The following is a 144,179-nucleotide window of genomic DNA, read 5'->3' as shown; positions in this document are numbered from 1 at the left end:
TTTGTATGATGTAGGAGGTTTAACTTTGATCCTCCAGCCACTGCCAGATGCCGATACATGCTGCTGGGAAACTTGCTCTCAGGAGGTCTAATGGTGAGCTCATGTGGGAGCTTTGAGCTATCTAATTTACGATGTTGACTTCAGGAGTTCAAAAGGGTGATGAGCCCAGAGGCGGCAGGTGAGTTGCTCAGAGAGGAATGTGAGGAGGGCAGGTGAGAAAGGGCAAGGCAGCCAGCCTAGAAACTTCTGTTATGGGGCTGTGTTTGCAGTGCAGCTTTGCTCTGCCTGAACTAACTGTGGCCTCAAAGACAGCCATGTTTGCTGCTAAGTTGGGAGTGGGAGAGGGGCCCTCATGTCTTGTCTTCAATTTTAGTTACCACAGGTGGCTGGTGCACCAGTCGTGAAAGACACCTGGCTTTCCCTACTGCAGTAGCTGGAAACATCCATGACAGTGTCCCAGACTTTACTGATAAAAGTCACCTGTGATGCTCATCAAACATCTAGATTTCTGGATCTCTTCTCTGGAATTTCTGCTTCAGTAGATTTAGCTTGGCCCCAGGGAATCAGTGCTGTCACCATTCCAGGGAAGTTTGGGAAACTGCCGTACATTAGTGTTTGTGGAGTTTGTCCCACATTATATCAATAGTTCTTGCCACATGTCAGGCCGCTGTGGTCCAAGGTTGGAAAATGATGCATACATGCATACCATGTGCAAGGCTCAGGGTATCTCTAAAACAAAGGACCCACTGATGCACAGATGACTATGTGAGTGGGCTCCCAAGACTGGACCAACCTTGAAATCTTATTTGCTACAGGGAGATGGCCAAGGACAGGCAGGAGTTGATGGCCCCTCTTGAACAAATGGACCAGCACAGCTCCTAGCTTTCTCCCACCAGACTCCAGGGTAGGTGGCCCCATGCCCTGCAATCTGCCTATCTCCAGCACCTAAATCATGTCTCGCATTTGGCACACAATCTCCCAGAAGGAATCATTTATTGAGTAGTTACTATGTACAGGTAAGTAATGTATACACATTAACTGAGTTTTGCTCCATATTAGAGAGTATGAGTTCTAATATAATAATAATAGCACTCTGAAATACTTACCTAGGTCTTACCAAGCACTGAGCTGAGATTTGAAGAAATATACCTCACTTAATCTTCCCAGTAATGCCATGAGGCAGATCCAATTATTACCCCTGGTTTACACTTGGGAAACAGGAGGCACAGAGAGACTTCGTAGTTTGGCAAGTTTGCAGAGTTGGGGAGTGGTAGTGCCCAGCTGGGGACCCAGCCCCGCCCACAGTCCCTGTTCTGAGCTAATGTTCACCTGCCTTTCATGGTGTTGTGAGTCAGAGCACCTTCTCTGGATCTAGACATGTTGACCTGAAATTTGACTCTGTATTTTCTAGCTATATGAGTTGTGTCCACTTACATAACCCATACAAACCTCAGTTTCCTCAACTGGACAAAGAAGATAATAGTGATTTTAAACTCAAAAATTACCGTGACAACTAGGTTAATACATCTTTTTACAATCATGCCTAGCACACATTAAACCCTCCATGAATATAGCTATTATTATTAATGTTAGCACCATTTTGTAAAAGAAAATAGAGGACCAGAAAGGTTAGGTCACTTGTCCAAAGTGACACAGTTCATTGGTGGTAGATGCAAGGTAGGAATCCAGGTTGGTCTGTCTTTTCTCCTATGGATGAGAGGCAGCCTAGAAAATCTTGCCTTTATATTTTCTCGAGCTCCAGACTGTGAAAATTCAGTAAACTGTTATCACAGTTCATATTTTCTAAGCAACTACCACTTCTGGGTAGAGCTAGCTCCCAGTGACACTGGACACTCTAGAAAGCATGCTCCCAAATCTGCACATCATCAACAGAATTAAATCTAAATGTCAGATTACATCCTGTTGGATATTTGGCCTTCCCTAAACAGACATAAAACTAAAATCTTTGTGCGGTGCTTTGCCATTTTCCAAAGCATTTCCCAGACTCTTTCTTCTACCCTACTTTCAAAGTCTTGCGCTAGCCCCTCTCTCGGCATAGGCTATGGGCATGTGGTCTTCAGCCCACCTTTGCAGGACAGGGAGCCTCGGGCATTCTCCCGAGGGCTGAAACTCAAGTGTGGGACGCCAGGGATCAGTGGGGCATGTGCAGTTCATGAAGTGGGTGGCCGGTATGAGTGAGAGTGTGCCCCCCAAACTCTGAATGACACAACCAGGAACCGGAGGGAGGTAAGCTGAGCCCAGATGAAAGAAAGCCCTTTTTCAAATTTGGGGGATTAAATTCATCTAACTGGTACCTCCCACCCCTAAAAGTGATACAGATTAAATTCTCAACTGCTTCATTAAACTCTAAATTGCTTCAAGAATATATTTTATAAATAACAAATTCATGGTGCATTACATAGAAAATGAGATGTTAAAAAATCAAAGCAGCATCTTTGTATATCTTTGACATTTTTGGTTGATGTTTGTCTTAATCCATTTTCTGCTACTATGACAGAATATTTGAAACTGGGTAAATTATAAAGAAAAGAAATTTATTTGGCTCACGGTTCTGGAGGCCAGGAAGTCCAAGACTGAGGGCTGGTGGGGACTATTGCCAAGTCATGCCATGGCAGAAGGGCAAAGAGAAGGTGAGAGAGAGCAAGAGAGGAAGGGGGCTAACCTCATCCTTTTATCAGGATCCCAGTCCGGCCATAACAAACCCACTCCTGTGATAATGACACTAATCCCTCCAGAGGGCAGAGCCCTCATGACCTAATCACCTCCTAAGGGTCCCACCTCTCAACGCTGTTGCATCAGGGATTAAGTTTCCAACACAGGGACGTTGGGGGACACATTCGAACTACAGCAATGTCAGAAAGACCAGCCATATTTTCCAACAAATTTATCTGACATTATTTTTGGTAAAAGTTTTCTGGCTTAGGGAATTGTTTTTCCATTGAATAAAATTTCAGTGATACTCTGTTTACATAAAATTATTGATAAATACCATCTGCTTATAAATTAAAATAAAAAATACTATTGTTAGTAAATCAGAGTATTTGATCTTGATAAGACCTATAATGTATGCATAGTCTGGGGGCAGGGAATAGATCTATATAACTTCTGAACTCAGAAATCAAAGCCATAATAAACAAGACAGCCTCAGCGAGCTCTAAAGCATGGTTTTTATTAGTATTTCCTATGTCTGTGGTTTAGGAGGAAAATATCACTATGCATCCAAATTGTGTTGCATTGACTTAAAATATTGCCTGCGTGTAGAAAAATCCGAATTAAAACAAAACAAAAAGTGAATTAACAATGTTCTCAGTCAGAGATGAATTCTGCCTTATTTTTATTACTTAACATGTATTCTAACAAGATATTTAAAATTACTAGCACTATTAAGATGTCCTTTTACATGCCTGTGACATTATATGGGAGAGTTCAGCTACATGAACATGAAGCCCTAATATTTTATGATTCAAGAATTCTAAATATTATCTTTTTTTTCCTAAAAAACAACCAAAAAAGGACATATTTGGAAAAAATTAAATAAAAATATAAGGGCATCCGTTGGATACTATATTTTAAAGCAAGCCATGGGAGATCTTTTCTGGGATTTCAATGATCAGTTCCTGATGTCTCTGTTTTTTTTTTTTTTTTTTTAACTCATCTTCTTGTATGGGAAATAAACTTAATAAAAAAATAGATGTCTTTCTTAAGCTTGTGTACTTCAGGTGTTTTGGATCAAACATCACATTATCAAATATTATTTCTTTACATCTGTGCTAGTTCTATTTCATTATCTCAGAAGAAAAAAATGTTTTCTCTTTACATTTCAATGCTTGTTCTGTTAAAGCTTAGTGTTGGTTGGAGGCAGGATAAAGATTTTTAAACGCTCTGCCCAGAATCTTCCTGTGGTCCAGGCCCGTGTCTGTCAGCCTGTTGGGAGCTGGGGACGTCAGAGCCGTGAATGAACACGGAAGGCTCCTGCCTCTCACAGGCTGCCCTGGGGGAGTTTAGTTCTACTCTTCATTTTCTGCCCCACCCAGAGCTCTCTGCGCAGTGTACCCTATTCCTACCAAACCAACTTAGAGCATCAGACGCACCCCTTCAGTGTGATTCGTTTGGACAATTCTTAGAAACCCAAACCCAGTGTTCTGAGAAAGGTGAGCCCCTGCATCAGTGGAAGATGGAGATCAGGAACAAGTTGGGGTCCCCTGCCTAATCCCCCAAACTGTGGCAGTCTTTAGCTGCATCACTGCTGACGCGGGTCTCAGAACTATGCAAACATCTGCCCTGCCTGGACTCTCAGTGAGAAAGAAGTCTTCTGCCTTCAACAAGTGTTTCCACAAACCTACCGTCCACCTTCCTGCTGTGGGTTTGTAGACTGATCAAGCCTGTCATTTGAAAACAGAAGAAGACCCTTCCCTACTACTTAGGCAATGGAGAAAACTCCAGAAACCAAGCACATGCAGAAGAAAGAAATGGCAGCAACAGAATGAAAGATTCTGTGGCAACATGTCAGACCCTTTCTGGGCGTGTACAGTTTCAACTGGGTGATCATTTACACTGAGACTCAATCTTCCATCCTCAGTTAAGTATGTAAAGAAGGACAAAGATGACTTCCTGGGAGTCCTTCCAGCTTCTAGATCTTTGATGAGTGTTGAGCTTAAATTATTTTGTTCTTGAAATGGGATAGCTTACCTTAAGTATGAAATTTAGGATACGACAGAGGGGTTAATGTCCTGGGGCTTATTACCTTCTCCCACCTGTTAGGAGATATCCAGCATCCCCCCTGAAAGGCAGGGACAACACCTCATTCCTCCCAAGAGCCACACTGCCAGGCATAAAGCCGGGGTCCAACATATTCCGAACTGATTGGAAACCATGTTTTGATCACTTAATAATTAAGTTCCTTATGAACCTCAGATACCCAAAAAGGGCTAAGGATTACGTCTCTAAAACAGAAGAATATCTTAAAATGATGTAGATCTATGTGTCCTGACGCAAATCTCTAAGAGATCTTGAGGAAAAGAAAATTGGGAACAATACTCACAATGCGATTCCAATTACGCTGTTTAAAAGAGAAAGCGACCCCAGACCCTTTGTGTCGTTAGGCATATATTTCTGAAAGCAAAGGCATCGGAGAAGCAGCAGCAACAACAGGGACGCTGTACAACACACGGACGGTGGTGGTGGCCTCTGGGGAGAGGACTAGAATGGGGGGAGGAGGGCCTTAAACTTTATTTGACCTTTGTATTTTTAACAACCAAAATTTATTAATTCAGTACTTGTGTTCTTAAAAATAAGCAAATTAAAAACCATTCTAAGAAACTTCAAGTCACCAAGAGAATTCAGAGAAAATAAACAGATAGGCTGAAGTTGCATGCTTTATGAAAGCAAGGTGGAAATGCCTCTTACAACAAAATGAGAGCAGCGTGGACAAGATAGTGTTGGGGGCACTTTTCAAATGCACCGTGTTGTTTAAACTCTGGAAGGTGGGACAAATGAGCAGAAGTCACCTTAATGTGCAGCAAATGCAGAAGCAGAGCTATTTGGAAGAACTATCTATTTTAAAAACAAATCTTAAAGGAACATATTTAAACATGGAAGCCAATAAATAGGTGTATATTCACACTGAAAAATAACATTCATCATTTTTATAAATTTCTCTTTTAGGATGAATAGACGGGTGGAAGATATATTTAAGTTATAAAAAGAAAATTCAAGTTAAATTTTTTAAAAATTTGATACTAATTGTTTTTGATACTAATGGGGATTTGAAAACTATCTAAAGATTTTGATCAAAGTCTCCCCATATGAATGTTTAATAAAATATCTGCAAGGAGAAATTTCATCTTGGTTGGAAATGGAATTTTTCTACACACCCTACCAATATCCCTTTTCTTTGTGATATTGTTTAATTAATACATTTTATTGTAAAACATTTCATGGTCACTGCAGATATCAGAAAGTACAGAAAGCAGAAAGGAAAAAAAGGAAACTACTTATAATTTAACCAGTAATATCTACTTTGGATTGTAGCTTTGCTGACCCTTTTATGCATATCCGTATCCATATTACATAAAGATACTGTTTTGTGAAAACATTTTTAACTTAATGTGCTGGAACATTTGCATACTAATAAATCACTAAATAGTTTTGAGCTTGGGGAACAGAAGGCCTCCTGTCCGTCAGAGGCTTCTGGTTGAGAATTCACTCAGTAAAAACGGTTGTTTTGAGCAATCACATAATAACATTTGAATGCCCTTTATAAAGCAATCTCAAATAACTCACTTCATCTGATCCTCCTAAAATCTGATGAGGGAGGAGGTGCAGGCACTATGGTAGGAGATGGAGCCAGCACTGTTCACATTCTTGGTGAGGCAGTAAAGTTACAGTGTCCATGGACTCCCCAAGTTCATGCTCAGCTGGTGAGGAAAGAAGGCAGCAACTGACCCCAGGTCTCCTGATTATAAATCCCATATCCCACCTGTTGGACTCCCAGTCCCCCATGGCTTCCTCCCTTGTACCATTCAGGATTCTGTCTTCCGGATTCTACTGCCTCCCACCTGTTTTCTTGCTGTCTCTGCGAGGGCTGCCACACCAAGTTGGTTTGCAGTTGTAGCCCAGCACCAAGCATGGCACCCAGTATATAGTAAATGCTCAACAAAGGATTGCCGAATGAACACCGCACCATGGCACCACCGGCTCTCAACACACTTTAGAGAGATGTCAAAGGACATGAACATGGGCTCTGACAAGGGTGCTTATCTGCTTAGGTTAATCTGAGTAAACAGACTCAGGCTTTTCCTCCACACTGAATTAATGCACAGATTGAATTAAATTAAATTCCTTATTTTGATCTCTGAGGCAAATCAATAAAACAAGAGAAGATTACGTAAATAGCAGATAAAACAACAATTTTTTGAGCTAAAAGACAATCCTCAAAGTAGCAGCAGTTGATTGAAAGAAAAAAAAAAAACTCTGTTTAGGGAAGAGGAAAAAAATCAATCTATAGTTTCATATAATCTGAATAACCAGATGATAGGATTTTTGTCACTTCCTAACCAGCTATTTCTATGTGTATGATAGGAAATATTGGGGTATATCTTTGCAGTTTATTATTAATTACTGTCCCAGTTATTTATAAGAATGGACCAACAGGGAGGCCCCCTAGTGGCCAGTTACCGATGACTTCTCTCTGGTTGGCACATTTAAAAGTCTTAACTAAAAACAGTCCTGCACATGGCTGCATTTCTGTTTAAGCACTATTAGTCAAAAGAACTTTAAAACATCAGCTTTTCTCACAAATGGCTAAAAGTTATACATTTGAAATATTTATTCTCCCTTAAGAATTTTTTGTCTTTTTTATGTTTACAAACTTACATAGTCCCTATATAAAGCTAACCGAGGACAAAACTGTATTTTTTTTTCTCTTTTTCTTTTTTTTTTGAGACAAAGTTTCACACTGTTGCCCAAGAGAGAGACAGTGGCATCATCACAGCTCAGTGCAGGCCAAGCGATCGCCCTGCTTACTCCCAAGCAGCTGGGACTACAGGCACACACCATCACACCCAGCTAATTTTTCTTTTTTCATAGAGACGAGGTCTCGCTATTGCCCAGGCTGGTCTAGAACTCCTGACCTCAAGCAATCCTCCCACCTGGGCCTTCCAAAGTGCTAGGATTACAAGCATGAGCCACTGTGCCCGGACTGTATTTTTGTTTCTATCTTCTTGATTTTACTTAAAAACTATTTTAAAGTTTTTCTTTTTCCTAATCATTTTTTCCCCAGCAATATTCACCCAAAGAACCTGTCATTATATTTTACTATATATTTTGCATTAAAATGTCTTTAATATCAATTTTTCTCCAACTTGAGTTTGCCTTACTAGTAGTGTAGTTTTAAGTCGATGTATTTGGAAATAATTTATTTTGAATATAAGTTTATTTAAAAGAATAAAACAGACTTCATTTTCAAAAATATTAAAATATTTGAGTAGTGTTGGGGTGAATATGATGTTACCAGGAATTATAATACTGAAATAAATTATTTTTCAATTCTTAAAAACAAAGCAACAGTAACTCAGTGTATATTTTTTGAAAATATAGGATTTTTCCATTTTGAAAAATGTCAAATTGTATACATTCTAAATATCTTTGATTAATAGTTATTCTCCTAAAACCCATTCTCTTAAAAATGAAATGTAATATCTGAAGCCTTTCCTGTAATGATAGAATATTGAGTTTTCTGTATTAAGTGGAAACATTTTAGTGATCCTTTTAAAGGAAGCAGTAAAAACAAAACACTCAGCGCTCAGTGGATTCTACCTTTGTAAAAGTAACTCTTCTTGAAGGATTCACATTTCATCTACAGACTAATACAGCTCTGTGGCATTTCAGTAAATGTAAACGCAAATGAAAGACGGTGATGAAAAATAAGTGACTGATGGATTTTATTCTGTGATTCTAGTCCTCTTCCACCAGTTTACACAGTTTATTTTCACTAAGCCTTGTTATCTCATGTCATTGTATTCCTTTCAATAGATGAGTGACTTTGATCATTTTTCACAAATGAAAACACACATAAGCCATCTATACTCATGTTTTCCTGAACTCTTTTGTACAGAAAAGAGAACACATCTTTCTCTTTCCAAAACGCAGCTTGTGTTTTATTGCTAAATTTTTATACATCATGATTTCTAGAAGCTTCTTCTTATGTTATCATTAGTGGAAGATCATTCTGGCCATGTAAGTTATTGTTAGCAAGATTACTCACATGCACAAAAAGTAGGAAAAAAACTTCCCATTCAGGTATTTCAGTTATTTTCCAAGTTATGGTTGATGTTATATACTTTAAATTGGGACAATTTAGAGATCATTTATGGCTCAGTTAAGGCAAGAACCAAAAACATCTCTTTAAGCATTCCTTTAACTCAATTAGATGGTGTTTCCCACCACCCCCTTTTCCCCTTGAGCTTTTGTAGGAGATAGCATATTACTATGAAATATTACTGCTTTATTTTGACAACTTTATTTTGGGCTTTAGCTGCAGAGGAAGTGGAAAATTTTAAACATTTTAACCAAACGGATTAAAGAGATCACCTCTGTGCTTCCTTTGTGTGGGATAAAAGGTCAGCTCTCACATACTTCCAGTGTCTACCTTCCCCAGTCAGCCAGTAGTCTCCGCGCCACGCTGCACGTATAGACAGCAGGCCTTGACGTCGTTTCTGTTAGAATGTGTAATCATCCAGAGCTAGAAGTGGAAAATGGAAGCCTCTGATCATAAAAGGCAATTCCAGTGTCAGAGTGGTGGGTGGAATAAATATAGAAAGGATTTATTACGAAGTTCTGCAGTGATGTTGGCACCAGCAGCAAACTGCTGGGCAACACTCAATCGCCAAAATCCAGGAACTAGCACAAACATTGAACCACTGTGTACTCAGTGACAATAACGAGAGTGGCTTTGTGATTGGCTGGCATGGCCACAAAAGACACATACTGGCATGTTTGGGGCCATAAATGATAGATCTGCTGTTGGAGCTTATAATTATTTAATCAAACCCAGACGGCAGGACCTGGAGGGACATCGTGTGTCCTCCCAAGAGTGGAAAAAGGACAGAACTCAAACACTGACAGACTCCAGGGGGACTCGGAGGGGTACGGGGGTGTGGAGGTGTGTGCTCTCCCTGGCCAGCCAGAGCCCAGCCCAGGCCCAGTGAAGGGTCCCTTCCCCTGGGCCATTTCATCCCTCCGGTCAGGGCCAGTAGGAAGTGAGTTACCCGCTGTCCTCTTGATGTGCTGAGGGAAGTGGAATCAATTATTTTTTCTTTCATGGAAGGAAACTTAGGTCCTGCTCCGAACAGGAAACCACTCATTTGACCCAACTTTTTCTCCAAAACACACACACACACACACACACACAAACACACACACACACACACACACACATACAATTTACAAAGGACTTCTGCCAGCAGCTTGCTTTATGTGTATGTAGTTTTACATCCTGGAAGAATAAAAAGCTCAACCCCATTCAACTCCCACGTCCCACATTTGGAAAACAAGGTGGTGGACATGCCATGGTCATGAAACATCCCATGGTGCCGCCTGTTTGGAGAGCAGGGTCTGGGACGCAACTGGATGATGGACTTTGCTCTTCAAATCAGCTTTTAATTCCGTCCCAGCCTGATGGAAAACAAAAGTTGGGAGTAGGGGGTGAGACTGAGGCTTTCACAAGCAATGATTGTGTGTTTTGATGGAAATAGAACAAATTATTAAATTAAATTAGCATTGCATTTCATTCCTAACCCCTACGAGACTCGGAAATTTAAATAAGGTGCTCTCTTGAATTTAGTTGTTACATGTAAACTTTAACTTTCTATTTTAAAGCTCCAAGAAATGATGCATGGACTGATGATGCCATGAGGGCATAGATTTTTTTAAAAAGGATATTAAGTTAAAGCAAACCAGCATTAGGGAAAATGAATTCAATGTGATCTTGATATAACTAATCAAAGTGTTAATTCCTAAAGCTTTTCCCAATAGAAACCTTCCATTCTGGATATCAGATTCTTTATTCTGCCTGCATTCCCTTATTCTTTTATTCAATCTTTCTGTACAGAAATGCTTTAGGGGGCAGATGCTGCCAGCCAAGCAAGCAGCAATCCCACCGCCCGCCCCACTTCTTCTCCCTTCTGCCTGTGTACAATGTTAAACCTGAAATACCATGTAAGTTTTAAATTGTCCAAATAGATATTTATTCTCTAAATATAATTTTTTTTAAGTAGCTATAAAAATTGTGTAAGTGGCACACAGGTGAGTTTTCCTTGTAAATAAAATGGAGAAAGAAGTGAGAGCCCTGCCCCCTGCTGCTCCCACTCCGTGGTCCTGCTGCCTGACCGCAGGGGTAACCTTCGTAACAGATTGGTGTGTAAACGTCTTTCCCCCATATGCTTGCTCTTGGTAAGGAAAACATTTCAGAAACAAAGTATGGAAAATGTCTGACCTTCTGCCGCAATTATTAGGTTTTGATGCTTAAGAGGGAAAAAAACCCAAACATATAGAAGTGGGAAATCCCCCGAACAACTTTGTAAGATACGCGTTGTAGGTTTCTTCATTCTGAGAAGTCCTCCAAAGGTTTTATGGACATACTTTCAAACATATGTAAAGACAGCTCCACTTTTTAAAAATAAACTAAAAATGAGGTCAATTTAAAAAAAATATATGAAATCTTTTATCAGTTTCCAAAGAGAGAAAAAATGAGTCAGAAGGAAAAAAATTAAACAATATTTCAACCATTCATGTCTTATGTTCAACCAGTTTTGTGTTCTCTTTTTGCATTGTACTGGCATTGTTCTTAAACAGCTTTGTGAGTTTGAGAGTTTTAAATCCAGTGTCTTGGGCCGGGTGTGGTGGCTCACACCTATAATCCTAGCACTCTGGGAGGCTGAGGCAGGAGGATCACTTGAACTCAGGACTTTGAGACCTGCCTGAGTAAGAGTGAGACCGTGTCTCTACTAAAAATAGAAGAAAAAAAAATAGCCGGGCAACTAAAAATAGAAAAAATTAGCCAGGTGTGGTGGTGCATGCCTGTAGTCCCACCTACTGGGGAGGCTGAGGCAGGAGGATTGCTTGAGCCCAGGAGTTTGAGGTTGCTGTGAGCTAGGCTGATGCCACGGCACTCTAGCCCGGGCAGCAGAGCAAGACTCTGTCTCAAATAAATAAATAAATAAATAAATAAATCCAGTCTCTTGCTGTGATATAAAATGCACATTTAAAAAATTGTTGTTTGTTTTTAGTTGGCATTTTAACAGGATAATTATCTTCCTTTTTTTCCTTCTTTGTATACCTTCTGTAATTCTAAAATAGTTTATATAGAATCTATAATTAAACAAAGATGTGGACTTATTTTACAGGTTGCAGTCAACACGCTAATTTTGTTTTATAAATGAATTACAAGGAATTCAAGTTAACGGAAGAGATGGGGATGATGGTGATGAACAGTCTGCTTAGGTATAACATGATCAAGCAAATATGGTCACAGAACTATCCAGAGCATCTTGAATCTTCCCTTTCATGCCCTATGAAGATCCATGGGAATTTTCATGCTCGTGTTGCAAGCAGCTTCCCTGACTAATAACTTACTGTTTACAGTCGCTGGCCTGCATCGGATTGCTGTAAGGGCATTAATTATCAAGGATGCCATTTTCTATTGCCTGTCTGAGTAAGCTCAGAAAGAGGATGACATTTTAAGTGCACCTTTAGGCTATGCTCTGTCTTCACATGATGCTAAATTCAGAGAACAAAAGACAAACCAAACTGAAAAACCACCAAGCCATTTCCTTGGCACCACATAGTCAACAAACCCAGCCAAAGGATTGAACGCTCATGTTTTATTTGTTTTTGTTTTTGTTTTTTTTAATAGAGATCCTTGTGCAGAGGTCTGCAGCAAGGAGACACGAGGTAGTTCCACTTGAGAAGGTGCTGGGGGTGAAATGAAATGTCCATTCCCTGACGTTGAGGAACACACAACCTGGCAGAGAAGGCTATACAAACTGCATAAGATGGAAGGGTAATTCTGACCAAGGGCAATAGAATAAGGTTCATCCAGTAAAGTTCCAAAGAAACTTCATGTAAAGAAGTATTTGTATGTGGGTTTTTTTTTTCTTTGTTGTGCTCTCTGCCTTTCTTTTACAAGGAAATGGAAGTGAGTGATAGCTGGGTGATTTTCAGCTAAGCCCATTTTTTTTTCTTTTAAAGAAAAGTTTTTCTCTAAATAGCTCATTCAGATCATTCACCCAATATGTATTTATTGAGGAATTATAATGTTCCAGCAATATATTGGTGATAGTTATAATAATCAATAGGACGGACACTATTTTAAGGAGAGCACGGCATCGCAGGGGAGTTTGGAAATCAGGGACAGTATAGAGATGGAGAGGGCTTCCCCACTGGGTTTAGAGGAAGGAGGTGGCAGGAGGTGATGCTGACGTGGTAGCAGGTGCAGGAACTCTTAGCAATGAGCAGAAGTCAGCAAGAGAGGGGATGAGGGGAGGAGCCAAGCTGGGGCATTTGCAGAGGAAGTATTCACATCTATGGAAAGTAATGTTCAAGCTGAGTTATCATTTTGTCCACTTGCACAGTAAACAATTTACTTCTTTGTCCTTTCCTGGAACTCCTGGGTGTGAGTGTCATTGGCAGCCTGCACTCCCATATTGGATGCAAGTATGTAAGTCCTCTGTGGACCAGGATTTCCATGGGGTAAGTCATTGCTATAACTTCAGCATATACAACTACATCGGGCTCTGAGTGGGTGTCAATAAATATGAATGTGAAAGTTTATCCACAGAGTACAGTCAAAATGTGATTCCCTTTGGATTGAATTCATTGTTGTTAAGTTTGCTGAAGTAAAGGGAAATAATTCTCTAGAATCTTGTATTCCTGATACCACAGGAGGTGATTAAAACCCCTATTTGGTGGGAATGTCTCCTTTTGGCCTTTATCATGTCATGCTGCCTGGAGAGAGTTTGGCTTCCTGGAGAATTTTGGAGGCTGCAGGCCGGTGAGTGTGCCCAGCCTTCTGGGTGGCCCCGACTGGGAAAGGTGAACACAGCTGTGCAGGTAGCAGCGGCTCCTTAATATCATTATGTTTTCCCACAAATAGAGGTAGACTTTTTTGAAAATATTCAAAAAGTTTTTGTAAAATTCTCCGAAATGTGGCTCCTTTCTTTATTAGAAACCTGGTAGTTCTATGTCAAAGGAGAAGAGTTCTCTGCTGCCTACTCTCTAGCATTTGAAGAACTAAAGTGACATTTATTGGTCAATCATCAATATCAAAAAGTTGAAATGAGCCTGATCATATCCTTTTAGCTTCAACCAATGCATATAATTGGTTGAACTAGACTTTGAGTTATCTCTAAGTTAAAGGAAAACCAGACGGATCATTCCTATTAAAGAACACCTCCGATTTCTGCCCAAACTTTGACCTACCTAGTTACTGGATGCCTCTACAAGAACACAAAAATACTTCAGCTTTTATAGCATCAGCCTTCCTCAAGGACTTCCGGGAAGACTTCTGTGCAATACCAGCCATAGAGAAGAGGGGAAGGAAGTTGGAAAAGGGGGGCTAAGAATGACATGGGGGATGGTAAATAGATGTCAACCCTGATGGATTAGTGGTTGCTGCCTGGCGCCCTGGGTTGGAAGGATTGGAAAGTGGCATCTGAGGTCACTGGAAAGAGCGATTGGTTACCATTGTCTTCCTTGGCTACAGAGGGAGATGTAGGTTTAGATGCAATTACTTTCCCTCATTGGTAGTTGACAACATCCCTCTATCTCAAACTTTCTATGAGTCTGTGTAGACAAAACTTTTATTTGGAAATAATAGATAATTTTTCAAAGGTATAAAACACTATAGGCGGCTCCCGGCTTCGCTTCGCGGCCACTTCGGCGGCCGCCCGCCGCGCGCCCTCGCCCGCCTTTGAAGTTTGCTGTGCCGGCGGCAAAGTTGGGACGCTTCCGCCGACGGAATTTTTCGCTTCTCCCCGCTCCGCCCCCTCCCTCTGGTCGCCCGGTTCCCGGACGCCGGCGCCGGGCTGCTCGCGCCGCACCTCGGGGCGGCCGCTCTCCGCCTCCCCCGGGAGGCCGGACGGATCTCTGAGGAACGGCGGTGTGAACCCACGGAGAATCACCGTGGGACACGGGGAACAGGAAAAAACAGAGGCGAGTGAGAAATCAGACCGAGATAATTTGGAGAGTGCGGGACGGAAAACAGACAGCGGAGTGCGGGACGGCCGTGCCTGCCTCACCGGCGAGTGGGGCGGGTACAGCCCCACAGCAGAGCGGCTTGATCTCCCCACTGACCCCCACATCCACTCGGTCAGGGATCTGGCTGAAATTGGTGCAGAATCACCGCGGGAGACGTGGAGCTCCGAGGACAGGTGACATAGGCGGGAGAGAGCTTGGACTCGGGCGGGTCTCCGTGGTGCCCTATCTCTTAAAGGGACAGACGCGGACCTGCACCGAGGCGAGGGGCCGCGAGCGTGAAATATTAAAGCGGGACTTTTTTGCTTTTCTCTCCCCGTACGGCAGCTCTCCGGCTGGGGAGCCGCTGCGGGCCCTGGCGCCTGCCGAGCTCTGAACGCTCTCGTGTGGTTGCCATCTCGGTTCCCACAGCTAAGCGGAAAGGACCTTGAACTCTGGCAGGCCTCCGCGGTGACGGTGCCCTATCTCTTAAAGGGACAGAAGCAGACCTGCACCGAGGCGAGGGGCCCCGAGCCTGAAATATTAAAGTGGGATTTTTTTTTTCTTTTTTTTTCTTTTTATCTCTCTCTTTCTTTCTTTCTTTCTTTCTCTTTTCTTTCTTGTTTTCTCTTTCTTCTTCTTGTTATTCATATTGTTTCTCTCCTTTTTTTTTTTTTTTTTTTTCTTTTCTTTTTTCCTTTCTTTTTCTTTTCTCCTTTCCGGTGTCCCTCCAGCCCAGGAGCTACTGTAAACTCCTGAGTGCTCCAGACCCCCAGCTGTGATTCCTATCGGACCCTGAAAATTACCCCCCAGTGCCAGTGATCTGCGGGTGGGCAGGAACAATTGTGAGGGCCAAGGTCTAATTGCCGCAGAGCCATAGGGTGCCAGGCGACTCCTCAGGAGGCTCCATCCCCTGATCCATAGACCCTCTCCAGGTCCCCTTCCCAGGTGTGAACACTGAGTGCTTCCCTAAACGCAAGAGTGTGGAGCCCGGACCTTGGGAACACTGGGACAGTGTAGACCTTTGCCCGTGGGAGCTGCAGCAGCTGGGGCACTGAGGGAGTGAGGGCACTGCCTCCTCGGCCTAGCCAGTGTCTTTCCTGCTGAAGGAGACAGAAACCACACATCCAGAGGAAGAACCAAAAAGCCAGGGGGGGGAAAAAAAAAAAAAAGAGAGGGAGAAGAGGCTTTCTGCTTGCAAATCGTGTGAATCCTGCCTACTAACTGAAAGTCCGCAACACAATGATTTAACTTGCCAAACTGGTCTTAGGTCAAGCCAACCCTCTGGGGGTGGACCCATCAGAAGCAGCCCCCCAACTGAGATAGAAAAAAGAAACTCTAAACAGCACACAACAGTCTCCCCCTATAGATAAAGGAAGCAACATTCCTAGACTGTTCCATAGCCTAAGAACAGAGTACAAGACGTGCTGTTAACTAGACTAAAGCTGTGAGAAAAGATCTAACGATAGAGCCAGATGGGAAGGGCTCAGCGGAAAAATATGGGGAGCACAAAAAACCAAACGGAAACCTCGCCCCCAAAGAGAAATACCAACTCTCCTCCAATTGGCACAAGCCAGTTTCAGAATACCAACATGTTACCAGAAGAATTTCAGTCTTGGGTTATAAATAAGCTGAATGATATACAAGAAAAAATTGATATCCACCGCAAAGAAACCGCAAAAAAATTCCAGGATTTGGAAGAAAAATTCACTAAAGAAATAGACGTATTGAAAAAAAACCAAACTGAACTCCTAGAAATGAGGGATTTATTCAGGGAGCTACAAAACACAGTGGAAAGTCTCAAGAACAGGGTAGATCAAATAGAAGACAGAATCTCAGAAATCGAAGATAACTCTTTCCAATTAAATAAGACAGTCACAGAGATAGAGCAAAGAAATAAGAAAAAAGACCAGAGTCTTCAAGAAATGTGGGATTATGTGAAGAAACCTAACGTGAGAGTTATAGGCATCCCTGAAGGTGAAGAAGATAATAAGCAAGGGCTGGATAAACTATTTGAAGACATAATAGAAGAAAATTTCCCAGGCCTTGCTAAAACTTTAGATATACAGGTTCAAGAAGCTCAAAGAACCCCTGGTAGATTCATAGCAAATAGGAAAACACCACGCCACGTAGTCATCAGACTGACCAAAATATCCACTAAAGAGACCCTTCTTCGAGCTGTAAGGAGAAAGAAACAAGTAACATACAAAGGGAGGCCCATTAGAATTACGCCAGATTTCTCAACTGAAACTTTACAAGCAAGAAGAAGTTGGGGCCCCATTCTCACTCTTCTGAAACAGAATAATGCCCAGCCTAGAATCTTGTACCCAGCTAAGCTAAGCTTTCTATATGAAGGAGAAATTAAGACATTCTCGGATAAACAAGGACTGAGGGAATTCACCAAGACAAGGCCACCCCTCCAAGAAGTACTCAAAAGAGAGTTACACATGGATCATCACAACAAAGACCCACGAATGTAAAACCACCCAAGAGCTAAAGATCAAATTCTAGCCACCACAATGGCTCAAGAGAGAAAACATAGCAATGAAGTTCTACCCAATAAGATAAACAGAAATCTATCCCAATTATCAGTTCTCTCACTAAATGTCAATGGCCTGAATTCCCCACTCAAGAGACATAGACTGGGCCAATGGATAAAAAAACACAAACCAAGTGTCTGCTGCCTTCAGGAAACTCACTTAACCGGCAAAGATGCATTTAGACTGAAAATAAAAGGATGGAACCTGATATTTCAAGCAAATGGTAGCCAAAAGAAAGCTGGTGTGGCAGTTTTAATTTCCAATAACTTAGTCTTCAAACCAACAAAAGTAATAAAAGACAAAGACGGTTACTACATACTGGTGAAAGGCACAATTCAACAAGAAGACATAACCATACTTAATATATATGCACCCAATCTAGGTGCACCCAGATTCATAAAGCAAATCCTACTCGATCTAAACCAAATCATAGGCAACAACACTTTAATAGTTGGAGATTTTAATACCCCACTGACAGCACAGGACAGATCCTCCAAGCAGAAAATAAGCAAAGACATAGTAGACTTAAACAGAATGCTAGAACAAATGGGCCTGACTGACATCTACAGGACATTCTACCCGAAAACCACTGAATATACATTCTTCTCATCAGCTCACGGGACATTCTCTAAGATTGACCATATCCTAGGACATAAAGCAAGTCTTAAAAAAATTAAAAAAATAGAAATCATACCCTGCATCTTCTCAGATCACAATGGAATAAAAATAATAATGAACCTTAACAGGAACTCTCATTCCTACTCAAAGTCATGGAAGCTAAACAACCTTCTCCTGAATAACAATTTTGTAAAGGAAGAAATTAAGTCAGAAATCAAAACATTCTTTGAATTAAATGACAAAGGTGACACAACTTATCAAAATCTATGGGATGCAGCTAAAGCAGTCCTGAGAGGAAAATTCATTTCCATAAATGCCTATTTCAAAAAGACAGACAATTTACAACTAGACAACTTAATGAATAGACTCAAAGAGCTGGAGAAAGAAGAACAGACTGACCCCAAACCCAGCAGAAGGCGAGAAATTATTAAGATCAAATCAGAATTAAATGAAAAAGACAACAAAAATACTATAAGGGAAATTAATAAAACAAAAAGTTGGTTCTTTGAAAAGATAAATAAAATAGACACACCACTGGCTAGACTAACCAAGAGCAGAAAAGAAAAATCTTTAATAACTTCCATCAGGAACATGAAAGGAGAAATCACAACCGAAGCCACAGAGATACGTGACATTATCTATGAATATTACAAAAATCTTTATGCACACAAATTGGAGAATGAGGAGGAAATGGACAAATTTTTAGAATCACACAGCCTTCCCAAGCTCAATCAGGAAGAAATAGAATTCCTGAATAGACCAATATCAACAACTGAAATTGAAACAGCAATAAAAAACCTTCCCCAAAAGAAAAGCCCTGGTCCAGATGGGTTCACACCTGAATTTTACCATACATACAAAGATGAACTGGTGCCCATCCTACATAAACTATTCTTCAATATTGAGAAGGATGGAATTCTCCCCAACACATTCTACCAAGCCAATATAACATTAATACCAAAACCAGGAAAGGATGCAACAAAAAAAGAAAACTACAGACCAATTTCTCTCATGAACGTAGACGCAAAAATTCTCAATAAAATCCTAGCAAATCGTATCCAAGTGCTGATTAAAAAAATAATTCATCATGACCAAGTAGGCTTCATCCCAGAGATGCAGGGGTGGTTTAACATACGAAAATCTATAAATGTAATTAACCACGTAAATAGAAGCAAAAATAAAGACCATATGATCCTCTCAATAGATGCAGAAAAAGCATTTGACAAAATTCAACACCCTTTTATGATAAAAACACTTAACAACATAGGCATAAATGGGACCTACCTAAAAATAATACAAGCCATATATGACAAACCCACAGCCAACATCATACTGAATGGGGAAAAACTGAAAGCATTCCCACTCAGAACTGGAACCAGACAAGGCTGCCCACTGTCCCCATTACTTTTCAACATAGTATTGGAAGTCCTTGCGAGAGCTATCAGACAAGAGAGCAGAATCAAAGGTGTCCAAATAGGGACAGAAGAGATCAAACTCTCACTCTTTGCTGATGACATGATGTTGTATCTGGAAAACCCCAAGGACTCAACCAAGAGACTCCTGGAATTAATTAACGAATTCAGTAATGTCTCAGGTTACAAAGTCAATACACACAAATCAGAGGCATTCATATATGCCAATACCATTCAATTGGAGAACCAAATTAAGGACTCAATACCTTTCAAAATAGCAACAAAGAAAATAAAATATCTAGGAATATATTTAACTAAAGAGGTAAAGGACCTCTATAAAGAGAACTATGAAACGCTAAGGAAGGAAATTGCAGAACACGTAAATAAGTGGAAATCCATACCATGCTCATGGATTGGAAGAATTAACATCGTTAAAATGTCTATCCTACCCAAAGTAATCTATAGATTCAATGCAATTCCTATTAAAATACCAACATCATTTTTCACAGATTTAGAAAAAATAATTATACACTTTGTATGGAATCAGAGAAGACCCCGTATAGCAAAAGCAATCTTAAGCAATAAAAACAAAATGGGAGGTATTGACTTGCCAGACTTCAAACTATACTACAAAGCTGTGGTTCTTAAAACTGCTTGGTATTGGCACAAGGGCAGGGACACAGACCAGTGGAACAGAACAGAAAACCCAAATATAAAATCATCCTCATATAACTATCTAATCTTTGACAAAATAGACAAAAACATACTCTGGGGACAAGAGTCCCTATTCAATAAATGGTGCTGGGAAAACTGGATAGCCACATGTAGAAGACTGAAACAGGACCCACAGATTTCACCTCTCACAAAAATCAAATCACGGTGGATAACAGATTTAAACCTTAAATGGGAAACAATTAGAATTCTAGAAGAAAATGTAGGAAAGACTCTTACAGACATTGGTCTAGGCAAAGAATTTATGAAGAAAACCCCTAAGGCAATCGCAGCAACAACAAAAATAAACGACTGGGACCTGATTAAATTAAAAAGCTTCTGCACAGCCAAAGAAATAGTCATGAAAATAAACAGACAGCCTACAGAATGGGAAAAAATTTTCGCATACTACACATCAGATAAAAGACTGATAACAAGAATCTATTTAGAACTCAGGAAAATCAGCAGGAAAAAATCAAACAATCCTATCAAAAAATGGGCAAAGGACATGAATAGAAATTTTTCAAAAGAAGACATAAGAATGGCCAAAAAACATATAAAAAAATGCTCAACATCCCTAATCATCAGGGAAATGCAAATCAAAACCACAATGAGATACCACTTAACTCCGGTGAGAATGGCCTTTATCAAAAAATCCCAAAACAACACATGTTGGCGTGGATGCAGAGAGACAGGAACACTCATACACTGCTGGTGGGAATGCAAACTAGTGCAACCCCTATGGAAAGCAATATGGAGATACCTTAAACAGATTCAAGTAGACCTACCATTTGATCCAGCAATCCCATTATTGGGCATATACCCAGAAGAACAAAAGTCATTCTTTAACAAAGACACCTGTACCCGAATGTTTATAGCAGCACAATTTACAATCGCAAGGATGTGGAAACAACCCAAGTGCCCATCAATCCACGAATGGATTAGTAAACTGTGGTATATGTATACCATGGAGTACTACTCAGCTATAAGAAATAACAATGATACGACATCTCTTTGGTTCTCCTGGAGAGAGCTGGAACCCATTATACTAAGTGAAGTATCCAAAGAATGGAAAAACAAGCATCACATGTACTCACCAGAAAACTGGTTTCCCTGATCATCACCTAAATGTACATCAGGGAAGGATACCAATTGGATATCAGACTGGGATGGGGGGTGGGGGGAGGGGATGGGTGTATGCCTACATGATGAGTGCGTTGCACACCCTCTGGGGAATGGTCATGCTTGAAGGTGCAGACCCGGGGAGGTGGGGGGGGGGAGGGGATGGAGGTATGACTACATGATGAGTGCCAGGTGCACTGTCTGGAGAATGAGAACGGACGCGCTTGGGACTCTGACTCGGGGGGATGGGTGGGACATGGAAAATGTATATAACCTAAACTTATGTACCCCCATGATGAGCTGAAATAAAAAAATATATATATTAAAAAAAAAAAAAAAAAAAAAAAAATAAAACACTATAGATTAAAGATAATTAACGACACAGATAGGGCCCTTTCTTTAAGAATGCAGAGTCTACTGGAGAGGCCAAAGAGGCACTTAACTAAACAGAATAGAGGACCAAATGTAAGTTCCCCAAAGTGACTAATTCTAAATAGGTGATGCTGTGTTTGGGATGTGGTTTGTTCCTGTCAAAACTCACGTTGACATTTAATTGCTAATGTAGCACTGCTGAGAAGTGGTGCTTTTAAGAGGTGATTCGGTCATTAAGATGGATTTCTTGAGAGACTGGGTTAGTTCTCCTGGGAGTGGATTAGTTCTTGTGAGAGCAGCTTGTTATAGAGTGAGCCCAGCCTCTCATGTGTCTGCTTCTTGCTTCCACTTTCTGCCCTGAGCTGAAGCAGCTCCAGGCCCTCACCAGATGGTCTGCCCAATCTTGGGCTTTCCAGCCTGTAGAAGTATGAGCTAAATAAACATTTTTTTAAAAATAAACCACCCAGTCTCAGGTATTCTATTATAGCAACACAAGATGGCTAAGACAGGTGGCATGGGGAAAATGTCCTGCAAAGGAGGGCATCATAACTTGGCTTTAACTGTTGAACAGTGGTCCCAAAGGCACAAGGAATAGCATTCCCTGCAGTAGGAAACAGGATGAGCAAAGACCCAGAGATGGGGGGAAGGTCAGGGTACATTTGGAGATCCTTGGATTTGCAGAAACAGAAGAAGAAAACATGTGAGTCTTGGAGGGAGGGAGGAAGTGGAAGAGGGAGCTGGAAACCTAGCCTGGACCTTAAGAACCATGAAGATTTGGATTTTGCTCTCTAGACAAAGGAGAGTCATGGAAATCTCTGGGGAGAGGAATGTCTTATTTAGAACTGTATTATTAATTGTGCAGCAAGGTAGAAGATGGATTAGAGGAGAACAACTGGGGGCAAGGAAATTCAATTGAAAGTCTACTGCAAGAGTTACTGAGGGCTTGACCAAGGTCAGGGTTGGGGCCCTGGAAGGAGGAGGTGTGCAAGTGTCCCTGTGGGAGGGGAAGCTGACAGGAGGCAGGGGTAGCAGTGGCAGCCATCTCTCATGTTCAAGGCCTGTAGGGTTTCTTTCTCTGTTCCAGACCCTCGCTGTGCTTTGGTAGGGGGCAGGAGGGCAGGGGCCTCGCTCTGGGGGAATGGGTCAGCAAGCTTCTGTTCTGGAAAAACTGTGTCGACCTCCAGCATTTTCCTAGGGCCTTGACACCAATGTGACCCTGAGCGACATTTTCCTTTTTAGTCATGGTTGTACTTTTCCACTTAAACAAGATGCAAGCTCAGTTCCATGGGGATTCCAGAAAGTCCGGAAGGGTGAAGTCATCTCCCATCTTGGGATATAGCAGGCACGTTTTTGCTCTGTTTCCAATCCAAGAATCTGGGAGTTAGGAAGGGTGTTAAACATCCCATCTGGCTCCCCTTGGGCAGGGGAGAAAGGTATGCAAACAGAACATCAACAATACCAAGGGGCCCCTGATGGTGATGGAGACACTGAGGTTTGGTGGGGAAGATAAAACCTCATCCCCTGTCCATACTATGGTTGCCCTGAAGGTGCATATTTATTAGGGTATATTTGGGGCAGGAATTAAATTGGCACTGCATTATCTCAGGCCAATAAAATACTAAATTGCTATAGAAATGATACCTTGTCATGAAAGGCATTCCCTGAGTTAATACTTGCATATTAAATTAGGCTAATGCTATATTAGGCTAATATGATACTGTGCTAATCTGGAAAGTGAATGAACTTAGATATGCATATTAGTATTGAGTTGGATTAACACAACCCATAGCCAAATGCTCCACCAACCATGAGCCTGACATTCCCAACATGGTTGTATTTTACTGCAAATGTCTTCTCCTAAGTCACTGTCCTCCTCATGAATTTTTATTGACATCGTCAACTTGGTGGCAGGTCTTCATGCTGTTGAGTTAAGGACATTTTACCTAAATTCATATTAAAAATTAAATGCATTTTGCAGCATGCTCAGATTTCTCCAGTGTTCCGGAAGAAAATGTCTTCATTCCTTCAAGACAGCTGGAGCAGGCCACCAGTCCGTGTGGCCAATCCTTTTCTTGCCTTGTCCAGATGTTCTGCCTTAAAGAATGCTCCTGTGTCTGCAGCACACCAGCCTGATTCAGGAGCTCAGTATGTAGAAGGAGTCAAAAGGGCTCGTTTTACAGATCCACCATTCACCACGCCTTTCCCAGTGAGCAGCCGAAGGACTGTGAAGAAGATAGAGTGACTGCGCCTTTCTCCCTTTCTCACTCCCAGATGTGAACATTCACCCAGGCTTTCCTTTTAAGCCCTCTGCAATCCATCCTGGGGTGGGGGGTGTTTGTAGTACAAGGACATTATTCTGAAATCCGTCAGTCTTTGTGTTAAGTGGATTCTTACATGTTCGCGCCTTGCTTATTTTTAAGTAAATTTATGTGTGGTCATAAGAGCGTTCCGAGACAGGGAGATTACTCATGTAGCCATTGTACTCACACAGAATGAACGGAAAGAGGGGCATTCGCTCAGCTATTCCTGGGATGAGGGAGTTCGTTGGGGGCACAAGCCAGATGTCCAGGTGGGTAAAGGGTCTGGAGCTGGTTAGAATGGTCCTAGTAGCTGCGATCATGCACTGGAGTCACCTAGAACAGTCCTACCCAAAGGATGGTCTGTGGACCAGCTGCATCAGTATCAACCAGGACTGGTTTAGAAATACACTTCCTCTGGCCCCATCCAAGACCCAGTGAATCAGTCTCTGGGCATTGGACCCAGAAATCTGTATTTTAACAAGTTCTCCAGGTAGTTTTTGTGGATGCTGAAGTGTGAGAAGGATCAGTCTAGGATGTGGAGTGTGCTATACCTTCAAACTAGAGTTAAGACCAAGCTTGCCTTGGGAGAGTCATTCCTGTGACCACCACTTTTACATTCAACCCTTCGTGTTCTGGAAACTGAACCAGGAATGGAGCCCATGTTCACGTCCTTTCTCAGCTGCCAATCTCTCACAAGACTGCTTGGATACTTTGTAATTATTAGTTTAAAATATGGGGCTGGAAATGTGATATGGAATTAAAAATAAGTACACTCCATATGCAAAGACTAAGGACACACACAAGTGTGCTAGAAACGATCAATATTCAACTAACAATCTTTTTTACACTTTTATAAGCTGTTTGAAAAACATTTCCAAAGCCCATTACAAGAGATTATCTCATTTTCTTTGCTCAAATATTCTGTGGAGTAAAGGGTAGAGCTGACATTATTACTCCCATTTGATGGATAAGGAATTTGAGGCCCAATAGAACACGTTCTGAGAATAACACTTTAAATCTGGATGTCTACCTATGCTTGTGTTTCAAAACAGTTCTGATGGAACACATTACAAAGATCCACAGCCAGGAGGAAGGTCTATCTGTTGAACCAGAATAGTCTGTCCTCTGGCATTCCATCTATGGGAATTTTCAACCCCACATGAAGTGCGAGGCCCAATTCCCAGGCAGGCAACAGGGACAGAAGGGGTACATTCCTCAATTGCTGGAGTTCCACTAGGCACCAAGACCATCATTCAGTGGGCAGATGACCCAATACCCAGCGGAAACCCAACAGTGTTTTGATTTCAATGACTCTTAAGCTGAAGATGTCCTAGTTAAACCAAAGCTGGGCAACCACTCAGCACTCAGTTAATACTTAGACTATTTAGTCATTTGAAACAATGCAATTAAGGGTGATTCATGGCTCAGTAACCTAAACAAAATCAAATTAACAAATGGGCGGCACTCCCTTTGGTCTGGGAGACTAATTCATAACCTCCCACCTCGAGGTTTGTGCAGATTTCCTTCCCATTGTAATAAAGACCCAGTTGTGGCCTATGGGTACACAACTGAGGACTAAAAGGAGAGAGGTCTCTGCAGGGGCTTGCCATGGAGGGTCTCTGGGCACTGACATTATAAGGCAGTGGGTTTGAGTGCAGATGTTTGGATCAAGCAGACAACACTATGAGTCCCAGCTCCACCTTTTACTAGCTAAGTGACTTTGGGCAAGTTATTTAATCAGTTTTCCTATCTAAGGTATGGAAATAAGAATAGTACCGTGCACGTGTGTGTGTGTGTATGTATACGTATGTAAGTATAATGTATATACACACATATATATGATAACACACATATATACTTATATGTTATCTGGTAAGGATAGTTATTATTATTATTATTTTTTTTTTGAGACAGAGTCTCACTTTGTTGCCCGGGCTAGAGTGAGTGCCGTGGCATCAGCCTAGCTCACAGCAACCTCAAACTCCTGGGCTTAAGCGATCCTACTGCCTCAGCCTCCCAAGTAGCTGGGACTACAGGCATGTGCCACCATGCCCGGCTAATTTTCTCTATATAGATTTTTAGCTGTCCAAATCATTTCTTCTATTTTTGGTAGAGACGGGGTCTCACTCTTGCTCAGGCTGGTCTCGAACTCCTGACCTCGAGCGATCCACCCGCCTTGGCCTCCCAGAGTGCTAGGATTACAGGCGTGAGCCACTGCGCCCAGCCTATTTTTGAATCAATTCTATAATACTATTAAGGTAGCATAACTCATTAACAGACAGCTTTCTATATTCTATGCAACAACTCCAGTTTTCCTCTTGATATGAACCTATGATGATGGATATCTTTGAAACTCTGAAGATTTTAATAGGATCCTAGAAATCTGGAGTGTGAAAGAAGTCTGCCCAGTTTTTCAGAACTTTATCTATGGAGATGTGATGATTTTCCCAAACTTGTGCCATTTGAGACAAAGGTGTTCATGGAATCTGTCCCCATCCAGCAGTCAACTTCTTTTCAAGACAGGGAGAAGCCAGCCTTCCTTATTTGAAAAGTGAGATGCATTCTCTACAACAGTACTACTCAGTAGAAATAGGATGTGAGTCACTTAAGCAATTTTAAATTTTCTAGTAGCCACATTTTAAAAAGTAAAAAGAAACAGATGAAATTAAGTTTAATAATATATCCATTTAACATATTTCACCTAAAATACTATTATTTTAACAATGTAATCAATATAAACATTTATTAATGACATGTCATATATTATTTCTTTTGTACTACTTTGAAATCCAGGGTGTCTCTCTCTTAAAGTACATCTCAATTCAGATGCCAAATTTTCATCAGACATATTTGATCTATATTTAGAGTTCATAAAATTTACATGCAAAAAGGCAGATTCCCATACCCAAGTTATCCCAAACATACATAAAGTTTTCCAATATCTGAATTTAGTAGCAGTTTTTAAGCTAAAATTAATTCAAATTAAATAAGATTCCAAATGTAATTAATCAGTTACGCTAGCCAGACAGCCCTATTTCAAGGGCTCCATAGTCACATGTGGCTAGTAGTCACTGTGTTGGACTGCACAGCTCTAAGCTCTTCTGGCCCTAAAATTCTAAGTCTTGATGAACCTTACTACTATCTCCTACATAGAGATGATATAAAAATGATGATAGAGGAGGTACAGAGATGACAGATTCTCTGTTAAGGGCACTGGTGTAGGTTCAAATGCTCTTGCTTGGGTGAAATTGAGCAATTGTTTAACCCACCTGAACTCCAGTTTACTCACACATGAAATGGGGATTATAACGATTACTTCATAAAGTGACCAAAATGGCGCAACATGACAGTGGATGTAAAGTACTGACTCCAGGACAGGAATAGCAAGTGTGGAATAAAATGGAGTCCAAAAATTTCTGAACAGGAAGCTCCAAATTTCTGTTTGTCTCCATTTGATGAGCATAAATGTTTCACAAAGAGCTCATCTTTGGTAGTGGAGACACTACAGTTGCCAATAATCTTCTTGTCATGCCTCTGGGACCCTTGGGAAAATTCCACTGACATCTCTGCATCCCTGCTACTAGGTGACTTCACGAGGTGGTCTGCTGTTTTTGGACACTACACTTTTGCATATGCTGTTCCCTTTTCTGGGAATGCCCTTTGTGATTCCCTTGCCAGGCAAATTTCTATTCATTTTTCAGAAACTTGCTCAAAGTTTTCCTTGGGACTCCTTCAAACTGAATTATTCAAATCTTCCAAGCATTCTCTATTGTTTTTATATGAAAGTAATGACAACTAAGAGGTTAGGTGGGGCCAGCACTGTCATCTTAGGTAAGTTCACAAGTGGGCTGTGTCCAAATCAGCCAATTTACTTCAAAGAAAAATGTAGTTCCCAAGGGCAGGGAGGGAGAACAGTAGCAATAGTAAATAATAATGATGATGATATCTCTTAATGTCTGGCATTTTACATGGATTATTTGATTTAGTCCTAAGAAAAACTATTAGAGAGATTATATGATTCCCCTTCAGAAATGAGGAAACCTGGCTGAGTCAGTCCCATTTCAGAGCCCTGCTTTCAGCCACTGTGCAGCACAGACTTGCCCTTTTGGAGAACCTGACAGACATTGCTACTGCCTCTCCCAAATCCACTCTCCTTTTTCCCTCGCTAAGAGAACTCCAGATTTGTTTGAGGTATCAGTGTGCCCAGTTAAAAACACTCACTTCCCCAGACTCCTTTGCAGCTAAAAGTAGTCACGTGACCATCATCTGGCCAATGAAATGTAAGTGCAAAGTCCACTGGGAAAGGCCCCTGGGACAGACAGCTCTTGAAGGGCCTTTGCTCCTTACTTTTCTTTCTTGTTCTAGCCTGAAGTTTGCACTTGATGCCTGGAGTCAGAGCAGCCATCTTGTGATTGTGAAGTCAAGAGAGATACTCTAAGGATCAAAGAACAGGAAGCTAGGAGGAGCTGAGGTTTTTGAAAGACTCTTTGCTAGGATACCAATATTAAATCTCTAGTTGATTCAGCCACTACAGTCATATTTTAGCTACAACAGACAAATGTAATTCTATTTAATAGAAAGAATTTAGAGCCAGACAGGAAACACAGCGAGCTGCACTTGATCCCTTCCTCTTCTTGTTTGAATCTCTTCTAATGGGACATTTGCTGCAGGAACTTATCTTTATCATTTCAACTGATTGGACAAGTTTCTTGTTCTCTTTCCACAAACTGATTTTGTCACCACTGAGACATTTCCCAAGAAAGGATATTTTCTTGGCTGAGGGAGGTCATTCTCCCTGGACAACCTGGAGAGTTTCCCACAAACAGCATGGAGATTCTTCTGAAAACTAAAATTTACATGATCACAGTGGCAAGGATTTCTGCCTCCCCTTCAGGCCAAAAGTCAAGTGGCATGGAAGCCAGGAGGGCAGAGCCTCCCAAGCAATCACACAGCCAAATAAAAGTGAAGTCTGAGACAGGGGTTGGCAAACTACAACCTGCAGGCCAAAGTCTGCCTGCAGCCATCCTTTCTAAATGAAGATTTTTCGAAACACAGACATGACCGTTTGTTTGTATGCTATCTATGGGTATCTTTGCACTACAGTGGCAGAGCAGAGGAGTTCCAGCAGATGATTATATGGCCCATAATGTCTAAAATCTTTCCTCTCTAGATCTCCACAGAAAAATATTGCTGTTCCCCAGCCCCAGAGCAACCAACTGTGAAAGAAAGAGACTGAATAATAAGAAAACACAACAACTCCAGCCCCCTTTATCCTGGGCTGGCCGAGTTCCAACCACAATGCCAATGAGACCATTGCCCCATTCTGAGTGACCCATTTTGTGTGTGAGGCTCCTGAGGAGATTAAATGACTTTCCTGAGGTGCCATCTAGAGATCAGGGAAGCCAGGGCTATACTCAATTCCATCTGCCTCTAAAGATCATGATTTTAATCATTTAATCCTTAACCATTACACTCTATCCTCTTAAGCTTAATTTAATCTCTATGGTAAATTCTGAAGGTGAATTCAGAGAGCATTTTAAATTAAAAAATGACTGTGTGGAAGAAGAAGAAATTTTACGTGGCTCAGACAGCTCCAGAACATAGGAGGATATGTGCCCCAAGGCGGGGGGGAGAGGGGGGGGGGGCAAAAGAGAAGAAGATACAGGATCCAAAACAGAAGCAATAAAAGTACCAGTGAGAATGGAGGGACATCATTTTTCTGCTTGAACTGGGCTACCTTCGCTGTCAGTCCATGCACATGGCCCGCCCAATAGCTCCCTTTTCATCAGGTGACACAGCACCTGAGATACCGCCCTTGGCCTTTCAACTGAAGGAGGAACTCTTGCCAAAGGATGGTGCCAATCTAGTGGGAGATCACTGAGGGTCTGAGTCACAGAGCTTAGTCTTCTCATTCTAGTTCTTTGCAAGGGATCGGTGACTCTGATAGGAGTGAGCCTGACTCCATGCTTGAAAAAAGAAAAGCAGACAACAGATGTTAAGACAGAGGATCTGTGCTGAGGCCAGGGGATTTGTAGCATACTTTTAGCCTGGGTAAGTCATGCCATAGGGGAGCACATGTGGAAAGAACTGGATGTGTTTGACAGCTTAATGCAAGTTTAGTGTGAGCCCAAGGTAGGAGGTGGCCACTGGGAAAGCTAATTTGGTCTCTGATTACATGAATTGAGGTATGATATCCAGGGCATGGGTGGTGATATCTTCATTTAACCTACCCTGGGCAGAACACACACATTGTGTGTGTCATTTATGGGCATCAGCATTTGAGAAGATGAAGGTGGAGTATGTGGGGGGTCTGGAGATCAACAATTGTCCAACCATCCTAAAACTTTGAGAGTGTACCATATGCAAGGCATAATAGTCTTTACTGGATCTGCAATCAATTTTAATTTTGAGCAGGGAATGCAGACATTAAACCAATGATCACACAAGCATAGAATTAGGAAGCATGGGCTGTGTAATGAAGGGAGAGGGCAGAGTGCTGAGGAAGAGTATACCAGCACCTTGGGTGAGACTGGGTGTCCAGAAGGCCTCTGAGAAGGTGGCAGTTAACTGAGACCTAAGAGGTCAATGGGAGATAGCCTCTCAGTAAGCGCAGGAAGAGCATTTCAGGCAGAGGAAACAGAAAGGACAAAGGCCTGGAGGTGGGAGAGAGCTGGTTGAGGAACTGAGAGGTGAGTGTAGTTGGAGCTTCAAAAAGGACAGGGACTGTTAAATTTTCAGAGAGGGAGGAGGAAGATGCCATAAGGCCTTAGGTCATTTTAGGGAGCTGGATTTCAATCCAAATTGAAGGAAGAGCCAGGGAAGGGTTTTAAGCAGGAACAAGATAGAACCATTTTGTATTTCTGCCATTGGCTGCTGTGAGGATTAGAGGAGGTGCAAGATGAAAAGAGGAAAGGCCAGCTATGAAGCTACTGCAATAGTCCAGATGAAAGGGAATGCCAGTAGAGCACTGAGCAAGGCTGGAGGGCCTGAGACATTGACACTGGAAAAACAAGCCTTCATAAGGAATTGAGTTCTTGCCTTACATCTCCGAAAAGCTTGGATGGGAAAGAGGGACCAGACTTACCCTCAGTCTTGCCAAAGAAGGAGTAAGTAGTAATAGCAGAAAGCTATTGAGGAGGAGGTTTTCACTTAATACAGAGAACTTTCAAGCAATCAGGGATATGTACTCATGGCTTGGGCTGCTTGGAGTGTGCCAAGACCAGAGATCTTTACCCACACCCTGGATCCTGCCTTCCAAAGCATATCGTAGAGCAGGGCTACCAAACCCTTGTTCTGTGGCCTTTTAGAGCCAAGAAATGCCCTAGGAGAAAGCAGTTCTGTAGTTAATGAAATGTGAGACATGCTGTATACACCAGACCCTTGGAGAGTCACCTCATCCCTAATCATAGTCATTAACAGCACTGAGAAGTTCAGCTGCTAAGGAACTGATATGGCAAAGTTTAAACCAGCATTTCCCAAACTTATTTGACCGTGGAACTCTATATTTATATAAACTGCCTAGTCATATTCTGTGATATCAGTGTCCCATGGAACACACGTTAGGGAACACTATTATAGAGCATGTATAGGTAAGTTCCAGGGTAGAGTCTAAAGTTTCTCCCAAGTCTACAGTCTGATGTTTTGTGTTAGGTCCTACTGATTCTTGCAGTTTCCTTTTACAAAGCAGATATTTAATGAGACAAGAGCTCTAATGTCGAGAACCATAATGCATGTAGAGAGTGTCATCAGATGGCTGTGGATTTAAACCTGACTCTCACACTGACTAGCTGAGTGATTTTGAGTAATCTCTTTTATCTCTGTGAATATCTGTTTCGTCATTTGTAAAGTGGGAAAAATATTAATGCAAACAGCAAAAGGTTGCAGGAAGGCTTAAATGAAATACTGTACATAAAGGGTAGTAAGCACTCAATAAATGGAAGTCTCAAGTCAGTAAGGAACAGCCTGTGGGTTACCGTGACACAGTGAGTGAATGAGGCCAGTGGTGTTTAGACCTCAGCATGTGTCAGCGTCAGCGTCAACGTCAGCATCACTTACAGGACATGCTGCAGCCCAGGCTGCTGGGCCACCCCAAGACCTTCTCACTCAACAGGTTCTAGGTGGGGCCTGAGAATTTGCAATTCTGAGGATGTGGATGCTGCTGGTCCAGGGACTGCACCTAAGAAGCACCGAACTAGGCTAGTGTTCAAAGTATCTGCAAATTTCTCTCCACTCTGGCCTAAAGGATCCCGCTGAGTTTACAGGCTAATGAGACAAGCCCAGAACGACTTTATTCTTATGCAATGTCCCTGTTGGAGCCAAAGGTTGACTCTGAAAGACAGCCCTCCCCCAAAGTGCATTAGTGTATACAGAGAGGGGGCACAGGAAGTGGGAACACATTCAGGGAGGGGACAGGATCACATTATCCCACACATTTTCAGGGTCCTTTGATACAGACACTCTGATTCAAAGACCTGTCTCATTCTTCCTCCAGGCCTGGCTTGGCTCCTGCAGCAGCAATTAAGCTTTGGTTCCATTTTGAACCATTTTTCACGCAGTTAGGAGCCTCTCTAGAGGATTTTTCTCCTCACTGGAAGCTCCTAAAAAGACAAATCCATTTCTTTGGCATATCTCCGTTATTCTCAGGGGTTTCTACATTGATTTTTTTTTTAAAATACCCACACTTGAGTGTTGGATTCAAAGTGGTTTTGCAAGTTCTGACACTTTCCCTGATACCATGTTGGAAACAGAGGCTGAGGAGAAGATAAACTGCGGGGAAACACTATTTATGAACTATGATATTTTATAAACACCTGGCATTTATATAAACAAGGGAACTGGGGTTTTTAATAAGGTAACCTCCCCAAGTTTGGCATTCAAATAGAAAACATGCTTATTGTGCTTTCCCTGCACGTAGGGAATCTTGTTGAAAGTACCTGGCACTCAGACAATAGTTTTGTAAACAGTGACTTTAGTCTGTGGTGAATTCTAAATTAGACACAACATATGTGATATTGCAATATTTAATAATTTCCTTCTGTTTTCTTTCCTTTAAGGAGTGATATACGGGAATGTCATCTTCATATTACATCACCCTGAAGGACTTTGCGGTGACAATTGTAATGCTGAGCTCAGAAGGGTGGAGGAGCCACATGCAGTGCCCAGAGCAGCCTGCAGATAGCGGGTCCTCCCCGTGGGCACACCTTCCAGCCACCCAACCCCAGTCCCTCACCCCCAGCCGGTTTCCCTGTCCTACCAGAGGAGCCTTGGAGCTTCTAACAAAATGCTAATATTTTCCTTTTAAATAATGACATCAGTTTTCTGGGATGCCTAATATAAGTGGCTTCTACTCTTAAGTCTCCAATTATAGGAGCTGGCAGAATAGCTTGCTGAAGGCCAAAGAGATCACAAAAAGGGGTTACACACCAACTATACGCAACTTGGACAAGTTGTCGACACTCTCCGTCCTACTTTGCTCATCTGAAAAATGGGTGGAGATTAGGTGGGGTTGCTCAGAGAGAACACCTTCCTGCTGGGCCTCTTGAGAGGACGAAATGAGAGTCTGTCTGTGACATGTCCAGAATACAGTGGAAGCCCAAAAAATGGTGATTTCTTTTCTTGGCATTTCATTTGTTTTTTCATTATTTCCTCACCATCTTCTCATGTGCTCCTAAATCATGGCTGCAGTTTTCATAAATGGCTTTGCTACTATTTTTTAGGAAAAGCTTCTCTTCCAAGCTCTGACGTTCCCAGGAGACATAGAGTTCTGTAGCCAAGCTCACTCACTGAGACTCATCCGTGTGAGTCATGGATTTTCTCTCTAGGACCCGAGCATGGTGTGCTCATTTCAACATCTTCTTAATTCCACGTCACTAACAACAGTAGAATCAATAAAACCCGCATGTGATGGGAAGACCACAAATGTATTTACCTGTTTGAATCAGGCAAGTACCTATCCTGTTGGCGCTCTCATTAAGCTTCTGGGAAAACACTTTCCACACCTGGAAATATGAACTGGAAATCTCATCAGGAAAGAGTTTCCCGATAAATCCCAGGCTCCACTACATTGTGATTCTCGTGAAATTTTGACCCTGCTTTGTTTTGGTCTGGACTAGAGTCAAAAGCATCTCTTAAATGAAAAGTCATTTTCAGAAGGCTAAAAATGTAGGGCCATTCATTTCAATTGTCGATGGATCCTTTTCATTCTGCTAGCCTCTTTATCCATAGCGCTTTTTTTTTTTTTAAATCAGTGCTCAATTGACTTGAGGCCAAGTTGGTTGACTATGGGAAAAGAAAGTGTTATGTGAAATAAGAGGTTACAGTCATTGAGAGCTAAGAGTGTAGGAGCTGAAAAGGGAAAAATGGCCTGGAAATTATGCTCGTCCATTTTTTTATTTTCAAAAAGCAGGACTGAATGCGTTTTCCAGGCCTCTTGAGTTTAATTAAAGTCAAAGAAACATCTCAAAGGCGAGTGAAAAAAACAGAGGAGGCAAGACATTGGGGTGGTCGGGATAAGAGACTGTGGCGAATGTTATGGAAAGACAAAGACAAAACCAAAGAAAGGAATGGAAAGCAAAGCAGGTGGAGCAGGAGGAAAGGAGTGGGGAGGAGGGGAGTGGGGGAGAGGGAAGGGGCGAGACGGGGAGAGAGGGGGTTATTAAAATGTTTTCATATATAATATTAATATAATTTTCTTCACACCAATGTAGTCATAAAATATAATTTCTAATACTTTAATAGACAAAGGGACCCCCTAATATCCTAATGCTACTTTATTAAGTTGATTACTTCCCGACCTCAATCCAACCCCCCCATCCTCTTCCTCAGGACCATGGGGCCCTGCAAGGGACCAAAACTGGTACCAAACAGACTGCCCTGTGGCAGTTCAGAGCCACTTGGCCCTCCAACTGAAAAACCTGAATGCATTTTAGAGGCTTTACCTCAGTACACAATGTCTCTGAGAAATTCTATAATATACTTTTAAAAAAATTCCTTTTACTTACGGATGCTTATAACCCCTCTTGCAAAAGTACTCAATTTCTCTCTCTGGGGCAATGTAGCCTCCAACCTTTTATCCCTGATAAATTAACCGTTATAATCAAACTATCTAGCCTAAGCATTTTTGGTTGCTGTTTTATTTTTTAAAAAGGATGGGGGAACCAATCAACAAACCAGATGTGGCCGTCTCCAGTTTCAGTTCTTAATGTACAATAAGTTGCAGGTTTCTTATAGTTCCTCGGGGGTAAATCACAAACAAGAATTAGCACATCACCAGCCCAACTTCCTCTTCTCAGCCTGTCTGTTTAAAGTTAAAGTGAACGACGGACTCAAATATCAAAGGCATATTGCCCCTAAATGAACCAATCAGCTCCAAAGACAGCTGGAACAAGAGCAGGGGATAATGTTTTTCAATCATTGGATAACCCTTTGAAAGTTTAATTATAAATGGTCACCATTTATTTCAAGCTAAATGAATTTTGCCACTTCTATGTAGGCAAAACACACTGCCTATCACCCAGTCTAATCTCTATCTCGTACAGCTTGGATTAGGGAGTGTAAAAAATAATATAGATTCTTATTTTCTAACTTCTTTTCTGTTATTAGATAATTCTTTTAAGAGAATGGCAAATCCTTGCTTTGCAATTTTTGGAAGAAATCAATCTTCTGAGCAACTGGTTTAGAAAGAAATCTGTCTGGATTGCCCTGACAAGACAGATTAGAACTGGTGCCCTTGGAATTGGCAATCTTGTTATCCATCAGGGAGGGCTGCTTTCCAGGTCAAAGGAAGGAAGGAGTGGGCAGTTTGAGATTGGTCTCCGGTGTCAGGTTTGGGGAGAAACAAGTTGGTTATCTATTCCCATCAGGGAGATGATGACCCGGCTCTCAGGGGTTTGTGCTCTGGAGGTAATTGCAATGAATCATTTGTGAGGCAAGCCCCAGAAGCTTCCACTTGGGTGCGATGCAATCTTCCCCACTCATTTGATCTCCCACCCCCAGTGGACACATCAGGGCTCCTCAGATGGGAAGATAGAGTAGACGGGTGTGGATTTGTCTGCCCAGAACATCCCTGCCCTTAGGAAACTTGTCCTCCCCGGCTCTATCCAGGTACTCCTGCTCTTCTCCCTGCAGGATGAGGTATGATGACTGGCCCAGTCATGGTCAAAAGCCATTGCTCAGGTAAATGACTAAGTGGAATTCAAGGTGTGGCATGCCCATCCACCTGCGGGATCCCTGTGTTCTTAGGAATCAAGCCCAGGACTGGAAAATGTGGTGCAGAGCTAATGAAGAAATGCAGTCTAGCCGTTGAGGACAGGCATATTTCCGCTTAACCAGTGGAGTAACCTCATGCAAACTACTAAACACACTGAGCCTTGCTAACCCAATATGTAAAATGGGGACAATATCTGCCCTGCGAGGCTTTCATAAGGACTATAGTTACTACTTGTAAAGTTCTGAAAATATTGTAGTTACTCAAAAATAATAAACGTAGATGTAGTCGTACACCAAATTAGTAAGGATCATCAGCCAGTGATGGCCAAATGGGGTCATATTTGTGTCTAACTCCCAAATGACCATGTTCCTAAGTCTGAGTGGTGTGGCTTCTTGTCAGCCCCACCCCTCCAAAGTACCCTGAAGCTTTTTCTAGGTTTGCCTGGTCGCTGCTTCCCATGTGTTCACAATGAGGTCTGACTGCCACCATCTCCAGGTGGGATCCTCCTCGGGTAGCACCCACCGTGTTTCCTCTCTTTCATCATCACTGCTGAGTGTGCCACTTCTGAGGTCCCTGGAGTCCAGGATGAGGATGCCGTCCCTGACCCTCCCTCTGCCATTGCAGCCTAGGGTGACCCAGTGGCGCTGGGTGCTGGAGGCAGTGAGGAGCTACCTGCGCCTCGGACATGCTCCTTATTTTCTAACACAACTCAGTAAACTCCAAAGAATCAGCAGCATTTAAGAATAATCCCATCTCCATTCTTCTGCACCCTCCAGAAAACAGTCTGCCCAGCATGAATGAACAACACCAGCTCTAGAGACAGACAACTTCTTGAACTGATGACCGTTCTCTCTGTATACACCAATACCTCCAGACAGCTCAACATTTCAGAAACCTGTGACTCAGTCTCAGGCAGGTCACACACGGTATTTGAGCTCGCTCTTCATTTATCAAAACAAACCCCGGAGTGCAGACCCCACCCACAGGCAGTGACCACACGCTTGGAGGACAGGGAGAGGGAGAACGTATGGGTTTGCAGAGGTCAAGGGGCCTCTAAGAAAAGATGTGGATATGATTTGTGGGAAAGTATATAAATCAGCTTCTCCCCTCCTCCCCTTCTCACATATGTCATGTGATATATAGGTTTCCCTAACGATAAAGACAAATTATGATGATAACAAGGTCAAGGCATGGCATTTATTATATCTCAGTTTGGCCTTAGGAGGAAATATAGATATTGGGTCAATAAATAATTTGTGTATATGTTGAAATCATCATCAATAGACATTACACCTTAGTATTTTTATATACTATATATAAATACATAAAAATTCCTTTTAAAATTAAATATCGAACTTTAGACAACTTTAAATAATTAAGCTTCTGCTAATGGAGTGGGGTCAAAGGTAGGTGCTTTGGAGAAACTAATTTTTACAAATAAAATACTGATGATAAATTGTAACATGTTAATACATTGAGACACTTTGGAATTTACCTTCTCAGACTTTCAGAGCTAATTGTACTTATAGTTGCCCGAAATATTGCACTGTGGTTGAAAAAATCCTCCCGCCAGATCTAACAGCCAATCGTTATCATGGCAGAGGTGTGACGTGACCAGGTAGGTAAACGCAGGAAACTAGGGAGTGCTGGTGACCTGTAAGTGGCCAGTTGCTGAGCAGCAAGGTTTCAGTAAAGACCCTGCATGAAGTGGGTCTCATGCCTAGAAGACAGCCAGATGAGTCTGAAAAAAATCAGGAGGTAGGACAAGGCCCATGGTGCTCTGACAAGGCTGCAGGGGCAGCCGGCCAGGCCCCCACGGACAGCATGCTCTATGCGGCCTGCTCCCGAGGAACATAAGCCTCAACAACTTTAAGACAATTGAAATCATACATAGTTTATTCTCTGGCCACAATGGAATAAAACTAAAAATCAATAACAGATAACAGGAAAATCTCCAAACACTTTGAAACTCACCAATATACTTTACATAATCCATGTGCCAAAGAAACACTCAAAGGTTTTCCACTCCAATGGTGGGTCCCAGGCATCAGTATTTCACCAAACAACAGTTTCTAATGGACTGTTACTGATTTTGCACCTTCTCTTAATTTTACTAGTCTTTCATATCCTTGGTTTGTTCAACTGATATTTCCTCTCTGTTGTATTTCCTCTCTATTGAGGATGCATGACACTGGATTGTGTCTGTTTCCTTAATTCCCTTAAGTGGGTAAGACTGAGTCATGATGGAGAGGCGGTCTCATCTAGAATGCCCCCCAGTGCTGAGTGGGCAAGAGGCTCTGAGAACTGAGTCAGAAAGTCTGACCTAGCTGGGCAGGGAAGGCCTGAAAATGCCTGGGTGACTTTTTTCTGAAAGTGGGGAAACACAGCGGGGGATAGCAAGTCCTGGTGAGGACACGGTGCAGGGGACACTCACACACTGCAGGGGCAAGTAGGAAATGGTGCAGCCGCTACAGAAAAGACCTGCAGCCCATAAAAATACTAAATATTCACCCTCTCTATGGCCAGCAATTCCACCCCGGGCATTTACACAGAGAAACAGAACACATATCCACAAGAAGCTTGTGTAGACGTTCATAGCAACTTTCAGAATTCTTAATAGCCAAGACCATATCAAACATATTGAAAATAATGTGAATGACCAATGATGTCTTCTCTGACCAATTCATTTCAGCAAAATTACTTAGTAAAACTAATTTAGTAAACAAAAAAAAAAAGTAATTTAAATCCGATTTTGATGTGAAATCACTGTTGGGTTTGTTGTTGTTTTAAACTTGTAATTTTGAAATAATGGTAGATTTACATATAGTTGTAAGAAGTAATACAAACAGAAGTAATACAAAGTAACACAAAGAGATTCTGTAGTACTCTTTGCCCAGTTGCCCCCAAAGGCAACATGTTGTAAAAATGTAGTACAATGTCACAACCAGGATACCCACATGGACACAGTCAAGATGCAGGATGTTTGCATCGCTGCCAGGATCCCTCATGTTGCCCTTTCCTAGCTTCACCCACTTCTTTGCTGTCCACTACCCATCCTCAACCCTTTGCAACCACTAATCCATTCACCATCTCTATGATTTTGTCATTTTAAGAATGCTACATATATGGAAGCATACAGTATGTAACCTTTTGAAATTGGTTTTTCTTTTTTTTTTTTTCACTCAGCATAATTCTCTGGAGATTTATCCAAGTTGTCTATCAATAGTTCATTTCTTTTTATTGCTGAGTAGTATTCCATGACATGGGCATGCCACAGTTTGTTTAACCCATTGAAGGACATTGGGGTTATTTCCCGTTTGGGGCTATTATTATGAATAAGGCTGCTATGAACATTTGTGCACAGGTTTTTGTGTCAACATAATTCTGATTCTTCTGGGGTAAAAGCCCAGGAGTGCAATTGCTGGGTCAATGGAAGTTGCATGTTTAGTTTCTAAAAAAAGTTTCTTCATGTGCTTTTTCAGTCTTGCTCCATTCTCCTTTCCCTCTGGGACTCTGATGACACAAATGTTAGATCTTTTGTTATAGTCCTGCAAGTTCCTGAGGACCTGTGTGTTTGTTTTAAGCCAATTTTCTTTCTATTTTCCAGAATGGGAAATTTCTATTGCTCTATCCTCAAGTTTGCTGATTCTTTCGTCTGTGTCCTCTATTTTGCTATTGAGCCCATCCACTGAATTATTGTTGTTGTTTTAAAATTTTAGTAATTGTGTTTTTTTAGCTCCAGAAGTTCCATTTGGTTTTTGTTTTATTTATTTATCTACCTGAGACTATTTCTTCACTGAGATTTTTTTTATTTGTTTTAAAAAATTTGTTCAAAGAATATTTTTAATTGCTTTTTGAAGCATTTTTATTATAGCTGCTTTATAATCTTTGTCAGATAATTCTAACATTTCTGTTCTATTCATATTGGCATCTGTTAATTAGCTTTTCCCATTCCAGTTAATACTTTCTTAGTTCTTGGTATGCTGAATACGTTTTTATTGAAACTACATCATTTGGGGTATTACGTGATTCTGGATTTTATTTAAACCTTCTGTTTTAACTGGTTTTCTGTGTCACAACTCCAGCAGGGCTATGAAGGCACTGCCTCGGTGCTAGGTGGGGGTAGAAGTCCAGGTTTCCTACTTTGTTGACAACTGAGGAAGGTAAAGGCTCCTCATTAACACTGGGGATGTTTGGAGGTCCTGGCCTCTCCTGACACCATCCTGGTGGGAAGGGTACGAGTGCCTCATTGCTCCTCCACATGCAGCCTCCACTGACATTATGGAAGGGCAGCCTCATTGCTGATGATTGTCCTGACTCTACTCTAGGCCTCCTTGGACACCACTCTGGTGGAAATGGATAGAGGTGCTGCATTACAAGGTTTCCCAGGACACAGTGGTGAGGAGGGAGGAAGGCTTCATTGGCAGGAGTTCTAGCTCCCTACTCAGTCTTCTCTGACATCACTCCAGCCGGGGTATTGAGGTGCCTTGTTACATCCTAGTAAACATCTAGGGATCCCACTTAGTCTTCACTAGCATGGGAGATGTTGGGGTCTCTGTTTTTTCTGTTGTGGTTGTCTAGAGTCAAACTCTAAAAGTATTCTGTCTTGCTAGGCTGGCTGTCCCATTTGTGTGGTATCTTGGCTAGAAAAAGTAGGCTTTTGCTTAGGACTTTTTTTTTTTTTTCTTTTTTTGTCCTACACCTGTTGATATTTTCATCTTGCTGACTTCTTCAGCTTCAACTCTGGGATATGTGAGGCAAAAAGAAAACCCAGGGAACTCACTACCCTGTCATTCCTTTGGTCCCAAGGTCCCTAGCTGGTTCATCTTCTTATCTTCACCTTATGTTTATTTTTTATATAATGTTCAGTGTTTTTATTTGTATTTAATGGGAGGAATAGTGAAAAGTATGTCTATTTTCTTTTCCTGGAAGTCTCCTGTTTTTGTTTTAAAATAAGTATTTGCTTTACTGATGGATGGGTCACTTGGAGGTAGTCAAACAAAGTTGGAAAAACAAAACCAAGTTGAATGAAAACTTAGCTATAAGTAAATATAAATGTTAGGTACCTAATTTATCTAATTTTAACATACAACAAAATATTTATGTTTTATTTTAGAACATTTTTCCTGAGTTCTGATGGCTAATTCCAAAAGGGCACTTTTCAGTGCTGAGATGTCAATTTCATCCTGGGATTTAAATAGCTCAGATACATCCTAATTCTGGTGCTATTATTTCATTTGAATATTCCTTCCTCCAACCGGTATGCAGTGAGGATCTATTTTGTGTTCAGCTCTAATGGTAGGTTCTTGAGATTCAACTTTGAGATGATCAGAAAGTCACCGCTCTCCTGGACCTAAAACTCCAGCAGTATGCACTTCTAAGCTCTGCCAGCAACTCACTGTCACATCTTAGATAAATCTTTTTGTGCTTTCAGTTTAGGATCTCTAAAGTGCAGATAGGTGGGTTAAACTAAAATCTTTTTTGGGTTATTAAATTTATTGAAAATATGATTAAGCGATTTTTCTCTGGCTATGGTAGGCAAGGGTAGGGTGATCCCTAGGCCCCCAACAGAATGCTCAATTGGGTGTCAGTGGCTGCACTGGGCCCTGCTCCTGGCAGGGTAGAGTTGCTTTCAGTGGTAGCAGCCATAAACAGGCAGCTGGGGAGTGTGCACTTCAGCCTTAGCTGGTGGTTATAAGCAGAGTGGCCTTTCTCAGGGTGCTTTTAAATGTGCAGTGGCCCTGCTATTAGGGGCAGTGGGGTCACTGCCAATGGCTCGTGCTTTGGCCTTGGTGGCAGTAGCCAGCAGCAGCACCTAGCTGCATGCAGGGAATGTCAGTAGGGCTCCAGGGATGTGGAAATGAGGGACTATTGGGCCCAAGGGCAGGATGCAGTCTGGTGGGGACTGGGCTCTCAAAATGGTGGTGTGCTGTAGCTGCTTAGGACTCTGGGGTCATGTGGAACCTGGTGTGATCTCCCTCTCTGGAGCAGGGCCATAGCACAGTCTCCAGGAAGCTCCCTATGTCAGTCTCAGGGCCCATGTGGGTCGAGGGGCTAGGACTGCCAGAGTCCATGGTCGGAATGTGAACCTGTAGGGGTCCCTCACTGTCTCTCTCCCTGCATTAGAGAGCCTCTCCCTGCTCCCAGCTGATCCCTGAGGAGCAGGCTGCCTCACTTCCCTCTCCTGCCTTAACTTAGACGTTTCCTGCCACTTCTCTGTTGGATTCCAGCACACTCTTAGGTGATTTATTCAAAGTGTGATGATATATTTGCAATTTTGATTCTCTTTGTGGAGGAGGTGAATACAAGATGCCTTGTGTAGCCATCCTGAAGCCCCTCCCCAACTTTTTTTTTTAAATAGACTAAAAGACTACAGGGTCACAATAGAAATAGAGAGAGCAGGTGATAAAGTTCAACATCTATTTCTGTGAAAAAAAAACTCTTGGAAAATTAGTAATATACGGGAATTTCCTTAATATCACAAAGTTTACCTACAAAATTCATTGAAAACATGATTTTCATGAAGAAATTTTAGAAGCATTTCCTTTTAGGTCAGGATCAATACAAGAATTACCACTATAATAACTACTATTCAAAATACATAGAAAATCAATAAAATAATAAAAATGAATAACAAAAATATTGAATTGAAAGGAAAAGATGAAATATTTACTACATAGAAATCCATGAGAAACAGGAGAAAACCATTAGAATTAGTAAGAGAGTTCAGCAAGCTTGCCGTAAACAAGAATATGTTATAAAACCCAATAATATGCACCTACTAAAGCAAATTCCTATTAAAAGTATAAGAAAATTTACAAAAGCAACTAAACTATGAATTATCTGTTAGCTAATTTAACAAAAATGACACAGCATCTTGATGAAAAAAATTTAAATTTCATTTTAGGACATATTACAAGACCTACATAAATAATCATGCCCAGAATTGGGGTAATATAATATTAGAATGATAAATAACACTATATCCCAAATTAAGTTGAAAATTAATGTAATTCCAGTTAAAATTCAACGTTTTGGGGGGAAATGGATTCTAAAATATATATGGATGAATAAAGGTGCATGGATAACAAAGAATATTTAGAAAGAAAAGAAAGGGCAAGGAGATGCTTCTTGGCAGGTATTAAGATATATTACAAAGCAGTAGTAATTAGAATAGCAATAAAATAGGAGCATGACAGATCAAGGTAATCGATTAGAGCACCCAGATAGACTCCTGGGTGCCTCTGAGAACTTGGCATGTTATAGACATGGCATCACAAATCAGTGGGAGAAAGGATTGATTATTTGGTAAAATGCCTCACTCTATAGAGAGTTAAAATTAAATTGCCACCTCACTCCAAATAAAAATAAACTCTATATAGAATAAGAATTAAATGGGAAAGTTAAAAGTATAAAATTAATGAAGGAAATCTAAACAATATGTTTATGACTCTGGAATAGGAAAAGATTTCTTAATCAAGACTCTAAAATATACACTGTAAAGAGAGAAACTGATGGCTCAGCTCAGGCATCAAAATGCACTATAGAAAAATTAACAGGCAGGGGACAGGCTTGCCTTTGACCCTGCAATGTTATGAAACAATACAAGTGTTAACTGAGCAGTTACTATGTATCAGGCACTATTCCAAGTACTTGATATACATTGAATCCTTCGTTCTTCATAACCGCCCCATGAGGGGAGTAGTACTGTTACCCCCGTATTATAGATGACCATAATGAGGTTAATTAACTTGCCCAAAGTCACACGGCTGGTAAAGGACAGAGCTGAGATTGGAATGCCGATAACCTGGCTGAATCTAGTCTGTCCTCTTAATTGTACTCCCATAGCCTTTCAGGATTTTTCTTGCTGGTACTGAAAGGAGGGAGAACGTCATGGAAGAAAGGGTCAAGGATGTCAAAATACTGCAAAGATGGCGAGGAGAGGATACTGAAGTAAGCAGCCTAGTGACTTCTGAAAACATCATTTCATGGAAGGGGTGAAGATGAAGGCCACGCTGGAGTCACAGAGAAGTGGCCAGACAGGGAGAACGCTCAACCTTTTCAACTATAGCTCTAGGAAATTTGCAAAGGACTCATTTTTCTTCTTAATATTAGGCACTTTAGTGATTTGGGGTTTGCATTTTAAGAAGACATTTTAAAAATTTCTTTGGATAGTGCTGCTGATTATGAACAACATGACAGCTATAAAATTTGTGATCCTTACTCTCCATAACAGACTCTCTACAAATTCAGGGTGTCTGGCAAGTTATGGCCAAAGCCATTCTCAACAAATTGGTTTTCAAACCGGCATCTCCAAGTAATATTTTCCACAACACGCAACCCCATTCTTGTTTGCAGTAAAGCGTTGGAATGAAACCATACACTGTTTGTTCTCCAGCTCACATTATGACCTGCTATAAAAAGAATTAATATTCATAAATCTTTTTTACTGCACTAATCTCAGTGTTTTAAAGTGGTGATTACCACCTGACATGGGGGCAGGCCAAAGACTAAAAGAATCTTCAGAGAGCACAAGATCCTATTCCCTTGTGAGCGTTCAAAGAGGAAAGCAAAGGAAAGGTTCACATGCTGGATTGGGGCATAAATGTGAACATTCTGAGAAGGTTTTCCATAAGGACTCCAGATACTTTGGGGTAAAAGTGTCCTGAATTTTTTTTTTTTTTTTTCCTGTAGAGTGTCTGGGAACACGAGCAGTAGTGTTAAGCATGGGTTATGTAACATGGAACATACCACATGACTAACCTTTTTGAAATTTTCCAGATGGGACCTACAGTTTGAAAAGCTTAGAAATGTCTCCCGTGATGTCCATGTTTTCTGTAATTGAAGTTTCCTCGGGCTCTGACAGCTGAGCAGGGGGTTGGGTCCAACTATCTATCTCCAAAGCTACTAAAAAAGCCCACAGGCTTCATGATTCTGCCTGAGGAAAGGTAGACCTTGAAACTGTACCCAGCAGGAAACTGAGCACACTGGAAATCAAACATGGTAGTGGCACGTAGCACCAAACAGAGACACTCGAGAGAGAAGTAGTACAGGCTTTTGATATGATTCTCATTAGAAGAATAAGAAAATGAGATGGCTTACATTGTTGAGAATCTTTGTGCTCAGTTTGGAGCCCAAGTCATCAAGAATGGGGAAGGAACCGGGAGGAGCGCTCACTCATTCAATCAATATTTCCTGATCCTCTTTTGTGTCCGAAAGCACTAGGCTGGGCACTGGGGATATAATGGCGAGAGCAAAGCAGAGCTTAAAATCAAGTGGGCAAGATGACCAAATAATGAAATGAAGGAAAGGGCAATTACAAGCTGAGATAAATGATTTTTTTAAAAAGTAACAGAGCTTTTAGAGAGTTAAGAAAGAAGTTAATCAGGTCTTAGGCACCAGGAAAATCCTAATGAATCTGAAGGAGTTCACTATGTAAAGGTGTTGGGGTTCAGGGAGATGAGTGGGAGGGAGAGGGCAAGAATGTGCAAAGGCCCTGTGGTGGGGGAGCACAAAGAACTTAGGGGTGAGGGAAGAGTTCACACTGGGATCAAAGAGGAGGAGGATTTGATGAGCGATGGGAGGAGGAGAAACAAGGTGGCCCCTGTATTTTCCCACCTCCCTTCACTTCCCGCAGCCTGGGTTCTTCCACATCGCTTTTCTGACACTGCTCCCACCAAGTTCATCAATGGCCTCCACGGTGGCCTCCTCAGTGGGGGAGGTGCGGTCTGCCCACCCCCTTCTCCCACTTCCTAGGCTGAGCCTTCCCGGCTTCCTTTCAAGGTGTCTCTCAGCCCACCCCTTAAACACTGGCCTTCTCCTGAGTCCTGTTTAAGAGCTTCTCTCTTTTTTTTCTACACACGCCACCGAGCAACCTCCTTCTCCCCTCAGTTGTTCTCATCTTTGCACTGATGTCTTGGTTTGGATCCCACCCAAAACAGACCTGGATCGGGAAGTGAAGACAACAAAGATGTAGGGACGTGGGACGGCAGAGAAGCCAGTGCCGTCTGAGCCAGCTGCCCCAGGAGCGAGTGCAGTTAGCAGGTGCAGACCGTACCCTTCACAGTGATCCTGCCAAAGGGCTGAGGGACATGGGGTATTTCCACCCTGGTTAGGAGTTGCTCCTGGAATGTATAAACTCCCAGCATGAGGGAAGCAGCAGGCAAAGCAGTACAGGTGCTGGCAACTGGGAGTTGGGTCCCTGTGTCTAGAGTGGTGAGGGTGGGCAGTGGGGCAGGGCTGAACAATCACAGATTTCTCTCCAGGCCTTTTGACAAAATGGTTTAGACATGACCTTGCTAGGAGACTGATGAAAAGATGTGGAGGAAGCAGCATGAGAGCAGCTGCAAACTGCAGACCCACTGATTCGAGCAAAAACCAGCTATCCGCACGCATGTGCATCAGATGGCTAACTCAGGAGAAAAGCAAGGTCGTGTCCCCACTGCCACCTGCTTCCTGATCCTCTGTTGCAGTGAAGGGTCCCACCCCTCACCTTACCTCTCCCTCTGACTCGCCCCTCATATCTATTCGGTCACTTGATTCACTCAGCTCTAATTTCTGAACCCTTTTGAACTCCATCCACTCCTCTTCGTCCCTATCCACTACCCTGGTGGGGGCACACTCATCCGTCAAGGGGACATCAGCAGCTGCTTTCTCCCGAGCCCCAGCCCCTACTGCTTTGTTTCCAAAAGTCAGCCCCCTCAGTCCATTCTCCACTCAGTAGCCGAAACCACCTTTTCAAGTCCAAACAAGATCAGATTATTTACCTTGCTCAAAGCCTTTCAAAGTCAGCAGCCCTGCCTCTCTGGAGCTCACGCTCCCTCCCCAGCTCCCACCTTGCTGGCTTAATGGCTCTGCATGACCTGGCCTGGCTCACCTTCCTGGGACACAGGCCACTCCCTTCTTCTTTGAGAGCACACGCTCCAGCCAAAGCAAACCTGAGAACAGGCTGTTTTCCTTGTCCTCTGGGCCTGGCTCATGCAGTTTCCTTTGCCTGGAGTGGTCTCCCCTCCCTGGCCTCGCTGTATCGGGCGATCCTACTTGCTCAAGGCTCAGTCGGGACATCCCTTCCTGCAGGAGGGTTCGCTGATCTCCAAGTCTGGGCAAGGTGTCTCTGTCACATGTCTGCTGAGGAGACACAGCCCTGCCACCAGGGCCCCCTGTGCCAGCCTGGCTCTGATGAACAAGAGCGGTTGTCACATTCCCCTCTGGAAGCTCATGTCTTTTTAAGGCCACCGGTGTCCTCACCCTAGAGACAGGTCTATGTCAGGCAACTAGGACTGGAGGAGCCATGGCAGGGCCCAAACGAGGGTAGGGTCAGCTCTCAGGCTTTCCCAAAGACCCTCTCTCAAAGCAGGGAGGAGCCTGGGGCTGCTGAAGGGAGGAGGGGCCATCTCACTTGTGCCCCTGTGACCCTGGCCATAGTTCTACTTCAGGTAATGGAGCTTCCGTGAGCTGGAGCTTGTATCTGGAATGCATCGCGCTTGGCAGAGACGTGCCTGCTCTGACGGGCTGGGCCAAGCAGAGAGGCAGGGTACCCCCGAGGGAGGCAGTACCTGAGCTGTCTTTGCCAGAGAGACCCAAAAAGGGCTGTTGCCCCTAGCGGTGCCAGAGGAGAGGCTGGGGTGGGAGAAGTCGGGGAGTCGAGCGAGGCTTAGCCCCCCTGCCCTGGGCACATTCTGCAAAAGGGATGCCTTTTCAGCACAGTGGTTTGGACACTGCATCGCCAGGAGCATTAAGACTGACGAAAGGACACGGGAGGGAGCGGCGTGCGAGCGCCTGCGCTCTCCTCTGCAGATGGAGCCCAGGGCGTCTGGTGTGTGCTCATCCCCCAAGTCCCACCTGGGGGCCAGACCGCACTGCAGGCTGCTCCTGTGTGACGGCAGATCTCAGCTCAGCTTCCTTTTGGGAAAACTCCAACCTACAGCTTCACCAAGCTGCCGTTCCTGAGCTGCAGACTCGGAGAGCCATCTGCCTCATGACAGTTTTATTTGCCTGTCTCTCGCAGATTTCAAGAAGAGAGACCTCAAAAGCATGTCTTTCACCACTAACCCTGCTTCTCCTCTGCTCCACGACACCAGCGAATGTCACCACCATCCACCCTTCTGCTCAAGTGGGAGGCATGGCCAGGGACCCTCAATCCATCCTATCCTCTGCACCTCCCCATATCCAACCCATCGGCAGACAACTTCCAGACCACCCACTCGACACTCTGCCGCTCCTCTCTTCCTGTGTTGAGGCCACCACCACCTCTCACCTGGAAGACTCCGATCACCTCCACCTCCAGCTGGTCTCCTTGCTGTTCCTCTGGCTCCTCCACCTCCAGCCCAGTCTCTACCAGAGACAGAGAGAATCTCGGGTTGTGTGAACCTTGAGAGAGAGAGACAGAGACAGAGACAGAGAGAGACGAGAGAGAGAGAGAGAGAGAGAGAGAGAGAGAGAGAGAGAGGGAGAGAGAGAGGGAGAGAGAGAGAGAGGGAGAGAGAGAGGGAGAGAGAGAGGGAGAGGGAGAGAGAGAGAGGGGGGGGGGGAGGGAGAGAGAGGGAGAGAGAGAGAGAGAGAGGGAGAGAGACCACACACGTTACTGCTGCCGTCCTCAGGGCATCTCAGGCTACCCGCCTGCAAACCCTGGGGCCCTGGGAAATCCTTGAGTCCTGTTGACGAATGTCTGGAGGCTGGTGTTCAGAGGAGAGGCCATCCCTTCTTGAACTTTAGTGAAGATGAGGCCCAGGAAGGAAAGGCCCAGGGGAGCTGGCAAGCTGGTGCTTTGGGTGCTCTATTGCCTTGCTTTTCTATTATTCCAGACAACTTTTTAAAAAAGTACAATGGCCATAACAACAACACTAACATACTGTGGCTGCTATGGTTGGTGCCCCACCCGTACTTTCTTAGGGCCTCTTATCTCCCTTCCTTTTCCTGCACACAGCTCCTAGCGAGCGTTCACTCCCAACAGCCTGAACCTGAGTCTCTTTGTTGGTGGCTGCCCTCAGCCTGCTGGAGCCCACTTTGCCTGAGTGCGCTAAGACCCAAGGTGTCTGGGGGTTTCTATCTCCCACGGACAGCCCTTAAGTAGCCACCCCACTCTGAGTTGTGTCCTCTGCATTGTTTCCAGAGCTCTCAGGGGGACTGAGCCAACATCACCATCACCCTGGGTATAACTTTCTTGATATCCCTACTTCGTTTCCTTCCCTTCCCTCCCCTACTTCCCTCTGCTTCTCCTGGGCTCCCCTCCCAGCAAGTCTCTTTTACCTGAACCCTGGTCTCCGGTTCTGCTCCTGGAGAAGCCAGCTCTGGGTGCCAGGTGCAGACTAAGCACCTCCTATGCCTGGTTTCCTTCAACCTTCAAAACCACCACGTGAGGCCTGTACCATAAACTAGCCCCATTTTACTGATGCTGCAACGCAGGTTCAGAGACATTTGGTAACGTTTCTGTCACACAGCCAGTGCCTGGGAGAGCCTGGGTTCCAACCCAAGCCTGAGCAAACTCTTGTGCATTTTACTACATCATGTTTTTGCCCAGAGAGCCCCACTCAACACACACACACAAAAGAGCCAGAGACGGCGTGGTTCCTTCTGGAGAGTGGTCCCAGGAAACAGGTGGGAGGAGTGGGGAGAGTGTGACAGAGTGTGTTAAAGCTGGTCTTCACAGTGGGCTTCACCCCACCTCTCTGGGCCTTCTAAGGAGCCGAGGAGAGTGGAGAGGTCACCTCGGAGTTGTCCTCCTGAGGCACAACGGAGGGGAGTGTTTATCCCCCTGCTCTGTCTCCCTCTGGTCCCCGGTCACCCATAGGTGTTAACTCTCTCCCACTCCCAGGCCCGTGAAGGGTGCTTGCCGGAGCTCCCCTGCCCCACAGCTTGTCGGAGAAGCCCCGGGCAGCATGTGAGAGTGTCCTCGGCTACACGTGTTGGGTGGCTGCCACAGCAATGACTGAGCAACGGTGGGCAAGGCGATTTGGGATGGACACAAAGGGCTTCCAGAACACATCTCCTTTCACTGTCTCATGAAGTCAACGCCTCTGAGTAAGAACCCACATTTTTTGAGCACCCCGTGTGCCAGGCCCTGGACCAGAAGCTTCCACATACCAGCTGGTCAGTATCTTGCACCCCCCAACTGGGCAAGGACTGGTATTATCCCACTGTGCATTTGTGGAAACTGAGGTTCAGAATGGTGATGTGACTCACTCGAGGTGTGTGGCATTGCTGGGACGTGGACTCGGCTCACCCATCCCAGCTCCTTCTCTTACCCTCTACTCCGCTGCTATGCGCACAGGCCGGGCCGCCTCCCCTGGCTGGGCTGGCCCCTGCCCGGGCCCGGTTCTCACGCCAGGGGAATCTCACCAGAAATCCAGCCAGGGACCGGATGGCGTCTTAGAATTTCTCTGGATCCCTCAAGCTGCCTAGCACTAAATAAATACTGGCTGACTGATTGACTTGTCCGGCCTTGCTTCCAAGTTTCCCTGGGCCCCTTCTCCAGGCAGCCTGGCCCCCACCCTGGCCCTTTGGACTCCCCCACTTCTACCAGCTCCCAAAGCCCGGGTTTGGCAGTCGAGAGAGTGCTGCGTTTTGAGAGATATGAGCTGGTGACAGAAGGGGCTCGGCAGCGAGAGTGGGTGGGCAGTCGAGCCGTGAGAGGGGTCTTGACACTCCTTGTCCCAGAGGCCTCAAAGCAACCTGACATCAAGAAAAATGTGCACCGATAGCTCTGAGGGACTGTTCCTGGGAGACCACATAATACAGTGATTAAGGCCACAGGCTCCAGACCAGGTATCCTGGGTTCAAATCCTGGCTCTAACTCTCACTTTTGTTCCTGGTGCCTCAGCACCTTCTGCTAATGTGTGATCCCAGGAACCACCTTGCAGCAGTGCTCCTTGGGCTGAGGTGAGTGACTACAGCACCTGGCAGGTGGTGAGTGCTCCATAGATCTGAATTGTCCTGGTTGCCGTCACTGTGTCACCAGCATTTATAACCCTGTAAGGTCAGTTTGTCACTCCCATTCTACAGACGAACAAATAAAGTTCAGAGGAGGCAAATGTCACGCACAAGTACTAGAGTTTAAGTCAAGTGCAGGTAGGACTGACTCTGAAGTCTGTGTACCCCTGCTACATCCCTCTTTACACATTTTGATCATTTTTCTGTTAGTTATTATTTTAGTATTAAAGAGAACTGTTTATCATTGTTGTCCATCATACTCTGAAAACATCCATCAGGAGAAAGTTTCTTGAGGGGGAAAAAGAATTAAGCAGTAGGCAATAAAGGAGAAGCTCATCTCTGATTGACTGCCAGGACACTTACGTCTGGCGGCTCAAGGTGACTTTAGTGGAAATCAGATAAAATAAAATATCAGGTTGTTTACAGTCTATTTAGATGTTCCAGTGTGGTCACTTCATGAACCTTTTGGATTTGGTACTGGTTGTAAAAATCTCCTTCCCTTCCCATGGGAAGAAGGGATTTATTCCCATTTCACAGATCAGGAAACCGAGGCACAGAGAAGAATAGCAATTTTCTCATGACTGCCCAGCCAATGAGTAGTGTAGACACCCCAAGAAATCTGACTTTACTTTCTGTGCCTTCAGTGACTACACTCTATTGTATTCCTTATACTAAGCTGGAAAATGGACCTTCCAGTGGTCTCTACCAGTTCAATGGGGATTACAAAGGACTCTACAGTGGGGTTTATAAAACTTGAGTAAGGAAGGAAGGAAATGACATCAGATTGGACACTCTTCCTAGCACATGCTTGGGTATTTCACATATGCAAACCCATGTGACCTCATAAAAATTCAGCGAAGTGGGAATTGTTGTCCATGTCGATGGAAGTGGAAATTTAACCTTAGGGAGATCAAATGGTTTGGCCAAAACCATTTGGTTATGACTGTGATATAATGAGGACCTCCAATGCTTGACCTCCAATCTCCAGGCTACTTCCATTCTATCAGAACTACACTGAAGCTCTGAGGAATGTATGTTTATTCCACCTGTTTTAAAATTTAGGTTTTATTATTATTGGCATGGTTAGGCCAACAGATCAGGAGTCAACTGCCACTGAAAAGATCATTTGTTACTGAGAGTTCTAAAAAGGGAGGGGCATGCCATGCCTCACAAGGCCACACAGGGAAGCACCAGGGGTCAGGTGACAGAAGGAGCAAAGGAAAACTGTAAGCAAGGATCTTTATCATGGTTTTTGCAGAAAGGAATGGGTGAGGCAGGCTAGTTTGAATAATTTCAGTGGGCTCTTGGGCAGAGGAGCTATCCCTTCGTTGTCTGGTACCTGGCCCTGGAAGGTTTGGGGTATGAGGATAATGGCTCAGGTTTGAGGTCCGTGTGAGAGCCTGATAAAAGAAGTTGGTTGGGGTACGGCTTCTTTTAGGTTAGTTTGCATATGGAGGTAGTCTCCCCAAGGCTATATTTGCTATCTGTAGAAATCAGCTAACCTTGGGAGGGGCAGTCCTTTCCAGTGTTGGCAAGGCCCCAAGATGTCAAAGTATCAAAATAAAATACATACTTAATACACCACCCCTGAAGAAAGTAGAATTAGGAGTGTCCTTAGGAGAAGAAACAAGCAGACAGTACACAATTAGGATGCATGGTTGGATGGATGGATCAATGGACCGACCGACAGGTATGCAAGGTTTATTCTCCTTGACGTTCACTGCACAAGTCTAACAGGTATGGTTGTTTCAGTGGAAACTTCTGTATTTCAAGATGAGGGATAAAAACACAGTCACAAAGCAGCATTCATGGCACCCTGGATAGATATTTCTTCCATTGCTTCTAAAGGAAGATCCTGCTAAATGATGTGCAGGGAGAGTTGTAGGCGTGCAGCTGCCCACCTGGGATTGCCCATTAGTCCTTATTCCTCATAACTCTGCGGCCCAGACATCAGAGCATGGCTGGTTACAAACCTGAAGTCAGCTCCCTTCCAAAATCAATAAAAAGCTTATGACCAGGCTATCTGCATTGACTCAGAGAGAAGAATAAGGATGCAAACCAAAGTTAGAAAATAAAAATCTCTGAATGGATGCTTTCATTGGTTTGTTGGCAAGAAACACATGCAAGGAAACCAGGTTGGTTCTCAATTCCCTTTTTAATAAATTAAAAATAGCTTCTTCTGATACTTCAGACACGTGGGTCCCAAATGGCCCAGATAATCCATCAGCTCAGATGGAGAAAGCACATTTCTCCATCAGTCACTTGGACTCATCTTGTTATGACCTCCAGACTCATAACTACGCTGGAAAGAGTGTTGCGTTAAAACCCAGTCCTGCTAAATTCAGAATGTGACTCTCCTTGAACCTTTGTGATTGCTGTTTTTCCTTGTGGGGTATTTCTATAGAAACTCATCCCCAGGACTAGCTATTAATTGGAGAAGGTTTATTTATCCTATAGGTTTGGTAATCAATCATCAGATTTCAGCACTTGTTTTGTGGGATTCCATTTCATCACTTGCTACAGTATATATTATTATTCATTATATAAGTTTGTTAACGGCGTATTTATTTGAGTGAGTCTCCCTCTAAATAAAGGGGCCTTATAAAGTTTTTTTTTTTAAATAAAAGGTTTATTTTTACATCAGCTATTTGCTTTCCTATGCTAAACCTCCGTTGAGGCTCTGAGCAGCATGCAAACCGAATTCCTGCATTTCAGGCCAGGATGGCGCTATTGGAAGAGTGATAAAGGCAGCTGCACGGGGCCCTTTAGCAGATTTGGCTTTTTTAGCCCTGTCAGTCACTTTCTCTTTGAGAAGGGAACGGGAGAGCTGGTAAAGATTAGAAATGGTAATGTAAAAGTTTCTACCTACTGCATAAAATTCTTTCAAATTAATGCAAGCATTAAATTGTCAATGATTTTTCACATAAAGCAGATATTAAACTCTGCATGCCCGCTGGTGTTGGTATAAAGTTTTGTCAACATTTTTTGGCACACAAGGTCTGAGCCTGGGGTCAAAAAATGTTTTTAACCAAATTTTGTTGTTTCAGTTGCTTTTTTTTTTTTTTTTTTAACACTCATGTGTTATAACTCAAACGTGGATTCTTTTCCCAAAAATGAAATTTGGCAGGCCATTAGTCCGTAATGTGGTCTAATGCCTTTGGGTATTTTTTAAACATGTAAATGGCCAAGATATTTAGGTTTTTGAGGTTGAAAAACTGTGCATGCACTTCTAGCAACTTCTTTTTCGGCTGTATTTAGTATGCATATTTATTGCACATGTGTATTATGTGGCATGCCAATTAGACTCGAGATTAGTTGGGAAAATATACAAATGTCTGTTCAGAGGGAAGAGTGCCTCGTGGAGCATGAGCTGATATGTCTCCTCGCTTTTACTGGGCAAGAAGGGCTTGGACTGAGGGATAAGTGAGTGGGAAGGCTCCAGTCCATTTCCAGAAAACACTGAACTTGACAGCCATCCCTGAGCTTACTGACCAGCTCCATAGCAGGACAATAGCCAGAGAAAGAGGGTGAGCCTCCGGGCTTCTCGTTTCTAGATCCTGTCTCCTGTCTCATCAACCAACCCTGGGCTCTTCCCCACACTGAAGGACCCAGACACAGAATCCGCAGCAAATACTTGGGGCATAAAGAAAACCCATTATAGCCTAATCCACTGTCCAGATCATTGAAAACTAACAGTTATTACCTCATTTGAAAGTAATTTTTAACAATTAGCTTAGGAAAGTATTTTATAATTTTTTGCCAGCCTTACACAAACTAAAAATTTCTCATGTAATCAATTAAACCTGGCAGCATAGCATCAGGCACTCATTAGGCTGGGCTGCTCGAAATTCATGTACAATTTCTTCCTTATGGTGATCTGCAGGAGCTTTTAAACTTGCGCTGGGATGCTGGCAACATCTCCCAAACATCTCAGACACATTGTCTCTCTGAACCTGAACTTTTTTAATGGTGGTTAAACATGTTGTCTGCTTTAGTTTCCTGTCTATCTTCATCATGAGCCAGCACCTGTTTCCAATAAATTATATGCAGAACTGTATCAGCAACACCTTGGCAACAGCTGCCACCCTTAAAAGCAGAGTGCCCTTGAGGACAATACACCTGTGAACACACAGAGTGTTTATTTAGCTGAAATCCAAAACTCTAAGTTACATAAAGCAATTATCTAAAGCCTAATGTATGCCCATTATTAACACAAAATAACCCTGTTCTTAAAAACCAATAAAAATCTATTTAAAGGATTTTTCCAAATCCCACTGAAATTTGTACTCAACGAGAAACCTAGTCTTAACCTGGGACTTAAAATTCTAATAGTGGGCAAGGCAGAGGTTTGTGTGTTATAATATTCTTAGCTCATGCTTAGAATTTGGTGCCTAAGTGTGCATGGGTGGTATAGCCAAAGCTTTAGACTATTGAGCAAGGACATGTCTATTTAAAATAATCTTTGTTACAAGCTACTTTAAAAAAATTTTTTTGACTATGGTCTAGAGATTTAATAAATGAATGGATTGTTTCAGTTTGTATATAAATGTGGGAATCGTTCATCTCAGATACCTCTCTTTATTTGTACAACCCACCTTAAACTTATGGTTCATTACCCAATAGCATTACCTTTAGGTAATGGGTTAGCAATATACTAAATGAAAATGGGACCAGCCTCAGGTAAAGACCTTCAAACTTCCATCTTGCCATGTGAAGTCTATTAACGGTGAAAATTCCAGCCAAATATGTTGTCTACCGCACACAATTCAGTTTCTAGAGTGTTTGACCTGTGGACCTTTCAGGAAATAGGACTGCACATTATATTTGTTGAGCCATACGTAAGAACAGAGTGCAGCTATTGTCTCTCTCATCTTGAAGGCTCATGAACTCAGAATGATTTTTTGCTTAGAGTTTATAATACGTTAATCCCTGTCTGATACTTCCTGTTGATGTTTAACTGATGGACCTATAGTCGCTTAGGTGCAAATGTGTTTTAGCACTTCTGTTTGGCTGAATGCAAATGCTGTGCAAGTAACTGCTAATGAGTATTACAGCTTCCAGCATGGTCCATGTCACTGTCGGTTGGTTCACACTCAGTACACATGAACGAGCAGACACCAGGGGCCTGAGAATCGGACTCCGTGGAAGAAAGAGCAGGCCTGTGTCTCATGACAAAGACCATAACACGTTAGGCTTCTCTGAAACTGGCCATGGGGGTGACGACGGGTTAGACTGCTGTAGGTGCAGAGGAGACCTCAGAGTGTGGCACACCATGGCCGTAACTGGTTTATTCTTCCCATTGCAAGTTGCCGGTGTCTTCATTTATTTAGCAGCTGTTTTCTTAGCACCTATTCTGGACTAAAAGCTAGGGAAGCTGAGATGAATCACAACGATGACTGTTACTTCTTGCTGGGTTCCAAAGACCTCCTGTGTGTGTCTGAAGCATCTATGAGGCAAGCCCAGGGTCCTAACTGTGACCTGTCACCACTGGTACAGTTGGTCGGGAGCAAGCCACTCACCCTCTTTCTGGCATTTCTTTCTTTTAAAACATGGAGAACAATTCCTGTGGCATCTACACCAGAGAAATGACATGGGACTCAAATAAACAACTAACGCAAATATTATCCTGCACATTTTAAGCTCTGAGTCCTTTGGGAGGCCCTTTTATTATTGAGCTGTGCTAGTGCTGTAGTCATTTCTTTAGGTGACTTAGATTGTAAGTTTGAAGAACCAACATGAAACTCATAAAATGCAGCCACAGCAGTGGTTTCATTATCAAAACTCCAGCAAGCATTCCAGCCAGACTCATTCCCCCCTGGATTCACTTAATGTGTAAGGAGATCTTTTAGGCAGACTTCGCATTATATATATAAAGAAGAAGAAAATTAGGAAAAATGTGTTTTCCTTCTCTAACCAGTATAGCATTATGCTAATTTGAGGCTCTCTCTATACAGATATAAGACTTCCTTCTTTGATTTGTTTTCTTGATTAAGGGCAGTCCCATACAATTCCATGTAAATGGGAGAGGCATCTAGTTTGGATTCCAGGCCAGAAGAAATCCAGGAATGGATTTAAAAAGTAAAGCTGGTTCCCATCTCCCAGGAGAATTTATCTTTATTAAAGGTCAGCAAATGTAGAGCATGCTTTGCTAATCTACCACGTGTATGGGAAATAAGTTGTGAGTACAAGTTTGCACAGAAGATAAATATTTGCTGTGTTTTTGGATACACTGGTTTTTGAATATCAAAAGAGTAATTCAAAAAGCATTTTAAAATCTTATTGGTTTCTCTGCCCGCTTGTCAGATTTCCCATTGGTGATGAAATCCTGCCAAGTATAGATTTAGTGCCGGTCATGAAACAAGACCTGGCTTGTGGTTACTTGATAATAACTGTGATAATAAATTCATCCATTAATTTCTTTCCTGTTTCCCTACATGGGTAACATTAAACCAAGATGTTATGCTATTGGATGAAGAGAATCATTTTGATTCCTACACACACACGTGTGTGTGAGTGTGTGTTTACTCACATCCTCTTTGGAAACTCTGTTACGCTGCTAACTCCCAAAGACTACCTCTCTTCCTCCTACGCCACGTGGAGGATAATGCAAAGGTTGGAAGTGAGGTACTCTGTGATCTGGAATGGTTAAAGGCTGTCAGAGGCAGCGACAGGCTCTGTGATCATGGCCAAGTACATTAAAACTGGTTTCATAATAAAGATCATAAATAGAGTGGCCTGTATACGAATGACGGGGCAAAATTCGCCCTTACCATTAAACTGTCCCACACGTTAATGGAGCTGGGACCATCAAGCAAACTATTGTTTTGTTTGTGTGGTTTTTGTTTTATATATTTTTAGGTTAGACCCATGTTCAAGGGGGAAAACATTAGCTATTTATGAAATAAATACTTTCTGTTACTTTTGGCCTGAGAGAATTTCTGCAGCTTCTGGAGGCATATCCAGATGGGCACCTTTTTCCTTGTGCCTGGGTGATGCGCTCAGCTGTGACATCTTATCAGATTGAAGATCACGCTCAGATTTCCCATGTCCCGTGCACGGTGGTGGGACAAGCCTGGCCTTTCTGCTTGCACGCCCTGAAACAGACCGATGGATCGGCATGATTTGTTTCTTCCTCCTTTTCTCCCTCTTTGCCTGGAGAGTAAGGTAAAGGATCCGGAGGAACTGGAGTGGGTTTTAACTGTGATAATTTAATCACCCTTTTGTGTGAGTGTGATTTATCAAAACACTCTCAGCTAGAGGTTCTGAATGCCCTTTCGTCCTCCACAAAGCAAAGAGGACAAGCGACAGAATGATCTTGGTGTGTGAAACTTTGCTTGCTTGTGTGGGATTTGGGTTAAGCCCACTTTGAGCTGCCAGTTCATTGTTTAGAAACGCGCACCTGCAAAGAACCAGTTGTGGTCAAGAAATTTATGAGCAAAAGAATGTGGGTCAGTGCCTGGAAAACCTATATAAAGAACTGTCATGGTTTTTTGTTAAGAATAAGATTCCCCTTGAGTTACCAAAACCCAATCTAACATCCAGCTTTAGTGGGGAGAAGGTTTGAAGGAGAAATAACTCAGGGTGAGGAAAAGGAGCAGGAACATGCCCAGGAATACAGAGAAAGGCAGCCTGAAGCCTATACTCGGAGCTTACTATCCACATACATCGTGCGGGGGCATGAGAAGATTCTGAATGTTCTCCCCAGGCATGACGATGCATCTCTCAGGTACAAGAAGATAATGAATGGGAAATGGTTTTTAAAACTGAGAAATACTTCTTGACTTTAAATCTGAGCATCCTGAGTAGAACTCAGCCCTTATATTTTTTCAAAGTTTGGTGGTTAGAAATGTGGAAAATGGCTTCTTTAAAACTTCAGGCTGGATCTTGTAAGTCCAGAGACAGTGACTACATTCCTCTATGCTTGCAGGAAGGAGGGAGCATGGACAACTGTTTAAAGGGCATTTTGGTTCTGCAAAAAGAAACTGAGGCCCGTTTCTGATGCGGGGTGTTTGGAGACCACATGGAGCCACAGGGCTCTGCATAATAATGTCAAACTTTCTTTGGAGATAGATTATGTTTCCTTCTAGGAGAAGATTTTGTGGTTGGTTTGTTTGATACGGGTTTTAGTGGAGTGGGAGTCCACACAAAGGTACCTCCCAATGGTTGAAATGACCGGGCCCCTTGCACAGGGTGGCTTGCAGGACGTCAGTGAGAGTGGGAACGGAGGAGGGCTGGGGAGAGGTTCTGCTGCGTGCATGTTGATCCCATTCTGTTTTCCAAAGGCTTTAGTAATCTTGTTAAATCTCATGGTCTAGTTTGGGCTCTGGGGAAATAAGAGATGGGCCTGGCTTCACATTTGGGGGAAGGTGTAGGTGGGACAGGAGAGGCAACCTGTGCAAAGCTGGTGGCCCCATGAAAGAGGAAAGCTGGGTTCTGAGGGAGATGTACCTCTCCAGAGGAACCCGGAAAAGGTGAGAATCCCCGAGGTTAAGTACAGTCTTCGTATTGTCAGCATCTAAGGGAAAGGTGACCCCTGACGCTCGGTGTTTATGAGGCAGGAGGGAGTCAGGTAGTTGCTGTGGGCACAGACCGGGGGCAGATGTCCTGGGCCCCATCCTGACATCACTGCCCCCTACCTGTGTGGCTGTGGGCAAGTCACTTAACCTCTCTACGCTTCAGTTTCTGCATCTGTTAAAATGGAGATGATGAAACTACCTACCTCCAGTAGTTTAAATGAGGAGTAAATGAGATAATGTATGTTAAGCAGACAAAACATTTGACATAGTGTCTGGAATATCAAAAATGCTTAATAAATAACTTTTATTATTTTGTAAACCAGAATTTAAATTTCCACTGCAATGGAAAGAGGCATGACTGTGGGATTTGAGAAGGGAGTCATGAAGGGTATATACCATGGACAAGGGTCTCCCATTCTACACATAATGCCTGGCACATAGTAGATGCTCAATAAATGTGTCCCAAGTGATAAATCATGCAGAACGAACAGGTCTTTCAGTATACTGAGTTGGGACTCAGCTTCACTTACCAAATGATTTTTCAACTGCTTTCTGATATACCCAGTAGAAATTATAAAGTTATACCACTGGGCTTGTTATGCCAAGAAACACAAGTAGACATCCTGGAATACAGGATATACTCACATTAGTTAATTCTAGATCCTCACTATGCACCCCTCTTCACTGTGTATGACCTTGCCTAGAATGCCTACAGAAATTTCTCTGGTTTGGCCTGTTATATCAGAGGGGCAGAGGGGACCCCTCAGCATGGGGGGATCTATAATAGTCACTAATGGAAGTATGGCATGGGACTAGGGCAGCTGGCTTCTTTGATGGATGCTGTGTGAACATTCCGCAGTGATAAGGCCAAGGGATAGATACAGAGTTGTGAACAATAAACAGAGGCAAGATGCCACCCCTTCTCTCCACTTCATCCCCTGCCAATGGCACGGAACCGGGAGCCAGAGGTACGGCACAGGCTGCTCTTTAGAAGACCGTGCAGTTAAATCTTCATGCCATTCAATGTCATAAAGAGGGGAGGGAAGGAAGAAAGGGAAGAGGAAAGGAAGGAAGGAGCACTGACCTTTACAAAGCCAGGCTAGCACTAAAACATTTTTGTGGCACCTGTTGTATGCCCTACACATTCAACCTGTTAGGGAAGTATTATTGCCCCACTCCACGTGGGTGCGGAAATAGAGACTGTACACACAGCTCAAGGTCAGACCAGAGTAATCAGGTTCAACTGGTGTCTACCTGGTCCCAGAGCCAGGGCTCTGTCATTGCTCTGTGTATTCCTCAGAGAGGGTTCAGCCACGCAGATATCCTTCTTGCTCGCCTCCTTCCCCGCCCTTCTGTGACCCTAACACTTATCACAACTCACCTGTTTATCAGGCACTTAGACATCTGACCTCATTGTTCTGGTTGTTTGTTATGAACCTAGTTCTTAACACTTTGTATGCTGTAAGCTCTTTGAGGATCATTCCTTCCTGCAAGATGTGTCCCCCTGAGAGTATGTTATAGTACCTTCAAAATAGCATGTGCTCAATAGGTAATTGTTATCTGAGCTGGAATACAATCCAATAAGCAATGTCATTTTGCTAATTGACATTTTATGACATGAACTTTCATGAAAATGGATTGGATAATGAGACAGAGAAAGGAATGACAGAATCATGGCCCCCGATTCTGGATCTAAAATATACAGAGTTCCATCAAAATAAAAGGGGAACAATCCTAAGACTCTCCTGGAGGGTAGTGGGGTGCCAGAACATGCACAGTGGACGCCAACTATAAAGTGACTTGTTCAGGCCGTATTCCTTGAGAGAGGGTTGACAGTGCGTCTTAGCTGAGCTGTGGGGAATTTCTGGATTTCCACATGTAGACTTGGGTCTGGTAGGGATCATTGCAGTTACAGTTATGGTGTGGACTTAAGTTGCATCTCTGAATCACATTGTTAATTCCATTATCTCCCCATGCAGAGCATTGATAATTAAGGGGAAGGAGTTCATATTTTTTAGTATCTTTTGTTTGCTAGGCAATATACTAGAAGTATCTCATTTAATGCTTGAGTAGCACTGGGAAGTGGATGTTATTTCCATTTTACACATGAAAGTTTGGGGAGGTTCTTGCTGCAAGAGAGTGGTGCAGCTAGGATTATAAGCTGGCTCTGCCTGCTCTTTCCTCTATAGAAGAAAGAGTCAGAAACTGGCTTGAAAGGGCATTAAAAATGAAGGTGTGAACATTATGAAAAGCAAATGTGACACTGGGATATGAATATATTGTGATTAAGCACTGAAAAAATTATCCAATTATGTTGGGACATTTTTTCCACATTAGCAGGATGCATTTCATACATGACATTTGAAAATGCATATATCCTATGATGTAGCACTTCTACTTTGCATCTCAGTATTTAGTGTATAGTATTTGTAATCCAGAAAAATTAACAAATGAGCATAAGGAAGTATGCCCACGATGTTTGGTGTAGAATTTCTGTAACAGTAAAAACAAGGCTAAACTAAATCAATCTCCCAAACAAAAAACTCTAAAGACTTGTTGATGAGAGAAATGAGAGGACAAAATTTTCCAAGCAATAATAAGAAAAATTTCTTAGATCTGTAGGTGATGAATTTTCAGGTTGAAAGAGACATCAAATATCCAGCAAAATGAATACAAAATTATCCACAACTAGGCACATTATCATAAAATCTCAGAAGAGCACAATGAAGAAAACATCCTAAAAGCCTACGAGGAGAAAAATGAGTCTCATATAAAAAAAATTAGGGTTCAGAATGGTGTTAATCTTCTAAAAGCAACACTGGAGGATAAGACAACAATTTACCATTGCTGATGTGCATAACCATATTGAGAGCAGGTAAATAGTTCTCTTGGAAAGTTTAGAGATGAATTATTGCTAGGTAGATAGTAATCTAAAGGCAGGAAAAAGTGAGGCAATTATCAATTCCAGGAAAACCAAAGAGTTGTATAGTAAAAGTCATATAATCATGCTATATCATATATGTCATAAATTAACAGCACTTACAATTATAAAATAAAAATTTATTTAACAGCACATTATATTACTATGTTGAGAATTTGGAGAGAAGAGAAATTACATGTATAGCATAGGCTGAAGGTGGAAGGAGAACTCAATCTTTTTCTATTCTAGAAAGTCAATGAATAATACCTAAAACTGGAAAAAGTCAAGGAATAGCAATATAATTATATTATTTTGAACATCAGAAGAAGTCATTTTTCTGGGAAGTGGAATTCAGGGATGAGGAGGGGAGCTGCAGAGGACTGCTGCTTTTATCTTAAACTCCTGTGGTGCTATTTGACTTTTTAAACTACATGCATATATTACTTTGATTAAAAAATTAAACTAAAATACAAACCTATTCTGTGCTTTTTGGAAACATTTGAAAAATGAAATGTAAAGATGAAAACAAAAGCTACTCATGATCTGCCACCCAGAAATAACCACTATTAGTACTCAAACATAGGATCTTTCAGACTTATTTTCTTTCTATTTAAACACACTTTGATGAGATCACGAAGCATTTAAGTTTTATAGATTCCTTTTAATATTTGACATTATATTATGAACACATTCCCATACATTAGAACAAATTTTGTAGATACCAGTTTTGATGGCTTTACAATATTCTAGTTTTATGGTTGTTTAATTAATGATTCGTTTCTTTTTTGGACATTTGCATTGCTTTATCTTTCCTCATTATAAACAATGCTGTGATAAATATCTTCATATATAAATTATTGCTATTTACATGATTATTTCCTTAGGATAGACACCCAGAAGTTCACAATAATTCTTAAAATAGTATTTTATTAGTGGACAAAATAGGCTATTTTAGTATAAAAAACCTAAGACTAATCTAAAGGACCAATTAATTAAATTAATTAAGTTGGGCTTCAATAATGGAAAATGTAGGGAAATATATCCAGGGACTGATCTACCTTACTTTTAATGCAGGTTTTAGAAAAATTTCTTAAGTACATTTATAGTAATCTGTAATTGTACAAAATTTTTAAAGTTAAAAAAATCATACAACTATTGACCACAGAAGGACTGGGATTGGAGATGGTCAGAGAACTTTAACTTTTTCTAGAATATTTGAATCTTTTACAAAGAGAATGAATTGAGATGCTATATTCTTGTGTAATTTGAAATATTTCTTCCTTTACATAGAAGTCTTAAAAAAAAAAACGGATAAATTTTATTCCTTGTGATCTCCAAGCATGGAAGTAACTACTTATACCCTTAAGGTGATTTATGTAGTTGACAAAAGACTTTTAGCTACCTTGTTAATTTATTTATCACAAAAGCCCTAGTGGCAGGCATTATTATCTTTTAATCTGTAAACCAGATATACACCTTAGGCAGTACAGGTTAAGTCCTCAAAATTCCTTCTGGCTCAGAGTCTGCTGTTCTAGAAGAGGGTCAAACATTTGTTCCCTTAGCACATCTCCTGCTCTGTTACCATATGTCTTATTCTCTCTTTTTTTCTGTCTCTCTGTCTCTCTTTTCATTTTGTTCAGAAAAAGCTCACCTCCTCCACAAGGCTTTCTCTGAAGACACAACCAAAGTGGGTTTCCACTCATTCTCACACTCACTGATGCCTTTCTGAAGTGCTCATTATGTTTCAAGCCCTGTGCTAAAAGATGAAATTATCACCTGTTCAAGACAGACAAAATCCCCGCTTTCATGTAGCTTGCATTCTAGTTAGAGAAGCAGAAAATAAAAGTTAGGAATTTAAACAAAATTAGAAACCAGTGCAATGAAGAATATAAACTAGAGAGATGTGGTGGAAAGTGACTGTTGGGAAGGGAAATGACTTCAGATAGAATGGTCAGGGAAGACTTTTGGAGGATGGGCCATCTGGGCAGAGACTGAAGCACGAGGCAGCGTCAGCCAGCCATGAGAACGGAAGTGGGGGTGGGTGGTGAAGACAGAAACAGGGAGCACAACCGCTATAATACGGAAAAAACTTATGGGCTCATGTGATCAGGAAAAAAAAAGTAGTGACAATGACATTAAACAATTCAGATAGAAATTAATCATATATTTCCCTGTTAAATATTTGGGTTTGCTATTTCACATGTAATAATTTTAATAGCAGAGAGAAGCAAGAACATTTATTAAGCAGCTACTCAGGGCTCTCTTGCACAACCCCAGGAGATAAAAGCTCCACTGTGCTGTATGGGAATGAGGTTCCCTGCACCTTTGTCACATGGCAGTATTGCCGAACACTCTGCTGAGCACTGCACACATAATTATTATAGCAATCAGGGTGTAGATATTATTAGTGTCCCCATTTTAAGGAGAAACTGAGACTGGGTGAGCTTAGGTCACTTGCCCAAGGTTATATAACAGATTATGCACCAGACGAGCAGTAGAAAAGCTTTTTAACCCAGGTGGTCTGACTCCAGGGCCCACTACACTTTATGGTCCCATATGCTGTTGATGTTGCATCTCATTAAACTCACATAAGCTCTGCAATGGCAGTCAGCACACATTCTACCTTTTGGTGCAGCTCCAACACACTCGATGGAGTACTACACTCCTAACATGTGCTCAGTATTGCTTAGTGACTGACTCTAGGGAAAAAATTAAGTATCACGCCACTCATGAAGGTACAAAACCCAGGGAAAGCAGAAGTCCTATGACAATGTGTGAACTGATGATCTCACTGGCGCACAATTTTGGGAACGCAACTGGAAACCCAGATCACTTACCAAGTCCCTTCTTTAGGAAACAACTCTAGGGCTGAAACTCAATCATCTTAAAATGACCTTGAGCATGGGGAATGGAACTAATATCTTGACTGCATAGCCAAAGACATAGACTTCAAAGTCTGTATTTTGTTAAATTAAGACAATGATACACGAAGAATTTGAGAAGAAGGGTATTGTGCTGCATGTTAGCAGGGAGAGTGAGTCAATAGGACCTGACATTTTATCAAAATCTTTGGGCCACACCTAGATTCAAGCACATGGTGAACTTCTTCTCCATCTTTCAAGACCAATGGTAGTAAGAAACTAAGAAAGAAGGAACATGTACATTTTTGTGGCTAATAGATTCTTATGGTGGCATCCCCCACAAATTCTGCTTCTGGTGTTCGTGCCCTGTGTGATCCTCTGTCCTGGCTGGTGGGCAGGACTCATGACTTGCTTCTGATCTATAGAATATGGTAAAGATGGCAGGAGGTATGTTGGTTTGTGCACATGACTATGTGATTATGTTATGTTGGACTGTAGCACCTCTCTTAATCTCTGCTTTTCCTTTTTTCTCTCTCTCTCTCCCTTCCACTCTCCCCGCCTTGCTAGCCTTGAGGTGTCAAGAGGCCATGTCAGGAATGTCATGCAGCAAGGAACTGTGGAGCAGCCTATAGAAGCTGAGGACACCCTTGGCTGACAGCCAGCAAGAAGCCCTCAGTCCTACAAGTGCAAGGACAGGAATTCTGCCAACAACCTGAGTGAGCTCAGAAAGGGATCCTTATCTAGTCAAGCCTCAGATGAGACCACAGCCCCAGCCAAAACCTTGACTGAAGTCTAGTGAGACTCTAAGCAGAGGACCCAGGTGAGCCATGACTGAACTCCTGACCCACAGTACAGTGAGATAATAAATGTGTTGTTTTAAGCCACTAAGTTTGCAGTAATGTCACTACTTAACAATAAAAAAATGAATACATTGCTCCACTGGGGGAATTCAAATGTGAGATGCATCTTTGAGAATGGACTTTGTATGAGAAAATATAAAATTGGAACGCTGCCCGCATTTTGCTCTTGCTGAAGCCCAAGGTCAAGGGAGGCCACGCCCAGCCCTGGTAGGACAGCCCTGACCTTTCTGAACCAGGATCCTTTTGCTTTCACTCTGTGCAAGTGCTGAAATGTCAGCTGTTTCTGCATGTGTGACGGGATCTTACACAGAGGGCTCATGTCTTAGAACATGCACGTGGTGTTTTTACAGCAAAAATAATGTTGGTTTGCAGGACCTACGTACGTAGGATTTTACTAGAGCAGAGAGGCCTTGGAAAAACCTCCCAAACCAGCAAGCTTGTGTTTTCTTTTCAAAGAAACACCAACCAAGCTTAATTTAAATCAATAGAGAAGGCAAAGTTGAGAAAAGGGGGGAAAATTACACAAGGACAGGAAAACAAAAAAGAAAGTGGCAAAAAACATTTAGGAACCTGGGAGAGAGAAAATGCGACTTGAATGTAGGTGGAACTATTCGTTTCTCACCCAGAAGGTGGCTGATTTACCCCCGTTAGACGAAGGCCCTCGTTGAGTGCTGTTTCACTGACGGGCAGCACGTACTTTGTACACGCCAGTCATTTGCTTACTAAAGGTTCCTGTTTTCATTTTAGCACCTGTGGCAAGAGTTGGGATGTTCTGGATTGGGAGGCAAAATAACAACAACAACAACAAAATATCAGCAAAATAGTTTAAAGGAAAAGCTATAACAGAAGATAAAAACAATTTACAATGATCCAAAGGGAGACATTAAGGCAAAGAGGAAATGTTAATGCAGGCTAAAGGCCCTTGTTTCTGGGAAGAAAATGAAAAAAATTCTCCCGATGGGTGATTCGAAAGCAATCATAGTAAAAGTTGAACAAACATCTATTGCATTAAATGAAAATATTGACAATTCATTAACATACAGGCTTCTTCACTGTGCTGAACTTTCTTCCATTCGACCAATATCAGCATACACTAACTTTTATATTTCTTTACAACCCAAGGAGGTAAATAATGTTGTTAACTCCCATTTCACAGACAAGGAGACCAAAAGAGGTTAAATAACTTGCCCGTCACATGGCTAGAAAGCAGAAGAGCTGAGTTTTGAGGTCAGGACTCTCTGATCCCAGTTTTCTCGTGCTTAATGTAAGAAATGTCAAGTGTTACGGGTAACAGAAAGGAAATGCAGGGCACAGTCTATGATAAGAAATGCCCATGTGCAGATGGGAGGAAACATAACGAGTTATTCTTGGGGTTGGGAAGTGTGGTGGTTGCAGAAAAATGTCCCTGAGAAATGAGTAGAACAAAGGCACCTGAGATGTGCATATGAAAAGTGCTCTCAGAATAAAACAGTCAGAATAATGCAAAACGAATCCCCTCCTCTTTGATTTAAAAGCCACTTTCCTAACCATCATGTTAATGTTCCATGGAGGGAATCAAAGAGACTGCCTGCAGCAGAATCACCTGGGAACCTGTTAGAAGCGAGATCCCTGAGCTCCACTTCTGCTCATCTTTAACAAGCTGCCATGGACCCAAATGCTAAAGCTGGAGAAAGATTCCACACGGGTATGTAAGTAAGGGAATGCTATTCACCTGGAGTACTGGCCACAGTAGCCAGGTATATATGAGTAATACTGACAGGAAGCTTAGCTCACTGGGGAACCCAAGTTACATATCTACCTGCCACAAATCCATGGCACAGGTAAGGGAAAAAAGAGGAAGAGGAGGAGGAGGAGATGAGGAATAAAGTATCCTCTATCTCTTCGCTCCTCCCCTAAGTGAATGAATGAGTGAGACATGATGTAAGTGACAACTGTGCCCTGGGCTGGGCTCCCGGGATGAAGCTGTAGCAAGTGGAGGTGAGCACGTTTCTGCTGACAAGCTTCAACAGCTGGAACACACAAATATTAATAGTTGATGGGTCACGTCCCATCACCAGTGGCCAAGCTCAAGGGAAGCCTGGATGGACTGTCAATTTGAGGAACACCCGTAAGATGCTTAAAATTTGAGAATTTCTATAATAAAAAAATCTACATTTTCAGGATCTATATTCAGATTGTTCTGCATAGAGCATGACTTTTGGTACAGGGTATCAGAGGTGGGCTGTTCATGAGGTTGCGGCCTGCCCTCTCTCTCTGCCTCTCCTAGGTAGAAAAAGGTCGTGGAACGTTGCATTTCACCCTCTTCTATACTTCCTGGTGAATGGGCAAAAGGTAGACTGCAGATGACCCTGAGATGACTCCTTATGCAGTCTACTGGACCTTTTCCTTTCTACCATCTCTACCTCTCTTACTAAACACCACTACCTGAACGCCTGTAGCCCTTGTGCTTTTAAAGGCATCCTTACAGTGTGTTTACTGATATTACTGTCACCAACAGACACGAAAGTGAGATGACATTGCTAAAAATAAAATGGCTGCAATGGCTCCACACTTGCTCTACTTGTCTCAGAACCACCCTGGACCCTGACCAGAGCCAGGACACCACTCACAGCCACTCCCTCGCTGCCAGGAGATCTGTTTTCAAAGCACCTGGCAAGCCACATCCCAGTCGTCCTCAAAACCTACCTGTCAGGGGAGTAAACATCAAGTGTCACAACTTCCTGAGAAATTCAGTGCTGGAAAGGCCTTTCACAATGAGCAAATTAAATTCCATTCTAACATCAGCACCATAAGGAAAGTGGTGTGAAGAGGTGCAGAAGAGCGAGTCCCGGTTTGATTTTGGGTAAGGCTGACAGTGAGTCACACTGTTAATGTTAATGCAAGGCAGATGCTCAAGGCCTTTTCCAGGCAGTAGATGCGTGGGAGGAGGAGGCTGGACTGGGAACACCAAAGTCCAAGAGAGGTGGTACTTTGGAGCTGACAATTAGATAAGTTTTCATGAAAAAATCCCACCCATGAAAACCCATCGTAGAATCATCTTTGCACCTGCCTTTGCCACCTGTGTCCTGGAGACTTTGCCCTGGGCCGCCTATCCCAGGGCTGATATGTGTGCATCGTGATTGCCTTACCATGCTTCTACCTCTGCATTCCTCTCTAGTGCTGTCAGATCAAACGAACATGCCCTAGGTGACCGCTCAATGCTTCAGGCTTGAGGCTTCTCCAAGCCAACATGTTAGAAGAGCTTTAGCAATCTAACAGTGTGATGGTTTCCATTAAGCACTGAATCTTGCCCTGTAGGGATGAAGCTAAAAAATTCATAAATTATTTAATGTAAGGGCTTTGCTGATGACTGATAAAATCAAATTAGCTGCTTTGGGCTAAGGATGAATTTGAAACAGAATTTCCTCCTTTGAAGAGACAGTGACAAATCTATTTGATAGGTCTACATTTCAAGTTTTTTTTTGGGGGGGTAGAAAATTTAACAGGATCCTTTGTTAGGCAGGGTGAATGAGACTGGCTTAAGTTATAAACTAGTTTTTTTTTTTTTCCACAAAAATGTTTATTTTTGTCACATTATTAAAGCCATACCTACCCATAAAAATTTTATTTTAAAAAGCTGGGAAAAAAAACAAAATAACTCACCCATAATTCTAACAGTCCAATAAAACCTGACAGTTGGAGCATTTCCTTCCAGCCTTTTCTCTGTATGGTTGTATGAGCATGCATATTTTTACAAAATTGAAGTCATAGTATATATATATATATATATATACATATATATATACACACACACTCACACACACATATATATTTACTTTCTTTACATAGTCATTAAAACCTAAGTCTTAGTGGCTGTATAATATTTCGTATTCTGTCTCATGTTTGATTATTACTTTAGGATAATTACTCCACCAAAGAGTATAAATAGTTTTAAGTCTCTTAATATAAATTGCCAGATTATTTTCTAGAAACTCTGATTCAATTTATAATTCCATCAGTAACATATGTGTTTTAAATTAATTTTTGGTTGGGCATTAAATATTTGTAACAGAATCCACTTTATACATGTCGATACTTTTCAAAATATTTGCTAATTTGTAAAGTGAAAATACTTTCTTACTGCTCTTTAAGTTGACTAATGAAATTTCTCTGTTTTTAGGCTTTCAGATTACATTTGATCTTTGAAATCAAAGTAATGCATGAAGAGTTTTGGTCTGTTCTGCTTCTCCTTGGTTATATGATTTCCTAATGACTGGTATAACCAAGAGTGAGTATTCTGAAGTAAAAATATATCACTTGTTGTAATCTGAATAATTCCCTGTTCACATGCTATTCAGCACTAGTGTGGTTTCTCATTAAACAAGCTTGGGACAGGCAGCAAGATTAGTAATAGTTTTAAAATGTATGTCTAACTTTACTTGTCTCTCTTAGAGAGCATTTTTGTAAAGATCCGGTTTGTAATCCATGTTATTACTTTTTAAAATTCCCTTGCCTCTTCTATTCTTAATAGAATTAGCTGCTTAAAAGCTTCTCTCTCCCCACTGTTCATCATGCCCTGCATCCAACATCCCATCCCACTTAGCCCTTGCCTTGGGTATCACAGCCCCTTTCCTCCAGACCTTCTTGTCTTAATTTCTTCTACCCTCACTTCAAATTTGGTATCACAAAAGTCTAGAATCAGGTTGCCAAACAATGAACTCTGGTTGGTAAAATGATAAGACAGACACCCACGTGTACACTGATATATTTTTTCTTCACACTGGCTTTTTGAACCCTACCAGCTGTCGATATGTAAATGAGGCTCTGCAGCAGGTCATCGTTTGCACAATATAGTCCCGACTCAAACCGAGTTAGCACTTGCTGATGTCCAAAGGAAAGAGAATTTAAAAAGTTGTTAAGTGCCCACCTTATCCAAGATATTATACCATATGCTCAAGAAGCAGGAAAAAGTTGCAAAGATGAAGGAATCTGGTTCCTGCTCTCTATGTCTTCAGTTGGAAAGGTGAAAACCATAAACATGGGAAGAAAAACACTACCTATTAAAAATATATATATAATAATGATGAAATTAAATAGAAATACTTTAGCAAAGTTATAGCTACTAGACTTACACAACAAGACTGCAATAAATATTCCTCCATCCTCTTTCTTAAAACACATTCGTCCCAGGTTGAAAGATAGGGCAGCAGGGTCTCCAGCTTCTAACATTTCAATGTGGTGTAATCCAGAAAAGGTGGCCTCAAATTTCGGATTCTCCAAATATGGTTTTGTTGTAGTTAATAGAGTGGCTACATAATCTAAAATGCAAGAAGTGCCCCTTTCATCCTTTGTTTGTTGGCTGTTGACTGTGCGCCAGCCCCTGGGGATATCTTTGTGCACACCATAGAGATGGCCCTTGCTTTCCAGCAGTTTCCAGGTGGGATGTTTTGTGAACTGGCCTCAATACTGGCTCTCCTTGTCTTTGCATTCCCTTTGCCTGGTCTTTCTTCCTTGCTTCTAAGTCTTTATTTTCTTTCTGTATTGTATGTTTCTTTGCAAGATGCCATAAATTCCTAACACAAAACTAGATATAAACAACAAAAGAATGTTTCTAGTTAGTCATGGGCCAGCATGTCTTGCCTCGTACTTGATTAGATACTTGAGGACGAGGGCTCTTTCTCGTTCATTAGAACATGGTATTTATCTTTGTATCTGTCTTAATGCTCAGCACTGGATGTGGTATAGTGCTCAGTAAATATTTGTAGATATTTGTCCCACTCAAATAGTTTCTATGGGCCCTGCTCTTGATGAAAACAACAATTCTGCAACCACTGAGGCAAAGTAAAGTTTTGCACAGGAAATATTAGGTTTAAAAAAATCTGCTGGATAATGAATAGATAAGAGTCAGCCAAACCAGATAACTTGACTTTCAAAGAAAAAAAAAGCAGTTGGTTGATAGTTCATTATAATCACCGAAAACCAAGATGAAAATTGTCTCACTCCAAGAAGACATTTCACAGACTCTAGATGAAGCTCAGAATCAGGATGAAAAATAGGGCTGCTGTAGAAGTAAACTGAATGATTCTATCCTGCCTTGTTTCCATTGAACACCCAAAGGGAAGGAAATTAGAAATAAAAAGGTTTGGTTTTTCCTTGGAAACGATCCTTCCCTGGTCTGGCGTAGCAGGGAGCACCGCTGTCTAATGAAACGATGCCAAGTGCAAAATGCAGGCTGCCGCTGACCCAAGACTCGATCAACACAGCATCCATTTAGTGAGAGTCAGTGAGCATTTCTCCTGTCTGCTCTGCCCGAGATACTTACCCCAGGCAAGATGGAAATGTGAAGGAGACAGAGAAGAATGCGGAGGAGACAAACACGAACAAACACACAAAAGAAGAATTCTGGCCCCAGGAGCTGGGGAGGAGCTCATGGAGAAGGCCTTGGAGGACGGGTGAGTCAGATAGCTAGGCAGAAATGGAAGGGTGGGCATTACTCCAGGAGGAGGAAACCATGAGTACAAAGGCATGGTGATGGAAAATGTGTTTTGCATTTGGGAAGGCGATTGTATGGCTGGACCATTGGGGTGATGTCAAAATACCAAGGTATCAAAATATTTGGGGACATATGGGTGACTAAATTGCATGCTCTGGTTCCTCATAGACGTTTAGAGTCCTGTCCAGCCAGATTCAGGCCAGAGAACTTTATCTCATGCATTTCTTGTGTGTCCTGAGGAGAACCACATAAAAGTCTGCCCCTCAACTCTCTGCCTAGCTAAGCCAGGACAGTTTCTACACACCTCCTGGGAATGGGAGCACTAATATTGTTATCTGGTTCATGTGGACCAGGGGTTCTTAAGATCCATTCATTGAAACCTTAAGCTTCTTTGAAAACCCCTAAGGGCAACCCTGAAATGCAGAGGAAAATAATCAAAGCGGGGAGGCAATGGGAGCAAACATCCCCCCCATTTCAAAGACAGCAGACCTGCATTGGTCTATTTTATAATAGTAGTCCTTTGCATAAGATTTTCTTTGAAAAGGAGGATTCCACACCACAAAAACAGAGGACAGCAATAAAACATTTTTATACCTGAATATTTTGAAAACTATAGTGAACCTGTGGCACTGAGGGGAGGGAAGAGGGAAGAGAAGAGGCATGAGCATGAGAAGTGGGTGCGAGAAGGAGGGGTGTGGGAAGCCAGGGATTGATGTCAATCGCCAGAATGATTGTTTTTGTAAAACATTAGGAATTGATTTAAATCTGCTTGGGGGGGGCAGTTCCAAATCTATAGCTAAATATGACTTGGAATTTTAAGACTTCTGTCTTTTTGAAAGAAATAAAAGAACCTACTGAATGGGAATAGAGGAGGTAGGAGATACATTTCTCTTGGCTTGAGCAAGCTATGAATAGGCAAATTTCAATAATAATAGCTATAGTTTATTGAGATAGTTATTATTTTAATCTATATTTCTTTCTTTTTATCTTTTTCTTTTTTTTTTTCTCTTTTTTTGAGAGCATCTCACTCTGTCACTCTGGCTAGAGCGCAGGCAGTGCCATCACCATAGCTCACTGCAACCTCAAACTCCTGGGCTCAAGTGATCCTCCTGCCTCAGCCTCCCGAGTAGCTGGGACTACAGGCACGCACCACTAAGCCCAGCTAATTATTCTATTTTTTGTAGGGACTGGTGTCTCGCTATATTGCCCAGGCTGGTCTTGAACTCCTGTCCTCAAGTGATCTTCTCACCTAACCTCCCAGAGTGCTGGGATTACAGGCATGAGCCACCATGCCCAGCCTCTATATTTCTTTTAAATAAGACAACAAGTCTCAGAAAGCTAAGTAACATGCCCCAAATCTCATAGTTAATAATAATTTAATAATAGTGGTAATTAATAAAATTAGGGACAGCTAATAGAGACTATGAGACATGTTTCCAACTCATCCTACTCCAATCTCAAGGGCAAACATTGGCTATGGGACCCAAGATCACTTGGTTCCATTGGAAAATTCCACAGGAAGAACTTCATCCATCCACCATGGCTACTGCAATCTTTGGATCTTTTGTTTTATGACTCTTTGTTATCTCCTTGTCTCCTTTCCTGTCGTGAACTATAATATGACTTTTTAAACCAGTGAGATGGATGAGATATGCCAAGCTTTTGCATGCAAAGAAATGTGGTTTATGGGGTTGTAATTATATCTTAATTATTATCAACATTTTCTCTTTCTTTATGATAGTCACCCTCAAAGCTTCAAATAAATATATTAAATATTTTATCTTAGAAAAGGCTTCTATTAGTAATCAGATATTCCATTCCATAGTTCAGAGTCAATATGTATTTAGTTCTTTCTTACCCCAATCAATTAGCCTCAGTTAACTCATTATTAAAACGGACATAGTCAGGCCCGCCTTGAAGAGTGCTGTGACAATTAAAGAGAACGTCTATAAGACGTCTCCTTCAGGCCTGTACGATGTCTCCATGACAGGCACTTCGTGTTCCAGTTACTGATTATAATATTAATGTGCATGCCTTCCTCCTCTACCTGACTACAGAGTAGTTGTCTCACTCCAGTTGATAAATCATTTCACTGGACTGAAGTTGTTGTTTTACAGGTGCTGCCTCTAGGTTTGACTATCTAGGATATAAGGCCACAGCAGTTTCATAAACGAGCCCTGCTGGGGTGAACAGCTCTGATAATAGCAAGAAGCAATGGTGGCAGGAAGAAAGATGACATGGTAAAGCAGAAAGGAAGGGGGATGGAAGAGGGAAGGAGGAGCAAATGCTCAAGAACCTAAAGAGAAGAACTAAGCAAAAGAGGGCTTTTGACAGTTCATTGTCAGCAGCGAAATCACCTCTCATCGCAACAGTTCTTGCACAGTGTCACCGTGGGAGGCCTCCCGGCCCTCCTCACTCTCCAGGCTGCACCCTTTGCAGGCGCCTCTTCGCCATCTCCTCCTGCTGCCCCAGGCTGAGCAGAGCTCAGCCATGCTTCCTAATTTCCCTTGGCTGTATCTTGCATTCCTGCCACGTGGCAGAAGCCCCATCAGTGCCTGCTGGAAGGTTCTGCACCTCATGCAGATCCAGGGTGGAAACTTCCTGGGATGGCCTTGTATCATCCGAGTTCTATGCAACTGACACACAGCGAACTTTCTCTTGATGGCATCCTTGCCATTGCTCAGAACAGCTACAAGTGAAGTTACAAGCCCTCTGTTTGCTAGTTGCATTGTGAAGAGGTTTAGTTTAAGCACATTGGAAGTGCACCTCTCAGGGATTTTCATCTAGAGAGGAGTAAGTCACTTGAATAAAGGTCACCTTCCAGCTCCAAAGGCTCCTGTTTAACTGTTTTGCTAGTCGAGGAACTCTCTGCAAGTTGGCAGTGGCCTTGAGCTGCAATGCAATGGAATCCCTGTGTGGTAAGTGCATGTCAAACGGCAGCACGGAAGGCAGGGAGAGGGGCTGGCTGCGCACTGTTTGTTCCTCAAGCTGACACTCTCTTCATACAAGCCCTACAGCCCTGTCTCTGCCTGCCTCACTGCTACCCCCCAGTGTAGGGACCAATCAGGTCACCACCTTCATTACTGCATCAGTCTCAAGTGCTCTACTGTATGTGTGACAATGTCCTAGGCTTGGCAACATCTTAACAGCAGCAACAAGAGGGCAGCAGCCATAAGGAACTTGGCCTGAGCCTACTTTGTACACGGGGGAGGAGCTCATGATCTGGGGCCTGCAAATCTGCAACCACAGCACACGGATGTATTTAGAAGGCCCTGGGGTCATCCAACTACATACAGAATTGAGTCCAAAGGGGCTTTGAGCTGATAATTGTCAAATTCACCTTCAGAGGAAAACCTTTAGGAATAACTTCCCTGGAGCTGCCTTTTAAATGAGGAGATCTGTCTAGAGCAGGGTTTCTCCATCTTAGAACCATTGGTATTTAGAGCCAGGTAATGCTTTGTTGGTGGGGTGGGGGGCAGGGATGTCCTGTGCATTCTAGGATATTCAGCAGTGTCCCTGGCCTCCACGCGCTGGTGCCAGTAGCACCCCCAGCTCCCGGTGGTGACAAACTAAAATGTTTCCATATAGCACCCAATGTTCCCTGGGGAGCAAAATTGCCCCCAGTTGAGAATCGCTAGTCTAGAAAGTAGTAACACTTGTGTCCAGCTATGAAATGAAACCTAGAACTGAAACTTCACCCCAAGTAGTTTGAACTACCCTGATGACTCCAATCTAGTTGTGCTTTCAAAAAACTTCAAATCTGTTACACGTTTTCCTAAGTCTAGTGCCAGATCACCAAATCATGAAGCAAAGAATATGCCGGGTTATTGGGTTTTTAAAAGATCTACCTGAAGCTTCTCAGGAGGTAAAGTCCTTTTTATGTCTCAAAGGAAAGAAAAACCATAACGGTATTTTTAAACTGCCAACACATCAGCTCTTCTGCACCATTTTTGTTCAATTTGTTTTTTTCATACTTTTTATTTTATTTCTTCATGGATACATAATAATTGTGCATATTTATGGGCTACATAATGTTTCTATTAATATACATATTAATAAAATGTATAGCGATCAGATCAGCATAATCATCATATCCGCCATTCAAATATTTATCATTTCTTTGTGTTGGAAATAGTCAATATCCTCCTTGTAACTATTTGAAACTGTATAATATATTATTGTTAACTATAGTGATTCTACTGTGTAGAGAACTTAGTCCTCTTATCTCATCTTCTACCCTTGGACTCAAATTATCCCTCTGCCTGTTCAGGGCTTCACTTTTTCATCTCTGTGTTAACAGAAGCTCAACTTGATGCTTTGCGGCTTTCAAATTGACAGCCTTTCCCCAAATAGCTGGGTCCAGAAAGCCAGAAACAAGGAGGAAACCATTGATTGAACTCCTACTGTTTGCCAGCTACTCCTCCGTGCATTTCACAGACACTAGCAACAACTGATCAAAAGTTGGTATTAAAAAAAAAAAGTTGGCATTAGACAACTTTGTAGACAAAGAAACTATAAATATAATCATGAGAAATATGAGAAAAATACATGCAAACTGAGATCACCACATGAAATGGCAGAGGAAGAATTTTAAATAGTCAAGGGAGGTCAACAGATAAAATATTTTACATACATATCTACAATTCAGGGGGATAGTATTTTTCCATAATCTGGGAAGTGACCCTTTGCCCTTAAAAGTTACTCTCTCCTCCTTCTGTGTCACCCTAGCACTTTAGGTACGAGTCCACTCTGGCCTTTATACATATACCTAATCTCATCACGAACTTTCTTCGTGTTTTTGTTCCCCACCAGCCAAGAGCAGAGGTCCTGGCTTACCCATTCCTGAAGGTCCCCAGTGACTGTTCAGTCATCTGCACACCGATGACACATGCTACTAGAGCTGTACCCCGTTTGACCAGTAAGTGAAGTCCCTTCCTTTGATCTTATTCATTACCATGATTTCCCCCTGATGGTTGGACACTCAGCTCAGCTACCTTGCTAAGTAGGGTGACATCCACAGCCACTCTTTTCAAATTGGTAAACCCGTGCCTTGGAGAAGAATAAACTGAAATATATAGGCTTGACCATTATTTCCTCGTTCTAGGACAGTATTACACCCAACGAGTGTTTCATTGGAACATACTTCTTGAACAGAGTCCACATTTGTGTGACTGGGATTTGGAGGGTCCTCAAGAGGTCCTCAGAGAAGGATGATAAATAAAGTGACAGACAGAAGACGGAATGCTCACACCTGGCCCAGGCCCCTGGTCCGGTTAATATCCTGCCTCGTCTTTCACACCATGCTTTGTACTCCCAGTAGAGACATGAAACAGCATATGAGGGAAACTACCTCAGGTCAAATAAAACAGCATGGATAAAAAAAGGCCTCATGTGTGTAGGCCCACTCTTCTCTGGACCTTGGCTGCAAATCCAAATTCTAGCACCTGCATCTTTCCGATGCAAAAGGAAGTTGTGAAGGTCAAGAAAAAACTTAAGAGTTTTGACCTCGAGAGGCACTTGCTACTTGGGGTATTATGATCTTACTCATATAGTCAACAGTTAGTTTTCAGTAGATGCTATTTTTGAGACACAGTGCTAGGTAGGCATAATGGGGACACACAGGTTGGCAAGACCTTGCTTTTGCCCTTGAGGGACTTGTCATGACACTACTTAAAGGGGGCTTTGTGGCCTATGCCTGGTAGTTGGGTTGCTTGAGATCCATTCATAATGAATAAGACGAGAAATCCAGAATAAGCATTTAGAACTTGAATAGAAAGTAATGCTATCTATGTCTGTTGAATCTAATAACAAATATTCATATTTGCATTTTATGCCTCATTTGCACTTCATTTTCCACTTTATAAAGTTAAAGAATCCACAGTGGGTTGGAAATTTAAAAATTCAACTTGTAGGCCGGGCGCGGTGGCTCACGCCTGTAATCCTAGCCCTCTGGGAGGCCGAGGCGGGTGGATTGCTCAAGGTCAGGAGTTCGAGACCAGCCTGAGCGAGACCCCGTCTCTACTAAAAAAACAGAAACAAAATGATCTGGAGAGCTAAAAATATATATAGAAAAAAATTAGCCGGGCATGGTGGCACATGCCTGTAGTCCCAGCTACTCGGGAGGCTGAGGCAGTAGGATCGCTTAAGCCCAGGAGTTTGAGGTTGCTGTGAGCTAGGCTGACGCCACGGCACTCACTCTAGCCAGGGCAACAAAGTGACACTCTGTCTTAAACAAAAAAAATAAAAAAAAATTCAACTTGTCCTTAGCCACAGATGGTCTGGGTAGCATTAGTCTGATACACACATGACTAAAATAGAAGGCAGGTAAGAATAAATGTCTACAAAAGCTGAACTATAATTGTTCAATGTTATAGAGGGGGAGGAAGATTTTGAGAAAGGTGGGGGCAAAGGTACAGAGTGCCCAGGAAGTTACAAAACTCCCTCTTGTCCATGCTGAACAAAATGGAACCAAAAGAAGTAAAATTAACAAAGAAGTTACTCACACTAATAGTAAAAATGGATCCAATGTGCTGGTATAAATATTCAGATGTATTATTTAGGGCTGAAACTATTGGAACCAAATGTAAAGAAGATTCTGAAAGTCAACATGAAGTTTCTTTCTGGAAGGACTGTTTGGAGTGGTTGAAAATAAGCAAGGAAATGCTCAAAAATGCTCCCTGATGTCTAGAGAGGGATTGGGGTTGGGACTACGGGAAAGCCCCAGAGTAAGTTTCTCAATGTGCCTTTTAGAGCCACCTTTCTGCACCCTAAAAACAATGTAATATTCTGCAACCACAGGGGTGGACCTACAGGAACAGACAAACTTAGTAATAGCTTAGCAGATGGTAGAAGCCAAGTAAGTAATGATGTCCTTGCAGCAAGTGTTTCAACTAATGCCTGGCAGCAAAAGAGGAAGATTAAAAAGAGAAAAATACCTGTAACCACACCAAATCAAATGCTTACTAGCTATAGGATTTCTCTGAACCTCAAACTTCATAAAGGAGCCTGCTCACACTACAGATGGAAAAAAAATTGAAATCCGAGGAATATCTACCCTTTGGGACAGAATCCCTCCACAATGAGCTGCTTTCTGGTGCAGGAGTATCCATAAGGCCAGAGATTAATCAGAGTCCAAGTCGCCAGCAGCGGTGGCCATCTTTCCTGGGAAGCTGAGAGACGATCTACCTTTAACCCCAAATTGTATGTCATCACAGAAAAATTCACACATTGGAGGTGGACATTATTTTTCTGGCAAACAGGAAGACACACTACCTGCCTTTTAAAAGATGGACTAGAAAAAAATAAAAGGGAAAGAGTGAAAGAAAGAAAAGAGAACTCGGCACATTTCCTACATGAAAATTTTACCTCTTAGTCTCCTCTCCCCCCAAAGGAAGAAAATACAGCATAAAGAGTAGGGGGCAAGGCAGGAGGGGGGACGAGGGAAAGGAAGATGAGGAGCTCATTATAGAAGAATTTCAACTTTAAAAAAGACAATTATACTGAATTCACAAATAAATTTTAAAGCACATGGATGAAACTAATGGCTAAAATATGGCAAGAAAATATAATGATGTGATGAACAGGGATCTAGCAGAGCTTAGAAAAGAAACTGAGGAGAAAAGTAATGCTTTTATAGGATATAAAACTGCACCAATCAAAGCAAGAAGCACAACTATGGCCATAAGAAAATAGGTTTGAAAAATACATGAAATGCAGCATATATGTACAAATCAATTTTAAAGGCAGAATAGTAGATATGGAAAGAAAGATTATATACATACATATGTATTCTGTACATTAAGTATGTATTGTAATAATTTGATATGCTGACCTAACTGTACATACTGAAAGGGCTCATAGCTCCTGGAAAAATTAATACACATCAACCAATGCTAAAAAAAATCAGTAAAATTATTGTACTTGGATGATAAAGAATTCTACAAGCAAGTGAAACAGGCAAGTCACTTAAGAAAAGAAAAGACAGCAGGTAGATTTCTGATGGAATTAGATAATAAAAGAGAATGATGGCTGCAGGCTAAAGCCCTGGGCTTTAGGGACAGACATTTCTGGCTTGTCCACCCACATGCCCTGTGGCCTTGCACGGGCACCAGTTACCTGAACTTTCTAGTTCTGTTCCTCATGTGTAAGCAAGGATGACCCTATCATAAAATAGCCACTGCATACTTGTCTAATTCCAAAGAGGTCCTGAACAAGAACAAGAAAGATCATCTACCAAAATATAGCCAAAGAAATCACCATCAAGTTATCAAAATATGTAAAGAAAAAATTACTGGAAATATAAGGAGAAACTTCAGAAAACATAATGGGGGGGTGACTTTTATTTATCTCTCTAGTCTTTGTGAGGTCAAGCAGGACACAAATCAGTAAGGCAGAGTACATTAAATAGTATTATCAGTAAATTTTCCTGCTGGATATATATCTACTTTATGTTACACAACCAAGAATATGTATTTGTGAACTCAGAAAGCATTTTTAAAAGTTCCAAATTACTTTTTAAAAATTCCCAAAGTAGTACGGGATACACTTCAGTACAGACTACACTTTTAGTCATATGCAACAAAACACAAAGCATGTAAAAGAACAAACACTACAAATAACTACCCTCCTGCCCAACAAATGGAAATTAAAAAAAAAAGCAACCTTTACAACGTTTCTAATGTTAAAGAGAACAGCAAAACCACAAATTTAAAACATATGGAAAACAAAGTGAGAACATTTCACTCAAAATTCCAAAGGATATAGCAAAAACTAATAAGGTAAAAAATTCACCCTTATACACATTTGTTAATAAAACAAAAGTGAGTGCAGAAATAGTAAGATGAGCATTTCCTCAAAAATACAGACAAAACTTTGCAAAAATAAATAAGGAAGCAGAAAGGCAAATTAATGAAGGTAAAATAGAAATTGATATAGTAGAAAACAGAAAAAATTAGAGACATGCTAAATCTAAGAACTGATTATTTGTAAACCCAATAAAACAGATAAACCAGAAATTAGTGTAATCAATGACTAAAAGAGAGACAGTTCAGTGCCCAAAATTAAGAATGAGAAACAGGAACTGTTAGACTAGCAAAAGCCAGTAAGTATATGAAAAGGATGTTCAAGGTCACAAATAATTATATCAATACAAGTAAAACCGATGACTAAGTAATATTTGTAGCCAGGAGATTGGCAAAGAAAGATATTTTTGCTATCCAGGTTAGGAGGGGTGAGGGGCAATAAGCCCTCTCTTGAACTCTTGGTGAGAGTGAAAATCCCTAGATACTTTCAGGAGGGCAGGTTGGTAATATCTGTCAAACTTTTGAATGTGCATAGCCTTTGACCAAATATCTTTACTCACAGAGATATGTTCTAAGAATACACATATACACACACACACACACACACGCACACACACACACACACACACAGGTATGATACAAACAGCAAAACTTAATGTTCAATAAAGTACATGCCATTTTAAAATGGTGTTGCAGATTTATATTTGTTGACTTAAAAAGATATCTACAATATGTAAAGCAGAAAAAGGAAGCACGTGAAATGTGAAATTATGAATTCAAAAACAAATATTCGAATTCCTACTATGTGCCAGCCACCCATCGCGGCACTTGGGGGAAGTAGTAATGAACAAGGCAGAGATAGTTCCTGTCCTCATGGAGCTTAGAAACAAAGCACAAGGCAACACCACCAGGTAACCCGGGTCTGGGGAAAGTGGTTGCCAGGTTTGAACAATATTATCTATATTTAATAGGATGTGGGGTAATTTCTACTTTCTTCTTTATCTCTCTTTTTTACTGTTTTAAAGTTTTTAAATGAACATATATGATTATTTTAACTAGGAAAAAATGTACTCTCTGAGAGGTGTAGAAATCATTGGTGGTGAAATGTCTGGTGTACTTGGCATTTGAGCAGTGCTAGAAAATGAAGGTAGAATTTGAATTTATTAAGATCGGAGTGGGTATTTCCTATTATGATCAATATATTAGCATTATGAATCAAATTTAAAATAAGAGCAGTATGACTTTCCATATAAACACACAATGAATATCATATAAAACTTCATGTCTAGACATAGCAAATCCAGAAGAAATCATCCGAGTCCCTGTCTTCCCAAGATGGATACAAAATCAATTAAATACAGATCTTATGAGGCATTAAATGGTCAAAGTTTCTCAAACTGAGATGAAAGAGCAAACACATGTGTAGCTCCAGGTGGTGGTAACTCCACCACAATACTGGTATTTTCTTAGATTTCCCTAACCTCTTTCCATTTGAAAAAGCAGTAAAATATTTGAAAAAGAAAAGAATTCATGCTTTAGTTCAACTTATTTTTCATGTTTGACATTAACTTTGGGAATACACATTCAGTATTTTGATATTGACATCTACTTTTTGATTATTCTTAAATGTGCACTTCAATTGATGTGAACCCCTGAACTTTTGGGTAATGTCTGCCATTTGAACCACAAAACTGCCTGTGGTTTCCCCAGGAGTCCATTACAGGAATAACGGGGTTCATTGCCTTCCTCAGCACCACATTGATTTATCTTCTCCATAAGGCTGACAGGAGTGTTAGTGTCTCCTGCCTTCTACTGTCTTTTGGAAGCCATTTGAATCTTTTGGGCATGGGTGGGAAGTTTAGTTCAGGGCGGAAGATGCTCCTCAGTACCCATGTTCTGGTGTCTCCTTGAAGCACCTCCGTTCTATCATTTGATTGCGAAGATCTCATATTCAACCTGCCTATCTGTTAAGACTCAGGATAGACCTTCCCCCATTCAACCTTAGAAATAAAAAGGGCATGCATCTCATAGGAGCTTTGGAGTAAAATTAGAGAGAGGCGTGATTATGCAAGTTTTGAAGATAATGAATTGTGTTCAGCTCTAATAGTTAAGCCTGGAAAAAAAGGGAGCTTAAACAAGATAGAAGTTTTATTTTCAAACAGATAAAAAATTGGAAGTTAGAGAGTCTAGGCAGGTTGACAAAGTCATCGGACACTGTCTTGTGTGATGGACAAGGTATAAGACACACAAAATGACAGCTGGACTTCTAGCCATCTCATTAGCATTCCAGAGAGCAGAAAGAAGGAACAGAGGGGGGGCCTTCTCTTCTTTTCCAGGAAACTTCTCATGAATCCCACACAATTCTTGTTTGTTTCTTTTTAATAACATGTCAGTTTAATTGTAAGATCAATGTGTTGTATTACCAATTGTAGTTTCTTCTCTAATTTATTTATTTATTTTTACTTCAGCATATTATGGGGGTACAAATGTTTAGATTACATATATTGCCTTTGCCCCACCTGAGTCAGAGCTTCAAGCATGTCCATCCCCCAGACGGTGTGCACCATACCCATTAGGTGTGAATATATCCATCCCGTCCCCACCCCACCTACCTGACATCCAATGAATGTTACTACTATATGTTAAAATGTCTATACTACCCAAAGTGATCTACAGATTCAATGCAATCCCTATTAAAATACCAAAACCATTTTTTGAGGATCTAGAAAAAAACAATTCTACACTTCATAAAAAAAACAGAGAAGACCCCGTATAGCAAAAGCAATCTTAAGCCAAAAGAACAAATTGGGAGGCACCAATTTACCAGATTTCAAGCTATACTACAAGGCTATAGTAACTAAAACAGCATGGTACTGGCACAAGAACAGAGATGTAGACCAATGGAAAAGAACTGAGAACCCAGATATAAAACCATCCTCATGTAGCCATCTAATCTTTGAGAAAGCAGACAAAAACATACACTGGGGACAAGAATCCTTATTCAATAAGTGGTGCTGGGAAAACTGGGTAGCCACACATAGAAGACTGAAACAGGATGTACACTTCTCACAAAAATTCTGCTGTTTAAAATCTCAATTTAGTTACTTGGCTGCATCAAGTTACAAGGTAGGTTAAAGGAAGCAATTTTTTTTCAACCAGGTAGTAATGTGCCAGGTAAAAATTTGGGTCCTTATTAAGTTGGAAGAATGAAAGAATGGATATTGAGGAGGCAACATATAGACATATACCAATACATGTGTACATAATTTTAATGACTGTTGCCAAAGTTCTTTTTAGGGAAGAGGCTATCACTACTTAGACACCATAATGTACTACTTGAGTACAAAAAGATTAGGCCCAGATCAGGATCTGCAGAAAGACAGTAGATCCAAAGCAGGACTGAAGTTCAGATGGGAAGAGTCTGAGTTTTGTTGTACCCAAGAAAGAGGAGGGGAGAAATTAGGGGAGAAAGGCACTGAGAATATGCAATGGAGCCTGAGAGTTCTGAGAGGTGGTAGGATGAGTTTTTAAAAAGTAAGAGGAAGGAGGAAAGAAGGGAGGAAGGGAGGGAGAGAGGGAAGGAGAAGAGAAGGGGAGGGAGGGAAGGAGAGAAGAGCAAATCTAAAGAAGCTAAATGGATTTAAAGAACAGGATGACCAATATGCAAACCCACTACCATCTGCCCAAACTTAACTAATTCACAAAGGCCCCATAGAGGAGGTGTGTGCTGGGGAGGGAGGGTGTAGATGTAGAAAAAAGGATAAGGAGGTTCGTGTATCCCATAGAGGACAGGGCATGTAGATAACATTTAACCAGAAGCAGCAGCTTTGAGACAAACGTGACTAAGAGAACAAGGGGCTCCTCAGGAAGTCACAACAATCTTGGGGACTCTGAGGAATAGAGGTACCTACCACAAGTCATGAAATGGGATTCTGAGCCAATTCTTTCTAGAACTCAAAAGGCACTTCCATGGAAGTTGAGTCATTATAAAACCTCAACTTTCCTTTCATGTCAATCTTCCCATGTACTTGTGAGAAGGATGGAGAAATGTTTATTTGAGCTTTAATAAAATATAAGCTTTATAATATAAAACAACAAGGTTAAATGCCATACAGCTGGTTAGTGGTTCAGCCAGAACTAAAGCCTGCATTTCTCATGGCCTCCTTCAGCTACGAAGGAAATAGGTGTCATTATCTAATCAGCTGAGAGACGTCCGGAGCCGTGTGCTCAAATGCATGACTGGGCCTGGACTTGGCAGAAGGAGCGCCCTAATGATTAGTGATGTCTGCTCTGCGCTTTGGATGTGGGAGTGTCAGCTGAGGTGCAAGAAATCTGTTGTCCCCTTTAGACCATGATGACTCCAATGGCTGAGATTCACAGCAATGCCATTAGGTGTAGTAGGTGTAATAGGCCATGAGCTGTTTAACTCACAACACTTCTGACACCAGATGAGAGGTTGTTTTTTACCTCCTGACACCAATTCCTCAGTTCTCTGCAGACACTAACTGGGTGTTTAATAATTCAATTCAGTTTTGACACTGCCCATGGTGAGCATGGCCCCCACGGGTTAAGGGCTCAGTCCCACAAGGTTGCCCCCACTTCAAACACCAGTTGCAAGTCCAAGGCCAACTGCACTTCTGACCAACTGGCTATAAATCTGGGGTTCCCATGGCCCCCTCCCCAGGTTTGGTAATTTACTAGAACGACATACAGAACTCAGGAACACTCTGTACTTACACATACTCATTTACTGTAAAGGATACAACTCAGGAACAGCCAAATGGAAGACTCCAAAGGACAAGGTATGGGGGTTAGAGGGTTGGAGAAGCTTCCATGCCCATCCCAGGCATGCCACTCTCCCAGTACCTCACTGCACTCACCAACCCAGAAGCAATATGGACCCGACCATTTAGGGGTTTTTATGGAGGTTTCATCACATAGGCATGGGTGACTAAGTGATTGGCCATTGGTGATTGAACTTAATCTCTGGCCAGGGTAGGGGGCTGAAAGATCCAATCTGCTAATCCCCTTGTGGTCACTCTGGCAACCAGTCCCCATCCTGAAGCTATCTAGGGGCCCACACCCACCAGTCTTCTCATTAGCATACAAAAGACACTCATCACCCTGGAATTCCAAGGATTTTAGGAACTGTGTGCCAGAACCTGGGACAAAGGCCAAATATTTTTTATTATACCACAAACCATGACTGTTCAGACTTGCTAGGAAAAGGAATTTAAAAATTGACTAATTTTTTAGCAAGCCCTTTCTAAAGTGGGACAGAAAATCAAAGAGACATAAAAGACATAGACTCTATGAACTGAAGATACCCTAGTTTATATATTTCAACCTATGATATGATACCCTAATCTCTTCTATAACATTCTATAAAAAAATTCAACCATCCTCAGGATTCCTCATGGAGCTGGAATAATAATAATTATGGCAACAGTTAATAACATGGGCAAAGCTCCTACTATGCTTCATGTTATGCTACACCTTTCTCAGAACACTATTTTATTGAATCCTCCCTGCAACACTAAGAAGTGCGTGCTGGCATTATCCTCATTTTCTAGATAAGAACACTGGCATTCAGTGGTTAACAGTCCTGAAGCTGGTGGGTGTTGAGGCTGAGATTCCAATCAGGAGGACTCTTGCCACCGCACTGTGCTGGTCACTGACCTCTCACTGCCTCTAGGAGTGAGCACCCGGAGGCCGAGTTCCACTAACACACAGGAACAAGGACAGATTCTGGGTCCATCTCTGAGTCCTTCCAAGGACCCGATCAGTGCCAGAATGGATGGATATCCTTAGAAGCCAGCAGGAGGGATGTGAAATGTTCATTCTCGGGTATCTCATTGATTTGGTTGCTATTAAGAAGGGAATTTCATTACTGAAATCTGGAAGAACAAATATTAATATTTTTCTTTGAAAATATGTCCTTCCCCACAGTGCTCCTCTAGTCCAGTGTCCTTAGACTAGAGTGGGATTATAGGAACTAGGACGTCTAAACAGATAATAACTGTACTTCTCCTTGAGGGACAAATTAGGAATTTATTGGTGCTTCCTCTCATCAGTGTTTCGATCAATGGAACATGATTTTATCAGCTATATTCTGCTGGAAATTTTCCAGCGTGATCAGTAATGACAAGTCCATGGACCCCAATCAGTGGGAGGTGACAGCTCTCAGGTAAGGGGGGCACAAAGTCCCCGGGTCCGTTGCTCTTCTCCTTAGACACTGGGATGAGGGGACAAGATGTGCCTGTCATCTATTTCCTACCACGATGCACTCATCTGCTCACTCATTCATTCTCCATGTTCCTGAATATTTAGGGTCCATATCATGTGCCAAGCTCTACTTTAGGCTCTCAGGAGACGGCAATGAATAAGCAAAAAAAGACTCCTTCTGCCCTCACCAGGTTTGCAGGCCCATTGAGGGAGACAGACAGACAATGTACACTCACTGACATAAATAAAAATAATTTCAGATGGTGAAATACCCACGAGGAGCGAGAAATAACTCTCACAGGAGCTCACAGTGCCTCCATCACAATCTATGCCCCTAACCAGAACACTCCTTAGAATAAAATCCAACAAGCCCAAGCCAAACCCATGCACTGTGAGGATATGCAACCATCTTTCTCTGAAAAGGGGGTTGCAGGCCATTCCTGGTTTCACAGTCTTTTCCACCCGTGATCAAAAAGGAAGAAAGTTTCCATCTGGCCGAGCATTTTTAAAAAATGATGCAGTCATGAAGAATGAGAAGACAAAAAATAATAAACTCCAGAGCTTTCCCTGAGAATAATGTTTTACCAACAGGATGCATCATAAATTTGAAATGGCAAAGAAAGATGTTCCAAGATTTGTCCTTTGTCCTTTGTTAGCTGGACAGATAATGAGTTACCATCAGGGATTTTTTATTCCTCATTCAAACATGAGCTACATATAACTTCCATACTTCTGTGAAAAGGGAACCCATAAATCACAAGTTATTGTTTCCTAGAAACTGGGATTGTACAAGGGAGAGCCAAACAAAATCCTTTGTTTCGTGAGCTTGCAATTTTTTAATTAAATACCACTTGAAACTCACACATACATAAGCCAAATGTTCCTGACCATTGTGCTTTAAAGCATGGTGCCCAAGCTCCCCCTTGCATCACTACTGCTGTATTAGAGGTAGGATTCTTGCATTTATTTATTTTTTTAAATTTTTTTCCTCTATCAATTTAGTTGGAATTGGAAACACAGATAACACAGGACAGGGAATAGTTCTTAACATTCTTTTTTGTAGTCACTACAACAGAAGACCAAGCTATACAAATAGACTGCAGATAAGAAAGGGAGAGAGGGGAGGAGGGAACAAGGGAGAAAGAAGAGAGGAAGCAGGGGAGGAAGTAAAAGAGGGAGAGAGAGAGCGATGGAAGGAGGGAGGGAGAGAGGAAGGCAGGAGACTCCTTAGCCAAGCAGCATGTAAAACTAAGACACTCTGTCTGGTTAGACCCATAGAGCATTGAGGCAGAATCTGGTTCGTTCTTCACCAACATTCATGTCTCTTCATCTTTGGTATTCTTCTAAACTGCATTTCCCAGCCCCCTCACGTGTAAGTGAGGACATGTAACTAGTTATTCCTCACGTAATGTGGGCAGAAGTGATGTGTCACTTCCAAGGGTGGCCTCTGAAATCTCCTGCATTGTTCCCATGCACGCTCCTCTCTCATCTGCTAGATGCGAAGGATCCACTGGATGTCTCTGAAGCCCTGGGAGATGGTAGAGCACACCACAGAGGTGCCCAGGTCCCTGAACGACTGCATGTGGCACGGTGCTCACCCCACACTGGACTCTGACACAAACAAGACAGGCAAGACACCAGGATGTGGGGGTTGTTTCTACACAGTTAACCAGCCCTGAACTCTACACCCCATTTGCTCCATTGTCCCATCGATGGCAGGTGACACTAATAGATATTTCATAGATAAATTCTCCCTTCTACTATTTTCAAACAGTTATGCCATGTCCCGGACACTCCTGACTTCACACTCAGAGGGCAGCACAGAGGCCTTATCCAAGTACTTTAGGTACTAAACGTATGTATCTTCCTAGTCAGTTTGTAATCTACGTGTCACTATAATTCCTATTTTAAAAAATCTTGGAGGATGAGTCTATGATTCAAGTCAAGATGAAAAAATGTTGCTAAATTAGGAGTCAGCCGTAGAGTAAAGGCCCATATAGTAAATATTTTAGACTTCACGAGCCTTGCAGTTTCTGTCTCAACTCATCAACCTGTTGTCGCAGAGCCAAAGCAGCTCCAGACGATGCATAGACCAATGGGCATGGCTGTCTGCCCTGAGCTGCGATTTACAAGAATGGGCCGTGGGACGCATTTGGTCCGTGGGCCAAAGTCTGCTGACCCCTGCTCTAGATCCTTCTCGCATTTTCACTAACTATGACTGAAGGCACCTGTAGATGCTAGTATCAATTTCAATCCCTGTGACATTCGTTTATGTTTATTTGTTTTAAACCTCACAACTTTTCCGGAGTAGTGTCAGATACCACAAATGAAGTTGCGAACGGTATTTAATAATCATTCTTCTTTCTGTCCCAGCTCTGCACTATGCCTGGCACAAGGTAAAACACAATCAATTTTAGTTGTTTTCTACTTCCCTTGAAGCTTGCCTTTGAAGGTTAGACTTGAAGTCAGACCTGAACTTAAGTGCCATTTATGAGTCTGTGGCTTTGGTAAAGTCATCTTCTCTTTGTAAGCCTTGGTTTCCAAATCTGTAAAATGAGGATAATATATAACTGGCAGAATTTTGGGGGGTGTGGGGGGACAGAGAACCACATGGAGTAATATATATATAGTGTGAAATGTAAAGCCCAGTACAGAGGTAAGAGACTATTATTATAAGCTGCCTTTCCCTTCTTGGATTCTGGATTTACTTTCTTCCCACTGGAAACGTGATTTTTTTCCCCCTGACAAATCCCAAGGAGTTCCACTAAATCCCCATTTAGCCTAGGCCAAGAGGCTGTTGGGGTGCACAGGCCAGCTCCACCTGTGCTCTGATTGCCTGCCAGAAACCTGAGCCTCCTTTGTAGCCACTAACTGGATCCAGAGAAGCAACTCCAGCTGCCAAAAAATATTGCTGCTTTAAAGAGATAAAATGCAATAAAGATATGTTTGTAATGGGCATGCTCAGTATGGTTTGACCGGCCAATGACATAAGGCACTTGGCCTTGGAGCCAGTGCTATTTGAAATGAGCTCTGGAATTGAGGTACTATTCCCATCAAAAGAGTATCATCACCCTTAGCAGTCCATAGCTAAAACCTTCAAAGTGCAATATGTGAGACTCCTTTTAGTCAAGTATTAAAAAGATAAAAAGATTTGTGGATAGAATATTTATCTTGTAGTTGCAAATTTTTATGGACATCTCATTTTACTGAAAGTTGTTATGTGTATAAAACTCCAGACCCCAGAGTCAGCCCGAGTCTTCCCACCCATGGACATCTGTACCATCTACATAGAATGCACACTTACCACTCTAAAAGAAACAAAATGCTTTTTGGCTTCATTGATGATACTTGCATTAAAATCTGAAGAAAAATAGTGCAATTTGTCCCTGTCAACTAGTCACTCAACATGCCCTGACAGTTTCTGTATTAGTGCCTGGCAAAAGTGGGCTTCAAACCAGATTCTAACTTACCAAGTCCCATATCCAGGCATCGTCCTATATCGGATAGGGCAAGGATGGCAAGTACCCAACAGATTTTCCATAACTCCTCATCTTGTGCTCATCCTGTGCTCATGGCAGGCATCAATAATCACTCAATATGGCTTTTTTCTGATGAGCCAAAATAGAGCAATGGTAGCACCTTGGTGAAGGCAGGTTTTCTGCATCTCTGCACAGCCGTGCCTCCAGGATTAGGGTCCCGCTGCTACCACTTGGCCTCTCTCCCAAACCAGTTCCTCCTGAAACCTTAGCTAATCTCAGTTAACTGATCCACATACATCCACCCAAGACCTCAAACTAAAACTCTGACAGCATCCTTGACAAATCCTCTGTCATCAAATCGATCAACAAATCCTATGGACTCCAAGACTCCAAATAAATGTTGGATTGCTTCTCTTCAGCGCCACCATTATGGTCTGGGGCATCTTTGGTCTCAATTATTTCAACAGCGTTTGCAGTGCACCCTTGTTTCCAGGCCAGCCCCCTACACTCTGCTCCCCATGAGGGCTGCTATTAAAGCAGGTCGTGTCAATGCTCGCCGATGAACTACATAAGCTGTGCAATCTGGCTCTTCCCTTCCTTTCCAACATCATCTGGGCTCACTCTCCCCCCCCCCCCCCCCCGTTACTACAGTGCAACTGCAGCTGCATGGACCTTTTTCCTATTCTCAGAAAACACCCAATTCTTGACCCACTTGGGGCCCTCATGAGTGTTTTGTCATCTGCTTATGAATCTGCTGCTTGTGGCCCCTCCCCACCCATGGCTAATTTCTGATTTTTAAGTCACAACCAAACTACCATGTCCTCGGGGGAGGTCTTCCTTGATTACTCACTCAACCACTTCCTCCTCTATCAACCGGATTCCCCTCTTCTCTGACCTTGCTCTTTCTTTGAAGCCTTGGACTTACTTGGGGGTTTCACACACATGGAAGTTGCAACTTGTAGTAGAAACGGAAACATATGTGAAAATAGTACCTTTGTCATTTCCAAGTAGTTTCCAGATTTCGCAACGCTATATTATTTTTTGTTTTTATACCACTTCTACCTAATGTGTTATAAGCTCTATTTGGGATGGAGATGATGTTTGTCTTGTCACTCAGTACTAGAGAAAAAAAGATAAAAAACAAATATCCCTTCATTCTGTAAGGTGAGACATTCTAAATGATACTCATAGATACCTTTTGTGGCATTGGCCTCATCCCAAATGCTCCCTTTCCCAGAAAATCCACAAACATCCAGAACCAACACCATACAGAAGGGTAGATCAGATATCCGTGTTTGAACCATGGGATACTGCCCCTCCTCACTGGCTGAGTTTGCATTTGCCATTGTTTTATCCAAGACACCTTGAGAGCAGGGAGGGAACCTCTTGGACTTGCTCATTTTTTAATCCAGCAACTGAGACTGGTGGCTTCTCTATAATCATGTTTTGAATCCATGAGAGAACAGAACCCGTTGGGTACCCAGGCATCCCAGTCTTGTTTATTGGGTGGCCTGGGTTGGTTTAGGCTGCAAAAATCTAATAAGGGAACACCCAGAAAGATGAAACCATATCCCTAAGTTCCTCTTCATTCAATAAAGCTAAAGTAATTTCTAATAAAATTAAAAACAAAGGGCAATTGTGAAGAATTTTTGCTGTGCCCCCTCCTCAGAGCCTCCAGGGGTAGTTTTCAGAGCCTTGCATGAGGTTCGGCCCATGTAAATCCAATTGTTTGTGGTTCCATTGGAAGAGTCAGTCTCTCTTCCCCCAACCAACATGCAACTCTTTGAAAATGGCACTCAGTGGTGGGAGGAACTTTGCCCTTAGGGGAAAGTTGTAGATGACAGGTCATAAATTTAGAAGGCACTCAGAATGATTTCAACAAAGTACAGAAGGAGAGGGTAGTTTTAAAACAGTGCCACCAGTAGGTTCAGAAAAAGGAGAGATCTAGGTAGGAATACAGGCCAATTTAGTTCTTAAAGCACCCACATATTTTCTGGTCACCCAAGTCACACACTCCTTTGCATCATTAAAGAGGATATTATTTACCCATCCACTCAACATATAGGCAAACTGAGTCTGGGGTTGCTGAGTACAGTGCCAGAAGAGTGCCTTGTAGGAAAGATGTCCAATAGGCCATGCTCCATGAATCCCAATAACTTTCATTCCCTTCAGGTATAGAAATTGACCCCAACTGACACGAAAATGCTCACCCTAACAAATGGAGACTTCCTGCCTTGGATAAAGTAGATGGATTCAGGGCAGAACAGATTCAGATAATAGGACTGCAATAACAAAGAAATAGGGAGCTCAGGTAGTTTGGGAAATTTGCATGGATCTTGCTCCAGTCGCCATTTGCATCCCGTTCAATACTGAAGGCAAAGATTTGACTTGACTTTCTTTTGAGTCTGGTGGAGAGACATGGGGATGGCTCAAGTCAACTCACTTGTTAATGTCCTTCTTTGTGGTCAGGACTTAGTTTTGTGACTCTACTCTATTCCTGGCATTCAAGAAAGTGACTGAAACATAGTAAATGGTCAATAAATATCTAATTTCTGTTTATGCATATATTCAATTTACTACTTCACGTTGGCCTCAGACATTCTCTGACTTTCTGGGGCTTAGATTGCTGTTTTAAAATAGGTTATTTTTTCTTAAGCAATAGGTAGACCATCATTTCTACCCTTGAAGGAAAATGTGAAAAGAGACCACCCTTAGTCACAGCCTCAAGATGTCCCATGGTTCTCTGAGGTGCATTGTGCAGAGATTGAACATCACGAGCCTCCCCCACACCAGCTCTAAGGAACGTACGTACGAACAGCTGAGTATACAACCCATGGACCAGAGCCCAGTGAAGTCACTACTTTGGGGGCCCGGGACTGTCATCACTGTCCTCGCAAGTCCATGCTTCTGGACTCTTGTGGTGGACTCGCACACCTGCAGCGTACGGCTTACAGTTGAGAGCTCTGACCACAACAGACTGTGTTCAAATTCAGCTTGACCTGGGACTGTGAGCTGCGTACTGAGCCTCTCTGGAGCTCGGTTTCCCTGACTGTGAAATGGGAGAGGCTATAGCTATCTCGGAATGCACCAAATCACATACTTCGATGTGCACCCAAATCGCCTAGGGATATTATTACAATTCAAGTTCAGATGCAGGTCTGAGGTGGGACCCGAGATCCTGCAATTGTAACAAGCCACCAGGCGATACTGATGCAGCTGATCTGGGGACCACACTCAGAGGAGCAAAGTCATGGAGCAATAAATGAGATAACAGTAGGAATAAAAGGAGGCTATTATTAACATTAATAAGCATTATATAGGAAATTATTAACAATTATTATCAGTAGTAGCATTTTGGTTAAAACACATGAAATTATCACCAGCCAGGTTTGAATTAGACTCTTTCCGGTCCTGGGTCCTTTTATGCGAGTTCTGTGATTCCCTCTGAAAGCTCCTTCAGACCTTCCCCTAAGTTCTAATGTAACTACAGAAGTCAAGGGCACAGTGAGAAGATATTTTATTACCCGTGTATTTATGTATGGGTTTTTGGGGTTTTAAAACTGGCAATTAAAACCTTGTAAATTTGTATTATCAACAAAATAAATGTAGACAGGTTAGTTACTCATTGCTAATAAATTTGATCATTCATTTATAAAACGAATGTTCACCCAAGAATCACAGAGCACTCTATAAATATCACTTCGTGAAGCCACAAACCACCTCGACAAGCAGGGCACACAGCACCCCTGAGGGGTTAAACAAACCCTCCCGGGCCTGGGGGATGGAGGGCAGGGCCTGAATTCCAGCCCCCTGGTCCTCTTCCAGTACTCAGGTTCAGCGTCTGCCCCACGGGGGCCTGACTCTTTGAAGCATGATATCCGTTTGGAAGCATTTCAAATCAGCTTGCCTGGAGGCTCCATCCCCAGATAGCCCCAGGAACCTGTCTGTAGGAGCTGGAGAAAACCGTATTTCTCTCATGTGAGAGGCTGGGGAGGACTAGCCTCCCCCCTTTCCTCTTTTCCTATCATGCACTCCGGGTAGTTCAGCTACTGTTGAAAAGGTAACTTGCAAACCCACTGGCTCAGCTGTGGAACTCAAGCATGGAATTAATAAAACAAAACAAACTGCTTGATCGCTAGTTTTTCAGCCAATATCTCCCCCCACAACCCTGCACCATGCCTTACCCAGCTGAGGGTCCTCTTCCCTTCTCCCCTGTAAATGAACTCAGTAAACCATTTAGTCGTCAAGACCTGGTGCCCTGGACGGAGCAGAGCCTTGGTGGCCGAGTTTGAATTCCAGCCCCACCACTATGAGGGACCACAGATCTCATGTTCCTTACCTGTGAATTGAAATTATCACAGCCAATGTCGTCTGGTGGCTGTGAGGACGTTTGGAAATAATGTGTGAAAAGCCCCCAGAATGGGGTCAGCCCCCATAAATGGAATTTACCACTGTTAGTAGTGGTGGTACCAGTTGTGATATTGATCATGGACGCAGTACCCACAGCAGTGTCGGGCCAGATTGTGACTTGTAGGAACCCCAAGCTATAAAAGTATATGTTGCTTCCATGAGCCCTACACACACAACCTGTACCTATGAATCTCTCTCTTTCTCCCTTTGTATCTTTTTTGAGAGGAGCATGAACAGGAGAGTTGGCGCCTCCTTTTTGGGAACCCTAAGCAGAGGTCGGGCTGCCTGGTGGGTCATCTAGCCCTACTAGACATCGCATCTTACTCCTTCTTCCCAAATTCTTAACCTGATTATCTTCCTGAAACACCTTCCTGCCACCTGCTGTCAAAACAGCTGATATCACTTCTCTCCCAGATGGTAAGAGGAACCAAAATCCCCGCTTCCACGAGGACCCATGGAGAGAGGTGACATTCATTGCTCTGAGCCTTGGTCTGCTGAAGGACTTACTTCCCCGGCACCTGTAGCGCTCACGTGCTCTTCTGCTCACACAAGGCCTCCTGGCCCGCATGTCAGAGGTTTTTCATCATGCATTATATCTTAGTTACTGATTTCTTCTTAACTAATGGCTATACCTGTGTTCTCTCTTGATTCAGTTTCTGAAAGAGCAGGACTCAGCTTCACTTAATGAGATTTATTACAGTCCTATAGAGAGGTAGGAATTTAATGAGAACTTGAGATACTGTATTCCTCACTCCTGCCTTTAGCTAATCAATGTGGAGAATCAGAATTTCTGAGCAGAGAACCAAAAGTAGAAAAGATATAGGATAGTAAGCTTGCTGAGACATGTATCTAGAGGGGAGAAGATCTATAAAGCTGTTTAGTATATCTTTCTAACTTCTGGTTAGCCCTGGGCTGGGAATGAATCATCTCCACTGAAGGCTTCAAGACAGTCATCACTCCGACTACCTACCATGTGAAGGTTCTTTCCTAAGAAAGAAATGTCACATCCCAGTTTATCAGAGATTAGCTTGCTTGTGACCACCCTGAATCAGCCTTCCAACCAAAGAAAGAGACATTTTCTCTTTGATCAGATGATTACCGATAAATGGATGTGCTGGTATTTTCACGGTTAATGTTTTAAAAATATTATTGGCAACTCCAGATCCAATAATTTCTTATTGGAAGCCACTATGAATACATTTTGCTTGAAAGACTAAAGGCTGCTTATAAACATTTCTTACAAAGTGGACATCTAAGGGTTTTTTAAAATTTTTTTCCTTTGACTTCCAATATAAAATTATCTAAAATCTATTCATGCCTGTGAGTATTTGTAAGTATGGTTTAAAAATACAGTATGTCTTCTTTAATTTAAACAATATTTCTAAAAAATGCTGGTTGGCAGGTGCAGTGGCTCATGCCTGTAATCCTAGCACTCTGGGAGGCCGAGGTGGGCGGATCGTTTGAGCTCAGGAGTTCGAGATCAGCCTGAGCAAGAGCGAGACCCTGTCTCTACTAAAAAAATAGAAAGAAATTAGATGGACAACTAAAAATATGTAGAAAAAATTAGCTGGGCATGGTGGCACATGCCTGTAGTCCCAGCTACTCGGGAGGCTGAGGCAGAAGGATCGCTTAAGCCCAGGAGTTTGAGGTTGCTGTGAGCTAGGCTGATGCCACGGCACTCACTCTAGCCCAGGCAACAGAGTGAGACTCTGTCTCAAAAAAAAAAAAAAAAAAGAAACTTTTTTTCCCCATAAAACTGTCGTTGAACCCCTGACTCCTGAGCAGGGACAGCACGTCGGAAGAAAGATGCTGCTGGGCCCCAGAACAAGGGAGCCCTGTGTGGTGTCCTCCTCAGGACCATGATTTGCAAATAGTGCACCTTTGATAGATTATTGTCTAACTATTGGTGGCCTCATAAGTAAAATGAAGACGACATTTCCATTAGTCATTATAACAAAATGGGACGTGTATGTAAACACCTCTAGAAGCTCACATGGACCACCACACTAGACAGGCACTCCAGAAAGTTCTTTCTGAAGTCCTATAGTTCTGTGGCCACGCCTCTAGATTCACTACCAGAGGAAAGGGGAGCCTTGGTCAGTTTTTGTAAATATTCCATGTGTCTGACAAGAACGAATCTTCTCTGTTGAGTACAAAGATTTTATACAAACACATATGTGACCCACACAAAGTGGGTCATGAAACTAAAAAAAGCATGTTAATTGTGTAAGTTAGACCTAATGTATCTTTGTTTATGTCTTCATTTCCTTGATGGGTTGGTTGCTGAAGAAGTTGTGGACAGTGTCCCACCCTGCCTATTTACTGTCCATTTCTCCTTGTGTTTCTGTTGTATCTTTACAGCAGTGGGTTCTGGCCCGTCCTCTCCTGAGTGCTTTGATCCATACCCAAGTCCTCTAATACCTGGCCAAGCTTTCCCAATATCCCAAGAGCAAAATAATGTGGGCTTTGAGGCCTGTGAAGCAACAGAGCCTGGCTGTGAAGAGCAGAAGTTTCGGACACACTAGACCTAAGTTCCGATGTTGGCACCGTCACTCCCCAGCTTATGAACTTGGGGAGGTAACTTACTCTCTCTAAGCCTCAGAGTTCTCGTCTGTAAAATGGGCAGATTAAAGGTAGCTTCCACACTGGGAGGCTGGGGGGCACTTATCACAGAATCGTGAACAGGAACCTGGTAAAGATTTAGTAAATACTATCTTTTGTTGATAACAATAGACAATAACAGCAACAACAGCAGCAGCTGGTAGCTTTCCTGGAGCGCTTAATATGTTCTGGGCACTAAGCCAAGAGCTTCAGTTGTATCAGCTCATTTCATCCTCACAGCAAACCTATGAGAGTGATATGACGGCCATCACCATCTTACAGATGAGGCCACCAGGGTGCAGAGGGATGGGGCAGCCTGCCCAAGGTCACCAGTGAGTGACCACAAGAGTGGTTCTTGAACTGTGTCTCCACCGTGGGAGCCTGGGCTCATCTGATGATAAAGTTGGTCACGGAACTAAGAAAAAGACACATCACAAAAGGGATTCTTTGTCCCACATCCCTTTATGTGGCCTCCCAGAAGTGCCCCGCAGCACCAGACTCCGCTCTGGGTGGCTACTGTGGTTCTTCTTTTGTGTCAGGGGAAGAACGGTGTTCGATGGGATCCAGCTGCCAGCTCACCACAGCCCTCCCCTGTGCTCCCAGAGGAGCTCCTGGGTCTGCGACAGTGGAGCCCTCACTGGCCTCCTTGTTACAAGTGTAGTTGGAAACATCTGAGATAAAGCTCGTGCTGAATACGAAACACACTGTGAGATTCTGCACAATGAAAAGGCACCATCAGGACACATTTGTGAATAACATGTTATACTTCCAGAAATTAATGCTACTAGATTCAAGCCCCAGCTTCCCAGTTTTAGTTCTTTAAAAAACATATATATACACACATACACACACACACAACACAAATATATTCCCACTGTAAAAAAAATTTAAAAACAGAAACAAAACAATTAATAAGTATGATATAAAATGAGATGGTTGCCTATTTTCATTCACTTCCACCCAGAACCCACTTATCCTTCCAATGGTAACCACAATCAATGGAATGGATGTGTCTCCTCCCAGGCTTATTTCTTTGTAATTAAATGCATATATATGTGCACATAAATAGGTTTCATTTGGAAAAAATATTTTGTTTCCACACAACTGGTATCGCAATGTGTGCATTGTTTGCAAAATAGCTTTGCTTGCTTTATTCATTTAACAATAGGTTTAGAAAATCTCACCAAGTCTATGCACACATATACCAACATCATTTTTTATTAAAGACTGAAGTGTTTCCCATGGAGTAGCGCTACTATGACATATTTGACCTTGTCCTTCTGGGTGGACATTTAGGTTGTCGTTGGGGCAGACTCTCAAGAGGGCTCTCCTCGATCCCTATTTCCCGGCACTCATGCCCCTGTGAAGTCCCTTCACCTTGAGTGTGGGCTGGCCCCCTGCTTCTAATCTTCAGAATAGAGCAAAGGTGATGAGATGTCACTTCTGTGATTATGTTTCAAGAGATTTTAACTTGCCTCTTGCTAGCAGACTCTTCTCGTGCTGGTTTATAAAAAGGCCCGTGTGGCAAGGAACTGAGGGCAGCCTCTGGCCAATGGCCCAAAAGTAACTGAATCCTGGCAACATCCCTGTGAGTTTGGAAGTGGATCTTTCCCCACTGGAGTCACAGAGAGTCCCCAGCCCTAGGCAATGCCTTCCTGGAAGCCTGTGAGAGACCCTGAAGCAGAGGACCCTGGTAAGCTGGGCCTGGATTCCTGACCCACAGGAACTAAGATATGAAATGTGTATTGTTTTAAGCTGCTAAATTTGAGGTAATTTGATACACAGCAATAGATAACTGATGCAGCTGTTGAATGCTTTCTACTACAAAGAATACTGGAAAAACTGTCCTTGTGCATACAGTCAGTGGAGTATTCTAGGATCAATTCCCAGATCTGAGATTGTTCAGTCTAAGAGTAAGGATATTTAACAAAGATAAATAACAGTAAATTGATCCTCTAAAAATATGTAGCAAAAGACATTCTACAGAAAAGACATCTGCACTCGAAGGTTTATAGTAGCACAATTCACAATTGCAAAGATGTGGAAACAACCCAACTTATCAATACATGAGTGGATTAATAAAATGTGGTATATGTGTACCACATAGTTCTACTCAGCCACAAAAAACAATGGTGATACAGCACCTCTTGTATTATCTTGGATAGAGCTGGAGTCCTTCTACTAAATGAAGTATCACAAGAATGGAAAAACAAGCACCACAGGAACTCACCATCAAATTGGTATTAACTGATCAACACTTAAGTGCACATATAGTAATAACATTCATTGAGTATCAGGCAGATGGGAGTGGGGAGGAGGGGATTGGTATATTCACACTTAATGGGTGTGGTGCACACCATCTGGGGGATGAACACACTTGAAGCTCTGACTCAGGAGAGGCAAAGGCAATATATGTCACCTAAATATTTGTATCCCTGTAATATGCTGAAGTAAAAAAAAATTTTTAAAAATGTGTAGCAAGTGACAATCAGGCAAACAGTATGAAAGTTCCTACTTCTCCTCATGCCCTTGCCAAATGAAGTATCACTGATCATTGAAATAATATCAGTCAGGAAAATCAGTATCTCATTGCTTTGATTATATTTTTCTGATTACTAGTTAGGGTGAGCATCATTTTTATGAATCCATCGACCATTTTTTTCCTCTTCTTCTGTGTCTTGCCTCTTGATTTACTCTGCTTTAATCCTATTTCAACTCAACAGCTGGTAGGGTAGATATGAATGACACCTCTGGGGCCATGCGATGACCTTCTGTCCCAGGGTGATGCTCGTGTTGATCACACAGAGTGTTATCCAATTTCTCCACTGTAGAGTTACTACTATTTCCCTTGCAACTACTAAGCAATTTATGGAAAGATTCTTTGAGGCCTTTCAGATATCCTGCTCCTCATTAAAATATCCCCCTGGATATAGCATCCTTTGATGATTCTTGCTTGAACAAAACTTCGGTATGGTGGACACAAAATGACGATTTTCCAACTCCATCACTCTGTCCACATTTACTCGTCTGTATTCAGCCTTCTTTGTAGGTAAGATTTCCCCTTTACCTTGTTTATTTATTTATTATTAGTATGGACTCATGGTTTCCTGTTTCTCTCAATGGTTTATAATTTATTAATGTCCTTAATTACATTGGTGCCCAAATTTTCCCACATTTGGCCAGTGGGAGCCCCTCCAAGTTGGCTATTATCTCCTTGTGATATGCCTGTCCTGTCCTTCCTCCCTCCCTCCCTTCCCTTTCTTTTCTCTTTCCATCTTTCTTTCTCCTTCTTTTTTCTTTTCTTTTTTTAAAAATCAGTTCTTTACTTTCTGGTAAAATAGTGCTTCAGGCTCACCTTGTACCCACCTGCCTAAGCCTTGGTCAGACTTTTCTCTGAAAACCCTGGTTCTTTTTAATGGGCAAATGTATTAGTGACAAAGATCTTAGCACAAAATGTCCATGTTAAAATGGACCCATTTTAAGTATAGTTTGGATGAATGTATGAACGCATGTAACTACAATCAAGATATAGATTTTCCTTCACCCTTCAAAGTCTCCTTATTTTGCTTGCTCTTATGCAATTTCCTCTCTCCAAAATGACCCCCTGCCCTGTGCCCTCCCCCATTCTACAAAACCCTGATCAAATTGTTGTTCCTTCTTAGATTTTTTAAAATTTTCCTCAGTAAAGATTCATGGTTTCCTCTTCTTTGTTCTCATAGAACAGAGAGTAAAAGTGCTTGCTCAGCAGTCTTCAACGGCTCTAGCAAAGATTGATTCTCTTACCAGTTGTATGTCTTTGGGAGAGTAAATTAACCTCTCTCTGTCTAGTGATTTTCCACCTGTAAAACGGGTCATCCTTGAACCAGTCCCATATTCACCACACGCAAATCTGTCAATGTAACCTCCAAACTACCTCTCAGGTCTCTGCCCTTCTGAACATCTCCACAGCCAACACTCTAGCATCTCTCTCCTAGAAATCTATCTAGTCTCCCAAACTCCACTTTTGGGCCATTTATAATGAATTCTCTATAAGGCAGTCAAATTCATCTGAAGAAATATCAATCATTTCTTCACTAAGAACTCTTAACATTTTCGGTATAGAAGGAAAGTTTCTCAATACAATAAAGGACATTTATGAAAAGCCCACAGCTAACATTGTAATCAATGGGGAACAACTGAAAGCTTTTCTTTCAAGATCCAGTACAAGGCAAGGATGCCCACTCTCACCACTTCTATTCAACATAGTACTTCAAGTACTAGCAAGAGCAATCAGACAAGAAAAAGAAATAAAAAGTATCCAGATTAGAAAAGAAGAAGTAAAATTATCTCTACTTGTAGATGACACGATCCTATGTGTAGAAAACCCAAAGATTCCACAAAAAACCTGTTAGAACTAATAAATAAAATTAGTAAAGTTGCAGGATACAAAATCAATATATAAAAATCAGGAGCATTTCTATACACAAATAACAACCTAGCTGAAAAAGAAATCAAGAAAACAATCTCATTTACAATAGCATTAAAAAAATACATATGAATAAATTTAACCAAGGAGGTAAAAGATTTGTACACTGAAAACTGTATTAATAAAACATTGATGAAATAAATTAAAAAAGACATAAATGAAAAGATATCCTGTGTCTGTGAATTGGAAAAATTAATATTGTTAAAATGTCTACACTACCCAAAGCAATATACAGAGTCAACACAATCTCTATCAAAATTCCAATGGCATTTTTCACAGAAAGAGAAAAAAACTTAAAATTCATATGGAATCATAAAAAAACCTCAAATGAACAAAACAATATTGAGCAAGAAGAACAAATTTGGAAGCATGATGCTTCCTAATTTAAAATTATATTACAAAGCTATAGTAATCAAAACATCATCACATTGACATAAAAATAGAAACATGGACCAATGGAACAGGTTAGAAAGCCCGGAAATAAATCCAAACATATACAGTCAACTAATTTTTGACAAGGGCACCAAAGAGGACTTGATGAGGAAAGGATAGTCTCTTTTAATAAATGGTCCTGGAAAAACTGGATTTCCACATGCAAAAGAATGGAATTGGACCCTTGTATTATACCATACATAAAAATAAACTGAAAATGGATTAAATACCTAAAGGCAAGACCTAAAACTTTATGATTTCAGGTGTTATACTTCTAGAAGAGAACACAGGGGAGAAGCTCACTGACCCTGGTAATGACTTTTTTGCTATCACCCAAAAGCTTAGGCTACCAAAGCAAAATAAGTAAGTGGGACTATATCAAACTAAAAAGCTTTTGTACAGCAAAGGAAACAATCAACATTTGCAAACCACATATCTGATAAGGAGTTAATACCCAAAATTTATAAAGAACTCTTACAACTCAATAGCAGGGGAATAAACTGATTAAAAATGAGCAAAGGACCTGAACAGACATTTCTCCAAAGCAGACTTAAAAATGGCCAATAGGTTAAGAAAAGGCAGTCAACATGACTAATCATCAGGGAAATGCAAATTAAAACCATTATGAGATATACGTCATACCCCTCACTTTGGAATTTTTGCCCAATTATTTATCACTATTTGTTCTGACATATGTGTGGATTTTTTTTATCTTCTTCCAAAATAACTCCACAGATTGAATACAGCCCCTTCTCAAAACCTCAATATACTTAAAAACAAAACTCTGTCGATTCTCTGACTTCTAATAAAAATCTGACAAATGCCATATCTTCCTAACACCTGGTGATTGATATTTGAACAATGTAGTCACATTGCTCATTTGGCACCAGAATGGCCAGAGTGCCTGAGCCACTTGTGTCTGAAAAGTTTGCCCGTGAAGGTACAGTGCTTGTTAATGAGTCAGGTATAAAAGAGTAAGACCTTGTCACTCACTATCTGCTTGGGCTGATCCTTCCAGTTCTGAATGAGAAACTTAAAGATGGCAGCTGTCTATTTAGTATTCAGCTCATAGCTATGAAGTCATCCACATTTTCCATTTAAATTTTATTGGTGTGAATCTTGTGTAGGAAATTGAATCATGTTTTCAATTCCTTACATCCCAGAACACAACACTTTTTCTTCAGAAGTTAATAGGGCACTGTCTCGGGCTTTTTCTGAACGTCTTGTCAAAGCAAAAGAAACCTTTTCTTTAGGGCCAGCATCCAGCCTGTGTGCCTGTCTCCGCTCTGACTGAAAAAGAAAATGACTCAGTCTTCCAACTGGCTATTCTCTGGTCGCCTTAATTCATGGGAAGCCAAGAAGGAAAAATTGGTAGGTTCAACAGTGTTGGACAAGGATAAACAGAATCCTATCACATTAACTGTAATTTATAGCATTTCAACACATCCCTGCTCCTGCCAAAGCCAGCAAAGATGGGCCCCCATTGGAAAAAAGGGGAGAATGAGGAGGGGCTGAGGGGTCTAATAGAGAATCTGAATTTCTGTTTTCTAAGTCGGAGTTTGGGAATTAGAGCCTTATCAGAACTTTCTGGAATGTTTTGCTCATTCATGCTATAAAAATAAATATCACAAAATATTTTCTGGACTCAGTCTAGTCTGTTGCTGAAACCAAAGCCAGCCTGCTTCCAAACAGACTCACTGAGGCTCATTTCACAAACGTGGACATTTTCAGGCTGGCAGGTGGCCCCTGGAGGAGTTATTGAAATTCAATTCAAAACGATGTACTCAGCATGAAAATGCCCATTTATGAGCATTCAAAAGGATGAGGATGAAGAATTTCATGGGAAAACGACAGCAATGACAATTTCTAGGGCCAACCAGTATTGCCCGGAGATGATTACCCCCGAAACACACACATACACACACACACACACACACACACACACACACACATACACACACTCTCTCTCTCTCTCTCTCTCTCTCTCTCCAAGAGCTTTGCTGGAGAGCCTTCTAAAGGCTGGGACTGTTTGTGTTCAGTTGGAATCTCTGTATATGAAGCTATTTATTACAGACTGAGAAAACAAATATATGCAACAGGCGGTTGGTGGAATATGCAGCTAAAATACCCATGGCAGAGCCAACATCATGGATCCCAACCAGATCAGAGCCAAGGGCTGAGAGGACCATTTTCAAACCTGAAGCCTCCCCAACATGTTCAGAAGCAGAACATCTGGAAGTTATGTTCTCTCTGTAGAACCCTGGGAGACACTGATAGCATTTTTTCCAACACATGACCTAGGAACAATTTTTCTAGCTAAAACCGTGGCTGTTATGGGTATGCAATTCAACAACTCAACCCTGAATATTGTACTTTTCTTTAACTGTCTCTCTCTCCCACAAGAATGAAATAATCTCTGTGAGGACAGGGACTTGATCTAGTTCACTCTGCCTTCCCAGGACCTGAATGATCATCCTCAGAAGCAACGTGTGATCAAAATGCACGTGCCTGATCATTTCAGAGTTCTTCCAGCAAATTCATCTGCTACCATTGGACCCAGTAGCAAAGTAGGCAACACCATAGATTCTAAAAGGAAATGATGGGCAAGGAGAATGCTCAGTACTTAAAAGTCTATTCAGCGACATAATTTCATCCTCTACATTTGGAGAAGACCACCACTGTAAAATTTTAGAGGTGGTAATTTCTTAAGCATTTCTTAGGTCTGCCTCTATTTAACACTAGCAATTGGTAAAAACAAAGTTGAAGAATTATCAGCCCAACCTATCCTGACATCGTTGAGAACTTATGCTTAGATTGCAAGTCAGATTAGGAGACCTGGTCCTCAGCTTAGCCAACTAACATCAATTTGTGACCACAGATTAAAGTTGTCACATGAAGTGATCCCATGTTGTTATACAATGTCCTGAAGGCAGGGGTGTCCAGTTTCCACTTCCACATGGGAGCCAAAGTAGCTTTGTGTTTGCAGGATGAAGACATCATCCATTTATTTGGTAAGGAGTCACTCAGGACCTTCTTATGTGCCAGGTACTGTCCTGGCCCTGGGCAGACAGCAGTGAATAAGACCAAGTCCCTTCCCCATGAAGATTATTTCATTCTTGTGGATGAGAAAAATGGTTTACATAAAAGAAGATCAGTTAGTGATAAGAGCTGTGAAGAAAAATAAAGTGAGGAGACAGAGGGGAAGGCAGTGAGGATAGGTTATTCAGGAAGGCTTCTCTGGGGAGGGAACATTTGAATAAATACTTGAATTAAGTAAAAGCATATACTCGGTGATAATAGGGGTGACCAACATCTGACAAGACCTCCAAGGGCTTTTTGGTCTGAAACAGAATCACACAACAACATAAAAATAATCAGACAAGAGCAGTTCATTGCACAACCTTACTTCAGAGCTGAAAATAATTGCAAACATCTTGTTTCTTCCACTAGCCTGGCAGAACTTTAGTGAAGTACCCAGAAAAGGGGAAAGTAAGTAGGATAAATTCCAAAATATCTGTGCCCACTTGGTTATAATAAAGTACATGAATAAGTTATGTGAGACCAGACTATGTATTTGCAAGAAGTCTTTACCTTTAACTACTGTCTTAGTTTGTTCAGGGTGCTATAACAAAAATACCATAGTCTGGGTGGCTTATAAACAACAGAAATTTATTTGTCACAGTTCTAGAGGCTGGGAAGGCGAGGCTCAAGGCATCCACAGGTTCTGTGTCTGGGGAGGATCAGCCTCCTTATTCACAGACAACCATCTCTGTCTCCAATGTCACATGGCAGAAGGGGCAAAAGACCTCTCTGGGTCCCTTTTATAAAGGCGCTAATCCTATTCACAAGAGCTCCACTCTTATGACCTAATCATTTCCCAAAGTCCCTACCTTTAAATACCGTCACCTTGGGAATTATGTTTCAATATATGAACTTTAGGGGAATATAATCATTCAGTCTATAGCAACTCCTAAATATTATTTATTAAATTATCTTCTATAATCAACATACAAAGAGAGGCAATAAGTGTTACAGTAGAAAAAGAGCCAACTTTGGGGACAGAAAGATGACAGGCAAAGTCTTGGTTCTGCAATACTTGTCATCTTGCACATATTGTCTCTTCGTGTCAGTTTCCACATTTGGAAAATGAAAATGACCATGTCTGTTCTGTAGGGTTGTGGTGAGAGTTATTAATGATAATGTTTATAAAGGCTTATCCTATCCTGCTAGTGGTGGAGAGTTAGTAATATATACAATGTTATACAGAAAATCAGAAAGAAAACACACTTCCCCTAAAAAGCAAATAAAAAAAATAGTACCTAAGAATAATTTTCCTCCATCCTCCCCAGAACCACTATCTTTAAATCTTAATCCATCAGCACCAATGCCAATAGTCCAGTATACTCATGGATTGGGTATATATGTTACAGAGCTCTTTTTTTTTTTTTTTTTACATATGAAATAACATTTTTTTTATTTTTTATTTCAGCTTATTATGGGGGTACAAAAGTTCAGGTTATATATATTGCCCATGCCCCCCATCCCCCCGAGTCTGAGCTTCAAGCGTGTCCATTCCCTAGAGAGTGCACATCGCACTCATTACGTAGGTATACACCCATCCCCTCCCCCCACTCCCATCCCCCCCAGTCAGCACTTCAAGCGTGTCCATTCCCCAGACAGTGCTCATCAAGCTCATCAAGTAGGTATACACCCATCCCCTCCCCCCAGCCCCCGCCTCTGTCCCATACCCAAATAGAAGGTTTGCTTATAAGGCTAAACTTCTTAAGGTAGTCTGTGGATTATAGCATCACTAATTCAGGTTGGAGTTATCATCAGTTAGTTGGAGTTGGTTTTTCTACCAATGCAGAAGTCCCAAAGTTTTAAGAGACAATGTGCGCAGACATTCATTTTTGAAACAGAAGTTTGCATAATCTGTGTACATTGTCTCTTAAAATTTTGGGATTTCTGCATTGGTAGAAAAACCAACTCCAACTTATTGATGATAACTCCAACCTGAATTAGTGATGCTATAATCCACAGACTACCTTAAGAAGTTTAGCCTTATAAGCAAACCTTCTAATTAGAACTAGGACAACCTAGTGCTACCTAGAGGAGTAGGAGATTGTTACAAAAAAATGGATGTAAAGCAATTAGTTTTTCAGCTAAATCTTCATCATCCATGCATCCATCTACACATCTGTCCAACCAGCAGATATCTACTCAGTGCTACGTGCCAGTCATTGGTTTACATGGTTGGGATTCAGCCATAAAGTAGACAACACTGCTGCTGACTTCATGGCATATATATTCTAGTTTGAAAGACAGATAAACACAAACAACTGAACTGAGAAATAATTTGAGGGGTTGAAAAGTACTATGAAGAAATGAGTGCATTTTCAGGACATATGGAGAACAAGTAATAGCTCAGGGGAGGGGGGATGGGGTGTTAGGGTGGTCAGGGACCACCTCTCTGAGGAGGTAATGTGTGAATCAAGACACATGAAATCAAAGACTGAATCATGCTAAGATCTGGGGGAAGAGCATTCTAGGCAGAGGGAACAGCAAGTGCCAGGGCTCCCAGGTGAAGGTGAGCTAGGTATTTTCCAAGCATAGCGAGAGGGCTGTCATAGCTGGAGCAGGGGGCAAGGGATGGAGTGGTGGGACATGAGATTAAAGAGGGGGGCAGGGCCAGATCATGGAAGGCCTCATATGCCACAGCCAGTATTTTCTAGTCTATTCTAAGTATTAGGAGAAGACTTTGGCTTTTATTTATGTTTGTTTTCTAAAAAAGGAGTAATTTGATTTTTTTTAATGCTTCTAATTGTTATGGGAGAGAAGGAACTGTGTGTCCTGTTGCAGGAGGTGGCCGGGTCTGGAGATAGAGAAGACAAGAGGGGTAAAAAGCCAGAGAGATCCATTTGGAAGTGACTGCAACAGCGCCCTTGAAAGAAACACCAGGGGCTTAGACCAGGGCAGTGGTGGGGAGAGTTGTCAGAAGCAGTCAGGTTAGAATACATTTCAAAGTAGAAGGAGCAGACCTCCTGATAGAGAAGATGTGAGTGTAAGGGAAAGAGAAATTGGGGGCACTCGTAATGTTTTCAGCCTGAACTCTGGGGGTGCATTTGCTGAGATGTGTAGAGCAGAAAGGAGCAGATCTGGAGGAGAAATTGGGAGTTCCTTTTGGGGTGTGTCCATTCAAAATCCTTATTATACATCAAGATAGAGATACTGAGCAATAAGATAGAGGTGAAACAAGTATCCTTAATTTGCTGATGAGAGGTTCAATGTCAAAATTCCAGGAATAAGCACTCATTAATGTGATTCTCTTGCTGCTTAAACTCTGGAAAATACTTCATTTTCTTCTCTTAAGAAGTAATTGCGGCTGGGCGTGGTGGCTCACGCCTGTAATCCTAGCACTCTGGGAGGCCGAGGCAGGTGGATTGCTCGAGGTCAGGAGTTCGAGACCAGCCTGAGCAAGAGCGAGACCCCGTCTCTACTAAAAATAGAAAGAAATTATCTGGCCAACTAAAAATCTATATAGAAAAAATTAGCCGGGCATAGTGGCGCATGCCTGTAGTCCCAGCTACTCGGGAGGCTGAGGCAGGAGGATCGCTTAAGCCGAGGAATCTGAAGTTGCTGTGAGCTAGGCTGACGCCACGGCACTCATTCTAGCCTGGGCAATAAAGCAAGACTCTGTCTCAGAAAAACAAACAAACAAACAAACAAACAAACAACAACAACAAAAAAAAAACAAGAAGTAATTGCTTACCAACTTGACTAAATAAACATATATGGAATTCTACACCTCATAATTACACATTATTTTTAAAGTATATAATGTAACATTTACCAAGATAGATCATATGCTGGAGGAAAAAGAAAATCTCAACAGATTTCAAAAAAGTGTTTTTCACCTCAGTGAAATTAAATTAGAAATCAATGATAGAAAGATAACTAACAAATTTCTGAATATTTAGAAATTAAACAACCTGCTTCTACCTAACCTATGAGTCAAAGAAGTAATTAAAATGGAAATTAGAAAATATTTTGAACTGAACCATAATGAAAATATGACATATCAAACTGTGTGGGATATAGCTCAAGCAATGTTTAGACGCAAATATATAGCCTTAAATACATATTTCAGAAAAGAAGAAAGAGTGAAAATAAATGATGGAAGCTTCCATTTCAATAAGCTATAAATAGATGAACAAATTACACTTAAAGAAAGTAAAAGAAAGAAAATGATACTGATTAGAGCAGAAAGAAAGGAGAAAACAGGTATTCAAGGAAGAAGCCTAAAAAAGCCAAGAGTTGATTTTTTTGAAAAGATGAGTAAGTTGATAAATTTCTAGCAAAACTGATCAAGAAAAAAAGAAAAGAGAATGAGGGAGAAGGAGAGGATTTTTCAATCCAACATCAGGATTTTAAAAGGCCACATCACCACAGATCATATAGACATTAAAAGGATTATAATGGGCTATTTTGAATAACTTTGCCAATGAATTCAACAACTTAGATGAAAGAGATAAATCCTTTGTAAAACACAACGTATCAAAAGTAAAACAAGAAGAAATAAGAAATCTGTTGGAGAAATTGAATCTTTAATTATGAAATCTTTCCACTCAGAAAACTCCAGGCCCAGATGGTTTCATGAGTGAAGTCTTCCAAGCATTTAAGAAAAAAATGGCAATCTTATATAAATGCTTTCAGAGTTTGGAGAAATAAAACATTTTTAAACTCATTTTATAAGGTCAGCATAACACTGACACCAAAACATGATAAAGCCATTATAACAAAACTACAGCCCAAACTCTCTTATAAAAGAAAAAGCAACTTTTTCCTTAAGATATCCCTTTCCTTTAGTCTCTTTTGTTCAGTTAGACTAACTTTTAAGCACATTTGAGACACTTAATAGCTCTAAGAAACATTTCAAGAGAGCAGATTTTTCCAAACTGAAATCTTATGTTAAAAAGTAGGTGCCTGTTGTTCACCTGATACTCTCAAAGAATATATTTGTGTCCCTAGAACAAAATTAATTATAATTCTCCTTTTTGGATCAAACCAATATTTTGGTCCATTTAAAAAAAATTAAAATTACGAGAGTCAAATGACATCAGCCCAGCTTACCACAACTCATTTGCAGGACAAATATCTGCTAACATAACTGATGATAACAGTGAGATCATTTCTTATTGTATTTTGTGATGAGTTACAAGGGAAAGCAAGCACATAATCACATATTAGACACATTTGTATATAAGAGACTTTTATAACCACTTGGCACCAAATCATAGTGATGAAGAGCTATGATTTCATTAGACAACAAATAGTATTTCACTGCCTCAAGTTATTTTCATACAATAAACTGTCACATAAAAAGAGAGTAGTTTAATATTTTCTTTCTTAGGAAAATTTTCAAGTATCTTCATGTGCCATTTTATTAACCTCAGTGCCCCCAAAATATGCCAACCTGATCTGGCCATTTTGGAACACACACCAGTTAACTATCTGCAACATACCTAAGCAATCACATTGGCTGATTTATTTCATTGAATTGATGGGATGTTCCATATGCGTTTACAAACCAGTCACCTGCAGTTGCCACAGGGGAATGATTCTCAAAATGTGGTGCCCAGCCCAGCAGCATGAACTTCACCTGGGAACTTGTTAGAAATGCAAGTTCTCTAGTTCCAGTTCAGACCCATTAAATCAGAAACAAAATCAGAAACACAACAATCTGTGCTTTAGCAAGCTCTCCAAGTGGTTCTGATACCCTCTCAAGTCTGAGAACCACTGAGAGATCCACTGAGGATCCAGTTATTAACAATTTTATATCTTTCTCTATCTTCTTGCAATACATATGTCATATGGTACTCACATATACAACACTTTCCCCTAAGACACAGTTTTCAAAGAAACAAAAGGAAAAAGTTATGGATAAATAAAAGGCTACAATAACTTGTAATCTAAGTATTGGTAGAAGATCAGTAATTGTCCCTCGGTTTGGGCTCTGGCATAGATAAAATAGTTTCTGGACTTAGGCCTAATTTCCAGACACTTTAGTTGTAACTCCATTCTTCTCACGGAGAACACTTATCGGAATTGTAAGTGGACGGGAGCCATGGTACTTCAACCAGCATGATTTGCATATGGGCTATATAGGATGGGTTGAAAGAATAGGCCCTGGAGCCTGGGTTTGAAGTCCACCTCCTCCTTATTAGCTGTGAGACCTTGGGCCAGTCTCCTAACCTTTCTTTGCCTCAATTTCCTCATCTGTAAAACAGGGACAATAATCATTTCTACCTCATGGAATTGTGAGTATTAAAAGAAAGGATATATATCTAATTTTCTTTGGATAGGGTTTGGCACCTAGTTATTCCTCAGTAAGTGTTAGCAACTATTATTACTAGCTTTGGTACTATTAGGTCAAACAAAAATAATCCATTCATAAATTTTATTTTATAATTGATGACTCAGACTGAGCGGTTTTAATAGCAAGTGACAGAAACTCAGAGCTAGATTAGGAAAAAAAAAGGAGAATTTAATGGTCTGTTTAACCAAATTATAGAAATGGGAACATGAGTTGTCCTCAAGGATGACTGAAACTAGGGACTCAAATATACCCAGGACCCTCCCTCTGTCTCTCTCCTCTCTGCTTCTGCACACATCACGTGCATTCTCTTAGACAAGACTAGCTTCTTTCCCAGGGCAGAGAACATGGTCACCACGTGCTTCTAGTTTTATAGCCTCACCTATTTGTGACCAGAGCAGGTGATCCAATTAAAGCACTCAAGGGTTGACCATGGCCCAGCCTGGGTCACTGCCCTTCTCGGGACCAGTTTCTCTGGCCAGGGAAGGGCTGCTCCCTGTTTCATTCAGCAGCCACAGCAGCAGTGCCATCCACCAGGAGTTTTGCTGAGGATTTATATCCCTTCAAGGTAGGCCAGGAGCAGCCTTCCTGAGCCATCTGGCTTGAGAGAAGTAACCAACCATTTTATTCCTTCTTCCTGTTGTTGCTGTCATTCTGACCATTTCACAATCTGGTTCTTGATGAGTGTCCCATCTTTCATGGCTTTTGTCGAGTTTGACCCTGGGCTGAAAATGGGACGTGTGTTTATTTTACCTGACAAAGTAGCCATGGCTGAAAGGCTCGGAGCACTCGAGTACTGTATTTTCTCCCCCTCCAGATGGGGCTGTAATTATAATTTAACTGTCTGGGTCCAACTTAAGGTGAGGAAAAGATATATTAAGTTTGCACACATGTTATTCGCCTACACCCACATCCCTTTGGCTCTCCACATTTCATATGCAACCACCTTCTGGGGGAGGTGTGTATGCGTGTGCACGTGTGCGTGTGCGTGTGCGTGTGTGTGTGTGTGTGTGTGTGTGTACACAGTCGTGTTACAATTCTCATTTTGCAAAGTTTATGCAAAAACCAAACACCTGGGTTCAGAGTTTCCTAAAGGAGTCATCTGAAGTAGGTGCTTTATGCCAAAATGTCACAAAGATTTATGTGCTTTCATTTGTGCATTAAATTGAGGACAGGTGGGAGAATGCTCAAGCCTGAGAAAAACTGATAGCTCATTTCTTCCTTAGAAGAGAGATGGCTGTTATGACTACTGCTGGTTTAGATAAAATAGATACAGACCTTGTTAGAAAAAAAAAAAAAAGAGGGCTCATGTTTGAAAAACAATATTTCAGCAGTCAAATAATTACCTCTGTGATCGTGTTTCTCACAAATGGGAACCCTGGACCGGGATCCCAAGGTGAGTCCTGCCCCTGGTTCAAACAGAACAGGCAATACCATGCACAAACAGCCAAGAAAAGCCAAGAAAATGGCCGGACCTCCATTCACGCTCACTGAGGAAGGGTCTCTGGAATTGAGGCAAATGGCGGCCCCAAACACATTCCATTTTAATGGCTTGCAACAGAGTCAGTTACACATATGTAACCACTCATTTTTTAATTTGATTCTTGTTTCAAACACCTTTTCAGGACCCAATACATCTAAAAAATGTCATCACTTGATAGGCCGCTACTCTATGCCTGGCCTTGAAACAAGAGAGTCGACGTGCTGAGTATTCACCCAGATTTGAAATAAGAGTGTGAATTTGCATTTCAGAAAGGGAATACTATTTGGAAAACACAATCTGCTAGGTTTTTCACAAAGGGAGAGGAGGGCTGCACTTGGAAAGCCTGGTGGTCAGCATCCCCAGGGCAAGAGTCTGTGTGTCCCTCCGATGACCTGGAGGCCGATTGGATAAAGCAAAATTATCCTGTACACTCGATCCCTCGGAGGTTCCAACTGTGCTTCTGAATCAGATGGTTACCAAACCATTGACTGGTTTCTGAAATAAGAATTTTCTATTTGGGAACCAGAGTTATGTTCACTCTGAGGAGAAAGGACATATAATTCGTCCCTGTTTCTGTATGACTTCACTCAATCACATGGATATAAATGAAATTTGAAACCATCTAATGAGTTCTGATCTTTTCTTGTGTCGGCAATTACTACAATTCTAGTGATCTGTCCACCATTTAAAACGACCACAAAATGTAATAATCAGAGAGTAAGAAATGCTCAAAAAGCAATGGGAAAGCTGTCAGATAAAATACTCTATAACTCCCAGACATTTTTGTAGAAGTTTATTTAGCAGTTCAGCATGAGATATTTAAGTGTTTGTGGGGTGATAACTGTGACTGTTGAAGGGAGGTAGATAAAGGAAGACATTTTATAAATTAGAGACAAATGGTGCTAATAGTTCAATAAGATAAATGCTTACCTTTTAAAGTTGAATTCCAGGAGAAATTGCAACACAGGAACTGACACAACATTTTTTTTTCTATGCCAGAAAAACAAGCTATCTTTCACCCAGATTGGAGAGCCGTGTGTCATAGCCTGAACATTGGGATGGTTCTCTATTTAATTTCTAGAATTCATATATTTTTTTCTTGTACTACTTTCAAACTTTTGATTAAAATTCTGCTGCTTGGTGAGAATAGTCCAAGATTATTTTTTCATTTAAAAACAAACTAACAAAAAGAATTCTATTCACTATGGTTTAAAAAGTGTGCCTTGAAAGAGAGCCCTACCTTAAATTTTCACATTTCCTCTTAACAATGATTCTTAGTCATTTTTGACAGCATTCAACCCAAACATACAAATAATTGCTTATAGTGTTGGTGGATCTATGGACCATCTAATGCCCATTCTTAGATGCTATGCAGGGTTGCGGAGTCTACCTTTTACACTTCCACCTACAGTAATCTCACTTGCTCTAAACAACAGACCTAAGGGTCTTATCCCTCATGCCCAGGTCATGCTCACCTCCAGCCAGAGTCTCCCACTGGGCCTGACAACCCGTATCTGACCACTGCCAACTGGTCCACAGGGCTTACTTTCTCTAGTCCCCCCTCCCTGACTCTGGGTCTCTGTCATCACCTTCCCAGGCAGGATCCAAGTTAAGGTTAGACTGTGTCTGGCTTGGTAGGTTGATGGGGTTGGATTTAAAATACATCTTTCCTGTAAGAGATGGCCGGGGTTGTTTAGGTTCCCAATCTTATCTCCACCATGCCCTGTGGGTTGAGAGTGCTCGTGCTTTGCCTCTGTGCTTCACAACATCATCATGAGAAAATCCACGGTGGAACCTTCATGGTGAATCTCTCCTTGCCACAGTGATACCAGAAACACCCTATCCCAATCCTCTGGAGCAAATAGCTCCCCTGTTTCCCTATCATTGGCAATGAACCCCACCATGACTTCAAATAACACAACTGGAGGTATCACTCAGCACTGGCTCTGCTCCAGGCGCTGTTTCAAGCACTTCGCAGATACTGACTATTTAATCTTTATAACCATCCTATTAGGTAAGTGCTATTATTCCACTCTTTTCACTAATGAGGAAACTGGTACATAGAGAGGTTTGTTTGTTTGTCTGTTTGTTTTGTTGTTGTTTGTTTGCTCTTAATCACCCAGTAAAGGTTGGAAACAAGACTCAAACCCTAGCTGTGGGTCCAAGTTCTGACCACTTGATTCTACTTAGCAATGAGAGAAGAAAACACACACAGTTATAAATAAACAGACATACACATATCAGAGGTCTTGACTAACATTTTAATATCTTTTGCTGATGTGAATATTTCCATCAGGAAGATTAGAAATGCCCCACTCAGTGGATGGGACCTAGAGTTTGAGGAGGAGGCTGTAAGACACAGAGGGGAGGAGACTGGAGGCTATGGTGGCTGTGAAGGCCAGCTTCTCCTCACTGCCCACAGCCGACTTGGCAAGGTGCTGGGCGATCACAGGGAAGGAGGGCTGGATGAAGGTGAAGGTGGGCTCCAGAGGGTAGAGTGAAGAGAAAAATGGAAAGCCACGTGATTGCACCTACCTGTGGCTGGAAAGCCCAGAATGGCTCCCAATCAAGGGCTACTGTCCACTGAGGGGACATAAATTGGAGACTGTTCCTAGTACATACGCATGACCTACTGTTATTCTACCTGAATGCTTGCATCCAACCATGTGTAGTAAAGCCCATATTACGAGGGTTTGGTTCTAAAGTCAGCAAGACAAAATTAACCAAGAGTTTACTTTTCCCTACAAATCCCTGAAACTGTCCATGGAGTAGAGTGCACAGAAATATCTCTGTCAGCAAGGGCAGCACAGTGAATCCTTCCATCAGTAAGGAAATAGATTTCTGTCCCCAAAGTGGAGCACCCAAGGAAGTAGCTGGCTTGACTATAAGAGCCATGTTGTTCAAACAATATGGATTTTTAAATAGCAGAATTGCCCTCAATATAGGCAGATGCTTACCCTAGGAGATGCACTGGGGAACCAGGACAGAAAAAGGAAACATCAGATTCCCATTTCCCATCCCATGCCAAGGTACAATGCAATTGGAGGAAATGATAGCTGGAATTGATCTGAGTGGGCATGGCTCCATTTGACCTTAAGCATGTATAAGAGAGATTCCACTCTTAACTGTAGGTAGGGCTGGTGTTTAGTCATTACACATTGGTAAGCCAGACTGGCTAGTGAAAGTGCTAACTGAAGTGCCAGTTGTTAAAGTTTTGACTATAATAATGCTCATAGAATGCGTACATGGACCTACACACACACATCTCCATCCCCACCACTCAGCATAGGCATTAGGTCTGCAACTCCCTAGATTTAAGGGGACATTTATTTATCCTCCAAAATCTGACTCAAATCCTACTGTCCCTGGGCAGCCTTCCTTGCTTTTCTCCACGTGGGCATGAACTCTCCTCTACTCCTGTCCTTTTTCCTTTTCTTACACTGCCTTTTATTACAGATGATTGGAGATATCACGTCCATCTAGGAGGTGAGCTCATGGATTTTCAGTGGCCACCTTTCCAAGAATATTAGAGCGTCACCTTTTACAAAGTCAGTGGTCAGTAGAAGTTTCACAGAAAATAAAATAAGAAGTGAACGAATCATATGAAATCACATATTCATTCATTCGTGTGGACCAGAGAGAGCCATGAAAACACATAAAGAATTAAGTGTGAAAACACTAGTTATATTAGCTTGAAATACATTAACTTCTGAGGGTTTAATGTGACCAAACCATTATTGTCTTTGTTCCCCAGTCTCTCCTTCCAATTTCCTAATCCCAACTGCCACCACTGGAATTATGAAACTTTGAACTTGAAATCTATCCTGGTGGAGATGGGAAGTGTTGAGTCAAGAAAACATCTACCTATGAGTCCTTTCTCTTTATAGAAAGGACTGTACAAAGGGCCCCTCTCTTTCTCTCTCTCTCTCTTACCATCCTTTCGCTCCCTATTTTATAAATTCCCCGATTACCCTAATGCCATATTACGAAGTAACCTCTTCCCAGATGCCATTGTGGGACCTTGAAGAGAGTGTAATTCCTGTACCACCTTCCTCTGTGGAAGTCAGAGGGTCAGAGCTAGACACACAGATCCAGCATAGACAGGGCAGAGCTCTCTCCAGAGACCTTGAATCTTGGTCTCAGAGCTCCAGAGTAAGAGGTCAAGCCCAGGAGTAGTGATATCACTGTTTGATCAGGCTGGCCTGGCTGTGAGCTTTGCTTCCCTTCCTGCTCCTGTCTTCTCAGCCCTGACACCAGCCCTTGGTGTCTGCCCACTTTCCCACCTCCCATTCCTCCCTCTGTGAGCTCCCTGATAGCCTCCTAATAAATCCCCCAATGCTACCATTAGTCAAAACCAGTTTATGTTGCTAGCAGCCAAGACTTCTAATCAAGAGGAGCTTCAGAAGAACTTTTCTTTACGTACACTGGTTCCATAAGCACTGAGATGGTTTTAACCACTGCAGGCAAGAGCAGTAAGCTGGTAACTAGTCTTGTCAATAGCAAAAAACCAACTTCTATAGGTGAGGGGTTGCACCTTTTGCGGAAAACACCCTCCCACCAGTCTGATTCTAGCTGCCTCTCAATTATCACCTGCCTATTTTGTGGGGTGTCTCCTTGAAAACAACTTGAAAGCTGACTCAGAACATTCTTACACACACATGCAACAGCCACTTCTGTTGTTTTATCAAAGATGAGAAGATTTTTGTATCGTGCTGCCATGGACCAATCCACTCATTAAAGATAATTAGTTTGCCTCCTTAATGAGCCTTACTCTCTCACTCAATCCCCGTGGGAAAGCTCTATTACTATTACTTCATTATCTTTTGGGGGATATTGAAAATGACTCCATTCCATTGGACCTAACTGGTTAAAGTAGCCAAATCAAAGCTTCAGAGTTCCAACCCAAATATTTCTTTTTTTGGTTCTTATACACATAATTACATATGATTTACAGTGACGCACAAAATTTCCGGAAATAAAAACCGGAATCTTTGTTCAAAATTTTATCCAATCCAGAAAAAATATACCCAGGCAACATAAGACAGATGTCATGAACATAGGACATGTGAGGTTGGGAAATGTTTTCCAAGTACATCTCCACTGTCCCCTGAAGTCTCATAAAGGGCAGGAAGGCACACAAGATCTTGGTGGTGCCCAGGGAGGAAAATGAAGTTCTCAGAGGGTCTGAGAGCTTTTGTGCTGCTCTGACAGCTTCCCTTCCAGTGATCCAGTGATGAGAAAAATTCCCCCACAGTATGAAGCTCTCTGATGAAGAGCAACCTGGGTGTTGGGGGCCAGGTGGGGACCAAGCCACGTGGGGTCTTAGAGAAACACTAAGGGCAGCGATGCAGTGGAAACCATGGGCAGCTGTTTGGTAGAACTAGAACTGCCACATAAACATCTTGAGGCCAAGGGATTTGCAGCTCAGGACTTGGCTTCTAGGGAAGATAGAGAGGCAGGAGTATCATGTTGGCTCATGAGGGAAGGTTAAGCAACCAAACATTAAACTGTTTATCTGAGTTGAACTTGGGAACTCCTGAGATTTCCCCATGCTGGGTAATAATAGCTGAGCACAATTGTCAGCTCTAAATAACAAGCTGTCATTGAAAGGAACCTGGGCCCCAAACGCTGATTGGGGTTCTATGAGAATTTGTGGGTGAAATCAGCTCCATTCAGTTCACCCTGGACCATCTTCTTCCTTATCAGCACCCTCAAAAAAGAGGACATTCCCCCTCCAACCACAGATGGACAGATGGGTTTCTTTGGGTCTAGTGCAACCCCAGCTGTAGAAGGAGTCATCCATACCTATCTCCCAATCTAAGTAGATAGACGAGAGGCCTCTGTCTTTGATGTAGGGCCTATAAAACTCTCGATCTTGGGCCTTTGCCCACCTCATCAGCCCACTTCACACATCTCTTCTTCTCCTGTCTCAGTTTACCTGTCTCTAAGCCTCCAGCCACTTCCTTGGCCTTGTTCTCTTTCCCATCACAGTGTCTTTGTCTCTGCAATTCCTCTGCCTGGAATGCTCTTTCCCATGACCCAGACCTCTTCTCTTAGCTCTCTGCTTCCCTCCAAGCTCTCTTGAGTAGTTCTCACTTATCTTTTTGGGGGTGCATGTTGGCAAATTATGGCCCAAGGGTCAAATCTGGCCGGCCACCTGCTTTTGTAAATGAAGTTTTATTTGAACATAGTTGTTGTACACCTTCATTCACACACAGTCTGTGGCTTCTTTCTCCCTACAATGGCAGAGTTGAGCTGTTGTGACAGGGATCCTATGGCCTGCAAAGCCAAAAAATTTATTATCTGGCCTATTTACTTAAAAAGTTTGCTGACTCCTATTCCATACATTTTACACATTCTGTAATTATTTTTCTTTACTCACTTATTTCCATTCAAGCCTATTAGTTCAGGTATGCAGGAATCTTGTCTGTCATATTCACATTCTTACCCCTGGAACCCAACACATTGCCTTGAGCAAAGACAATACACAGCACTGAAACTAAGCAGGGGTTCCTATTCCCATGTTCTAGATGGAAACGCTGAGAGTGAAAGATGGGAAATATATCTCTGCTGCAGCAGACTCACTAAGGGAACAGGCTATTGTTCCTTTTGCTTTAGTTTTCTTAATGACCTTTATCCAAATGGGTTGGTTGAGTCTGCCTCCCCCACTGAGATGTAAGCTTCAAAAGGCCAGTTGTCACTCTTTTCCTATCTTGTTCACCACAGTGTCGTCACCACCTTGAACAGTACCTGGCACTTAGTAAGAGCTCAATAACTGTGTTGAGTGGATGAGCAAATGATTAAACAGATATCCTCAACCTCTGCTCCAAAGAGAGTACACGCTGAACACAACTCCTGCCATAAGGAACCAGCACATGCATTGTTTCTCAAAACCATATGGTTCTGTTCCAACTATTCACATTAAAAGAGGGGTGCCCTGGCTTTGGTAATACTGAATGTAAATGATCCAGGCACCCATTCTGTTTGAATGAAAAAATAGCCTTCTCTTATGTAGCCGTGATCAATGAATTTTCCCAGCAGAAGTTTCATTTTTACTAAATCAGCTAATTCTCCCCTTTATAGGTGAAGAGAGGAAGTAGAGGAAAAAATTACAAAATATTATGAATCTCAGGTCCAGGCTTGAATCTACTACATATTGGTTACATGACCTGGGAATAAATTCAATTGCTTCCTCAAGTCTTAGTATGCCTATCCACTAAATGGGAACACAAAGATCAGCCTTCCTGGATTGCTCTGAGACCACCATGAGATAGTGTGTGTCAGAATTTGTAGAATATGATGCACTGTAGGTCCATGAGGTGCTGTCCCTATCAGCAGCAGCTGCATCAACAATAAATTCCAAATAGGGTTAGTGTTCAAATAACTATAGCAGTATGATATAGAACTAGTGTAGAATAGGAGTTAAGAGTGTAAACTCTGCAGCTACACTACCTAAGTGCAAATTCCAGCTCTATCATTAACCAGCTATCTGATCTTAGGTAAGTTGTTGTTGCTGCTATCATTATTATTTTTAATGATTTTATTCCTCAAAAATCCCTGAAGCCCCTGGGAGCTTTCTCTTCAAATTCCAGGTATAATTTCATAGCTGAAATTGGGATGCTACTAGGTACAAAAGATGGGGCAGACTCATAATAAATATATCTCAGGACCTTCTCTCTAAACCATCCTCAACCAAGAACAGGTTCTCTATCACATTTTGCAAAATGGTGCCATTCAATGATAGTTAGTACTACAAACAAAATATATGAAAAGAAGTGCAAAATGAGCCTGAAACATCAGCAGTTAGTCTGTAAGATGCATTAGTAGTCAAAGGGTGAGGTCCTCACCAATCAATGACACTGATTCCATCCCATCCTCCCAAGTTAGAACGTGGCTGAGCCTTTCTTGGGAAGGAAGGATGAGGGGGCATGCTAACTTGGCTCTTCTTGGAATGGCCTCTTTCATCCCATCTGTAGATATAGTTAAGGCCAGGGACTAGACTCTTCAGGTACAGAATCCAGCCCCAAGACTCTCTTATTCAAGTTTTGACTGAGACAGGGATACACCATCCAGTTGCTGGGTATTCACCTGTCTTTTATGAACTAAAATCTTGGGCATAGCGGACTGATCTTGTGAATTTTTCTCTATTCTTCTGGGATCTACTTCAAATCCCTTTGGTTTGAGTGACCCTCCTAGCAAGTTTTCACGAATGGAAGAGAGAAAAAAAGTACCTGAATCATGTGCTTAATCAGAGTATATATTTTTTTGCATTTATGCTGCCATAAGCCTTTTTTATTAATATCTTTAGTCAGCATGAGGATTATGATTAGATACTCTTGTTTCTAAAACTTCATCCTAAGGATAAGGCGAGCAGGAATTTGCTTCCAAAGCAACTTACTGTTGCTACCTTTTAATAATTGAAGGTTTTAGTACAGTAATTTCTCCTTAAGCCTCCTGATAATCCCAGCAAATTCCGGGTGTCAGAAAATGGAAGGCAACACTCCTGCCTTTTGCTGTGCATCTAAGATACAGCGCTGATGGAATCTAGCTCAACTAAAGGCCATTTCAAAACAAGAGACTAAGATGGGGTAAACCAAGAATCCCACACAAATCCTTCTGTGCAACCAGGAAATGAGCATCTAGTTGAAAAATGTGCCTGTTTTTCTGCCTCCATACCTTCTCCCACCATCTGAATGTTACATTCAGATTTAGCCCTCAATAACTGAAGCACGGGATGGAGCCACAAAATACAGGCAGTGAAAAATCTTTACTGGAGTGCACCAGTAAAGTTAATCCCCTTCATGCTGATGATGGCACCGTTTTTGTCACCAACCACTCATAGCCTGACAGAGATGGAGAGTGGGTGAGAACTCCAAGAACAAATAAAGACCCCTCTAGGGTGTAAAAAGTCAGGGGCCCCGGGACACATCTGAGACTCTCACCCCAGGCAAGCTGGGAGAGACAGTGCACATTTATTAGATGGGGTACTGCACTCACAGGCAGTCAGAACGTAGCCGGCCGTTGCCAGAAACCATTCATCAGCCTCTGCAGAAAAGGCTGTCAGCTCGGCCTGCAGGCCTCCAGCCAGCCTGTCAGGCACCAGGCTCGCAGCCAGAGTGTCAGGGGCTGCGGCTGGTAGCCAACCAGAACTTTGATGTCTAAGGGTTGACCAGCTGGTATGTGAGGGTGGCCAGTGGGCTCCGAAACCATATACCCTGCTCCAAGGTCATGGGTTCTGAAAGCAAGCTGGTCGTTAGAGAATCTCTAATAAAGATGGAGGTAGACATTTTATATTGTTAAAAAAATTGTTCAAATTATTTCAGTATTTGTTTTGATTTAAATTTCCATTACACATGCTTTTCATTATGCAACTCAATTAGTATATAAAAGATTTTTCTGTTTAAAATGTTTAAATGAACATAATTGTCCAATTTGGAAAGATTACAATGCTTTTATTTAATTAACACTGCAATAAATACATCGCTCTGTAATGAACCCCATACTTTTAGGCCATTAACCATTCAATAAATTTGCAATATGGAAGGTTCTTTATGGAGAAGAAGATAAATAAAGCTATTTAAGTGAATGTACGACAGCTATGATGCTAAGCAGCAAATTATAGCTTTTTGCTTCTCATCCACTAGAGTTGTACCTTGATTACAAACATATGCGAGTGTAATAAACAGCATACATTTCAATTACTATTTTGAACATGAGGTACACTGGACATTTCTTTAAAAATTCTGCAGCATTGGTGCCGGCAATACTCCATGGCATCTTCCCAATGGGAAGCTCTTTCAGAATTTGTCCAAAAGGTTTATCTGTCATCTGCCTTATCAAACCAGGCCTGGGCCTGCCAGAACAGAAATATTTAATAATCAGTGTCCAGCAAGCAGCCTCTCAGAACCAGCTGGTTCTACTGGTGATCACAGAATTAAAGCCACTCCTTTTGTGTGATGCTCTCTGACACAGGACCATCTGCGACAGATCTAGCAGTGGCCAAGGGCATATCTGCCACGGCAAAGAGCTTCCAGCCCCTGCCAGCCATTGCCTGATCCGCTCACACACCAACCACAGACAAATTGATGAACGTCTCCATTCCTATGGCCCTCAGCCCTCATCTATATGCCTTCAGCTCCTTCCAGCACTGAGCCCTGCAAGGATGGCACACGTGGCTGCTGCCTGTAAGCCCAGATGAAGCTTCGAGAGGTTAAGTGTTGACATAGGGTCCCAGAGCTGAGATGAGAATATAATTTTGTCTCCTACCTAATGCATCTTATTAATATTGGTAGCTATGGTACTAATAGCATCAATAGCTAAAATGCATGAACATTGAAAATAAGAACTGATATTGAATGATTAATATGGACCAGGGACTGTTAAACTGCATGTGAGGAAATTTCACTTAGCTGTATGGGGAACCTGGCCCAAGGCCACAAGAAGAACACGGCAGAGTCTAATCCAAGCCATGTAGCTGCTCCAGGGTTCTCTCTCCAGGTGGTACCTGGGAAGCTTCCCAAAGTCCTGCCTTTAGCTAACTTGGTGCCCTTTCCTTTGCTCACCTCCATATTCTGCTCCCATGGTTTGGGTCTCTCTCAGAGAAATCTGAGAAGGATCACAAATGGGATCTCCCCTTCAGCCCTTTTCTCCCTACAGCAGGAAAGATGGCAGCCCACAACCATCCAGTGGGACCTCCCTTGGCATCTGACTGGGCATGCTTGCCTTGCATGGCAAAGAGCTTTCAGGAACAGAAGACAAAGACCAGAACACAGTGGTCGTGGAGCCAGACCTGGTTTTAAGTCCCATTGCCAGCTGGATGACCTTGATCAGGCTACTTATCCTCTCTGCCTCATTTGCCTCAACTATAAAATGTAAATAATAATAATTCCTACCTTCATATGGGTATTCTAAGATATAAATCAAATAACCAAATTTATCTAAATTAGCTTAGTATGTAGCATACAGTAAATGTATAGTACCTAGCATATAATAAATGCTTAGTGAAAGACTCTGGGATCCATAATACAGGTTTATAGAAAATCTAAATAATCCAATTGATCATTCAACAAATATTTACTGAGCGTCTATTATTTTCTGGATACTGCCCCAAGTGTTTGAAATAGACAGATGGCATTTCTGTCCCTGCCCCTGCACTACTTTATACTGTGTGTGGGGGGTGGGGGGAGGGTATATAAAATAAACAAGTAGACAAAAAATATATCGAAGTGTAACAAAAATAAGGAAGATGAAAGAGCTGCATGACGAAGGTGAAGTGAGGGCTGTTCAAGGTGACATTCGAACTAAGGTCTGAATTCAGACGGTAGGACACATGCCGTGGTGCCTGCGACACAGCAGGAGGTCAATGAACATGCAGCGGAGATTGAAGTATGGACTGTCTGGACCCCCAGTGGTCCCGTCTGTGGCCTGATTTGCTCATTTCATTGTACAAATGTTGACGATGACCTGCTGTGTGCCAGGCACTCTGGGAGACAGGGAAATCGCCTTAAGGTTCAAGCCAGCTTGCAGTCAGTCCTTCTGCATCGCGATGCTGCTGTTGGAAGGCAGTGTGGTGGCCTTACTACATTGCAGAACATTCCAGCTCCCAGATTTCTCTTCTGAAAAGATGTTCATGGAGCATAAAAGGAAAAGGCAGGCAGGATTGCAGCCAGGTGACGAGTGTAGCAAAGGACCGCTGGCTGGAGGTGGAATCCAGGTTTGGTCATTTAGCAAGAGGCAACGTTGTACATGGACAGGGCGTGGATCGGGGACTCAGAGAAACGTGGGTTCAAGTCCCGCTTACACAACTTACAGCAGCGTGAACTTCTCTTTGCTAAGCTTCTGTTTCTCCATGCGTAGAGTGGGAATGATAGTCTATGCCTCACAACAAATTATTATAATCATTTAAAATGACACGTGTAACATAAACAGATGAAGTAAACATGGCCAGTGTCACTGGTTGATTATTCTAGCTGGTGAGTATATGATGATCACTATACTATGTTTTCAACATTCCTGCACATTTGAAAATTTCCTTAAATGAAAGATTAGAAATAATAATAAGAAAAATGATATATGCAAAATACCCAGATGGAGGAGGAATTTGACAGATTGCAGTTATTTTAATTTTTCATTCAGAATTAAATTCTCAATTCCCACATGGCACCAAGTTCTGCCTAGAAATTGAGATGAAAAAGGTACCCTCCTTGTCCTTGAGGAGTTCATATCCTCTAATACTCTTAATCATAATCATTATAGGTCTCTTCATATTTTTCTTGGTCCCCTTTCCCTGTTTTTACTTTGATTTTATCATTATTTCCTTATATATGATTATGTCTTAAGTCATTTAAAGACCCATCCAGGGTGTACCTGCATGGATGGAGGGGAGGAATGGACAGACAGAGGCATGGACTGGTCATCCAAGAAAAATCTAAGTCTCTGCTCAGAATCCTAAATCCTTGGTCAATTAAAAGCAAAGTAGAATAGCTCAGCATTTCAATGGCAGGACTGAGCTTCTATTTCTTTTCTAAAACCTATTTTTAATGTCTTCTCAGACTCAATTCCTTTATAAGCAGTGAAGGACTCTCATAAGTGGGGGATACAGTGTTTTCTGTAGGTCTTATTTGGAAGCCTTCTTTGCCCCAGTAATAATCATGCACTTTACTTCCATGATGTTTTTCAAGGGCATTCATATTGCTTAGATCATTTAAATGCCAGCCCTATGTGACAGACAGGATGATTATTTTAGTGTTTACTACAGAGCTGAGGAAACCAATTGCAAGACTTGCTAGAGTCTGGTAACCGTCCTGGCCTGGAGAAAGTGGAAGGCTAGAGCCAAAATATCATGACAAGCAATTCAGAGCCTCCCTATCCCCACATCCCTGCTTTTTCTTACTTGCTTTTTCTCCTTACCACTTTCTATTATCTTTTTTCTCCTTTATTCTACTCTTTTTTATTTCTTTCTTCTCTCAGGCCTTACCTTGAATTTATCACTCGCTACTGCAGACTAAACTTCTTTCAGATCTTCCAGGGTCTTGTATCTGCTCTCAGCTCTGTATTTCCTCCCTGGCAGCATCTTGGCATGGAACACACACATAACGCCCTCCCAACATCTGCCTGGAGTGCAATTCTATCATTTCCATCCTGGTATCTCTTACCGCCTTTCTGGAAAGAGCATGCCAGTTCCCCTTGGGAGAACCATCTCTCCCCTGATCTCCATTTATCCCTCCCCGGCTCAGGCTCATGGATGTGCATGCATTTGGCCTGTGAGAGCGTTCACTCCCTGAGACTGCAGGGACTCGTTCATATATGGGCACGTGAGCCAACCCAGACCAATGAAATCAATACCAGGACTTTTTCTGCTGAGTTGTAAAGCTAGTGGGATGACTATAGAATTGTTTGGGGTCATCTTTGCAACCAGTTGGGGATAGATTACTTAGAGAGAAGCCAACGCAGTGGTAAACAGAGCTGAGGGATTATGACAGATTACTCACCACTTCACTGGAGCATCTGCACCCAGTTGTAGGTGAAGCTAGACTACTCTTAGTCTTCTGAATTCCATAAGCCAGTAAATAATCTTCCCGAATAAAGCCAGTTTGCAGCGGTATGGCAGACTAATCCATCACTACCTCTAATTCTACTCTCCTTATATACATGCCTTTGCCTTGTGAATTTGCAGTTTCTGTAAGTAAAGAGACAAAGTCTATTTCCCCTCCCCTTGAATCTGGGCTGGCCTTGTGACTTGCCTTAGCTACTAGGATGTCAGCCAGCACAAACAGAGGCTTGGAAGGTGTTTACATGACAGAACTTGCTCATTCTGTGATTGCCATGGGAACATGCCAGAGCTAGCCTGCTAGAGGATGAGAGGCACAAGGTGCAGTTGCCAGTGTGGCCCCAGCCAACAGCCAGCTGACCTCAAGACATGTAAATGAGCTCAGTTAAGAATCACCCAGCCAAGCCCAGTATAAATTTATAAATTTCTGACCCACAGACTCATGAGCTAAATAAATGCTTATTATTTTAAGCCAGTGAATTTTGGAGTGGTTTGTTAAACAGCATTACTGTGTCAATAAATATCTGATAGCATTGGTTTTCTATCATTTGCAACCAAAGGAGTTCAAATACAGTTGTGCCCATATGGGCTCCCACAGCTGCTGATATTTTTCTCATTATAGCATTGAATATACTCTTTTGTAATTGATATTTACATATCTATATATCTTTCCAAATTAGCACTGTCCAATTGAACTCTTGCAATGATGGAGATGTTCTATTTCTGATTTATCCACAATTAGCCACTAGCTACTTATCGCTATTGAGTACGTGAAGGGGAGCTAGTATGATTAAGAAATGGAATTTTAAATTTTATTTAATTTGGATTAGTTTAAGTTTAAATAACCACCTGCAGTTAGTGACTACCATATTAGAAAGCACAGCTCTAATATCTAAACTCTTCAAAAGCAGGAGTTGTATCTATGTTGTCCATTATCACATATCCAGTGAAAGAGAAGATGGTTAATAAAAATACTAATCAAGGGATACATTCTTTGGACTTCCTTAGGAATTTCTCACTGCCTAGCAAGTGGACCTTTCAAATCCAATGAGGTGAATAATGTTAGATTTCACCAATTTTTATAAGCACTGTCACTCAGAAACATCATGTCTGGGCCAGGCTCAGTAGCTCACACTTGTAATCACAGCACTCTGGGAGGCTAAGGTGGGAGGATTGCTTGAGTCGAGGAGTTTGAGACCAGCCTGGGCAACATAAGCAAGACCTACTCTTTACAAAAAAAACAACAAAAATAGCCAATGTGGTGGCGCATGCCTGAAGTCCTAGCTACTCAGGAGGCTGAGGCAGGAGGATCACCTGGGCCCAGGAGTTTGAGGTTGCAGTGAGCTGTGATCATGCCACTGCACTCCAGCCTGGGTGACAGAATGAGACCCTGTCTCTAAATAAATAAATAAAATAAGAAGAAGGACAAAACTCCTGGTCATAATACCCTGAACTCCCAAGATTCAGCACTTCTGTTAGCCAATGAGCTAAAAAGAACTTTCTGGACATATCCTAGGCAAGCGTGAAGTACAGTTATTCCTACTACATATTTTTCTTTAACAACAAACAGGCCCTAAGATGTATCCTGCCTCTGCTTGGGTCCAGGAGGTCCATGCAGGAAAGGGAGCCAGCAGGGTAAGTTCCTAAGGGCAATTCCAACACCAGCAGAAATGGAGCCTCTCAGAGAAGCCCTTGTTGATACTTTCCAGTGATGGGAATGCTCAAGCAGATGCCTCTAGTGACAGGGAGAGGTGGGGGTGGAAGGAGAAAGGAGAGTCAAGTTTCTAAGATGGAGCTTTCAACCTCACCAGTGACCAAAGGGCCTCACAACCAACCCAATCCTTAATGTGTGCCAAGCAAAGAAAGGAGAATCTGACATGCTCTGACATATCTAGAACCCATTTGTTTCTGACAAAAGATGTTATTGGTTTTTCTTAGAAAGATCTTTCCATTTCTGTTGATCCTGAGGTAAGAGTCCAAGGTATTGGTTAAGGAACAGTGCCCAATATGTGATACATACCCAATAAATATTTAAATAACTGCTATCAAATAATTGCTGTTGCTTGCAAGACCCCATATTAAGTAATGGCCAGCTCTCAAGAGGGCAGGTAAGAAGTTGAATTTGGTTTTTTATGATATTAAGCAATATCCTCTCTTGCATCATCTGCATATATACAGGTTAGAGGGATTATATCAGAAGTACTTTCTAAGCCATGTGACAGAGGTCTTAAGTACGAGATGTTTTTCTAAAAATCATCTTACTGAGAAACACTTTCAGGGTCTTTCAGACTCACGTTCCACACTGTGGTGAATCTCCTTGTCCACCTGGGAACGAGAAGTGATCCAGTCCACAGGGGTTTAAGCTGAGCAGAAAAGGCCAAGAATGAACCTTGGCCAAACAAAAGGAGACTAAGTCTCACAAAGGATTATATACCTTTTGAGTCTTGAAGAGAGGTGGGATGCTGGAAATCCCCCCAAATAATAACAACATCAGTATCACTGATCATAGTACCCATATGAACAATAACAATAACATTGCTCAATATATGCCCAACACTTTAATAAGCACTTTTCACGCACTTTCCCACTTGTTCTTCAAAACAACCCTAGGACTAGGTACCATCATTATGTTCAATTAACAAATGAAGAAACTGGGGCTCAGAGATAAAAGAACTTGCCCAAGGTCACACTCCTGGAAAGTGGGAGAGTCGAGATTCAAAGCCAGCTCCCCTGGCCAGAAGGCCCACGCTCTCAACCACTGAGTCATAGGAGAGGCGGTTGGTAACTGCCTTAAAAGACTTGCAAAAGCCAAATACCACAGCAACATGAAGCTTCGTCAATGTTTTCTTAATAACCCTAACTGCACCTGAAAACAAGTAAACATTAAAAACTGAGTTTGGGGTGGTTTTTTTTTTGTTTTTTTTTTTTACACACCAGGAAGTCTAGACACCTGCTTTTGTATATTTTCTGGAGGGGGGATAAATAGACTCATTGTATGAAATTTATTTCAACCATTTGGGGAGGTTTCAGTAAAGATGGGTTACGTTTGTGATTCAGCAGTGAGACATAAATGTTTAACACAAGGTCTTCCTCCTCACCCACCCTTCCCCTACGGATGCTTTGAATAATGCAAAGTCTGTTTTAAGCTCTGCTGATGTACTCAAGAAAAGGATCAGAATATTTTGAAATATTGGTCACACGGTCTGGCGGACGGGAGCATTTAAAACACAGGGTAAAACTCAACAAGCTACTTCCTGTCAGCTGCTTTTCAAGATTTCATGGGCTCGTAACACTTAATAAAAAAACATGAGCTGTAAATAATACCTGATTTAAACTGCATTTTCCATCAAATGAACTAGACATTTGGAAGACCGTTCCGTTCTTGTCGGGGAGTACGTAAGCCTTTTGTGTGTGAGATGTTTGTTTCTTGCCCCTTCAGTGCAGACCCACTGTGTGCTAGACACTTACTGTTGGCTTGACCCACGTGAAATGATTGACACTCAAGCACCTTTGACCTACAAAACTTGCAATTTCATATGGCTCTACCTGACAGATACTTGGCATATTTTACCTTCTAATCCTTACAATAGCCCGTAAGGTAGGTTCTCTTATGATTATATTTCAAGTTCATTAGTATGTCAGCTCCATGATGACAAAAACTCATGGGCTTCATCACCTCCAAGTCTTCAGTGGTTAAAACAAGGCCTAGCACATAGTAGGTGCTCACTACTTATTGGATGGATGGGTGGATGGGAAACTCAGGCTTGGCCAGGCCGTCCAGCAAGAAAGTGCTCACGCCGGCTCCGAACCCAGGTCTACACGTCCCTGTGATTATGCTACAGAGCCTTTCATGCACCAAGCGTACAGCTGGTTAAATGGAGAAGGCACCAGTTGTGGTCCTCATCTCTAGTCCCATGACTGTGGCTGTTCTCTAAAAGTCACACCCTGTGTACGTGGGCAGAGGAAGAACTTGGAACATTCCGTGGCAACACAGCCTTGCCAGGCCCTATACATTTGGGGCAAGGGGACATAGCCGAGGGGCAACCTTGCTGAAAAGGGCTTCAAATACAGAAAAGCAGAGGGGTGTGGGGAGGGAATAGCTAGAGGTGACATGGAAGATCTGACGTCACAACCGGAGAAGACAACCGAGGTGGAGGGGGGTCCACGGCTTCGTGGGAAGACGTGTGGAGCTGTGTCCACATCATTCACGTCAGGCTGCAATGCTTCGTTAAGTGAGGCCCCCAAGGGTTAACCAGGAAGGTGGAGGGGGCAGAACAGAGCAGGGGAAAATAAACCTTGAGGAGGAGGAAGAAGGGAAGAAACTCGGGCTGGAATCGTTTTGTTTTATGAATAGTTTATGAGGCGTATCAGCAGTCACACCAACGGGCAAGGGCTGGAATGTTTTCTAACTTTAAAGTGAAAGCCGCCCACCAGGCTGTGAGTGTGGGAGAGGCAAAAGACAAAAAACACCGAGGCCCCTCTCTGCACTGCCCAGCGACCTTGTAAAACATGGAGCTGCATACGCTAGCAAACGCGTCTCGCTCGAGATGTGAAAACCGCCTTGGAGTTTTACACAACCGCTGTGCCCCGCTAAACGTTTTCAGGTGACTTCTCTCATGCCTGGAAAAGTGTCACGGGTGCACCCTGGGGGTGAGGAGAGATCCGGAAAGAAGGACCACAGAGCCTCTGCACCAAGTGCTTTCTGTTCTCAGAACTACGCACTGGTCACCGTGGAGCAAGGAGGGGGTTCAGCCAGGGGTAGGAGGTCTTGCGGGGGGAGGAAGAACACACAGGGAGCCTCAGAAAGAGATCTTTATTTGTCCAAATGAGCTTGGTGCCTTTCACAGCTCTCTCTCTCCACCCACAGACGAAGCCACAGGCGCCCCATAAACTGACCCCTCCATCCAAGGCCTTGGGGAGCAATTCCCCCTGCCTTCCCCAGCCCCCGGGCTCCATCTCTCAGGATACAGCCCGGCACCTCCATGGCTGCCCTTTCCATGGCCAGGCTGTTCCCAGGCCCTCGCCCTTCCCTGCATCTCAGCCCAGCAACATCCCCTGGGTTCTCGAGGCCGATGTCCAAGATTCCCCTTTGTCCCACTTCCCAGGCAGGGCCTGTGCCCATACTAGCTCCTGGACCCAAGCCACTGTCTGACTGTGGGCCTCTTGCTTGCCTGGAATATAAATTCAGACTTTAGTCCGCAGGTTCATGCAAGGGACATTTCTATTGCACAGGCTGCATATCGAGTGCAGGGAGACATCCCATCACCTGGTGCACCTTTTCAGCCTCCACCTTATAACACTGCCCTCTGCTCTTCCATTCACGAGCCCTGAAAATCTGGTTTTCCAAGACATCCCTCTATCCAAGCTGCTCTCCATCTCTCATACTTCAGTGGAAATTCAAGCCAGCGTTTCTTCCTGATAAGGTTTTCCCTTACTCTGAGTTGAGAGGGTTTTTTTCTTCTAGAAAGATTGGCAAATTATGCTGAGGCTTCAATATATTTATTGATGTCCCTGCAATCACATCTGCTTTGCCTGAGAACACACTGTTCTTGCTGTTAGGGTAGAGTTTGCATATCTACTTGAGAAGGCTCTGGTACCCTCCCAGCTCGTTCTGGGACACTGTTTGCACGAAATCCCTGTAGGAAATGGCTATTGGGATATTAATGAAGGGATTAAACGTGGCATTTGGCCAGGGACAATCTTTCTTTTTGTCTTGCTTTAGTAATTGATTTATTCAAATCGAATGAGTGCCTGTCACATATCAAAATGAGGTCCAAGTCCTCAGGGAGCTCACAGCTTAGGAAGGGGAGAAAAGCAATAAATAAGCAGATAGTAAATGCTCACAAGCAGGTGCGACAGCAGTGAGGCTGTGGAGACAGCACCAGAGTTAAGAGTGAAGGGCAGAGGTAGAAGGATGGAAAGGGGACAGAAGTCTGCTTATAACCCCCCATGAAAGCAAAGCAAGGGAAGCAGCCCTACCATCTGGAAGCTCTGGTCTCCAAACCCAAAATGGAGTCCTAAGGAGTTAGTCTGAGCTCTGGGAAAAACCCCTCTATCTAAACAGGGCTGGTCTAACTGGGCGAAAGCCATTCCACTAGAAGGATGAAACCCAGGAACTGATGTTGAAATTTCCCTGTGAGGAATGAAAGAGCCCAGATGGCAGCAACAAAGGACAAAGGAACTAAATGAGAAAGCGCCCTGCCAACCCGCTTCAGGCCTGGGCAGTGGGGCCAGCCACAGCAGCTGCTGAGCACCTTGCTGAGGTAGAGAAACCAACAGCACCCACCAACACCGACAGACAGAAAGATCCTGAGGGGCAGGTGTGGGCAAATAGTAAGCTTTGGGATTTGAGGCTGCTAGGAAGTCTCTTAGGATATTCCAGTTCACATGCTAGGTTAAGTCCCTGTGGACTCCACACGGTCAATGCTGCCGGGGCTGGGGGTTGGAGCAAAGCTGGGGACATATAGGAGCTATGCAAGTGAATCCTCAGCTAGAGTCAAGGGAGCAGACTCTGCCTTGAGTGAAGAAGGCCGAGAGGTTGTGAGCTTCATGCCTGTGTGTATTACACAAGTCCATGCCCCTAATGAAAGTTCCCATCAGTTCTGAACAGGCTCCTGGAAGGAACTCTTCTTTGAAAAAGCCAACCTGTGTTCTAAAGAGGGCTCCATGAGATTAAAGCTGTGATAAACCTTTTAGAGACAGAGTAGGGAGATATACAAGAACCCACTGAAAAATAATAGGTAGCAAGATTTAGGAAGGGGGAGATATTATGGAACCCACAGAATCAGAAGGAAAAAAGGCATGCTGGGGACAGGAAGGAGTAGGTCTTCACTCTGGCATGATCCAAGGCTGAGAGGAGGTAACCAAAGGACCTACTTATCATTACAGTTACGGTAATATTTATAGTAGCAGACTGTGACATTTGCTAGCATGTACTAGGTACTAGGTAATGTGCTAAGGGTTTAATACACATTAAATTATTTAATGCTCATGTCTGTCCTTCAAGAGAGGGATTATGATTTTCATGATTCTTCTAGAAGGGGAAACTGACTTTCAGATAATTTGAGTAATGTTCCTGAGACCGCATAGCAGTTACACTTGGCTTTGGAAACACTGTAGGGTAGTGACCCACCCAGCAAAATCTGGCAACTACTTGTATGAGAATCACTAATGGGCCTAATAGATTGGCATTCCCCATGGCCTGCCAGATGTGCAGAATCAAAATCTGTGTGGGGGCCTGGAGATCTGCATTTCAAAACTTCCTTGGATGATATTTAAATACCCTCTGGTTTAAGAACCAGTCAGCTAGGGGTAGTGAGTGGACTGGGTAGTTTGGAAGAGAGGGCTTCTAAGAATTTAGGGGCTTGAGATCAGCAGGATCATTAAAAAAAAAAAATTGGCAACTCCAGAAGAGAAGAGGACAAGGCCTGCCTACCCTGGGGAATGCCAAGAGACTCGTCTGCACAATGACGCTGATGGCTGTTGACCCGGATGTGAGGGGGTGATCAAAGACTCTCTCCCTGCCTTCCCCAGAGACCTGAATGAGTACGAAAGGAACTGTACCCAGATGAATGTGGAAGATGCCAGGCTTCTCAGAACTAAGGTCGCAAACTGCGAAGAGTCCAGCTTCAGGGAGCAGGCAGTAGAAATGGAGACCAGGCCAGGGGGCCAGGGCGTCTACTCCAAAGGTTAGCCGTGCTCCTGGGCTAGTCCCCGATGACTTCCGAGGTCTACTCTAGCATGTGCACAGATGGAGTTCTCACTGATGAAATAACAGCGTTGTGTTGCAGGAAGAGAGACCCAGATGTTTTCTGTGGTCCTGAGGACTCATTCTGGGTGAGAAAGGGAAGCTACCAAAAGGGCCTTCCCCGTTCCCAGCATTTTCTTATTCCCAGACTCTCATGTTAGAGGGGTCTTGGCCCTGAATCTGCCTCTGTGAGTCCTGTACAATGTCCTTTGTGCCACTGGCTTCATCAAAGAACTGAGCCTCCACCATGTGACTGTGGTCTGCAGGCAGGAGGCACGGCTGGGGTGACGAGGAAGCGAGCTTTCATCTTCCTACGGAGGGGCTGCCTTTGCTCTGCTCCCACTTGCCTCTCTGCTGGGCTTTGGTTGGAATAGTGGGCCATTGTGGAGGAGGGGCTGCCACCTCCCAGCCCCCACTGGCGACGGGCTGGTGGGCTCTCACACATGGACACTCTGGGGCTAGTGGACAGGCCCCCAGGCTGCAGCCCTTTGAAAGCCCCTCGATGAGGGGGCTGGGAGAGCTGAAGCCAGCTGGGCAATTTGACTTTCTGCAGAAAGCGGAAGCAGGTCCTGCTGGCCTTCATGCCTGCCCTTGGTATATTGGGGCTCTTTTCCCAGTCTTGTCTCATTGGAAGGGAACATCCCAGTTAGAAGGAGACATCCTATGGGCTCGGCCCAGGATAAAGTTTTACACTTGGCTGGGTACAATGCACCACGCTGCAGAGGCGTTCCAGCCAGACCCCTTCAGGTACACACTGGCACATGGACACTCACACGCTCAGGCACACACTCACGCACCCTGCCCTCAAGGGGCATACTGGGTGACTCATACCGCGTGACACAGGCCAGTTTCACCCCGGACGTGCAGGACAGACAAACACAGACTCATGAGTGATACTGAAATGCTTATTGGTGGGATAAAGTGTTTGCAGGGTCACTCTACAGGGACCAAGCACTGGGGTGGGCATTTGGTGGAAGAACCTGCCCAAGGAACGGGCAGGTTTGCCCAGAGGTGGGCCCGGTTCCTGGATAGCCACCTTCTAGCTATCAAGTATCAGCTGAGGAGAATCCCATGAGCTCTCCAAATTCCCCTGCTAAAATGCCTCAGCCCCCACAACCAGGCTCAAATATTTTTCCACTTGGACTCAACTGATTCTCTAGCGCAGCACAGAGTGTCCAACACACATTTTTCAGATGCAGCCTCCTCATTGCATAGGCTGCTAAGGGGCTGAAACTGTTCTTAAAAATGTGTGTGTGTGCATGTGCAAGTGCATGAATGAACGAATGACAGGGGGAAAAGAGAGAGGCAGAGAGAAAGAGGGGCACAAAGACAGAAAGAAGGATGGACACTCGCCACCCTGACCTTTGCAGAAGGGGCCCACACTCTGACAACCTCCGCACAGCAAATCGAGGTGTTTCCAAGGAGAGTAGCACATGTGGTCACCGCAGAAACAAAGCTGTACACAGCCGAGTTAATCCTCCTCGTGCGGCACACCTGCAACTTTTCCACAGCGGGTGTTGTTTGGTTTTGCACTCCCACCCCCAAAGAGCATTTGAATTAATATAAACATTTCTTAGCTGGTCCTTACGGCGACAGCAGCAATGTGGTGGGAGGGGCCTGCTCAGACAGAGATTGGCACAATGCCTTCTTTGTGTCATCTTTCCCAGGGGAACAGGGATGGCAAGACCATCCACGAGGACCCTGGGGTGGTCCACCCATTCATCCATGGCCTGCACTTGGGTGAGGTAGGGGCAGGGGACAGGTTGGTGACTGTGTCTGTCACATATGCGAAGCACGCAGGCTTTAGGGTGATAGAAATGTGAGTATGGCCAGCAAGAGTGTCGTTTCTTGCCAAAAGTGATGCATTCACATAAAAGCAGAAAAGAGGCCAGGAGCGGGGCCGGGGGTCGTGGGTGCCGGGCAGAATTGGCGTGGGAGTACAGCGACTTAGAAACCCAGGAGGGGCACGAAAGTTTCCATCAGCAGGCATGGGGAGGAAAACTCGGCATGGAAAAATACAAGCCTCGTGATAACTGGCTTATGAGTGTTTGCCATGGCTGCAGGACCAGCGATAAGACCACAGACCGAAACGCCTGCTTATGAACGTATGAAGATGGTTGAGTTCTGTGTGCAGCTGAGCAACTTTCCACACACACGATCCACTGCCTGCCGCTCGCTTCAGCTGCTAAGGATTCACCATGAGTAAGACAGACATGTCGTCTCCCTTCTATTTTCTTTTTCTTTTTGACAAGTGAGAAAGCTTTATGGAAGCACACATTCCAGAGAGTGGAAAGCAAAAACATAAAGCATGCTACAGCCCTGAATACTGAGTTATGCCTTCCATTGCAATATGAATCTGCACCATATAAATCTTAAAAAAAAAAAATCCTCCATTCAGTTCACACATGACAGTAGAAATCACTGTAGCTCGCCCTCAATCCGGTGGCCTTATAAAAAAAGTCAGCTGGTCAAGTAGTCAGTAGCCTTATTAAGAAAAAAATTCTTCTCTTTCACAGACAACTTTGTATAGATAGACTTGTAAGAATAAGAAGGTACGTAGTATCAGAAAAGGATCAAATAGTCAAGTAACTAGTGTGCTAAGCTCTATGATAATTTTAATAAAAAGCACAGAGAAATTGGGAAGATGATGTAGAGGGTACATCTACTCCAGGCATGGGGGCTTGAGGTGGGGGTGGTCAGTGAAGGCTCCCGTAGGAGGTGAGATGCATCCTAGTCTTGAAGGATGAGTTGGTTTACCAAGCAAAGTGAGGGTGGGGAGTCAGGGTGGGGCTGGGCTCAGTTTTGACGGGGGAAGGGAGTGTTCCAGGTGGAGGGGGAACACTCAGAGGCTCAGACAGGTCTCAGAGAATGTGGTATGTTGACGGAACTGAAAGAAGATTAATGAAGGGGGGAGAGTAGTTTATGAGGTGGTGGCAATGGTGAGAGGTGAACATAGACCAGGTTACAAAGGGCTCTGTCAGCCATCCTAAGGTGTCTAGATCTGGTCCTAGGAGAAGGAAATAATTTTTCTAACTTCACTGGTAGCAATGGAGATTGAGGGTGGTCCAGTTGGGCTGCATAAGTGGTCCTGGAGAGGAGGCTGCCAAGCTAGAGGGAAGGTGGGATTACCTAAAATCGCGGTCTCCTCTACCCTTTCCATGCTGGTTCTCCAGAGAGAGAACTTCAAGTCAAAGAGAAACAGACCAACAGCCTTACGGACTGTTAAGCTATTAAGTCACTGGCATTTTTTCTCCATTTCATTTTTGGAATCATTGTGGGAGAGGGAAAGGACTTACGCTGGAGGGGAAGACTGGGTCCCTGGAAATTCTCTTCGGAAGTCATCTTGTGTAATGATGTGGAACAGCTGGTAGGCATGGTGAAGATGTGTTTGAGCAGTTGATTGATTGGAACAGCAGCCCACAGGCAGCCCGGCAGGCCTTTCTGAGCTCTGTTCAATTCACTTCGGGAGATGCCAAGAAGGAGCAATGCGAAGATGTGTTTAGGCCTTGGTGGTAGAGTTCTTGATCCTTTCTCCCATTCCCTCTACTGACTCAGACCCAGGTCTAACAGACTTAATGGATGATCATGATGGGGAGTGAGGGCCACCTTAAAGCATTGCCTCACCCTTAATAAGCCATGCACCAGGAGTGAGAAATTATAACTCAAAATCTAGGGTCCAGGATATCTGCATTGCAATCTCAGCAATACCCCTTCCCAACTGTGTGACCCTGGGTCATTTATTTCATACCCTAATATTCAGCATCCTCACTTGTGAAGTGCAGATTATCATTATACCCCTCATAGGAATACATATGGTGCAGATTAAATTTGTTAATGCATATGAAATGTTCATTACAGGGCCCAGCACAGTCAACACTCAAATCAATGATAATTGGTATTAATTTTAATACTACTACAACTATTATTATTAGTAGTAGTAGTAGTGTTAGTATTAAAATCTCCAAGTTGCCCTAAGGCCAAGGAGACCCATGTGAATAGATTCTGGCTGCATGAGCAAACGTTGATATGAACCATCACACGTTTTGCCTGCACGATGCCAAGAGAGCTTACGAAGCCACTGTAAAACCACCCGCCAGTCACATGGGCAACCAACACCAGCAGGAAGGGGTGAGGCTGCCAGAGCTGAGTAGCAGTGGTGGCGGTATCAGGTTGCAGTGTGAGATAGAGAGTTGTATGAAGTGGTAAAAATGGAATATGTCTTTTCGCAAACTCTGGGCAACCACACGCTGTAATGAATGACAGGGTGAAAAGGAGCCACACAGGGAGTTGGGCGCGTTGTCTTCCCAAATACATCAACATAAAGCACTTTCCACACATTTCAGCACCCGGTGAGATCTTTATGTGCTGGGAATTCCACAGACTATGTGTGTCACGAGACAGGAGTAAAGATAGGACTTTTATAGGCTTTGGCTTCCTGAGTGTTTATAGTGTTGTACAAATTAGAGCTGCTGAGAAACCAAAATGATGAGGGAGTTCACCTATGAATTGGGGCCCTGGGAACAGTACGGAAAAAGTCTGTTCGAGATGCCAGAAGAGGGAAGGTATTATGTAGTTCAATTTTTAAATGCATAAAGCCACCTACAGTTTACATGTATAGCTTTACTAAACTGGGTTCATGCTATGCATGCTATTTGGTGTCTTGTCTTTCCTACTTGAAAATGTATTTTGGAGAGCATGGTGGTCAATTTTGTGTGTCAAGTTGACTGGATTAAGGGATGCCCAGAGGTGGTGGTAAAACATTATATCTGGGTATGCCAGTGAGGGTATTTCCAGATGGGATCAGCATTTGAATCAGTGGACTGAGTGAAGAAGACCACCCTCACCAAAGTGAGTGGGCATCATCCAACCCACCCATTGAGGACCCAAATAGGACCAAACAAAGCAGAGGGAGAATTCACTCTCTCTATTTGAGCTGGGAAATCCTTCTTCACCCTCAGACTCTGGTACTCCTGGTTCTCAGGCTTTTGCACTTGGACTTTGGACTGAATTATACCACTGGATGCCCTGGTTCTTGCACATGGCAGATTGTGGGACTTCTGGGACCCCAGAATTGCTTGAGCCAACTCCAATCCTGTTGGTCCCGTTTCTCTGGAGAACCCTGAGTAATAAGAGAGCCCTGCCTACCAATAAACGTGAACTATCTCCCTATTTTAGAGCTGCACAGGGTTCTATGGTAGGGCTCGAATACCTTTTGCTTAAATGTCAATCAGTACCTACTGTTTCAGTCAGGATGAGGCTAAATTATGCTGCAATAAGAAACAACTCCAAAACCCTAGTGGTTTATAATAGTCAAGGGTAGGCACCCCTCAAAGGTTATGATATTTTGCCAACCTGCCCTCCAGAGAGAGTATACCAGTTTATATTCCCAGTGATGATATAGGAAGCCTGCCCATTTCTACCCCCTGCCCAACTCTATGCTTTAGGAAAGAACCACATGAGAGCAAGCCAGTAAAATATGGTCCTGGCAGAACCTGCTCTTCCCCTCAGCCTCGTGTCTTATCTTATTCCCGTTCACAGAATCCCAGACATTCTTTAAAGGAACCTCTATTCAGACACTGCCCTACTTGTTAACTGTCCTGTGCCATGTGGGTTCCAAACCCTTGGGTCTAAGGAGGATGATTCCCAGGAGCACTGGCCACTGGCAGAATGCAGACTCTGCAGCTCCCGCCCATGCAAATACATGCCTCTTCTAGCCAGCGAGACTTTTGTTTGCATAACTTTGTCATTAGCTCTATGCAAAACTATGAGTGGAGAAGATGAAGAGGAAGAAGACAGAGGAAAAGATGACACAGAGAACATTCTTCAGAAATCACCTCCTTTCATTCTGAAGTTTTAATCATCCCTGATGACTTTTCTCTCCAAGGAAACTATTTCAGAACAGATGCTCCCAGCCTCATTTGACCTGCATGTGGCCAGTGGGTAAGACAAAATGCAGGTCCCAGGCTACTGAAGAGCCATAAGGAAATCATTTCACCAGCAGATAGCATCTGTCCACATCAGTGCTTCGGACTCGCCAGCAACAGTGACATTTTCCAGAAACAGGCAGACACAGGCTTGTGTTTTCCAGTGGTTGTGGCAACTCACGGTCCTCTGCCATGTTTCTTCCAGCCACTGCCAAAGCTCCCCTGGCTGGAGCAGGCAAATCCCATTACCTACAACTTTTCTCCACCTTCCCTCATGGTGGCCTTCATGTCCCCTTTAGTCACAGTGCTCAGGTCTGAACCCTGATCCACCAGGGGCCTATGAGCACAGACCATGGGAAACTAGGGCTCCAACCTCAGCTGCTCTGCTTCTTAGTGGTGAACTCTGAGTTATTCTTTATGAATCACACTCTAAAACATATGGATGGTGGCAGCTCTCCTGCTGAGATCTTATGCAGATTCAATGAGGTTATGATGTAAAGCTCATTTATGATGAGGTATTATGAACGTACCCGACACAGATCACAGCACTGAATAGCTGCTGATTATCTCAACGTCTTACTTTCTGTGTCCATTCTCTCTACTCTAAGCCTGGCCTATTACCTCACCCTGAAACTGATATAATTGACTCCTACTGACTTCCCCTCTTGCCTCTTGAATCCCACAGTGCATATCCAGTGGAGACATCTGGCATTCATTAGTGCATTCATTCGTTCATTCATTCAGTTTTATTCTATGGGAGCCCATCTAGCCTTTAGTTGGCAACTGGCAGATCTACCTTAGTGTCCTAGACCGCTTCAGTTATTCAATGGATAACCTTGGGGAAGTTACCAGGGCTCGTCAGCCTGTTTCCTCACCTGTAAACCAGGAATAATAAGATCTACCCCAACAGGAAGTGGTTCTAAAATTTGAGTTGCATAAAGTCCATCCAGGAAGTTCAAATGAAGATTCCCGGGCCCTGCACATTCAGCAAGCTCTAGGGTATGATCTAGATAACCTCATTTGTAACCAATCTTCCATGTGATCAACCTATCATATTTTGAGAAGCCTGCCATGAAAGATGGAATTAGATTTTTCCTGTCAAGGGATTAGTCCAGTGCCTAGTACATGGTAGATGCTCTTACTATTAGATATAGCATTCAACAGATCTTTGGACCAATCACAACATGATTTGAGTCCCTGCTATGTTCCAGGCACTGCGGTAGACACTGGGACACATCAGTGTCGCAGATAGATGCAGTCCTGCATGGACTCGAGTAGGGCGGGCAGACACTGAACAAGTATTGTAAGTGTTATGGAAAAGAAACCTAGGGTACTCTAAGGAAAATGGTTCAAACATAACTGCCCCAAAACCCTATCACCCTCACCCTCAACCTTCTAAAACTCACCTCTTAAACCATGCAGGCAGCGGGGGTGCCGGAGTCAGCTCATATCAGCTAGGGAAAGCTGATTGTTAAATATTCAAGAATTTTGTGAGCCCAGTGACTTCCTCTTGATAACTTGCAATTACCCACGTTGGGAGTATTTACTCCACAGAAATCCATGAACGCCACAAGTCTGGGCTCTCCCCGCAACTCTGAGAGCCTGTTGTTAAACATGTACGAGCACACCACAGCATTTAGAGGATCTCACCACCCCTCCCTGTTCTTTGCCTTTTTCCCACAGCACTTGTACTGGATTGACCCCTACCCACACCTCCAAATCCAATTGACTGTCTTGCAATCAGCCAGATGAAATCTCACGCCATGTTTAGATTTTTTCCCTGGGATAGTGGTTGAATGCCAGGTCACCAATCCCACTGGCAAGGATGTGCATCTTCATAATGAATTCCACCTGCTAGGCACACCCTCTGCCTCTCGGTGGATAAAGAAGGGAAATTTCCCTTCCAGTAACAAGGACATCCAAAGGAATTTTTCTCATCAGCTCTCTGAGGTCTGCCTCCACCGCTGCAGTGCTCTCTGAGGTCATGATGGCAGAGCAAGCTGTTTCTAAGAGTCCCTCCCACAAGGGTGGAGGCATTTAGGTGATATTGTGGGCCAGGTATCTCCCTGCCACCAGGGAGGGAGGAGTGGTTAGCCCTGGGAGCCCCTGCAGGAGGTCTCCTAACAAGATCACTAGTTGGCCCCACTATGGGAAATTCTTTTCTCTTGTACAGAACATTCTCTCCTCCCCAGATTCCCTCTGATAGAAACTCAAAAAGAAGAAATGCCAGGCCATAGAATTTAAACAGAAGGGCCTTAGACAATTTATCTCACACTTCAGCAACTTTGCAGTTTATATTTGTAAACCTCACTTATTTACGTGTCCTGTTTTTGTTAAAGTAAACTCATTTGGAGTCACCACATAAAAGGGTTTTGTTTACATGGCCTCCGCTTTCAGTTTAGATTCCTGGTTTAGTCTATTAAAATGAGCCGGGTCTTATTCTCCCAAAGAATAAGAAAACTCTAAATAAAGTTCTGAGTCTTCCAGACTTGGATAACAGGCCCAAGATTTTGTACAAAAGGCTCAGAACGTGGCAAGGGAGGGTGGGGAGGCAAAGAAGGAATTTTGAGAGGCCCAGGCCTGCAGTCTTTACAAATCAATCTTGCCTGGGTACGGGAGTTTAGGGTTTGGGGCTCACCAAAGCCTTCTGGCCTGGAAACCAGGATGGGGCTCCATCGGGGTGGAGACGAGCGCTGTGCCTTGTGCTGGCTCAGTGGGGCTCAAAGGAGGGTTCCCAGAGTCTTACTTCCACCATTTCCTCCTGCCCAGTGCCCTTCAGAGGTGGCACCTCAGTACATGCCTAGGGGACACCTTTTCACCCATGCATCACACAGGAGAAGGTCTTAATACCTACGAAGAGGTGAAAAGAAGGCTGACTGGCATTCTGTCACTTGCTCCTGCATCTCTTGGGGGGGTATGCACGCACGCGGGACGTCTCTGCAGCGTCAAGGGCAGAGACACTGCCGCGGGGACCACCATTGACATGAGTGGGCAACTGGAAAGAACATGTTCATTTTTCTCCTCCCCTCGGGCTTCACTTATTTGTCTGAGTGGTGGGAAAATAAGCCCCCTCCTAGCAAAAAGGTTAAACAGAAGAAG

The sequence above is a fragment of the Lemur catta genome, chromosome 18, assembly GCF_020740605.2.
Source record: "Lemur catta isolate mLemCat1 chromosome 18, mLemCat1.pri, whole genome shotgun sequence".
Lineage (NCBI taxonomy): Eukaryota > Metazoa > Chordata > Mammalia > Primates > Lemuridae > Lemur > Lemur catta.
This window is presented reverse-complemented; position numbering follows the sequence as displayed.